The sequence below is a fragment of the Lissotriton vulgaris genome, chromosome 1_2 (assembly GCF_964263255.1).
Source record: "Lissotriton vulgaris chromosome 1_2, aLisVul1.2, whole genome shotgun sequence".
Classification (NCBI taxonomy): Eukaryota; Metazoa; Chordata; class Amphibia; order Caudata; family Salamandridae; genus Lissotriton; species Lissotriton vulgaris.
Genome location: NC_141686.1, coordinates 357,986,934 through 358,131,112, shown reverse-complemented (window position 1 = coordinate 358,131,112; position 144,179 = coordinate 357,986,934). Strand labels below are relative to the sequence as shown.

Sequence of the window (144,179 nt, the reverse complement as noted above, 5' to 3'; positions counted from 1 at the left end):
AAATCGAGGTAGGCAGCTCCAGCGGCGGCTCCTCAGTCGCGGGGCTCTCCCATTCGATGCTCCCGCGGCGGGGCTCCCGCCGTGTGATGGGTTGTTCCTCGCCTGCTTCCGACGCCCAGCGCTTCCTTCCCGCTGCCGACTCCGCCCGTCGATGGGTCCGCCCCTTCCTTCCGGACCTCTGCGGCTGGGGCACACAAACTCCTGTTGACGGAGAGGTTCCGGGTCGGGTTCGCCACCTCAGCAACGCCGCTTCTCCTCTTCACTCGCCGTTTGGACTCTGGACCCGGCACAGGAAGGCTCCTCACGCCGTCAGCACCTCAGCTGGCACCCTCGGTCTCCCTCACACGGTGAGTGCCACGCAGCAGGGTAATAAACGCTTCTCTGGCAGTTCTGCCAATAGGCTCACGTTCCCGGCTCTGATAGCAGCTTGAATTAGCGGAGCACTTGCTGCTAGTCAGTGTCCAGTTGTTTTTGCGGTGCACGTATTCCAAAGGTGAGGAAACGTGAAATCTTCACCACAGCCTTGGGTACAGGGTTTGGTCGGTACAACAAGGGGAAATGTCCATTCAGGTGATTGCCGGCTTCTTAGTCGATAGTCCCCTAATACAGCACTGTCCTCTTTATTTGATCGCCTCTCTCCTGTCCTGATGTACCTTTTGCCTCTGGCTCAAAGGACTACACAAAATGGCCACCTCTGACCTGTCCTTTTATAGGCTAGGTCCAGTCGGTTGGGAAGTTCTGGTGGGTTCTAGAACATTCCTCATGTAAGTTCATGGGACAGTTCCCTGGCGGTGGCAGTTATGTCGGTTGGTGGCCACCATCTTAGGTCCCAGGTGTTTGTCTAAATTTTGATGAGGGTAACTAGGCCACAGTGAGGTAAGGGAAACATCTTACCCAAGGAACACCTAGCCCCTCAGACAATGCTGTCAACAAAAACTCCAGGTGGCATAAAAGAAAAAGGTTAAAATACTGGGATGCTAAAGGGGACAAAATAAATCATCCTTGTGAGGGGACCCTCAGAATCAGACAGGTCTCACATTGACTATATGTGGTGCATGTGTTTTGGGTCTATTTATAAGTGAGTGGTGGGACGTGGTGAAGGATAAAAAGTACCTGGCTCGTGAGTATACTCGAAAAGAATTTATTCCTAACTCCGGCTGGTACTGGTGTGGAGAAGTGTGGCTCAGGGGTTAGAGGCGGCAGACCCGGAAGCTGAGATCGGCCCTGGACCAGGGTTCAATTCCCCGCCTCGACGGGGCTTGGGCTCAATAATTCCACGGACTCGATAATTCTTGCTCCGGTGCCTACTCGACTCACGGGTTCACACTCTGCGACTCTGGGCAATAGCTTGCTTAATCTCCACAACGGCCCCTCGCGGCGGGATGCCTGGCTTTCACCTTGTGGATACCCTGCCGGGGTTATCTCACAGGGGAATACCAGGACGGGTTCCCTAAGCAAGCGCTTAGATGCCTGCGATGTGGGCGGTTTGCGCTATATAAATACATGTACATTTACATTTACATTAAAAAAGGTGCAGTGCGAGATCAGATCTGTCGTGTTAATGGACAGGACCTCACGTGTGCGTCGACATGTTTCGGAGGCAAGCTCCTTCTTCAGGACGGGGGCACAACTTCCCCACCTTACTCACGTTTCATGAAATATTTATCAAAATGTATTAACCCCTTGCATGCTGATGACGGAGCGGTTCCGTCATCAGCTACGGGTGAGCTGTGCTGATGACGGAACCGTTCCGTCATGACTCCGCCCGCGCAAGGCGGAGTCAGCATGGGCGGGGAATTCCCGCCGCACGCAAGGGGTTAAAGTGAAAATAATATATTAAGGCTATGGTGTGCCTACAGCGGTCTGCTACAAGTTCAACGACTTCCAGTATTTCCTAGTAATATATGTATCTGTGTTGTATGTTTTGTCAGTGTCTTTTTCTTTACAGGGCTTATTAAAGCACATGGTGAGGTTCCAGGTGACTGCACCTGTTTGAACTACCCGGTACATTAGTAACCATTCTTTGTTCCTTTTGTTCCTTTACTTACAGGTCATTGAACTTGTAGCAGACCGCTGTAGGCACGCCATAGCCTTAATATATTATTTTCACTTTTTATGTTATCAACTTTAATACATTTTGATAAATATTTGATGAAACGTGAGTAAGGTGGGGAAGTTGTGCCCCCGTCCTGAAGAAGGAGCTCTGCCTCCGAAACATGTTGACGCACACCTGAGGTCCTGTCCATTAACACGACAGATCTGATCTCGCACTGCACTTTTTTTAATAGTACCAGCCGGAGTTAGGAATAAATTCTTTTCGAGTATACTCACGAGCCAGGTACTTTTTATCCTTCACCACGTCCCACCATTCACTTATAAATACACCCAAAACACATGCACCACATATAGTCAATAACTAAAAAAGTGCTCCCACGTAGTCGTAGGTCGTAGCACGCCACAAGAGGGGTGCGAAGACCCCGACGATGAAGCATGACACCAAGGGTCCTATTGGTGTGTGAGGGGTATTTTACAAAACACTAAGTGCTCCAACACCAATTTGTTGAACACTTCACCCAGACCTTTAGTTGGATTTTCTTTGTTTATAAAAGTAATTCTGTGGAGCAAGAATCCTTCTCTATTTGCTCTGCCTCCCCCTCCTGTTTTTTGTACAGCTTCTCGGTCTGCCATACTCTCAGCTACGACATCCGGGGAGTTGCGACCCAGCGAACCTTTCACCTAAAACTCACAGCTCCCCAGCCATCTGATGCCTTCTTACTACATAGCTGCTAAGGTTTCAAATTGCCAGCTGTGACATTTTCTAAATTTCACTCAGCAGCTAGTGGAGTTAGTCCGGTCACAGGTTCATTTACTGCTGTGTGAGCAGCTGTGTTGCCATTGCCAGCACGACTCGGAGCAGGTTAAAGTTAGCCGCCGGTGGGGTCCGACCCAGTTGTGGGACATATCTCACCATTAACGGCCGCTGTGCGAGCAGCTGCAAGCTGCGCTGCGATTACCAGCAGCTGCCAAAGCTCTATTCAATTATCTCATGAACTGCATGCTAGGACTTGAAGTCTTATTTTCCTTTAGGAATGACATATGTAAACCTCTGTCTGCCTCAAGCTAAAGGCGAGGGCCTCCTCTCTAAAATAAGAGTTGGCACTCTGTCCACCTCAAGTTGTTCCCTACATTTTGCTGTGTCTCTGTCCACTTCCTGCCTCACTCAATGCTTGCCTCTTGTTGAACGTCGAAATGGAGCTTTCAAGTACAAGCACTGTCACAATACGTATCTGCTTCCTCCGCACTGTGTCCTCTTCAACAGGATCTCATCCTCGTTGCCAGTTTTGTAAGACAGGGCCCAGAGGATAACACTAATTAGAGCTTTATTCAGCAGGTTACAATGACCCCTGGCACATCCCTGATCTCTGGCAACTGTCTGCTTCAGAGATTCTCAGAATCCACACACACCAGATTCCAGAAGTGGAATCATCCATGTTGCGAGGAAACAGCATCACAGCACCAGGGTTAAAGTATACAATACAGAACACAACACTCTGGGGGTAGAGGCTTGACGAATCAGCACAGCACCCTCAAGATGCAGGTGTCTGTTTACAGTGCAGGGAGCTATCCTAAAGAAGCTAAAAGGAAATATGCTTATTTATTGTTACCTGTGATATTGCATAACAGCATAGACAGTGACAGCTGCACCTATGTGAAATGCTTGGATAGAGATGAGACATGACTTCAAACTTATGACCGGCACAACTTTATTTTACATTGTAGCCTGAGCCAGCTGGTCTCATGGTGAAAGGCGCAGCTTTTATTTGGAATTCTAGTTTTCCACACTGTACTGTTTGGACACTCGGCGATAGGCCCACTATCAGGCTGTGCCACATGCATTGTGTAGTACTCGGGGTTCATGGTCTTGATAATGTCATGATGCAATGTCATGTCGGAATGTTGTGGGTGCGGGATTCTACCCGAGTAAGTTGCTCTGTGGCTGGGGAGGGGAGAATCACGCTACATTATTGATGTCTGTTACTAAAGGTGTTCTACCTTTACAACTACTGTGGTGCAGTCACTTCAACATTTTGGCAACAATCGCCAGCCACGTGTTGTGAATGACACCAGACTGTGGTGTGAGTGGAGTCGGTGCTGGGGCCAGCAGCAGCCGCTGGGTGTGTGTCGCACCTAAAGGAATTTTGAGGCATGGGCAGCATTGGAAAGGGAGTTTCAAGTCAGTGCTTCCAGTCAAGATTTATGTCAGGTGGCCGAAGTGAGTAATGGGCACGTTTACTTTTCGCATCCTGTGTCTACCTGCTGTATCTGCAGTGTAACATTGCCTCATGCACCGAGGCCTCTGCTGAACTGCCATGTCCGGGGCTGTACACTGCTGGCCTTATAATGTGTGAAGACAGCGTCTGTCAAGTTGTGCGTTTGGGATCCGAAGGGTGACCGGGATCGCTGTGAGTAATGGGCGCATCAGACTGTCTCGCCTGTGGTGTCTCCCCGCTGTAGCTGCTGAGTAACGTTGCCTCACAAGGCCTCTGCTAAGCTGCCTGGCTGGGCACACACACTACACAACTGGTCTTGTGTTGGAAAAGACTGCACACTCTCTACACAACGCGCCTGTTGGAACCAGTCCCCTACCGTTGTGGGTCAGTGTACCTGTGGAGGTGGATCCATCAGTTCTGCCCTGAGGCTGCGGTGTTTCTGAAGACGGAGAGTCATGGCTCATGTGACACATTAGAGGAAAGGCTGTATCCTCTTTCTGAGTAGACTGTGTGGTTTTCAGTAGAAGAAAGTATCTCGGCAAGCAAGACCCAGCAAGACATTAACCCTTTCAGAGCTCCCCTGGCATTTAATTATGGCACGTTCCTCAATTGTGATTCCACCCCCATTTGTGGCACAACAGGGTCAACCTTCCATTCAAGGGGAGGAGTGGATAGACCTGTTTGATAATTGCATTATTGCACTGGATGAGCTGGAATTCACTCCTGAATGGAATAAATTGTTGTTATTAGACACCATTAGCAAGGAGGCTCATCATATTTTTAAAAATTTTACTGAGACGCTGGGTAGTGACAATCAGCCTGTCGAGGATGTGTTCAAGGAGGCAAAACTACATCTGGAAAAAAGGTTTGCCAGAAGAAAAATATTGTAATGTAATGTTACGAGTTTTATAGCAGCCCTCAAAAAGCAGGCAACTCTCTGGATGACTGTGTATCAGACTTATGTAGTTTGAGAAAGGTCTATAGTCAAGTAAAATAACAGGAACTTTAGAGCACTATATGTGAATACCACCATTAGAATTAATGGTAGTAATTGTCGAGAGTAAGTAAACTCACCACCCAAAAGAACAATATTGGATTATGTACTTTATTTATTCAAAAATATATATATATATATTTATTTTCTTTTCATAGAGGTATTTCATCTTTATGTGACAATAATGTTATATACATATATATCTATTTTTTTCTCATTTTATATATTCATTTTTCATATGACTAATTTATAGTTCATGAGCATATAGGTTTAAAAGCATTTACAGACAGACATTGGACATGGAACACGATGAAGTGATATAGGCAATACGGCAAGGTAGTTCACAACACGCATTTCGGCCAATTAGCCTTCCTCAGGTGGCCGTGTATTGCAGTGGGACAAATTTATCCAAACCGTATGTTAGTAGCAACAAACTATTAGATATCACACCTCATTTCTTGTAAATAAAACTAATGTAGACTGGAGTAAACCATGATGATCAATGCCACACTTTGGCGGTTTGTTAATGACAATATCGTGAAGGGTGGGTTTTCGTATGGCGTGTTAATATTCCTATTTGTAGATGCAGCAACTTGATTTGATAATTTCTATGTCCAAGCTCGACTCGGGGCCTGATGATAAGCCAATATGGATGTGAATATCTTCCGGGTATATTGAAAGTTTTAATTTACGAGACGTTCGTGGAGCAACAGCTCCTCCATTCTAGTCATGAGCGTATATAGATACAGACGCCGAGAGTCAAGATTCAACGGTTTTGTAATATCTCCTTGTTCGTGGCTCGTCAAGATTCGATGATTAGGTAATATCTCCTTGTTCGTAGCATGGAAGACTGTTTTCCGGGTATGACTCTCGATTTTATTTTCGCACCATGACAGATCTTCAGATAGCGGCTGGCTGGATTCAGACTTATGTACACATTCTATAAAATTTAATTTTGGCCAAATGACCGACGATCAGGGACCAACTTATTGTCCAGTGGCAGAGTAAAAAAACACAAGAGCATCTGTGGGCAGCAAAAAATCCTTCCTTGAAGGATGCCATCTCCATTGCCAAGGTTGTTGAAGAATTGGAGGGATTGTATGAAAGAGATGAGTAGGAAAGAGTCTGTAGAAGGCGAAGTTGCTGCAGTTTGAAAGACCGAGCAAATACAATAATCAAGCACAGAGAGAGGCAAAAGCGAAGGGTTGCTCTTGGTGCTGCAGTGCCTATCATACCAGTGACTCAAAGTGGTGTTTCACTTCAAACAAGGAGTGCAGAAGATGTGGGCATAGAGGTCAATATGCCCGTGTTTGTAAAGAGTTTGACAAATCCCGTGCTGCAGTTACCGATGACTTCAGTTGGGAAGACGAGAATGGGGATTGTGTGTTGATGGTTCTCCCTGCCTTTGGAGAATATGTCAGAAGGATTCAACCAAAGACACAGTTGTGGCCAGCATGGCTCACTGGTGGGGGGGCCGGGCGAGGGGTCACAAGGGAAGGGGGGTCACGTTGGGACGGGGGTTCAATAATTTAAGAAAAATAAAAACTATCTTTCTGCCGGCCTGGGTCTTGCATCTTCACTGCTCGGTATGCTCCTACTTTCCTGCCTCCGGCTGGAACAGGAAGCAGGCAACCTCCCTCCCCTCCCCTAAGCCAATCACAATGCTCCAGTGGAGCGTTGTGATTGGCCGGGACGCCGCCCTACCAGGGGCTATAGGGGATTGCATATTCTCCATGTCGGCTGCAACCCAGAATACTTATGACTGGTTTGGGCGGCCCAAGAGGGCTGACCAAACCAGTCATGCATACTCAGGAGTGGGCAAACCACTCCTGCCCTGCCCGGGCAGCTCTGCCCACCCCCGCCCCCCTCAGTGTGGAAAGAAACATAAAATGGTAATAACTAAAAGTTATTATCATTTTATGTTTTGGCTTTCTCGCACTGCGAGAAATCAGTGGGGCAACGCTCCTCCGTCCAGGTGGAGGAGCCGCCCCTGCAAAGGCATCATTCAAGATTCTGGACAGATGGGTGGAACTGATGGATCGACTCCAGCTCTTTATTGAAGATCGTACCTGGAGAAACGAGAGGCCTTATGTTACGTTTCTTCCCAAAGATATTAATCCTAGAGGTTACAGGGAGAAAAGATAGAAATGTTGGGATTTTTTTCATCTCCCATTGAGTTCAAATCACAACAGGTCGTGGGAAAAGCTTATGTGGCTGAAGATGGGCCAACGATTTTGGGGTTGGTCCATCAGTTTGACCTGGGGTTGCTGCTTCTGGTAAGTTATTACTATGTATAAAGAGTGGCCAGGCGAAGAGGTAATACGACTGGCTGGCTCACCTTAGTTCCCTTGCTGTACTTGCGGGGTCCTCTGTATTGAAATCTTGCCGGTGCCGGTGCCGCTGCACGCCGCCTTCTCTTCACCACGGCGGCGGCGGCGGCAACAGCTGCGAGTTAATCGGTTTCGCTCGGAGATGCGGAGAGGGGGTGCGGGAGGGATCTTCTTTGCCGAATCTGATGTCTGCTTGCCGGTACTTGCCGCTCCCGCAGCCCGCTGCCGTCTCTTCAACTCGGCGGCGGCGGCAGCGGTGGCAGCTACAGATTTTTCTGCGGGTTTTTTCAGCCTCTCGGCTCCTTTAGAGTTCGGCTCTGCTCCTCCGTACTGCTGCACCCTCCGCTCCTGCTCTCACTCGTTGCTCCTCCTCCTCGACACAAGTATTCCTGTTATGTCGCGAACTCCATTCTGAGACCCATAGAGTAAAAACCGGGGTTTGTTCAAAATTGATGTGAAGGTATTGGAGGGTTTTTTAATCCAACTTTAGAGTCTGATGCTTGCAAAGTCTGATCGAATTCTTTTGAAAATCAGTTTTTCTTTGAATGATCTTATTCTTTGTCCGAGAGCTCCTAAAAACAACGTCTCAGTTAGAAGACCGTCTTGTCTGTCTTTAATTCAAATTAATACTCCGCATCCTATATTTGCCTACTACTACTGCTAAGTCGGCGCCCATTTAGACTGAGACTGGTGGCGATCAAAGCGGGGGGATTGCTGAGAGTTGGGGTCTTCACGTCCCCACAGGCAGAAGTCACTACGGAGCTCAGGTCTTCACGCCGCCACAGCCAGGAGTCACAAGACGCCAAGTATTCCTTTAAGTCAGTCCCCTTGCTTTAAGCGGGAGTGGCAAGGAGTCCAGAGCAGGCCCCAAAAAAACTGCATAATTCTATAGGAACGAACTTGGGGAATTGGATCTGGGTGCTGGTGCTGGCGTTGCATGAGCGGCGCGCCGGGTATTGACCCCGAAGTCTAACTACCCGACTGTGTTTATTGGAAGCAGGCACTTCTATCGTGGGTCAAAAGCAGGGAATAGAAGGGGAAAATATATATAGTCTCCACCCCGCCTGGACCTCTGGACAACAACGTGTCACCTCTAACTGACCTAATACAGTGCAATGGCTTACAAGAAGCTCAGATCCAGAACAATCTTCATGAAAAGAATGGGAACGGACGACACAATCAGGAAGAGCACCAATAAGGCAGTAAGAAACGGAAAGACAATAGCAACCCCTGGAATCAGAAAGTATTTTGCAAAAGCAAACCCAGATGACCAGGACCATATAGTAAAAGAACAGGCAAACTCGGAAACAGTAGGTGTCACGGAAGTTGGAAACGGCACCCAAATAATCCCAGAAGCAGGGGAAAAAAATACCTTTATGGAACAAGTGGACTCAACCTCAGCTTTAATGGCAACCGGATCAATAACACCGGATCTTTCTAAAATACAACAGTCTTTCGACTGCAACATCATCTCCCCAGACACCAGCACCAAGGATGGAATATCTCAAATGAAACACCAAAGGAGGATCGACAACATACAGATCAGTACTCCACAAAAATCAATAGATATAGAGGGACATCTCGAAAATTCACCAGATCTTTCTATCTTTAAAACCACTGGCCTGATCAATCATTACACTCCAGTTTCTAAATCAATGTTTGTTTTACAAAATATCCTGGAATCAGCCCTCAACCATTTAGGTAACATATTGGAAAATTCTGATCAAACACTTGACGTACAAATTGGAATTCTAAAATTTCTGGTTGAGGAATAAAAGAAGAAAGTACAAATTCGGTCATCAAAAACAACAAAAATAACAGGAATCTGTGGTAAATGTCAAGAGATAACTGGTGATGCCTTAAAAATAAAAAAGGACACTATGCCGCCTCCCTCGAAAAAAGAAATTGCAACAGAAACCGGGAAGAAATCATCTGGCGAAAGTGTGGGAAAGCAGAGTGACATCACCGTATATTCCCTCAGGAAACTCTTGAAAGAGCAAACTAACTTAGAACCACATCAACAATCTGTGACGTACTACCCAATATTTACAAAAAGCAAATCCAAATTAAACATGACCAATCCTGTAATACCTGATCCTGAAACCAACACTGGGTTAACTAGTAAAGATGTACAAGACTCGAAAAAAACAAAGAAGGAACAACGGCAAAGAAAGAGAAAAAAGAGAAAGGCGCTAAGAAGATTCAAAAAGAACAAGGCCACAAATATCAAATCTCAGATTACCACTCCCCTACTTAACGCCTCACCAGGTTATGAAGGAAGACCAACACTGCCCCCGACACCGAGTATGAAGCACTAGAAGATACAGGTGAAAACCAACAGCAAAAACCTTTACCAATACTCCACATTAAATCCAAAGGCTACTGATTTCATACACAGCTCGGAAAGTGCAACTTTAAGTGGAACACTCGTAGGACATCCAGAATCACAGAGAAAAGAATCCCAAGTAGAGGAGATAAGATCCAACTACTTACAAATCACAGAGTTATTCCCTATTGATGAAGCTCCACTCAATCGCGGCCGAATCATTAACCTACTGCAACAGATCCAGCCGCTAAAATTTTTAGCGCAAAATGAGATTAAACTAGTAATGTTTCCGGACAAAGCGAAAACAAAAATTGCAATTGTAGAATTCTGGTCCCCAGCCTTACCAGGAATTATCCTTAACCCCTTCCAGGCTCATGACGAGCTGGGCTCGTCATGGTGTAGCCTCCTCAAACACTGATGACGAGCCCAGCTCGTCATGAACAATGGGTTTTTAAAAATATCAGCATGGGTGCAGAATTCCACTAGCACGCATGTGGTTAAGGAGAGCGAGATCCTCCACAAATGTGGCTATGACTTTATCCCAGTATTAAAAAATGAAGTCTACAATATGATGTATCCGCTTGAATCCTCTCAAAAAACGTACCAAACCATAAATAAAAAAACTATCCCTTAGATCAATCAGCAGCAAATCTATTTGTTTCAGTAAAGAATGGCGAAAGGGAAATTTGGAGCAAAAGCACTTGCAGTAAGGAAAGAACACAGAGGGACCAGTCATGGGACTGGATCTCTGAGACCCTGAACAGTAACAAACAAACGAAGGACACTAGCTCTTCTGTTTAGCACAGGCTTAGTAATCTCTTCTTGGAATATAGCGGGAAAAACTAAAGAAAAAATGGCAGAATTAGTAAAAAACTCTCCCGCTATCGTGGCCCTACAAGAAACCTGGAGTACACAAAATTTAAATCTCGAGGGATACTTCATAATGTCCCTGCCCTGCGGGTCAAGCGGGGGCACGCAAAGGGTGGGATTGCAATTTTATTAAGTGAAGAGTATGACTGGGCCCAAGAAATAATCTCCACGAATTCTTATAATTACCAATGTATTAAGGTCAGGTGCAGGACAAACCTCTCAGACTCACAAAATAACGTACTAATCTTTAATGTATATATCCCGCCTGGCGGAAAAATGGACGGAATGATGACAGAGATCCTGGATGACATAGATCAAATAATTGAAAGGCATGATTATCCACCGTTCCTCATCATGGGGGATCTAAATGGAAAAGTTTCCAACAAAGAAATATCAAAATGGTCTAACTGGTATGAAGAAGAGGCGCTGGAAATTTCCACACCATTATTCCCCAAAGGGAACAAGGCGGATCAAAGGGGAAAAATTCTACTAGCATCACTCCCAACGCTAAATGGAATAATTTTAAACGGGAATGTGGAAGGCGGCATCCCCGCTTCAAATACGAGACAGGGGAATAATAGCAACACACTTTTGGATTATATGATATCCAGTCTCGACTTGTTCGGATCCGCCCTACAACTAAAAATAAATTGTGTTCACGGAAGCGATCACGCTATCCTACAGTTATCTACAGAGTGGAAAATACTTCCATGTTCACCTACTCAAATCATGTACAAGCACAGTACAGTCATGGTAAATCAAAACCAAAGGCGGATTTATTGGAACTCAGCGACACTTAATAAGATAACTAATATAATAGCCACTAACCAGCTTCTTCAAACAACACACTCTGTAAACCCAATAATGAATTTTGAACTGATCATAAAAGAACTAACGCAAAAATTGCAGAAAAAGCTGACGCAACCGAGAACTACAAAGACTAAAAACCAAAATCCAAAATTAGATACTGGAACAAAGCTGCTAAATAAACTGATAAGAGCACAGTTCTTAGAAGCTTCCCCATCTAGGCAAGCAGAAATTAACAGACTAAAGAACCAACGGAGGAGAGAAAAAGAAAAACACAAGAGAATAACCCAAGATCAGAATTGGGTGGATCTGCAGATAGCAGCTAAACAGAACAACCAACGTGCCTACTGGACCATAATCGCAAAAGAAACGGGCACGAAAAAAGCATTACAAAGTATTCCTGTGCCCCCAAACGAATGGGAAACCAATCTCACTAATCTATTCAAATTAAACAATAATTCAGAAATGGCCTATACGTTCTCTAGTAATTCAGAAACTGAAATCTCAAATACAGGAACATCGACTCCCCTCTCTATTGAGATACACATAAGAAGGGCGAGATCAACAGGAGCAACTGGCCCAGATCAAATCCCAATCAAAGTCCTCCAGATCGATCCTAAAAGGTGGAGCAGGATGCTTTCCCCCCTCTTCAACTACATTCTCAGCACTGGGGTAATCCCAAAGTCGTGGAAGGGGAGTATCATCACAACTATACATAAAAAAGGATCAAGACTACAACCTAGTAACTACAGACAAATCGCTTTGCTGGATGCCACTGGAAAGATCTTCACGGCGGAAGTCCTGGATCAACTTAAAAACTGGGCCTTCTCATCTGGATTGATCCCTCGATATCAAGCTGGCTTCAGACCTAAGCATTCAGTCACGGACAATATTGCCATCCTTCAAACTATCCTAGATAAATATGTGTCCATCAAATCTCAGGCTGTTTACGCAGCTTACATCGACTTTTCAACTGCGTTCGTTAGGGTGGACAGGAGAATACTCTGGGAAAAACTTAGTGAAATGGGTATCCCTGACCAGTTACTACGTATATTAATATCACTGCATACAGACACCTGGTGCCAGGTACAAATGGGGAGAGAAAAGGGCCTAACCAGCCCTAACCCGACCCCCAATGGCATCAAACAGGGATGTCTCCTTGCTCCCCTACTCTTTTCACTCTATCTCAGTGATATGCCTCAATGTCTCCAGCAAGCACGCAATTTTCCACCAAAAGTTGCCTTCCAAAACATACATACACTGTTATACGCAGACGATATTGTCATATTAGATTTAACACCATTTGGACTACAAAGCAATCTCCAGGCACTGAACAAATATACGGAGGAAAATTACTTAATCCCTAACATTACCGAAACAAAAATAGTTTATTTTTCAGGAAAGAAAAAGAGTTCTAAATATAACTGGACCCATGGTGGAGACAAAGTGGATAAGTAAATGAATACACCTATCTAGGCAGGATCTTCACCAAGTCTCTACAAAATCGGCCACACACTGTGAACCTGACCAGAAAAGCTGATGTGCACGCGGGAGCTCTTGCAAGACTATACGCAGCGTCAGGACACAGGCATTTCTCTTCTCTGCTCAAGGTATATAGTGTTAAGATACCGCCTGTACTATCATATGCCTTGGAATATATTCCCATAAACCAGCGGAACTTCCTAGATCTAAAAGAAGGAAAAATATTACGGAGACTAACGAAGGTATCACAGGCCGTTCCTGTACAAGCTCTCCGCCTCGAGTTCTCATTAACCAGCTCCTACTCTCGAGGAATTGCTCATGTCATCAGGTGGGCATATCATCTCCTGCACGCCGAGGAAGGAACTCTTCGATCTCTGCTCAAAAAAGAAACAATTGATCGTGACTCATCCAAACACGTTGCCTTTAAGCTAGCGGAGATTAATATCGATTTGCTGCTAGCCTGGACACCATCCCAACTTAAACTCTTTTTGAAACATTTCACCTCAAGGCTGAGCTTTGATCTAGACCTTTTGCATTGTTCTAAACTATCTACATATAAGAATTTCATTGAAACTATAACATACAAGAAAATTCAACAGTACATTGCTTTCAACCTAAATCATTCTGTCAGGAGAGCGATTGTTCTGCACCGGTTCGGTATTTTACCAGTCAAAACTGTAACAGCCAAATGGCACTTAAAGGAAAACTCTAAATGTAATCTGTGTAATGGAGGAGAGCAAGATGTCGAGCATCTAATGTTTGCCTGTTTAAATCCAAAGGTGGTAACGGCAAGGAAGCGGTACTTGCAAGCCATATACATTAAATGTAGGATTAACTCAGCAAAGGAACTGATCACTCTATGTAAATTCCCGCCAAATGAATTTGTCTGTTATAACTTTTATACATTTTAAAAATCTTTTTTAACATTGTATTAGCACAAGAAATTTTACTGTTGTAAATAACCTGAATTTTAGGTTTAAAATATTTGTGGTCCTCAGTTGAGTACCAAAGCAAATAAAAATAAACTTGAAAAAACTTGAAACTTGACCTGCATATTGTTATTGATCGAAAAAGGTAAGAGAGTCTGGCTAAGTAGAAGGCGTCCCTTTAAAGGACGGTTTCCCTCACCCAGCAGAGGCTTCATCATAAGGAATCCCCCTCGCACAATGAAGCCTAGTCATGGTGCGGGCTACAACCCTCTCGCTGCGAGGGAGGAGCTCAGGGATGTTTTGGTTTCAAAAGGGTTCTCATTAACCTCTTCGATGCTCATGAGGGCTCCCGCATGAGGAAACAAACTAGAAACCATGGGCCCGATTCACAGAATGAACTTAAGACTCAATCCTAAACTTACTACTATTTTGGTATTCACAGAATGCACTTACTACTTTTGGTATTCACAGAATGCACTTACTACTTTTGGTATTCACAGAATGCACTTACTACTTTTGGTATTCACAGAATGCACTTACTACTTTTGGTATTCACGGAAGTTAGGATTTTGTCTTAAGTCTGTCTTAAGTCTGTCTTAAGTTTGTTTTAAGACAGACTTAAGACAAAATCCTAACTTCTATGAATACCAAAAGTAGTAAGTTCAATCTGTGAATACCAAAATAGTTGTAAGTTTAGGATTGAGTCTTAAGTTCATTCTGTGAATCGGGCCCATTGAGTTGTATACTTACTCATACATTGCTCAGTATGTTGTTTTTTGTTCCCCTACAGGTACCACCAGTGAATCCACCATCTTGCTACCCCTGGATCACGGGTCTAGTATCAAACACAGGTTATTGAAACACTTACCATTCTTGTTATTTCTTTTCACTATTACAGCAGTAGCTCACTCACTATCCTGAAGAAAGCCATGATACTTTCAAGGTCATGGGCTGAAACATGTCGATTTAAGTTGAGGATGACTTGATCTAATGGTTCCTGTCGTACATCTTTTTCTCCTTACTGTTTTTAACCCTAGCACAAGGGGTTTTGCTTGGTCTTTTGCTTTCTCGCCCTAAGTGCGGCGGGTAAGCCCCCAGAAGTGGGTCCCGGGCTCACTGTACCAGTGGAGTCAAGTTAGCCTGGCTGATGAGGGGGTGAAACACCGAAACTGGTCCCAGGATGCTTATTTCCAGTCCAGGGAGGACCTAATTTGGCAGTTCAGGCTGGACTGTTCCCATGAGGCACAGGGTCAAGACTGATTTGCATATGGCCATGTCTAAACTGGGGTGGCATGGTGAGCAAAAGAATGATGGATTTAACCCAGATCTATTGACTGGGGATGAATGTTCTGATTTGCTCGCCATTCCGTCGGTCAATTTTGTTCGTCGCTACTGCTGGAGGTAAGAGCGGTGGGGCAGTTAGGCCGGCTTGAGGGGGTAAGGGGGATTTTGAGAGACAACTACAAGGGAAAATTAATTATTTATTTAATTTTCCCTTGTGGTCGTCTCACTAAATCCTCCCAGCCGGCCCCACCGCTCCTACCTGCAGCGCTGAATAGTGTGTCTTTTGCTTTCTCACCCTAAGTGTGTGAGGTATGCCCAGATGTGGGTCCCGGGCTCACTGTGCCACTGGATTCAAGCTAGGCTGGTTGATGAGGGGTGAAACCCCGAAACCGGTCCCAGGATGCTTGTTTCCGATCCAGGAAGGACCTGGTTTGGCAGTTCGGGCTAGACTCTTACCATGAAGCACAGGGTCAAGACTGATTTGCATATGGCCAGTTCTAAACTGGGGTGGCATGGTGAGCAAAAGAATGATGACTTTACCCAGATCTCTTGACTGGGGGTGAATGTTCTGATTTGTCCTGCATTCCAGCCATCAATTGTGTGTCTTTTGTAAATGTAAATGTCCAGTATTTGTAATGGGCAAACAATTACCCGAAGGTGTCAAGGAGCTGGGGGCCGTTGGGAACATTAAGCGAGTTATTGCCCAGAGTCACATGGTGCTGGGCAGACCCCTGCCGTCAGAGCCGGGGATCGAACCATGCTTCAAAGGATTATGGTGGAGGTTTTCAGAGATCTGGAAAACCTAAAGTTTTTCCAAGATAATTTTCTGGTTTTTGGAGAGTCCATTCATGAACACAGAAACATCTTAAGGCTAAGGTAGGCTAAGGGGGCTGGTCCTACCCTAAGGAAGGAGAACTGCAAGTTCCTTGTAGAGGAAATTGAAAACCTTGGCTGTACGATTTCGGGGAAGGGCATCCAACCTCAAATTTTATTTTTGAAAGCTATTAAGTCTGCACCTATTTGACATGATAAAGACCAGTTACGTTCATTTATGGGCTTGGTCGAATACTACACAATTTATTTTCCCAATTTTGCAAACAAGACTGAGGAATCTAGAATGGTATTGCAGAAGGGGTGTGCTCATTGGGTTAGGGCAATGCTCAGCAAAGTGATTTTGATCGTGTAAGGAGAGACATTTGTGAGGCGGGAATTCTTGCACCTTTTGACACTAATCTTAAAACATTTCTAATGGTGGATGCCAGTGCGCATGGATTGGGGGCAGTATTATCCCAGGTGTGGATGGGTATGCAAAAAACTGTGGATTGAGGGAACGTGAAAGCAACTATTCAGTTATAGAGTTCGAGGCCCTAGCAGCTGCCTGCTCTGTCGAGCATTTTAGGACCTATTTATGGGGTTTACATTTTTGCATATGCACTGATCACTGGTGGTACTGGTAAGGGCTCAGTTAGGCCAGCAAGACTCGCTTCCAGACTTTAGGAGTATCGTTACAACATTGCCCACATATCAACATGGAAGAACGTGCACGCTGACTGCCTTCTTGTATGTCTTTGGAGTGTCCCGGGGAAAACGGTCACAGTGGGTCTGCCTGGGATCAGGAAGGGGCTTTGGTTTCATTGTGCGATGTGGAAGAATGTAGCAGTAGCTGGGTCTGTGCTGATGAATTGGGTTCGCAGGAAGTCAAGTGGGATGAAAACTGGGGGAGGGTCTCTCAAAGGGGTGTGGCCGATGGTATTAAGGGCGTGGCTTAAAACATCTAAGCTAAAAACCTATGCTTAGCATAGTGTGCCACCAGACAAATATTTTGCTGCTTCTGTCATTGCATTCACATACATAATACAGCACAGAAGATTACACCTACAACAAACTAGGACTATTGGCTTAAGATAAATAAGCAACAACTATGGCTTTGTTGTATATAATATTGAATATGCTTCCATTCTGAAATGAGACTGTGAAAGAACTAAAACGAGGCTCTTTGAAGTTACATTAAAGGCAGTGAAGGGTGGCACTGCTGCAGAGTCAAGATTTTTTTTTCACCCTTTGGGTAAGGTCAAAAATGGGGAGCCCATCTCAGTACCAGCTTTTTAGAACTGCCAGTGAGCACCGGCAGAACTTAGCCCGCTTAACGCCTTGGGCGTTCGTACATGGATCGGGACGTAGTGTTGAACAAATGGTACTGCATGGCGAGCTTAGGGAGAGCCTGGTTGGTCCTTCTGTGAGACCATTTGTTAAGATTCTGGATGAACTAACTCTGAGTGACGCAAAAGTTCTAATGAGAAATTACATGTTTGTACCACCTGAGGGTTTGAGGTGCTAAAACATTATCGTGAGGGGCACTTAGGGCAAACTTTGGGAAAAAACGGGTGAGGGAGAATTTTTGGTGCTCCTGTATGGATGATCAGATCATGGCTTGTGTGTGGATTGTGAAGTGTGTAAGGAGAGGGGAAAATGGCTTAAGACCAGTGTCCTTATAGCAGAAGGACATATTGAGTACCCTGATGCACCTTGGAGTATGGAGTACGATACCCTGAATAATAATTAGGAGAAAACTAAGGCAGAAAAGTGATGTTACAAATTTATATATATGATTTTGTTTAAAGTCCCATTTAGTATCATACCCGGGCCTTTCAGACTCTTAAAACAACAACAACGGGTCGGTATTTATCTTGTGGAAAGGGGTCAACCCTACCTGAGGTGAGAGCATGAAAAGCACAGCAGAGTCATAGTGGGCTCTGCTCAAGCCTGCACGGTGGGGGTGGAGAGGCAGAGGCTAGCTCCTCTCTCTCGAGCAGGGTGGTCGCTCCCAGTGTCCCTTGGAGACATTTGGTATCGTTCTGCTGCTTTGCTTTTAAAACTGCTAAATCGTATTGCCTGCTGTCTGCCTGTCTGCCGCTTGGCTTCATTTACACTTTGAATATTTAATTTGTGCTGTTTTCACCTTGTTAGCGCGTTTGCCTCTAGCGCTCCGCTGTGCTCCCCCCTCCGCCTCCATTTTGTTTATTATAGTCGTCCTCGTGAGCCCGACCCGCCTCCCAGCTGAACCGCCCTCCCACTGACCGTAAACAGCGCTCCCCTACCTGTAGGCGCCGTGACTCGCTCCTCTCTCTCGAGCAGGGTGGTCGCTCCCAGTGTCCCTTGGAGACATTTGGTATCGTTCTGCTGCTTTGCTTTTAAAACTGCTAAATCGTATTGCCTGCTGTCTGCCTGTCTGCCGCTTGGCTTCATTTACACTTTGAATATTTAATTTGTGCTGTTTTCACCTTGTTAGCGCGTTTGCCTCTAGCGCTCCGCTGTGCTCCCCCCTCCGCCTCCATTTTGTTTATTATTGTCGTCCTCGTGAGCCCGCCCCTCCCCCTCCACTATCCATATATGACAGTTGTTCCCGCGTGCAGCGTTCACGCGCAGCGACCGCGCCCAATCCGCGCCGAAGGTGCGCCAAAGGTAAGCCCGTCTACGCCCGTCCGCACCTGGACCGCGCCCAGCGCCATACCCCCTGGTCCTCGCATTTCCCAGCCCTCCCGCTTTACTTACGATGCCTCCACCCTCCTAGCCCTTAACCCCGGCCGCTCCCCCAACTGCGTCCAAGCCGCTCCTGGACACACCCATGGACCCTTTTCCTGCAACTCCTGCAAATTCTCCGGTACCGTCACCAACTCCGCTACGCTCACACCTCAGATTCCCGACCCCAACCACCTACAATGCATCCTTCTCAACACCCGATCGGTCCACAGGCACACCATTGACCTATGGAATCTACTAGACACCATCTCTCCAGACGTCGGCTCCCTAACAGAAACATGGATGAACGCTTCTTCCGCCCCAGACATCACCATTGCCATCCCAGAAGACTATAAGATCTTACGCAAGGACCGTACCGGCCATACAGGAGGAGGAATCGCTATCGTCCATAAAAAATCCATCCGCATCTCAACCAGCTCTGACGTCAATCTCGCCAACTCTGAACACCTTCACTTCCAGATCCACATCGACCCCAAGACCACACTCAGAGGCACCCTCCTTTACAGACCACCAGGACCCCGCGCACAATTCAGTGAAGACATCACGGACTTCATCACTCCACACGCGCTCCCCTCCAAAGATTACATCCTTCTGGGAGACCTCAATTTTCACCTTGAAAAGAACAACGACCGCAACACCATCACCCTCTTGGACAACCTCGCCAACCTCGGACTTAAACAACTGGTCACTTCCCCCACCCACATCGCAGGTCACACTCTCGACCCTATCTTCACCTCCAGCAATCACGTCTCCTTCAGCCACACTACGGCTCTCCTCTGGACTGACCACAGCTGCGTTCACTTTACCTACAACAAGCCCAAACCCATCAACCACGCCCAACCAACTCTGCAAAGAAACTGGAACAAAATCACCATCGACCAGATCTCCTCATCACTCCTTCTAAACCCCCCAGCCCACTCTTCAAACCCCGACCAAGCCGCCACCAACCTCACCCTATGGATATCCAACAGCGCCGACATCCTAGCACCACTGAAAAAACGACAAAACAAACCTGGCAGCAAGAAGGCCTCATGGTTCAACGATGACCTTAAGAAGTCCAAGAAACTCTGCCGCTCCCTTGAGAAGGCCTGGAAAAAAGACCCAACCACCAACACCAAGAACGCCTTCAAAAACGCCACTCGCATACACCACCAACTAATCCGAAAGGCCAAGAAAACCGCCTTCAAGGATCGACTAGATAACAACGCCCACAACAGCAAGGAACTTTTCAACATCGTCAAGGAATTTACCAACCCCTTGGCCAACTCCAACGACATCACCCCCTCTCAAGCCCTCTGCGACTCCCTAGCTTCATTCTTCCACAACAAAATTGCAGACATCCACAACAGCTTCGACAACCAACCCGGAGACCAACCCACCCAAACTTTTGACGAACAGTCACCCCCCATGAACATCCTTAACGACTGGAGCCCAATCTCCACTGAAGACACCATCCGCCTGATGAACTCCATCCACTCAGGATCCCCCACAGACCCATGCCCTCACCACATCTTCAACAAAGAAGCTCCATCATAGCACCGCACCTCTGAGACGTCATCAACTGCTCCTTCAACTCTGCCACCTTCCCTGAAAGCTGGAAACACGCTGAACTCAGCGCCCTTCTGAAAAAACCCACTGCGGACCCCACCGAACTCAAAAACTACCACCCCATCTCGCTCCTTCCATTCCCAGCCAAAGTCATCGAGAAAGCTGTCAACAACCAGCTCGCCGCCTTCCTCGAAGCCAACAAATCCCTCGACTCCTCACAGTCCGGCTTCCGAGCAAAACACAGCACTGAGACCGCCCTCATCGCTGCAACAGACGACATTCGAACGCTACTGGACAATGGAGACACAGTCGCCCTCATCCTCCTCGACCTCTCCGCAGCCTTCGACACAGTCTGCCATAGCACCCTTCTACAGCGCCTCAGAAACATCGGAATCCAAGGAAAAGCACTTGAATGGATTACCTCGTTCCTCACCGGAAGAACCCAGAGAGTCCGCCTCCCACCATTCAAGTCAGAGGCCAATGAAGTCATCTGCGGTGTACCACAAGGATCTTCACTCAGCCCCACCCTCTTCAACGTATACATGAGCCCCCTCGCGGCCATCGCCCGCCAACACAACCTCAACATCATCTCCTACGCGGATGACACTCAACTGATCCTATCACTCACCAATGACCCTAACACCGCCAAAAATAACCTACACGAAGGAATGAAAGAAGTTGCCGAATGGATGAAACACAGCCGCCTGAAACTGAACTCAGATAAAACAGAAGTCCTCATCCTAGGTACATCTCCCTCCGCATGGGACGACCCTTGGTGGCCAGAAGCCCTTGGAAAAGCACCCATCCCGACAGACCACGCACGGAACCTAGGCGTCATCCTGGATTCCTCACTTTCAATGAACAGACAAGTCAACGCCGTCTCCTCATCCTGCTTCAACATTCTGCGCATGCTCAAAAAAACATTTCGCTGGATCCCCACCGACACTAGGAAAACGGTCACCCACGCTCTGGTCACGAGCCGACTAGACTACGGAAACACCCTCTACGCAGGTACTACCGCTAAACTCCAGAAAAAACTCCAACGAATCCAAAACGCCTCAGCCAGGATCATATTAGACATCCCGCGTAAAGAACACATATCTGGCCACCTGAAAAACCTCCACTGGCTTCCCGTCAATAAGAGGATCACTTTCCGGCTCCTAACCCACGCACACAAAGCACTCTACGAAATCGGACCAGAATGCCTCAACACACGACTGTCCTTCTACACCCCTTCCCGCCAACTACGATCTTCCAACCAAGCCCTCGCCACTGTACCTCGCATCAACAAAACCACCATGGGAGGTAGATCCTTCTCCTACCTGGCAGCTAAAACATTGGACTCACTTCCCACTTACCTTCGCCTCACCCAGAACCACCTAGCATTCAGAAAGCAACTTAAAACGTGGATATTTGACAAGTAATCCCCCACCCCTCCCTAAGCGCCTTGGGACCCTCTGGGTATGTAGTGCGCTATATAAATTCTTTGACTTGACTTGACTAGCACTGAGCTGTCTCCTGCTGCCATAGGTCCTGAAAGTTAGATAAGGAGGCGAAGTGGTTAAATGAAAGGAAGAGTGACTTGAGCAGGCGTGAAATACCCTGGACTTGTGCACCTGCAGAGTCCAACGTCTGACACATGTCTAGTCATCAATGAAAAGTGTGTACGGGCTGTAGGCAGAGCCAGCAAACACAACCAAAACAATACACTTACGTGTTGGCACTGCCGTAACGAATCCAACAGGCTGTTCTTTTAATTTCCGCATTAAAGCATGCCTTATGCCAAACTGAATTTGATCTGGTGGATAAAACATCATGGTATTTTTCTCTATTTACATTGCTATATACCCTGCTGTGCATTTGAAAACCCAATAAAGAGTTTAAAAAAAAGAAAAAAGAAATAAGCTGCCAGTTTAATTGCACCACTAACACATATTCTCATATATTTAATGAAATACAAAGTCTCGCTTCCAGTTGACAGCTTCCTGTAAATATTCTTTAGTCCTCTGCATCAGTGGTTTGAAGATGTGAAGTAAAGCTACAAATATTTTTTTACAGCAGCAACCGAGAGTGAGACCCTGTATCTTGGACTGTGTGTGTCTTAAAAACATATCTGTGGTATCTAAAACCCAGGTCTTTCCTGCCACAAAATGTTTGATCCTGTGAAATGTGTTCACTCCTGGGGACTGGGAATGGAGGTTCTGTTAGTGGCCACCAGAGGGCGCGCCTCGCTTTCTGAGGAAACCCCTGAGCACATTGTATGAAAGGAGAGTTTCCTTTTCCAGGTCAGCGGTGGCAGAGACAGCACCAGCACCGGATGCTGACATCACTTCCGGCCCTTTATCTGTTCCCAGTCTGCTGCAGAGGAAGAAGAACACCCTGTCCCCCCCAGACCGCAGATGTGCACCGGCCCCGCCTCAGCCATAGGAGGAGGAGAGAGCCTGTAAATGTCTGCACAGGTTTCTACTCAGGTAGGAAATTGTCGGCACCTTCTGCTGTGTTTGTACAAATAGACGGTATAATCCTGGGGAAATCCCTGTCAGGAGCCGGGCTCCTCTACGGGATGGGGATGGGGGAGGGGAGAGGTGGGGGAGGGTAGAGGAGGGGAGGCTTTCATTTTGGCCCTGTGGGTGTTTGTGATCATCATTTGTGTTAACATCTGTGCAAGGTACTTTGCATCTTACTGCACTATGAGAAATCTGTGCACAATGCACTGCACCTTACTGCACTATGAGAAATCTGTGCATGCTCCACTGCATCTTACTGCACTGAAGAATCTGTACCACAGCACTGCAATTTAGTAAGATGAAGTGCAGTGACACAGATTTCTCATAGTGCAGTCATTTGCAGTGACACAGATCTCTCATAGTGCAATAGGATGCACTGCGGTGTGTACAGATTCCTCATAGTTCAGTAAGATGCAGTGCAGTGTGGGCAGATTTCTCATAGTGCAGCAAAGTGCAAGGTGCACAGATTTTTCACAGTGCAGTATTGGCAGTGCAGTGCATAGATTCCTCATAGTGCAGTAAGATGCAGTGCAGTGTGCACAGATTTTTCACAGTGTAGTATATGGCAGTGAGGTGCATAGATTCCTCATAGTGCAGTAAGATGCAGTGCAGTGTGCACAGATTTTTCACAGTGCAGTATATGGCAGTGAGGTGCATAGATTCCTCATAGTGCAGTAAGGTGCACTGCAGCGTGTACAGATTCCTCATAGTGCAGTAAGGTGCACTGCAGCATGCACAGATTCCTCATAGTGCAGTAAGATGCACTGCAGCGTGTACAGATTCCTCATAGTGCAGTTAGATGCACTGCAGCGTGTACAGATTACTCACTATTTAGTCATATGAAGTGCAGTGAGTGTGTTTAGAGTTTAAGAAATATGTGTGCTCTTCACTGATTATTCCCCACACTGTGAGAGGTATTTACTTTTTGTGGAAACTTTCACACACTGTATCTTTTATGTCTGGCACTCTGAGGGGGTTTAAATAAATGCGGTTGTCTGTGACCATTGCACTGCATTGTACTCACACTGTATGCAGTGCTAACAGAAGAGGAAACCACTACGCTGCACTTCACTGTGTGGAGACCTTCACTGAAGACTTAATCTGTGTACATGGAACTGCTTTTTACCTTGACTGGGGAAAATAAGTTGGGATATGCATAATCATTTGTTAAGTGTATTTGTATAACACATTATCACCCGAGAGGTATCCTGGTGCTGTGCAGGTGTGTAAGTCTAGCCTAGAGGGAGGAGTCATTCAAAGAACCAGGGCATCAGCTTCTTGGTTAGCTCAAGAAGTGAGGAGAAGGCTCTGATGTGTTGAGGGAAATCGTTCTACGCTTTAGGATCTGTTTCTGTGTATGCGTGGGATGTGTTTGAGTATGAGTCCGGCTGAACATAGGTTCATAGGGGGTTGATGGAAGGAGATGCAGTTGTGAATGTAGGCAGGGATTTGTTGGTTAGTGCCTTGAAATGTGGGTGCGTATACATCTGGAGCTAAGCAGCTCTGAAATGTGTTGTGAGAGGGAGGTTGTTGATACATCTGGTTGCTGCATTTTGGTTGGTTTGCAGCTGTCTGGTGAGCTGTTTGATGATTCCTACACGGAGAGTGTTCACATAGTTGAAACTACTGGTGATGTGTGCGTAGATGGCGGTCTTCTGCGTGAGCCATTATACATTTTTCTGCAGGGTGTGGAAGCAGTGACATCATAGACCTGGGCGAATAAGTTCAGCTTTTTGTAGATGATGATCCCTAGGCTGCTGGCAGGCGAGTTAGGGGTGGAAGTAGGTCCTTGGTTGGATGGCCTTCAGGTGGAGTCCCATGGGCAGGTGTTGTTTCCAAAGATCAACACTTCTGTCTTGTCAGTGTTGGTTTCTACTTCCGTAAATGTAAATGTAAATGTATTGCGATTTATATAGCGCACGTATCACCCGAAGGCATCAAGGCGCTTGCCTTGGGAACCCGTCCTGGTATTCCCCTGTGAGATAACCCCAGCAGGGTATCCACAAGGTGAAAACCAGGCATCCCGCCGCGAGGGGCCGTAGTGGAGATTAAGCAAGCTATTGCCCAGAGTCGCAGAGTGTGAACCCGAGAGTCGAGTAGGCACCAGAACGAGAATTATCGAGTCCATTGAATTTTTGAGCCCAAGACCCGCTGAGGCAGGGAATTGAACCCTGGTCCAGGACCGATCTCATCTTCTGGGTCTGCCGCCTCTAACCCCTGAGCCACACTTCTCCACATGCAGGTAATGCAGGTAGTGAACTTGTTTCTTGTGTTGTAGATTTTGCCCAAGAGTGTCACTATTAGTTGTGTGTTGTCACTGTAGCAAAGGATGTTGATGTACTGGGTATGAATGATGTTAGTCAGTGGGGTTATTTAAGTGTGGAATAGTGTTCTGCTGAGGAGTGAACCTTGAGGTGCTCCGCAGATGAGATTTCTGGTTTGCAAGGAGTATGACGTCAGGTTGAATGTCAGAGTTCTTTTTATCTGGAAAGAGTAGATCAATTGCATGCCGATTCTTGAATTTCGATCTTGTGAAGGCGCCTGATGAGGATGTGTGACACACCGCCATGAGGTTCAATAGGATGACAGCCTTACCCTCTCCTCTGTCCTGGATTATGCAAATGGCATAGGTAGGTTCAATGGGTGCTGTTTCTGTGCTCTGGTTGGGCGGCATCGAGATAGGGTGGCCTTGAAAAACTGGTGGTTGATGAGGTTGCTGGTCAGACACTTATTGATGTTTTTCTCTAGTACTTTGGCCATGTATGGTAGGAGGGTGATTAGTCCGTAGTTGGAGAGTTTGTTAAGATCCTCGGAGGGTTTCCTCTCTAGGGCTGTGACAGCTGCCTGCCTCCAGGTTTCTGGGAAGAGGACCACATTGATGGAGTCATTCAGGATGGGAGTGAGGACTTCACTGATGGTGGTTAGACCTTTGTTGAAAGTGTGGTGGGGGCATGGGTCTAGGGGGCCCCGGAGCTGAGGGTCTTCATGGTTGCGTCAGTCTCGTTTGCGGGGATGCCGTTCCACATGGTCAAGGTCCATACTTCAGCTGAGATTGGAAGACTGGCTGCGAGGTCACTGGAGTCAGGTTGAAGGTTGAAGTTGTGTACGTGTATATAATCTTCCTCCAAAAGAAGTTAGAGATTGCTTCAATGGGTTTTGTAAGGGGGGTTGTTGCTGACTTCAATGCGGTTGTTGTGGGATGTTCACGTGGCATTTCAGACTTGCTGGTGGATGAATGTCAGGGCAGATTTGAAGACGATGTTGTCTGCAGTGTCTTTGCTTATTCGTAACTTGCTTTAGAGTTGCTTATACTGCTGCATCACCACCCTGAGTTATTCTGTGTACCAGCTGGCATGCTTTTTTGATCTTGATTTTATTTTTGTGTTGCTATGCTTGAGGGGGTTGCAGGTGGTGATCCATTCATTGACGCACTTGACGTCTTTTGTTAGGCTGCTGGTATGCTTGAGGGGTCCACGGTGTTGATGCAGGTGGTGAGAGATTAATGGAAGTTCTTTATGTCTTCCGTTAGGCTGCTGGTTTGCTTGAGGGGGGCTAGGGTGTGGGTGCAGCTGGTGATCCATTCATTGAAGTTCTTGATGTCTTCTGTTAGGTTGCTGGTATGCTTGAGGGAGGCCAGGGTATCGTTGCAGGTGGTGATCCATTCATTGAAAATCTTGATGCCTTCCATTAGGCTGCTGATTTGCTTGAGGGGGCCAGGGTGTTGGTGCAGGTGGTGATCCAGTCATAGAAGTTCTTGATGTCTTCCGTTAGGTTGCTTCTGTGCCTGAGGGGGTCCAGGGTGTTGGTGCAGGTGGTGATCCATTCATTGAAGTTCTTGATGTCTTCCCTTAGGCTGCTGATATGCTTGAGAGGGCCAGGGTGTTGGTGCAGGTGGTGATCCAGTCATAGAAGTTCTTGATATCTTCCGTTAAGTTGATGGTATGCTTGAAGGGGGCTAGGGTGTCGGTGCAGGTGGTGATCCATTCACTGAAGTTCTTGATGTCTTCTGTTAGGTTGCTGGTATGCTTGAGAGGGCCAAGGTGTTGGTGCAGGTGGTGAGCCAGTCATTGAAGTTCTTGATGTCTTCCGTTAGGTTGCTTCTGTGCCTGAGGGGGTCCAGGGTGTTGGCGCAGGTGGTGATCCATTATTTGAAGTTCTTGATGTCTTCCGTTACGCTGCTGATATGCTTGAGAGGGCCAGGGTGTTGGTGCAGGTGGTGATCCAGTCATAGAAGTTCTTGATATCTTCCGTTAAGTTGATGGTATGCTTGAAGGGGGCTAGGGTGTCGGTGCAGGTGGTGATCCATTCACTGAAGTTCTTGATGTCTACAGTTAGGCTGCTGGTATACTTGAGGGGGGCAGGGTGGTGGTGTAGGTGGTGATCTAGTCATTGAAGTTCTTGATATCTTCTGTTAAGTTGCTGGTATGCTTGAAGAGGACTAGGGTGTCGGTGCAGGTGGTGATCCAGTCATTGAAGTTCTTGACGTCTTCCGTTTGGTTGCTGGTATGCATGAGGGGTGCCAGGTTGTTGGTGCAGGTGGTGATCCAGTCTTTGAAGTTCTTGATGTCTTCCGTTAGGTTGCTGGTATGCTTGAGGAGGTCCAGGTTGTTGGTGCAGGTGGTGATCCAGTCTTTGAAGTTCTTGATGTCTTCCGTTAGGTTGCTGGTATGCTTGAGGTGACGTGTGTTGTGGGCAGAAGCCCAGTCCTTCTCTGAGATGTTCTTCCAGCTGTGGCTGCCTGCCCAGAGGTGGTGAATCTCCTGTGATTCAGGGTGCTGAGCTTGAACCTTTAAAGGGTGTTTCAGTTCAGGTGATAGGTGTTTGTTTGTAGACTCAGATGTTATTTAGTGTGGAGAAGTTAGGGTCCAGGAAGTGTTCAGCTGTGTGGGTTAGTCTGGTGATGTGCTGAGTACGGCCGAGGGTCCCAAGACATTTGAGGAGGGAATTTGAATTGGAATCAATACGGTCTTCTAGATGAAAGTGCTAGTCTCCATGGAGGTTGAAAGTGCTGGAGTCAATGATAATATCAAGTCTATATTCGTTCTGATGTCCATTCTTTCTGTTACACAGACCTATATCTCTATATTATCAAAGTCAAAACAAGCCTTTTCCAATCTTTCTCCTGCATTTTTCTTTGGGTCTACTGGCTTCTGATCATTCACTTTATCGTTAACAGGAAAAGACATAGGTTGGCTAGTTCACTTTAATGCTTCCAAATATTTTGAGGATACCCAGTGCTGAATGCTTCAATCTGTGACCCAAATTGAACCTCGTTTAGTTCGTGAACATCTGAGGAGAAAAATAAATGGTTTTATTTCCCCACACGGGACTCGGTCCTTGTGAAGGTCACCTTCTTCAGATAGGAACCTGTTGTATCCTCTCTGGTTGTTTACTTGATGTCTGGAATACTACGTGTAATACACATCCAGGCTCCTGTGATCCAAGACTCTTTACCAAGAGACTAAAAACAGCCAAAGTTTACCCCAGTCAGACTCAGGGCTAGTGAGCGGAAGGTTTATCTACCTGTGCACTTGTGAAAGAACTCAACAAGGTGTGACTGCAGGACTCGTACTTCAAGATTTTGGACATTTACAGAGATACTGTCACAAAGACAATTGCAGCCTAATCTAATGACAAAAACATCAAGCTTGATCTGACTGTCCAAGCAACCGTAGATGTATCCATGAGAAGGCTTCTGGTCCTGGTACTTAACCAGGGTCAATCACATCATTTCACCTTGTTTCACGCCCAACCATCCATTCATTTTGCATTTTGTGCAGTTTTCCGATCCTGCTGACTGAGGGAAACATCGCTAGGGCTATTTCCTGCATTTAGGCTTCAGGCTTCAGGTTCAGTGGGTGGAGGCAAGATCTATTTTATTTCGTCATTGTTTAAAAAAAATCTTGAATAACCCTGAACACCTACCTGACTTATTACACACTCTTGCGCCCCGGTCCAGCGCAGCCCTGTGGCTCATTGATGTGGAGGGCACAGACAAGAGCAAAGACCGGAACCACTCACTACCGGTAGCGCGCCATTTTGGTCGGCACTCTGCTTGCTGCACGCTGCATTTCCTATTTAAAGCTAAGAGACGGCGCGGGCATACTGTTTGTGCAGTTTTCCGATCCTGCTGACACGGGGAAACATCGCTAAGGCTATTTCCTGCTTTTAGGCTTCAGGTTCAGTGGGTGGAGGGAAGATCTATTTTATTTCGTCATTGTTTTTAAAAAAGCTTGAATAACCCTGAACACATACCTGACTTATTACACACTCTTGCGCCCCGGTCCACCGCCGCCCTGTGGCTGATTGATGTGGAGGGCACAGACAAGAGCAAAGACCGGAACCACTCACTACCGGTAGTGCGCAATTTTGGTTGGCGCTCTAGTTGCTACACGCCCCCTGACAACTATTTTAATCCAATATGGCGCGTAACCGCAGGGGACGCGTGCAGCGGGCGTGCCGGCGGTGTGCCGAATGGTGCGCCAAAGGCAAACCCGTCTGCCCCCGTCTCCGCCAGTATGTCGCCTCTCGCCAGAAACGCTGGCCAAAATCTGCCAGGTAGCTGTCTTTACTCCAGAGAGGTTTTATTAAATCTGCGTTCTTCATCTCACCATTGTAGCTTTCCCCCACTTCATCCCCTGAGTGGCCCGTCATGCTGTCCGTGCGGCACGTTTGTACTTTCTAAACCTATGCCTTTATCCGTATCTCCTGTCATACCCCCCTCAACATGGGCTAAAAATACTGCAGTTAAATGTTTGGTCATTAGCTAAACACCATGCAGAAATATACGACCTTATCATTGATGAAAATCCTGATATTTTCTTTCTGACCGAGACTTGGCTTAGTGATGATATGACGAATGCACTGAATCTGGCGCTACCCCCTGAATACTCGATTTCTTTGGTGAACAGAGCGACTAGGGGAGGCGGTATCGCTGTGATTACCAGGTCTAGCTACTCCTGTCTTTTTGATAAAGTTAATATGGAGGGAGGTGAATGTGCTCACTTTAGTATCTCTGTGAGCACTCATTTTACCCTTTCCGGTCTATTAATATATAGGCCTCCCAGACCTGCCTCCGGTTTTAACAATGCTCTCTTAGAGACAGTTGGAGCATTTGCTGTGGAATGGGCTAATTTTAGCATTTTTGGCGATCTTAACCTCCACTTTGATCTGGATCAGGATCAGACTATTTGCACTATGCTTGCCGATTTAGCCGCATTTCAGCTCCATCCAATAGTTAAAAGCCCTACACATAAAAGAGGCCATATTTACCAACATTGAGATGGCCACAGCGACTACCCCTACTCCTATGGCCTGGTCCGACCATCTCCTAGTCGAAATGACCACTCCCACATCTACATCTTCACACAACAATACTCAACGTTCGGTATATAAAAGACTGTGGCGTAAGTTTCAACTTGAAGATTTCCACGCACTTTTAACTTCAAGCTCTTGGTGTTAAAACGTAAAGAACAAAGGTTTTCTGTCACCAGGCATGGTGACCAACTGCTAGGTACAACCTACAAGCCATAAGAATGTGTCATATGCTCTAAACAGCAGACAAGTGAATTAAACCTAAAGAACAAAGGTTTTCTGTCACCAGGCATGGTGATCAATTGCTAGGTATAACCTACAAGCCATAAGAATGTGTCATATGCTCTAAACAGCAGACAAGTGAGTTTTTGAGCGGTGAGAGTTCTCTAGTATCGTATTAATGTTGTGAAGAAATGGCACACCCTTCGAAACAAGGTTTGGTGTTTCTGTTTTTTCGTAGAGCGGTGCCTCTTTTACCCCGAGCTGTTGCCAGGTGGGGTGAGACGATTTCTCCATACCTTTGAGGTAAGACTTGATGGAGTTCATTTTGCCTATTGACTAGGCTGGCCTGAGGGCCATTTTTAGCCACAGAGCTTCCTGATAGACATACAATTCTGTAATCCAAAACTACCATATGAACTTCTCATCTCTCCTATAGATTTATCCAAAGGGTGAGAAGATTGGCAACTGTGAGAGAATTGATTCACAGTGTATCCTTTTCTTATAATTCACGTTGCTTTGTTCACTGTTGCAGTAGCAATTCATTCTATAGAGGTCCTGACAAAAGCACTGGGTACATTTCTTGCCCTCATGAGTGCTGAAACATGTTGACCAATCCATACTGGAGGACGGCTATTTACTGAAACCGTCCAATTGCACTGTTTTTAACATTTGTTCGTAATAGTCTAAGAATAAAAATTGTAGTCATATTACGCAACAATTTTACCGTTCACACTACACTTTTTTTGCACTGCATATTCTTTCCTCCCATACACTCGATGCATTAATACCTTGCTCACGTCTGTCTTGTTGTATACTTTGAAAACATCCTTGGGCTCCTCCATCACTAGGGTGGAGTGTTAGCCCTGTTAAAGGAGGCCCAGATGATGAAGCATGTCACCGGGACTGGCGAGTGATGGGAATCCATACAACTTTTGTATATTTTGGGTAGTTTTGGCATAATTTAGTCCTCCTTTGTCTTTGTTGGATTGAGACTCCAGGGTATGTGTGTGTAATGAATACTTAGTACTGGGGCTGTATGCCCTGTAGAGTCTTTAACCCCTTCGAAGCTAATGACGAGCTGGGCTCGTCATGGCGCTTACCTGCCCTGCGCGGATGACAAGGCCAGCTCGTCATAAAATAAAGGAATAAAGCGATTCCCAGCGCAGGACGGGAAAACGCCTAGCAGCCAAGTGGTTAAATTCTGGCCTCTGACCCTTCCTACAGTTTAGTTTTTGTCCCCCGTTTTAGACTTAGTCGGATGGGGGGTCGCTCCTTCCGAGTGAAAGCTGCAACCCTCTGGAATGCGCTCCCCTTGGAAATCCGCCTCTTGGATGATTTAATATCCTTTCGTAGGGCCCTGAAAACCTTCTTGTTTTAATGTTCCCTGTTTTAAGTGTTCTGCTTTTTTGTTGCTGGATTTAGTGTTATGTTGTGTCTACCTTTCCCTGCGCCAGGACGCTCCTTCGCTGGAGCAGCTGTGCGCATTAAAAATGTAACTAACATAACATAACATAACATATGATTATATTATTCTACTCCTACCTAACACTACCTATCCTATTGAGAGCATAGTGGGAGTACCCTTTGTCAGATACCTTGGGTTAGCCTAAACTGCCATACCTGACTAAGATGTATCACAAAGCCAGCCTGTGTAGAATGGTTAGCCTCCTTTTTTTGCATCAGTCTTTGTGTGTGTGTTAAATTTTAAGGCAAATACAATTCTGTTGTGTTTAGACATTTCTAAGGCACACGGTTTGATTTTAAAACCTGCAATCTCCACTCAATTCCATAATCGTTCTCAGTTGACTTTGTCCATGCTGTAAGAGAGAAGTGCCATTAAGTGTAACATAGAATGCATAAGATACAATATTATTTAAAGATTATATATGATTTGGCCATGCTGTCATGCCATTGTCCACAACAGCCAATGCATTTTCCAAAATAATCCTGTCCATTTATATTAATCTTAAGCTTTCAGCGGCGTCGACAGTTCATTGTAAGTGGTGTAGATGAATCTTTTAGAATGTGGTGACCTAGGACCCAACAAGAAATCTTGTAAATCCATGTCATCAGAAAGTAAATATAGATGTTCCTTAACCCCTTCCACGCGGGGCTAATTCCCCCGCGGTGGAGCTGTGCCTCATGACGAGCTGAGCTCGTCATGAGCAATCAAGGGTTTAACTGCAGATAATTTGGAATGTTGTAACCATTGCTGTGTTGAAGCAGGTTCTGATTATCAAAAAGGAGGACAGCGAGGCTTGGCATCAGTAACAGTTTTAATGTAATTAAACAATAATGATTCCTGTTGCATTAGGTACATGGCATGCTTTTACTGTACACCCGGTGCAATAAAGTGAAGCGTGTCCCACTTTGGGCAGGAAATACTGGTACAGTGGGTCATGAATTGTGTGTTTACATGCTTGATCCCACTCTGATAGAAGGGACCATAAATACCAACTGAAAGTCACATTCTGAGGTGGTCCAGGTGGCTGGGTGGTAACCCATTCGCAAACGGGAAGGGGTCCCCTCTGCAAATGCAGGGGAAAATATTTTTTAAGGGTCCCAGGGGCCACTCCCTGCCTTTAAAAAATGAAGGGAAGGGTCCCGTTTGCAAATGCAGGAGTAAATATTTTTAGGGGTCCAAGTGACCACCACCTGCCCTTAAAAAAAGAAACAAAATATTTCTTTTTTTTTTTCCTGAAATTCATCCCCTTTTCCTTTAAGGAAAACGGACTGCTTTATAAAAAAAAACTGCTTTATTTAAAAGCAGTCCCAGACATAGAGGTCTGCTGAACCCAGCAGGCCACCATCCCTGGAAGGGCCAGCTATTCCCAAAGGGGTTGCAAATTGAGAGTGCCTCATGAATATTCATGAGGCATGCAAATTGCAACTCCATTGGGAATCGCTAACCGTGTCTCAGACACTGTTGTACATGGCATTTTCCAACTCTTAAATTGCAACTCGCAATCAAGCGCAATTGGCGAGTCACAAATTGTCATGGTCGAACATCTGGCCCCTGGTGTCTCCATCACATGAAGTGCTAGGGGTGAACAGAGGGCGGCTGTGTTATGTTATTTGGTTAAAGTGAATTTAGGTAGTGTAGGCAAAAGTTGTTCTGTGGTGTGCTGGACTCCTAAGAGCGGGATCTTTCTATAAATTAATCAGAAGCTAACATTACCCCATCTAATTGAGTGTCTTGAGCATGGACGGTTTCTCTTTCTGTCTTGTGGTACGATCGTGTCCCCTGGCATTGGCTGTCCTAATCAGGTGAATTCCCCCTGTTTTCTGGGTAGCCTTCTTCACACAGGCACATATTAGTTGAAGGTTGCTTCACAGCAAGAGTAAGATTACAACCACTGGTAACAAGGCTTTGCATAAGTCTGCGATCCACCTTGGTACCCAGGTAAACAAACCTGTGAACAATTCTATGTTTGGGGCACCTCCTTCTTTAATCATGACCTGCTGTAGGTTGTGCAGTGTTTGGATGGTGATTGACAGTGTGCAACTGTATAGGTCTTTCATGGGGATGAAGGTACAGCATGCTGTACCTATCTTGGCGCATTCACACCCTTCCATTATGCTCATTAAGTCCAACACATACCAGTGCTGCCTCACCAGGAGACAGATGATGCCTATTTTTTCTTTTCGTTGAGGCCATCTTCGGTGGTGTTCTGCGGGCCCAGATCGCATTCTGTCCATCACCTTTTGTTTTTGCATCTGTCTCCCGGTGTGTTACGGGTATGCCCCGACGTGGGTCCCGTACTCTCCATGCCACTGGAATCAAGCTATCGTGTCTGAACAAGGGTGAAACCCCGAAACTGGTACGAAACTGGTACTAGGATGCTTGTTTCCAGTCCAGGGAGGACCTGGCTTGGTAGTTTGGGCTGGACTGTTCCCATGAGGCACAGGGTCAAAACGGATTTGGATATGACTGGGTTCAAATTGGAATGGCATGGTGATCAAAAAACAATGAATTTAGGCCCGGATCTCTGTACTAGGGTGAATGTATGACATTGTTCTGCATTCTGTCCCTCAACTGTTGTTTTTGCACAAAGCAGCTTTAAGCGCCATGATTAAAAAAAACTTTCTGTTCTCTTGATTTCATCATCTGCTGAATCTTTATTATCACTTGTACCTGCACCCCTAGGAAGGATATATAAAGGTGCAGCTTCAAACATTGTTTTCCCATGAAATACAGTATCCTTATCTGTCCCTTGAACTTCCTCCTGCGGCATGTGGGTCTGAGCTGTTTGTTCAGCTGCAGCAGCGGCCTTTTTCTCCTCTCGCAAACGGAATGCATCAGTTCGTAGTTTAAACGCACGTCTAATTAAATCGGCCACCTGGGAATGGAGAAAAAGACCGTCACTCAATTGTTTATGATCTTGTTTTATATCAACAGGTTCTAAGTCTGTGGAATGTTTCCTAAAATTTGCAATTACTTCTCCAGTAAACGACTATGTAAAATATAACTGCTCTGAGTCCGTCCATTGCTGAACATCTGCACAATGTCTGGAGCAGAAGCATCACCGCGAGCTGCCTTACGAGCAGCAGATCTGAGAGTGGCTGTACGGTCAGCGGTCAAAAAAGAGCAAGTCTGTCATTTAGGGTCTAACTCTGTCTCTGTGTGACCTGGGGAGATTTTATCATCATCAGAATCATCTTCGGGGGCAGAGGGAAAAGTATATGGTGGCGGAGATCGATCTAACGAAATTAAATCATCCTGTGGTTTATTAAGTAGAGGATAGAGAGGACGCCTGACAGGGTATTGGCCATTTACCTGTAAACTGCGCTCCCTACCCTCTTTTTCTTTTATTTCCCTCATTTCTTTATTTTTCATTTCCTGCGATTTCAGATAGATGTTTTTGCCCTGTTATTTGTCTGCTAAAACTTGCTCTTTCCTCACTCTCTCATGCGCTTCTTTCATCCACATTCGCACACAGTCAAACATATCTGGTCTACTTTTGCTCTTAAACACACACTGTTCCACATAGTGAATTTTTCTAATATCGAATGACCCATGTATTGGCCATCATAAATCAGGATCCTTCTTAGTATATTTATTCCATAGTGCACTATACATTGTGGAAGAAATACCATTTTTAATGTACATATTCCAATTTGGTGTCCCCTCGGGGGGAGCCGGCTGATTTCGTTCTAAATCCATATTGGTACCTCCAAGAAAGCAACACATCCTTCGAAGCGTGCGTGAAACAGGCACCCAAAAATGTTATAGTATGTATAATTTTTATAACAAAGTGGTACTTAACACGAATATTGTACCGTTCAAGAATTAAAAAAATGTGAGAAAAATCTCCACATTACTTGCCTATATAAATTGCAATTTATATATACCCAAACCAAACCAAAATCTTGGCCAAGCAAATCCAAACAAAAAGCGTTACATTTAGCGATCTTACCAAACAAAAGTCTCCAGCCTCCAATTGCCAAGCTCTGAATCGACCAAATGGTCACTGTAAGACGAACGCCAAAAGGGATCTCAGTCGTAGACCGCCACCACCTGGAGGGTCGAGTTGGGAAAATCAGAAAAGCACTTCAGCCTGCAAAGACAAGGGCCTCCTCATGCAGTACACATCATTAGCGAGATTCCAAACCTCCGTCAAGACCACTCCATCAGGCATCCGAGTCGCCGATGAGCCCCACGTAACGGGCGCCAATTTGTGGGGGTGAGCCTTTTCAGGAGCCCACCTGGTGCAGGGGTTCGCCCTTTTGTGCACTTGTCCTTTAGACTGACAAAGTAGAGATTGGCATGGAAGCTGTAATATCACAAAAGTATTTTATTAGGACACATGAGTAAAAAAAAAAAAAAAAAAAAGTGGAGTGGAACTACATCGATACAGAACCCTCAGGCAATGTATGAGGCAGCATATGGAGTACAGAAACCATGGGCCTTATATATACACTTTTTACTGCAGAGTAAGCACGGAGGCTCAAAAAGAGGCGGTACAAGTGTACACACAAATAGTCAGTAAGGATACATCAGAATTGCTTAGTCAACATAATGGGAGTAGCTACAATGCTGCTGTCATCAGTTAAAATAGCCTGAAAGTTAAATACATGACAGGTGCATCCTAACAGGTAAGCCCTCTCTTAGCATGTGCAGTACTCAGTGTCGGAGCTAATTATAGATGATGACTCGGCGAAATAGAGAAGCAGGCAACAGCAAAGACGGGGAAGCACATGGCAAACGCATGGCTTAACTAAAATTGATGCTAAAAACAAAATGGCTTCAGCTCATCCTAACAGTAGTCTCTGCCAGGTTTCCACACCAGGAAGTCCCATTCCCAGATCCCAGAGTATGGTACCTGGTTCCCGGTTAAGAGGGGGACAGGTTGAGATTCAGGGGAAGTAAGATGCTGTCTCACCAGTCTTGTGGGGGGAGTGTGGGTGAATGTTGTGATGCCCTGAACATTTGAGTGATTGGTTAGCACGGTAAATGGTATTAAAGGGCTGTTCAAAATGTTTTGTCAGACCGAACAGGCCCCGGAATTGTTTTCCAGAGTCGCGCCAACACCTGTTGGAGTGTGTAAGTTCTGTGGTTGTAGGGAGCTTACATTGGGGAGGGATACTAGAAGAATGGTGCAGGTGTCTTCCAACCCAGAGTGGTGGAAGTGGTTCAGATTAACCCAGCTAGGTGACCTTGTAAGTGAGGAGGTTGCAAGGCCTCACATCCTGTCCCGCAGGGGAAGGTGTGAGACTGGGCTGTATTTCGAGCCTCAACCTCAGTCTCCAGTACATGATGGTTATTAGAGGGAACACCAGGTAGGGAGCCTAGTCTGTCCTGTCAGACCGTTCTTCGAGGGGGATCTCCCTGTGTTAGGTAAGCTGGGAGTGTCTGTAATCAGGCCTCCAAAAGTTCTGGTGTCTGGCAGTGCCACATCTAAGTGGAGTGTGCGGAAGTCCAGATTGAGGGGTGACAGGGGAAAGAGTCCCCAGTGGAAGAACCATTGGGTCAGGGGCCAGCCAGAAGGGCTAAGTCACCAATGATTGGCCATGATGACGCCACTTCTGTCCAGGACCATCTTCGCGCACTGTCGGAGTGACAGGAGGTCACGAGCTCTGCGCCAGGCAAACTGCCACACGACACATTAGGTATGTGTCACCCTTAGGGAGAGGGGTAGGCGTGCTCCCCATGAAGTCCTGGTTCTGCGGGCATCTGACCAAAGGGTACCGTCTCTGGGTTGGGGAGCCAGGAGCAGGGGTTTTCCGACCTGGACGGCAGGGCAACTATAATCAGTGCCTGACCAGTTTGCCTTCTAGGGGTACCACTCTAGAGGGGTGGTGCAGGCCTAGCCGGGATCTTTAGGGTCCCTGGCTGAATGTGGTAGTACTACCCTGAGAGCAGGTGGGGCCCATCTTAAGGGAAGGGACCCTGATCTTCAGAAGGGAGGGTATAGGGCTCTGGAAGGGGGTGCAGAGGGAGGGAGTCCTCACCTCTGACCCGGTGCAGCTGGTAAATGTGGATCCAAGGTGGTAGACTAGTTGATGGAGAGAGGTCCTGTACTGGTGGAAGAGTTCTGTTCTGGTGGGTGCATTTCCTGGGAGAGTGCGGAACCCCAGAAGTAGAGGTAGGGTTAGAAGATGCTTCACCCGTGACCTCTGGCCAGCCTGAGTGTGCAGGTAGAAGGATCGGTGGTAGTTTGGAACTACACTGAGAGGGAGAGTGGAGAATGGCTATTATGTGCCAGGGGTTAAGGACCAATGACATCTGGATGGCCTGGTCCTGGCCGTGGACAACTAGGGAGTACCAGTGGGGTAGCCTAGTTGTGCCTGAGAATTTTTTTTATGGAGGGAACCATGTGGGTTCAGAGTGGCGTAGAACCGGAGGGTGTCCCTGCAGTGCTGGCCCACGTCCATGTTCTATCGCCCGAAGCAGGGAAGCCCATCAACGTAGTGATTGGTTTACCCTGCATTTTGGCTGGAAGGGGTTTGTGTTGAACTTCGCCCTTTTTGCAGGTTCACCCCTAAACTTTTAGCATTTCTCCCAGCCCTTTTCTCTGTGTAGTTTTAGTGGTTTAAGGCCGCTGGGCACTTTAGCCCTGTGGTCCAGTGTAAAGTGTGTGCGCTCTCTGTTACATTTAGTGGGAGTGAGAGTGACCTGCCCTCCCATAGGAATGCCTGGGGGATTCCCTGCTCAGTGTGTGTCAGTTGTAATTCCTGTTATGAGAGTAGCAGTATGGTCAAGTCTGGTATGTATGAAATTGTGAGAATAAATGCTGCCCAATGGTGTGCGCAGATTTATTATGACTATGTGAGAAATGCCACTTTTAGAAGTTGGCATTTCTGTGTGCTATGTGTCCGCCTGCCTGATGTGAATTGCATGTCTGGTTTTGGAGGGACAGGGCAGGCTGAGCCAGATGTGGGTATTCAGTTTGAGTATGGGGAGGGGTGACCCTTTGATCTGAGCAGGGCTGTGCCTGGCAAGGTGAATGATGGCTCCACCTCCCACTGTGCGGCTGATGGCAGACCCTCTCTTCCTCAAAGGCAGGATGCAGCCTTGTAAACAAAGTTCTCCAGGACCACACCGAACTGATTCTGGCTGGGTTCAGTGACTTGTGACTTTTGAGAACAAAGTCTTTTGGTGGTATAAGTAAAGGGGCTGTGACCTCATGAAATTGTTCAGTTCCATGGTGCTCTTCTAGGATGATGTGCTGTTCCTGCTGGGGCATGCTGCTGCCCAGGAGGAACTGTCATGAGGGCTTGCCTCCCTTGCCCCTGCATTGCCCCCTTGATTGCTGAGGACTTTTGCTTTTGGAGCTATGGCTCCCTGCACCCTGTGAGCAATATATTTTCATTCTTTCCTGGAGGAAGAACGTGTTACTTCTGGATGCGAAGACGAACCTCTGTCCGTGTAACTAGAGGGAAAGGACTTTGAAACTTTCATCCATTTAGCTGAAGCAACTACCTAAGGGCCTGATTTGAGCTTCCCTCCTGCTGAAGTCTCTGGAACATTAGACTTCACCCATCAGCCATCCAGATTCCTATTTGAGGGGAATTCTCCTCGCAAGTGAGGCCTCAGTTGAGAATTCCAGAGCCTCTGGTTCTACTGTGGGGAACGCGGGCTGAAAGTCATCGGTATCACTATTGTGGGCCGCCACAGCTGAGGAGCTGTTGCCGCTGACAGACCGCATTTGCCTGTGTTACCAAAGTCATTGCTATCGCTATTGTGGGCCACTGCAGCTGAGGAGCTGTTGCCGCTGAGCGCCCGCATTTGCCTGTGTTGCCAAAGTCATCTTTTATCGCTATTATGGGCCGCCGCATCTGAGGAGCTGTTGCCGCTGAGAGCCCGCGTTTACCTGTGTTACGAAAGTCATAGTTATCGCCATTGTGGGCTGTCGCATCGGAGGAGCTGTTGCCACTGAGAGCCCGCATTTGCCTGTGTTACCAAAATCATCGTTATCGCTATTGTGGGCCGCCGCAGCTGAGGAGCTGTTGCCTCTGAGTGCCCGTGTTAGAACTGGCATCTTTGGCGTGGTTTCTCCCTATGTTTTTGCCTCTACCTCCTGTATTTTTGATGCTGTACTGGATTTCGTTTTTGCTGGTTTAGATGCTTTGGACACTCTGCCACTGCTGATCAGACAGACCTGCTCTTGAGGCGGAATCCGAGAGCTTTTATACTGCTTTTAAAAATGTCATTGTTTATACCTGTCACTTGCCTCCTGGCTCTTCTCCTGATCCCGCGCAGTAGAATAAGCGCTGCCGCGGCACTCCCCAGCAACTAACTTTCCCGCCGCCATCTCGGCGAGGACCGAGGCCACGCCCCTTTGCGAGGCCACGCCCCAACACCATCCTATAAAAGCACTGATTACAAGCGCAACAATCACAGACAGACCTGCTCTTGAGGCGGAAGTGCGAGCTTTTAAAAATTTCATTGTTTAAACCTGTCACTATACTTTGTGTGCACTTGCCTCCTGGCTCTTCTCCTGATCCCGCGCAGTGGAATTAGCGCTGCCGCGGCACTCCCCAGCAACTAACTTTCCCGCCACCATCTCGGCGAGGACCGAGGCCACGCCCCTTTGCGAGGCCACGCCCCCCGACAACACCCTCAACCGTCTATAAATCATGTGCATCTTCAGGACGCGCAGCGGATGAGCGCAGCGGGAGCGCCTAGGGCAAGCCCGTCTGCGCCAGGCCGCGCCAGGCCGGGCCTCAGGGCAGGCCACGCTGACCATTCTATCTCATACTCACCTCAATCACTCAGAGACCTACAATGCTCTGCCACTCCGCCATCCCCAACGTCCTTCCCTCGCACACTTACAGCCGGTCTTATGCGTCCTGACCAACATCATTCATGCGGAAGCAACTCACCAGCTACGCCGATCAGAAAAACCACGTCCATCAGGGTGTCATATTTGAACACTCGCTCGTTGGTGAAACACTCTGAGGATATCTTCATCCTGTTAACTAATACCAACCCTGACATGCTCCTGCTCACGGAAACCTGGTTAACATCAGAGTCCCTCCCAGATATCCTAGCTGCCCTCCCCCTGATTATTACATCCTTCATGCCGATCGCCCTGGTGATCGGCCCGGGGGCTGGGTGGCAGCCATCATATCTAAACGCCTGAGCTCTATTTCTTCGTATTCCCTCACCCTCCCTGAGGTGGAGAACTTACTTATCAGTGTACAAACTGACACCGGCACCCTCACCTTCCTCCTCTTATACTGGCCTCCTCATCCTATGCCATCCTTCTCCGCTATCATGAATGAACAGCTATCTAATCTGCTAATGCTACACTCTAGTCTCGCCATCTTTGGCGACCTAAATTATTGGTTCAATGACACCAATGCCGGCCCCCATGCCATAGAGCTCTTTGAGACCCTTAATAGTCTGAATCTTATTCAACAAGTCACTCAACCCACTCACATTAAGGGCCACATCTTGGACCAGATCTGGACCTACAACCTGGTTTCGTCTCCACCTAACATAATCCCTTGTGTCTGGTCCGACCACAATCTAGTCGACACCACCATCACCGTCGCCGGTCGGACTTCCGCCCCCTTGATGGCTGGTGGCCTCTCACGGAAATGGGGCACATACGATTCTCAGGGCTTCCTCACTGCCCTGGCCGATACCCGCCCTGCCCTTCACCCTTTTAACAATATTGATGGACTAGAACGCACCTGGAGACGCGATTACTCCGACTCAGCCAGACAGCTCTATCTGGCTGCGCGTAAAGAATATAAAGCAGCCATCAACCTAGCTAAAAGAGAACATTTCTCTAATAGGATCTCGTCGGCGGCTAACAAATCGAAGGAAGTGTTCAGAGTTCTGAATGAGCTCACTACAGACGACAGGACCCTCCCAGCTCAGACCCCCACTCAGGAGGCTTGCGATTCCCTCAATTCTTTCTTTCTGGAAAAAATCATAAAAATTAAAAAGTCTATCCCTCCTCTCCCCCTGTCACATCTACCGGACAGCTCCCTCAATAACCCCTCGATTTTCACCACTTTCGCTGCCTTAGACCCTATCTCCCTAGCAGAACTTGCCACCCGCGTGAAATCTGGCTCCCTGAACGACTGCTGTCCACCATCAGTGTTACGGAGTATATGTCTCAATCTGCCTCATTGCATCCTACCTCTACTTAATGGGTCACTTAGTAGTGGCATTTTCCCCACTTCTTTCAAGGAGGACATCCTAGTGCCCCTCCTCAAAAAAACCCGGTGCTGACCCCGCGGAGCCATCGAACTATTGTCCCATTTCCGTACTTCTCAAAACTAATGGAGGCCCATGTCACCCGGTGCCTGTCAAATTTCATTGAATCCTCCTGTCATCTCGTGCCTAATCAGGCCGGCTTCAGACCTGCCCACTCTACTGAGGCCGTCATCTTGGCAGTTTTGGACACACTCAGGAGCAACGCGGACGCTGGATCTTCCCAGGCCCTCGTTCTCCTGGATCTGTCTGCCGCGTTCGACACGGTGGACCATAACATCCTCCTCCACCGTGTCGAGCAGGCAGGCATCCAGGGTACGGCTCTCGAGTGGGTCAAGTCCTTTCTCACTGGAAGAACACAGGCGGTCCGCCTGGGACCCTTCACGCCAAAAGAAAACCCACGTCTTGCGGAGTCCCTCAAGGTTCCTCCCTTTCACCGCTTCTATTTAACCTATACCTCCGGCCTTTGATCCACTCTCTGCAGAAATGGGACATTACCGTCTACAACTACGCCGACGATTTACAAATCATCCTCCCACTCAACTCACCTCACGCCGTCTCGACGTTCCACGCAGTCATGACTCACATCCAACTTTGGATGAACCAGAACCAATTAAAGATGAACCCCGGGAAAACTTAGCTCCTCCTCCCTGTACTCAGTCATGCTCACTGGGGCCCGCAGTTCTGGCCTCCTGAGCTGGGATCTCCCCCAGTCCCTGCAAAAACAGTAAAGAGCTTGGGTATTATTATTGACGCCGAATTGTCCCTCAGAGCCCAAGTGGGAGCTGTGGTTTCTTCTTGTATGTACCAGCTTCGGAGGATCCGCAAAGTCCGTCACTTACTCCCCCCTGCGGCACTCACCTTAGCTGTCATCTCACTCGTTCTCTCCCGACTGGACTTCTCTAACTCCATTTACCACGGTCTCCCACAGTTCCTGTCACACCGCCACCAGGTCATCCAGAATCAGGCGGCTCGCCTGATTCATGGATTCCCCAGATGGCAATCGGCCAAGCCTCTACTCCACAGCCTTCATTGGCTTCCAATAGACCAAAGGGCAGCCTTCAAGGTGGCATGCCTCACCTTTAAGGCCCTTCGCTGCACCGGCCCAGTGTTTCTGAAATCTCTCTTTAGCCCTTACTGCCTAATACTTAACCTCCGTTCAGCCCATTGTCATCTGTTAGTCACTCCTAAAAACAAAACCAAGAAATTTGGCGGCCGCCGCTTTTCCTATCTGGCCCCCGTCCTTTGGAACCTTCTTCCTCTTTCAATCAAATCCTCCCCTTCCCTCCTGAACTTCAGGAAACTGTTAAAAACTCACCTCTTCCCCTCCCTTAGCTAGAATTTCGCTGCTCTCGCTCCCTCCTCATTTACTCACTCTGTCTACCAGCGCCAGGAAGCTTCGGCGTTAGTGCGCTTTACAAATTTCACCTCAGATAAGATCAGTGCCAGAGTGTAAGTGCTCCCTATGTAAATTGTTATTATGATTGGATATACATGATTGGCATATTTGTATCACCATGAAGTCCCTCCCTTGTCATCACAAGCCAGGGCTGGTGATGACAAATGCTACTAGTGGGCCTGCAGCACTGATTGTGCCACCCACATGAGTAGCCCTAAAATGGTGTCTCAGGCCTACCACGGCAGTGCCTGCATGCAGTCTATGAACTGCCATGTCCTCCTGGTCAGTGTCCCCACTGACCAGGCCTAACCCTTCCCTTTTTGTGCACATTGGTCACCCCTATGGAAGGCCCAAGGAACCCCCCTAGGCAGGGTGCAGTGTATGTGAAAGGTAGAGCATGTACTGGTGCAGGTGACATGCTCTGGTAGTGAATGGCAGCCATTTTAGTTTTTCACTATTGTAAGGCTATCTTGCTCCATAGATTAACATGGGGGATGCTGGCTACAGTGGCTACCAGCATTTCTTCTCATAGGAACAAGATAGGACATAAGAGTCTAGTATCCCTGAACTTAGAATTTAATAACACATCTTTTAGAAAGGTTGCTTTTAAATCCTGTGTTTGAGAACAGCACTTTTAGAAAGTTGCTGTTCTCTTGTCTGACTCTTCTGTCTGCCTTGGCCTGTTTGTGTATTGACTGTCTGGTTTGAGAGTGACAGGGGCTGGGGATTCCCCAGGAGGCTGGCTGAGTCAGCCCTAGGCTGAATGACTGCATTTGCAACTTGAGTGGTGGGAGGAGATAGCACCTGGGCCTGAATAGGGCTGTGCCTGCCTTCCACAAGGCTGGCTCCACCTCCTGCTGGGCGGCTGACGACGATGCCCCTCACTCTGAAAGGAAAGGAGAAGCCAGGAAAACAAAGTGCTCAAGCAACACCCAGAACTGGTTCAGACCGGGCTCAGGGCCGACTTGTATAAGTACAGGACCCCTGACAACAGAAAATTAGATCATCCTGGAATCAAGAAGGAACCTCTGCCAAGGAGAAAGCTGAAACTGAAGAAGGAAGATTGTCCAGCTGTTGCTCTGCTGGATTGCCCTGCTGTTGTGTTGCTGCCTAGGAGAGAGGAAGGACTTTGCTTTTGTGCTGTGTGCCCTTGCTTGAAGGAATCTCCAAGAGTTTGAGAAGAGCTGGTTCCCTGTTCTGAAGTCCCAGGAACAAAAGGACTTCGACCCCAGCTTCCCCTGAGCTCTACTGAGAGAGTTCTGTCCTTCCTGGAGTTCTTGGCCCATGTGTGGTACCTGTGTTGGGAAGCTGGAAACTAAGCTTGAGAGACTTTGCTAAAGAAAAGTTATCGCATTGCTCGCTGCGGAGCGCATCACCGACAGTGCGAGAAGATTCCCGCCGCTGCGAAGGTCAAGATCGTCACAGCGCCTGTTGCCGCTGTCAGAGCCGTCGCATCCTTCGTTTGCGGGACGCACCCGATCGTTGCGGGAAGTCTAACATCGCTGCGAGTGTCGTCGCAGAGCCTGTCGTCACTGGGTGAGATCGCCACACCGCCTACTTGCCGACTACATCACGTCGCTGCGAGAGTCTTCGCCGAAGCCAACGCATCGAGGAGCTGCGATAGAGAAGATCACCTCTGGTCCGCGCATCGTCGCCCCTGAGATTGTCGCACCTCCAAAGATAGTCACATCGTGCCTTTGCGAGAACAAACTTCCTACGGAACCTACGCACCGGAATCCATACAAGTGTCCTTCCTCCCCATACAGACCGGATTCGTCGCAACACGCCCGCTGCTGCAGCGGGGCTGTCGCAAACGCCTCCCCAGGGTCTCAGGAGCAATGCATCGCTTGTTTTCCACCGCACCAGCTTCTGCTTTTGGAACTTTGTCGCAATTAAAGGTACTGTGAGCTAAACGTGATGCAACTGTGAACTTTTCACGTAACTGTGGATTATTTTATCGCAACCTAAAGAATTTTAACGCAACCTGAAGAATTTTTTATCGCAACCTTAAGAACTCTTTTGAAACCATATTCTTGAACTGTGTATGTTGGATTTTTGTTGTTTTGGTCTTGTGTAGTTTAGATTAAATACCTTTATTTTTCTAAACTGTTGTGGAGTCAGTTTGTGGTGTTTTCACTGTGTTACTATGAGTGTTGGTACAAATACTTTACACATTGCCTCTGGTTAGCCTAGACTGCTCGTGCCAAGCTACCTAGAGGGTGAGCAGGGGTTATCTCAGAGGGTTTCCTCCTTGCCCTGACTAGAAGCAAGGGTCCCTATTTGGACAGTGGTACCTACCTCTGCCAACTAGAGACCCCCAATTCTAACAGCCCGCATTTGCCGTCCTACGAGAATCATCGCTATCACTATTGTGGGCCACTGCAGCTGAGGAGCTGTGGCCGCTGAGTGCCCGCATTTGCCGTCCTATGAGAATCATCGCTATGGCTATTGTGGGCTGTTACAGCTGAGGAGCTGTGCCTCGGAGTGCCCGCATTTGCCATATTAGGAGAATCATCGCTACAGCTAGTGTGGGCCGCTGCAGCTGAGGAGCTGTGCCGCTGAGTGCCCGCCTTTGCCATACTACAAAAATCATCGCTAGCAATGTTGTGGGCCGCTGCAGCTGAGGAGATGTGCCTCTGAGTTCCCACCTTTAAGCCCCGTACTTTCACAGCTGTGCATCACTCAGTGCTAGCTGCATCGTCTAGTTCTGCGCAATTGCGCATATGGATTCTGCTGCATTGGCAGCTGCCCTGACACTTTGGACATAGGGCATTTTGAACCCCTTTGAGAAGGCCGGTTGGCCAGAGCGACTGTTAGGTTTGTAGGGCGCCAGGCCCTAATGTGATGGATGTGGTGCTAGGAAATGTGATTTATGTAGTATGATTTACACACCCTGTTTTATGCCTCTAAATGTGATTTAGGATTATGAGGTTTTGCATACTGTATTTATGTTTTAGTTATCCTCTACTGTGGTTTATGCTTGTGAGATTATTTTCTAATGTGAGTTATGCTTAGGAGGTTATGGTCTAATATGTTTAGGCTTATGAGGTTGGCGCAGGATATATTTCACGCCTAATGTGATACAGTGGATAATATGATTTATGTTGTAGGATGATGCTGAGTCCCGTGTTTGCCATTAATTGCTGGTTGTGTTCCAAGCTTATTATATGTTCTCCGTTTACTAGATGGTTCTGACAGTGGTCCAAGTGGCCCTGTCATGTGTATATAATCCCCTGTAAATATTGCCTAGTGCCAGTCGGCACAGTGTATATTGTGTGATTCTAATGTGTTTTATGATAATACAAAGGCTATTTTGTATATAACCTTGTGTGGAGTGCCTTTTGTGGTGTGCCTAGTATGTTGTTGCTGTGTGGGTTGCGCAAATGCTTTACACATGGCCTCCGGGATAAGCCTGACTGCTCGTGCCAAGCTACTAAGGGGGTGAGCAGGGGTTATCTTTGGCGTGTAACTCCCTTGCTCTGACTAGAGTTTCTGCCTGGATACGGCTCAAGTCCTAGCCAACCTGAAATCCCATTTCTAACAAGTCTCATCTAAGGGCTCAATTGACATCCACCAGCTGGTTGGAGTCACGTGTTGGGAGCCTTCACTAAATATTCAGTGATGACAAAATAATCGTATTTCTTCCGGGAGCAGCGCACGTCCGTCTGACAGCTTCTTAGACGAGTCAATGCTGCAATCTTCCAACAAATGCTTGAACCATCCCTAGGAATGTGGCAAAGATAACTTAACAAACAGAAAAGTAAAGATGGGAGTTGGAATGTCAGCTGCTCCAGTGTGAACAGGAAAGTATTGTCAAGAAGAGTGTGAATGGAGCTGCATTTGTTATATACTTCCTGAAGTGTTACCTTTATTACATACAACTTGAAGAGTTTCCTTTTTCATATACTTCCTGAAGAGTTACAGTTGTTATACACTTTGTAAAACTGAAGTGACAGCAGCATATCCTGATCATCTCTTTTTCCACAATGTCTTCTTGTTTAAATCTTGACTATGTGCCTGTTCATAAAGCTATACCTCTAGCGAATGGGTGTTCCGTGAGTGCCCTTTCTTTACTAAGTTATCGCCTCCTTTTCTGAACTAAGATGTGGCATGCTCAATAGAACATTCAGTTAAATATCTGTGTATTGTGAAATATCTCTTGGTTACTTTAAAAAATGGTAAACGAGAGATGGCTTTTACAAATAGTTAAATATTGTGTATTTACATTCTCTTACATTTCCATTTAGTGATTTTAAATCTCTTTACATCCAACAGGAAACCAACCTTGAATGCAAAAATGATTGTGAATAAAGACTTTAATCGTGTAAATGTGCAAAAAGCGGTCAGAAAAAATGAGCTCCAATATTCAGGTAAAGAGCTGCACAGTCAGAGACTGAGGAACCTGAACATAAACTGATAGATCCTGAAAGAAGCAGCCAAGAGCAATTCAGTGGATTTAAGAGTCTGAGCTGTGCACCTCCACGCCACAAGACGAAGAAATGACCTCTAGAAAATTAACGCAACAACAATAACTAACCACTGCTTGTATAAACAAGTCGCCAAGATTTAATGATTGGATCGGTGTGAGGTGGATACAGCATTGCTCTGTTTCCTGTAATGATGGTAGACCACCATTCAGTGCGCTAGGTATATTGTAAACAATTTCTGGCTAAACCACAGGAGCAAGAGAAAAGCACAATGGAGTAGAGCCAGACAACTGAAGGAAGGTAGGATCTCTGATCTACTAGACTGTCCCAATTTGCATCGACCTGAAGGAAGACTAATCTTCACTCGTAAACATGCAAAACCATTATACAATCTAAAGACATAACCACATACAAAGAAGTTTTACTTGCCACAAGTATAATATATGTAATTGGTGAGTCTTGCATTTCATTGTAAAATCTGAAATCAAGCATCTAAAATACCACACACATACAGGGAATGTGAGAATAACACAAGTGCTTTATCAACTGTGTTAGCTCCTCAGGAAACGCAGTCATGGGATGCAGACAAATATAAACCTGACCCAGAGACACTACTGAAGAAAGAAAAATCATTCAAAAGCAGCAAGAGCTTTAGTTTGTCATCACTACTAAAGAGCCATCAGCAAACACACACAAGAGAAGCAACATGCAATTGCAATGAATGTGTGAAGAATATGTGAAGAACTTTAGTCAGTTAGCACTCCTAAAAGATCATCAGCGGACACAAATGGGGGACAAACCATACCATTGCACTGAATGTGTGAAGAGCTTTCGTTGGTTATCACAACTCCAAATACATCAGCGAACACACACAGGGGAAAAACCGTACCATTGCAATGAATGTGTGAAGAAGTTCAGACAGTTATCAAATCTACGAACACATATGCGAACACACACTGGGGAAAAGTCATACCATTGCAATGAATCTGGAACTAGTTTTAGTGATTCCTCAACTCTCAGGATTCATCAGCGAACACAAATAGGGGACAAACCATGCGATTGCAGTGAATGTGTGAAGAGCTTTAGTGGGTTATCACATCTTAAGAGACATCAGCGAACACACACTGGGGAAAAACCATACCATTGCACTGAATGTGTGAAGAGCTTTAGTGAGTTATCACATCTACAAGTACATCAGCGAACACACACTGGGGAAAAACCATACCATTGCAGTGAATGTGGACGTAGTTTTAGTCATTCCTCAACTTTCAGGATTCATCAGCGAACACACACAGGGGAAAAACCATACCATTGCAATGAATGTGTGAAGAGCTTCAGTCGGTTATCACATCTACAAGAACATCAGCGAACACATACTGGGGAAAAACCATACCATTGCAGTGAATGTGGACGTAGTTTTAGTCAATCCTCAACTCTCAGGAAACATCAGCGAAAACACACAGGAAAAACCATCCCAGTGCAATGAATGTTTCAAGAGCTTCAGTCGGTTATCGAATCTCCAAAGACATCAGAACACACACAGTTGAGAAACCAGTGAATGTGTGAAGAACTTCAGTTGTTTATCACATCTCAAAATACATCAGCGATCGCACACAGGGGAGACACCATTCCATTGTAGCGAATGTGGAAATAGTTGTAAGAAATCTTCAACATTATGGAATCCTCAGCGAACACACACTGGAGAAAAGCCATTCAAGGTGAGAAAAAAAAAAAAAACAGGAAGTTGGATAATATAATCAGGGAGAGATGACATATGGAAAGCACAACAACCAATTAAAAGCATAAGATTGTATTTATTTTTAAGTATAAATACTCATAATAAAAGCATTTTAATTCAAAAATATAAACACCAATTACTTAAGTGGACAGTTAATCAAGTACAAATAAAATATTTATAACACAATTACACAAAAGTTCATAAAACAGTGGCGGACAAATATAGTCATCGACGCGCGTTTTGGCGTTTTAACGAGAACGCCTTCCTCAGGAGCCACATTAAAATCTGACCAGAGAGAACACGGGATGAGCGTTCACTGTGTATTCCTTGTATATGTATCAAGGCCGGATAGAAATATAGTCTCTTTGTTTTCCTATCGTCTAGGTGGAGTCACATCTCACTCGACGAAACTTGTAATCAAGGTAGTAGACGCAGTCGTGATTCCAACCGATAAAGGAACCACAAAAAAGACCTGCTCCCAGTCTTGTAAATGGCAAAATAACTCAGGTGCTTGTCTTTGTAAACAACCGTCAAGCCGAAATGCGAGTGTGGAGTAAAATGGGAAATTATGCCTGGGTACACGAAGAAGCCTCCATCAGTCTTCGGTACAAATATATCCAAAAAGATAAATGATAATGTAGAAACGAGGGAGCCGCATTCAGGGTATCCGCTAGCGTCCCTTGATAATGTCTTTGATACAAATATATAAAAAAACCTTTTCCAACGGCTGCGGGACGCTAACAGACACGTCGAACGTGGCGCCCGCAGGTTGATGTTACCGTTCGTCTTCAGGCATTCTCGTATCGAAGACATTGTCAAGGGACGCTAGCAGATATCCTGAAGGCGGCTCCCCCGTTTATATATTATCAATTATCTTTTTTTATATATTTGTATCGAAGACATTATCAAGGGACGCTAGCGGATACCCTGAATGCGGCTCCCTCGTTTCTACATTATCATTTATCTTTTTGGATATATTTGTACCGAAGACTGATGGAGGCTTCTTCGTGTACCCAGGCATAATTTCCCATTTTACTCCACACTCGCATTTAGGCTTGACGGTTGTTTACAAAGACAAGCACCTGAGTTATTTTGCCATTTACAAGAGTGGGAGCAGGTCTTTTTTGTGGTTCCTTTATCGGTTGGAATCACGACTGCGTCTACTACCTTGATTACAAGTTTCGCCGAGTGAGATGTGACTCCACCTAGACGATAGGAAAACAAAGAGACTATATTTCTATCCGGCCTTGATACATATACAAGGAATACACAGTGAACGCTCATCCCGTGTTCTCTCTGGCCAGATTTTAATGTGGCTCCTGAGGAAGGCGTTCTCGTTAAAACGCCGAAACGCGCGTCAATGACTATTTTTGTCCGCCACTGTTTTATGAACTTTTGTGTAATTGTGTTATAAATATTTTATTTGTACTTGATTAACTGTCCACTTAAGTAATTGGTGTTTATATTTTTGAATTAAAATGCTTTTATTATGAGTATGTATACTTAAAAATAAATACAATCTTGTGCTTTTAATTGGTTGTTGTGCTTTCCATATGTCATCTCTCCCTGATTATATTATCCAACTTCCTGTTTTTTTCTCACATTGTCTATTTTCCCTGTATAACAAATTCAGTTGTCTAACAGGGGGTCCTTGTTATTTACGCCACGAAAAGCCATTCAAGTGCAGTGAGTGTGTGAAGTGCTTTAGTCAATTATCAGACCTACAAAGACATCAACGAACACACAGGTGAAAATCCCTAACACTGCAGTGAATGTGGAAGTAGTTTTGGTGACCCTTCAACATTAAGAAATCCTCAGCGAACACACTTAGGGGAAAAGCCATTTAAGTGCACTGAATGTGCGAAGAGCTTTAGTAGATTATCAATTCTAGGAGGACATCAGCAAACACATACAGGGGAGAAACCATGACATTGCAGTGGATTTGGAAGTAGTTGTGGAAAGGATTTTCAGCTTACTACAGGGATTAGTAATAAAACCTATAAACACAACACACTTGAATACGTTTAACGAGCACAGACTGGAGAATATTTGTAGCTGGTTTTGGTGTTCGGCCATTTTGTACAACAACTGGTTCAATGACAGCTGCTAGAGAACAACGTCCAAAGGCACAAGAAGTCAAAGTAGGAAAATGTGACCTGTAACTCTGAGAGTTAATGCTTGCAGTGCACAACGTTTATCCAAAGCCCTGACGCGGGGGAAAAGGATGCTCATTTCGATCATCACATATGTAAAAGCACCCACCATAGTGGCACATTCCAAGAGGTGTCCAATATCAAGCTGGTCCCTTGGGAAATTTGCTGGCTCACCACTGACTATGTAAATATTTACAGTGAAAGTAATTGTATATGAATATATTTTAGACGTGTCTTATTTACAGAGAATCACCCAACCAACTCTTAACTGGTGAAAGGACAGAATCCGTGCATGAAGGCAAAATTTTTGATCGGAGAGAGAACTGTTGAAAAGTTTAGTTCTGAATAGGTTTCTGAAAGGTTGAGAGTTAGGTAAAGATTGAATCTTGAGTAGTAAAAAATTCCAGCTCTTAGAGTCTTCAACTATCGACACCCTTCTTTACATTTCTTGAACCTTAGCTCTGGAAAAAAAATCTGGATTCAGGAGTAAAGGAACACAAAAGATACTGAATTTTGACACAAATGATATTCAGGTTTGTTTTTACATGTAAAAAGAAACTCTTGTTTTATAAACCGCCGGTGAATGAATGGACATAAAAAGTGCTGCCTCGTGAGAAAACAGTGAAACTTTGTGATGAAGTTGGGACGTCTTCAGACCACAAATAAGATAGATCGAAGCATTCTGACTCATCTCTAATGTGCTTTTGTGTTGCTGGAGCTGACAAATAAACAGTGCTCTCATAGCCCAGCCTTGTGTAGAGAAACGAGTTCACCGATATAATATGCATATCAGGAGAAAGGATACATCTTCAGTAGCCCCAGATAGTAGAAACTAATGCTTTTCACCGAGGTCATTTTAACAAAGTGCTGAGTCCGGGAAGTTCTTCCTGCTGCCGAGTATCATCACTACCGCCACCACCCAGCCAGTGAGGAACATCAACAAGACTGCTGTTCATCATACCCATGCTTATACATAACACACTACAGGGGTTTGCTCCAGGGTCAAACTCACTTTACTTTCATGTTAACAGCAACAAGTTCTAAACTGAACAAATTATATTTACGAACAAGTGGTTTGTACGGCCATTAGTGCCATAATACATTCTAAACCCAATACTTTATGAATCGGTATTAATGATACATAACCAAACATCCAAACACCACCTATGTATGGACATCCAAGAGCCTTTAAAAACCACACTACAGAGGTGTGTACCAGGATCAAATTCAATTTACTGTAACGTTAACATGAACTAAATTATGATACAGCATGAACAATCATGAGACTATGAAATGTACACAATGATGACTAGATTTTAAATATTACTAACAAGTGTATGTTTTGATTTGTAATAAAATAAAAAATGTATTTGAATTCATGGTATTTGACTGCTGATTGCATGGAAAGAGATGTGAAATGTGATTTCTTCCCTAAACTATAAAGATAATTTGTGATGTCAGCAAGGAGCCTAGTTTATTTGGCAATAGAGGGGTCAAATCTCGATAGCATGACTGCTTTCAGCTGGGATTCTGGCGCAGGTAGTATCAGAGTGGACTATTCTCCCCAGTGTGCCTTCTCTCAGAGGGAGAGGCGGTTCTTTGCTTGCGACGGTACTACCTCTGCATCTGTGTTAATGAAGAGAGAAGTGCTACCTGTAATACTGAGATCTGGGCTTCACTCTTGTGTTAGGAACTTAAGTCAGTAGTTTTTACCCAATAAATACCAGATTTATTTTGGAAAACGAAAAATGTGTGTATAGTGGCATTCCTCTGGTTAATAATCCATAAAAATGCCACCGAATGATGAGTACTTGAAAGCATACTCCCATACGAGGGATTTAAATATGCATTTGTCATATACAAAATTGACTTACATTTTTATTTGAAGGTTCTTATATAGCGCTTCTTTATCTAATATTGCCTGATGGGTTTTCTCCGAGAGCCCCTTCTCCTTCGGAAGAAGTTTTTCATTGACAGACCCAATGTGATCTCCAATGGAAAGATGACAGTCTCTCCAACTCTAAACCGGGCTGGTGGGAGGACGGGTGGTTTGGCTGGTACAGCGCTGTGTTGCATTTTTGATAGTGCTCTGTCTGCCACAACCTGAATCCGGCCTGTCTTTCTTAAGGGTTTTTAGGTCTCGCCTGTCGATGCGCATGCGCATCGAGCTTGCGAGACTATGGGGGCTTATCCACTCTTTAACCAACTTGCAAGGAATCGTGGCGATTCCTTGCAGTGCACGAGAAATGTAAGGTCAATGCGCATGCGCAATGAGCTTCAAAGCGCGTGCACATGGCCCCAGCCGCCTGCATTGCCTGCTCTCTCTGTTACAGCCTCCCCCAGCTCCGCCTCCTCACTTATTGATTGCACGGCCGTTAGGCCGTGCCTCCCCTACTCTCCTCCCCCCTCCTCCTCCTCCTACTCTCCTCTCCCCTCCTCCTCCTACTCTCCTCCCCTGCCTGCCGTGTCGCACCTCTCCCCGCTGCTAACAAAGACACATACCATTTACGAAAAAATTGGACCCGGAAATCAAATTTTGGTTTTATTTGTTTTTTATCTAGTTACAAAAGTTATGTTGCATAAAGAACGTTTTGGAAATAAATGCCCGCCTGCAGCCGCCTGCCTTGCGTGTTTTTCACTTCAGGTGCATCCCTCCCACACACCCGCTCCGCCCCTCCCCTGCCTGCCGTGTCGCATTTCTTCTACAGCCTTCGACATCTGTTCCCCAACCCACAAAACGCCAGCACCTCCCCTCTTTCTTCCCGGACACAGCCAGGCTCGCAATTCCACTCCCCCTCACGACGCACCTCCGGATCCGCCCCCTCCCCACTTTCTCTACCACCACTCTAGCACTGCTGTCTTCCGTGAAACTGTCTGGCACACGAAAGTCTTACCATTAACAAGACCTATTGCCCAGCAGAAATGACTTTCGTCTTCAACTCTAACTTGCCCAAATCTATTTTTTGGGACAATGAAACATACTTATTTGTTAACAAACTTTTCTACAGCCTTCGACATCTCTTCCACAACCCACAAACGCCAGAACCTCCCCCCTCTGTTCCCGTACACAGCCAGGCTCGCAATTCAACTCCCCCTCCCCAGACGCCAGCACCTCCCCTCTCTGTCCCTGCACACAGCCAGGCTCTCAGAACACAATAAACGAAAGACTTGAAACTGAAATCGTCGACAAAAAGAAATAATGACAGACGCATTACAAGCTACATCGCCTTGTACATTCCCCAATCAGCAGGCCTACTATTCCCACCCCTCCCTCTACAGCGTGCTATGCAAAAAATAGCGATAGTATGTATAGCATTGCACCTAAAAAACAGTTAATATTACAACCCACAAACGCCAGCACCTCCCCCCTCTGTTCCCGTACACAGCCAGGCTCGCAATTCAACTCCCCCTCCCCAGACGCCAGCACCTCCCCTCTCTGTCCCTGCACACAGCCAGGCTCTCAGAACACAAAAACGAAAGACTTGAAACTGAAATCGTCGACAAAAAGAAATAATGACAGACGCATTACAAGCTACATCGCCGTGTACATTCCCCAATCAGCAGACCTACTATTCCCACCCCTCCCTCTACAGCGTGCTACGCAAAAAATAGCGCTTGTATCTATAGCATTGCACCTAAAAACATTTAATATTTTGACATGTTTATAAACGAAATGAAACACACAGAGTCAGTCCAATTCAACGGGCCTACTATTTCCCTCCTCCGACACAGCGTGACATCACAGAGCCTCTAGCACATCCACGTGACTAAACAGTGCTCGCAACCCGCCCTAACCCCCAACAATACGCCGGACCTGCTGGGACCATTCTTTAATACCATTTACATGAACACACAGCCAGGCCACAGACTCCAAGGCTTTCGTCAACAAAACTACAGGATGCTAGAGTACTTTAAGCGCCGTCGTCAAGATTGTAATCACTTGTGAAGTTCCTTTGGGGATGTGCTAATTTAGAACAGCAGGATGCGAGCCGGGTGTTAGCTCGAGAACAACAACAAACCCAAAAGCCAATCACACCCTCACTCACACTCACTCACCCTCAACTCCTCACCCTCACTCACCCTCAATCACACTCACTCACCCTCAACACCTCACCCTCACTCTCCCTCAACCCCTCACCCTCACTCACCCTCAACACCTCACCCTCACGCTCACCCACCCTCACTCACCATCAACACCTCACCCTCACTCACCCTCAACACCTCACCCTCACTCACCTTAAACACCGCACCCTCAACCCCTCACTCACCCTCACTCTCAATCATTCTCAATCACCCTCAACACCTCACCCTCACTCACCCTCAACGCCTCACCCTCACTCACCCTCAGCCCCTCACTCACCTTCAGCCCCTCACCCTCACCCTCACTCACCCTCAACACCTCACCCTCACTCATCCTCACTCACCCTCAACACCTCACCCTCACTCACCCTCAACACCTCACCCTCACCCTCACTCACCCTCAACATCACTCACCCTCAACACACTATCACACTACAACCACACGCAAACACTTACCACCACAGCACCACTTCACTCACCCTCAACACCTCACCCTTAACCCCTCACTCACCCTCACTCTCACTCATCCTCAATCACCCTCAACACCTCACCCTCACTCACCCTCACTCACCCTCAACGCCTCACCCACACTCACCCTCAACCCCTCACTCACCCTCAGCCCCTCACCCTCACCCTCACTCACCCTCAATCACCCTCAACCCCTCACCCTCACTCACCCTCACTCACCCTCACTCATCCTCACTCACCCTCACTCATCCTCACTCATCCTCACTCGCCCTCACTCACCCTCAACACCTCACCCTCACTCACTCTCAACACCTCACCCTCACTCACCCTCAACACCTCACCCTCACTCACCCTCAACACCTCACCCTCAACCCCTCACTCACCCTCACTCTCACTCATCCTCATTCACCCTCAACACCTCACCCTCACTCACCCTCAACACCTCACTCACCCTCAGCCCCTCACCCTCACTCACCCTCAACCCCTCACCCACCCTCACTCACCCTCAACACCTCACCCTCACTCATCCTCACTCACCCTCACTCACCCTCAACACCTCGCCCTCAACACCTCACCCTCACCCTCACTCACCCTCATCCTCACTCACCCTCAACACACTATCACACTACAACCACACACAAACACTTACCACCACAGCACCACTTCACTCACCCTCAACACCTCACCCTCAACCCCTCACTCACCCTCACTCTCACTCATCCTCAATCACCCTCAACACCTCACCCTCACTCACCTTCAACGCCTCACCCTCACTCACCCTCAACGCCTCACTCACCCTCAGCCCCTCACCCACCCTCAACGCCTCACCCTCACTCACCCTCAACCTCACTCACCCTCAACCCCTCACCCTCACTCACCCTCAACACCTCACCCTCACCCTCACTCACCCTCACTCACCCTCAACACCTCACCCTCATTCACCCTCACTCACCATCAACACACTACAACCACACACAAACACTTACCACCACAGCACCACTTCACTCACCCTCAACACCTCACCCTCAACCCCTCACTCACCCTCACTCTCACTCATCCTCAATCACCCTCAACACCTCACCCTCACTCACCCTCAACGCCTCACCCTCACTCACCCTCAACGCCTCACTCACCCTCAGCCCCTCACCCTCACCCTCACTCACCCTCAACGCCTCACCCTCACTCACCCTCAACCTCACTCACCCTCAACCCCTCACCCTCACTCACCCTCACTCACCCTCAACACCTCACCCTCACCCTCACTCACCCTCACTCACCCTCAACACCTCACCCTCATTCACCCTCACTCACCATCAACACACTATCACACTACAACCACACACAAACACTTACCACCACAGCACCACTCATCACCACTACAGCATTACTCAGCAGACAAAGGTCATACAATAAAACATGTACGCTTTTAACAGTTACACACACAACAACAGCTATCAATGGGCACTTTCACCAGGCATACACACACAACAGTCATCAGTACTGCAGTAGTATGTATAAATGAGACTGTTGGTGTGCGAAATACGGATGTGGTGGTGCAAAGTGATGCTGTGTTGTTGCTCAATGGTACTGTGGGGGTGCAGAAAGATAAAGTGGTATTGCTGCGTGTTGCATTGGTGGACATCAGTGATGGCGTTGTTGGGAGAAGTGCAACTGTTGTGGTGCTGAGTTATGCTGTGGTGGTAATCATTAAACACCAACACAGCACCACTCATCACCAGCACAGAACAACACATCACAACAACAGCATTACTAAGCACCACACTAACATCACTCAGAAACACAACAACATCACTCGACACCACCACAACAGCATCATTCAACAACAACACACTATCACACTACAACTACACACAAACACTTACCACAACAGCACCACTCATCACCACTACAGCATTACTCAGCGGACAAACATCATACAATCAAAACATGGACGCTTTTAAGAAGCACACACACCAACAGCTATCAATGGACTCTTTCACCAGGCGTACATACACAACAGTCATCAGTACTGCAGTAGTATGTATGAATGAGACTGTTGGTGTGCTAAATACGGCTGTGGTGGTGCACAGTGATGCTGTGTTGTTGCTCAATGGTACTGTGGGGGTGCAGAATGATAAAGTGGTATTGCTGTGTGTTGCATTCGTGGACATCAGTGATGCCGTTGTTGGGAGAAGTGCAACTGTTGTGGTGCTGAGTTATGCTGTGGTGGTAATTATTAAACACCAACACAGCACCACTCATCACTAGCACAGAACAACACATCACAACAACAGCATTACTAAGCACCACACTAACATCACTCAGCAACACACCAACATCACTCTGCACCACCACAACAGCATCATTCAACAACAACACACTATCACACTACAACCACACACAAACACTTACCACCACAGCACCACTCATTACCACTACAGCATTACTCAGCAGACAAACGTCATACAATCCAAACATGTACGCTTTTAACAGGCACACACACCAACAGCTAGCAATGGACACTTTCACCAGGCGTACACACACAACAGTCATCAGTGCATCCTTTCAACATGCATACACCCACACAAACAGGCATCAGTCCACGCTTTCAACAGTCACACACACCACCAGCCGGAAGTGCACGCTTTCTAACCACTTTTTTTACGTAGCACACACAATTACAGCTACACAAGCATGCTTTGGTGCTGTACAGTACTGCAGTAGTATGTCTAAATGAGACTGGGGGTGTGCTAAATACGGCTCTAGTGGGGCAGAGTGATGATCTGATGTTGCTCAATGGTACTGTGGGGGTGCCGAATGATAATGTGCTATTGCTGCGTGCTGCATAAATGGACATCAGGGATGCCGTGGAAGAGAAAAATACCAAACACAAGGCAAGTGCGACCGAAAAACACGTACGGCAAAACGGAACTCAATCCATGGCAAAAAATAAAACTAAATAGCAGCCATTGATAAAATACAAAACACACTCTAAAGAAAGGAGCCAGACAGAAAGTAAGTGCGAGCAAAGCAAGACCGAAAACAATAATTAGATTTACATCACAATAAGGAAATGCATAAACAAAAGTATAACAACTCACAAAGGCACTCTTTAATAATATGAAAATAAAATTGTCATTACCTGTCGATCGTAGCAGCTCATTCCCTGAAATGTAGAAAATATAAAAAAAACACACACAAAGAGAACATAAACAGTGCATACAAAATACTTTTAACTACAACAATCAACAAACAAAAAAAAAAAAGCATAGTGGCGAAACAAGTCACATACGGGTCCAAACAACACAAAAAAAAGCCAAGTCGGAGAAAAAATAAACATCAGAGTGCGACCTCAGGCGAAACGAAACTACAGGAACTACATACCAGGAAGACACTAGCAAAGATTAGTCAATGCATGGCGAACAATCAACTTAAACACGAGCCAGCATTCGCATAAATAACAATAAAAATGCCAAACACAAGGAAAGTGAGAGCGAAATTGCAACGTTCGCAATTTAAAAGACATAACACATACAAAAAAATACATTGCTTTATGTAACATTTATAAACATTCCCATTATTAAAGCATCTATCTTTTACAACAGTACTAAAGTATATTGTAACTCAACAGTCGAAAATACACAAGGCGCAATACAAATAAAACACTCATACATCCGAATAAAACATTACTACTAATACGTATATACACACAAGTAATAATACATTCAAATTCATGTACTCAATGTTAAAAAATGTACATCTTACCAGTCAAACGACGCAGCAACAACCACGGAGGAATATCACACCTTTACCGCACGAACATTCACACCAATCTAGAAAACGCCCGGTGACGCACGTCAAATGCAACGCTACGTCACACAACGTAGCGCTGCGATTGGCTAAAAATTACGTCACGCAAAACATTACATCCCCATCACCAAAAAAAATAGAACGCTAACATCCCTTACGTAACAAACGTAAAGGGAATACATAGCGTACTACACTTTACCAGAACACAAATAAAACACAGTTTAACTAAATGCACTAAACACTTATAAAACGAATACACATACAAAAAACAAAAAGACACATTACATTATAATCAACATTAACACATGCTAAAGACTCACATATGCCAATCACACCCTCACTCACCCTCATTCACCTTCACTCATCCTCAATCACCCTCAACACCTCACCCTCACTCACCCTCAACCCCTCACCCTCACTCACCCTCAAACCCTCACCCTCACTCACCCTCAATACCTCACCCTCACTCACCCTCAACACCTCACTCACCCTCAGCCCCTCACCCTCAACACCTCACCCTCACTCACCCTCACCCTCACTCACCCTCAACCACTCATCCTCACTCACCCTCAACACCTCACCCTCACTCAACCTCAACACCTCACCCTCAACAACTCACTCACCCTCACTCACCCTCAACACCTCACCCTCACTCACCCTCACTCACCCACAACACCTTACCCTCACTCACCCACAACACCTTACCCTCACCCTCACTCACCCTCACTCACCCGCACTCCCCCTCAACACCTCACCCTCACCTTCACTCACCCTCACCCTCATTCACCCTCAACACCTCACCCTCAACACCTCACTCACACTCACTCTCACTCATCCTCACTCACCCTCAACACCTCACCCTCACTACCTCACCCTCACTCACCCTCAACACCTCACCCTCATTCACCCTCAGCCCCTCACCCTCAACACCTCACCCTTACTCACCCTCACCCTCAACACCTCACCCACAATCACCCTCCCTCACTCACCCTCAGCCCCTCACCCTCAACACCTCACCCTCACTCACCCTCACCCTCACTCACCCTTAACCACTCACCCTCACTCACCCTCAACACCTCACCCTCACTCAACCTCAACACCTCACCCTCAACAACTCAATCACCCTCACTCACTAACGCTCACCCACCCTCACCCTCACTCAGCCTCAACACCTCACCCTCACTCACCCTCAACGCTTCACCCTCAATCACACTCACGCACCCTCACCCACCCCCACCCTCACACACCTTCACACCCTCATCCTCACTCACCCTCACACCCTCACACACAACCTCATGACCTCAACCACACCCTCACATGCCCCCACCCTCACACACCCCCACCCTCATACACACCCGCACTCACACACTCTCACACATCCTCACACACACACACACACATTCTCAATAAGCCTCACACCCTCACCCTCGCCCACAATCACTCACCCTCACCCTCACACCGTCACCCTCACACCATCATCCCCTCACCCTCAATCACCCTCAACATCACTCACCCTCACTCACCCGCACTCACCCTCAACACCTCACCCTCACCTTCACTCACCCTCACCCTCATTCACCCTCAACACCTCACCCTCAACACCTCACTCACACTCACTCTCACTCATCCTCACTCACCCTCAACACCTCACCCTCATTCACCCTCAGCCCCTCACCCTCAACACCTCACCCTTACTCACCCTCACCCTCAACACCTCACCCACAATCACCCTCCCTCACTCACCCTCAGTCCCTCACCATCAACACCTCACCCTCACTCACCCTCAACCACTCACCCTCACTCACCCTCAACACCTCACCCTCACTCAACATCAACACCTCACCCTCAACAACTCAATCACCCTCACTCACTAACGCTCACCCACCCTCACCCTCACTCAGCCTCAACACCTCACCCTCACTCACCCTCAACGCTTCACCCTCAATCACACTCACGCACCCTCACCCACCCCCACCCTCACACACCTTCACACCCTCAACCTCACACATCCTCACTCACCCTCACACCCTCACACACCCTCACTCAACCTCATGACCTCAACCACACCCTCACATGCCCCCACCCTCACACACCCCCACCCTCACACACACCCGCACTCACACACTCTCACACATCCTCGCACACCCACTCACATTCTCAATAAGCCTCACACCCTCACCCTCGCCCACAATCACTCACCCTCACCCTCACACCGTCACCCTCACACCATCATCCCCTCACCCTCAACACCTCACCCTCATTCACCCTCACTCACCATCAACACACTATCACACTACAACCACACACAAACACTTACCACCACAGCACCACTCATCACCACTACAGCATTACTCAGCAGACAAAGGTCATACAATCAAAACATGTACGCTTTTAACAGTCACACACACAACAACAGCTATCAATGGGCACTTTCACCAGGCATACACACACAACAGTCATCAGTACTGCAGTAGTATGTATAAATGAGACTGTTGGTGTGCGAAATACGGATGTGGTGGTGCAGAGTGATGCTGTGTTGTTGCTTAATGGTACTGTGGGGGTGCAGAAAGATAAAGTGGTATTGCTGCGTGTTGCATTGGTGGACATCAGTGATGGCGTTGTTGGGAGAAGTGCAACTGTTGTGGTGCTGAGTTATGCTGTGTTGGTAATCATTGAACACCAACACAGCACCACTCATCACCAGCACAGAACAACACATCACAACAACAGCATTACTAAGCACCACACTAACATCACTCAGAAACACAACAACATGACTCTACACCACCACAACAGCATCATTCAACAACAACACACTATCACACTACAACTACACACAAACACTTACCACAACAGCACCACTCATCACCACTTCAGCATTACTCAGCAGACAAACGTCATACAATCAAAACATGTACGCTTATAACAAGCACACACACCAACAGCTATCAATGGACTCTTTCACCAGGCGTACATACACAACAGTCATCAGTACTGCAGTAGTATGTATGAATGAGACTGTTGGTGTGCTAAATACGGCTGTGGTGGTGCAGAGTGATGCTGTGTTGTTGCTCAATGGTACTGTGGGGGTGCAGAATGATAAAGTGGTATTGCTGCGTGTTGCATTCGTGGACATCAGTGATGCCGTTGTTGGGAGAAGTGCAACTGTTGTGGTGCTGAGTTATGCTGTGGTGGTAATTATTAAACACCAACACAGCACCACTCATCACTAGCACAGAACAACACATCACAACAAAAGCATTACTAAGCACCACACTAACATCACTCAGCAACACACCAACATCACTCTGCACCACCACAACAGCATCATTCAACAACAACACACTATCACACTACAACCACACACAAACACTTACCACCACAGCACCACTCATTACCACTACAGCATTACTCAGCAGACAAACGTCATACAATCCAAACATGTACGCTTTTAACAGGCACACACACCAACAGCTAGCAATGGACACTTTCACCAGGCGTACACACACAACAGTCATCAGTGCATCCTTTCACCATGCATACACCCACACAAACAGGCATCAGTCCACGCTTTCAACAGACACACACACCACCAGCCGGAAGTGCACGCTTTCTAACCACTTTTTTTACGTAGCACACACAATTACAGCTACACAAGCATGCTTTGGTGCTGTACAGTACTGCAGTAGTATGTCTAAATGAGACTGGGTGTGTGCTAAATACGGCTCTAGTGGGGCAGAGTGATGATCTGATGTTGCTCAATGGTACTGTGGGGGTGCCGAATGATAATGTGCTATTGCTGCGTGCTGCATAAATGGACATCAGGGATGCCGTGGAAGAGAAAAATACCAAACACAAGGCAAGTGCGACCGAAAAACACGTACGGCAAAACGGAACTCAATCCATGGCAAAAAATAAAACTAAATAGCAGCCATTGATAAAATACAAAACACACTCTAAAGAAAGGAGCCAGACAGAAAGTAAGTGCGAGCAAAGCAAGACCGAAAACAATAATTAGATTAACATCACAATAAGGAAATGCATAAACAAAAGTATAACAACTCACAAAGGCACTCTTTAATAATATGAAAATAAAATTGTCATTACCTGTCGATCGTAGCAGCTCATTCCCTGAAATGTAGAAAATATAAAAAAAACACACACAAAGAGAACATAAACAGTGCATACATAATACTTTTAACTACAACAATCAACAACCAAAAAAAAAAAAGCATAGCGGCGAAACAAGTCACATACGGGTCCAAACAACACAAAAAAAAGCCAAGTCGGAGAAAAAATAAACATCAGAGTGCGACCTCACTACCTCACCCTCACTCACCCTCAACACCTCACCCTCATTCACCCTCAGCCCCTCACCCTCACTAACCTCACCCTCACTAACCTCACCCTCAACACCTCACCCACAATCACCCTCCCTCACTCACCCTCACCATCACTCACCCTCACTCACCCTCAACACCTCACCCTCACTCACCCTCAACACCTCACCCTCACCTTCGCTCAACCTCACCCTCACTCACCCTCAACCCCTCACCCTCAGTCAGCCACACTCACCCTCAAACTCTCACCCGCACTCACCCTCACTCACCCTCACCCTCACTCACCCTCAACACCTCACCCTCACTCACCCTCAACCCCTCACCCTCACTCACCCACAACACCTTACCCTCACCCTCACTCACCCTCAACACCTCACACTCACCTACACTCACCATCACCCTCAACCTCACTCACCCTCACTCACCCTCAACACCTCACCCTCATTCACCCTCACCCACACTCACCCACACTCACCTTCATGACCTCAACAACACACCCTCACATGCCCCCACACTCACACACCCCCACCCTCACACACACCCGCCCTCACAAACTCTCACACATCCTCACACACCCACACACATTCTCAATAAGCCTCACACCCTCACCCTCGCCCACCCTCACTCACCCTCACCCTCACACCATCATCCCCTCACCCTAACTCACCCTCAACATCACTCACCCTCAACACCTCATCCTCAACAACTCACTCACCCTCACTCACTAACGCTCACCCACCCTCACCTTCACTCACCCTCAACACCTCACCCTCACTCACCCTCAACACTTCACCCTCAACACCTCACCCTCAACACCTCACTCACCCTCACTCTCACTCATCCTCACTCACCCTCAACTCCTCACTCACACCCACCCTCAACACCTCACCCTCACTCACCCTCAACACCTCACCGTCACTCACCCTCAACACCTTACCCTCACTCACCCACTACACCTTACCCTCACCCTCACTCACCCTCAACACATCACCCTCACCTACACTCACCATCACCCTCACTCACCCTCAACACCTCATCCTTAACCCCTCACTCACCCTCACTCTCACTCATCCTCACTCACCCTCAACACCTCACCCTCACTCACCCTCAACACCTCACCCTCACTCACCCTCAACACCTCACCCCCTCACCCTCAACACCTCACCCTCACGCACCCTCACCCTCAACACCTCACCCTCAATCACCCTCCCTGACTCACCCTCACCATCACTCACCCTCACTCACCCTCAACACCTCACCCTCACCCTCACTCACCCTCAATCACCCTCAACACCTCACCCTCACCTTCACTCAACCTCACCCTCACTCACCCTCAACGCCTCACCCTCAGTCACCCACACTCACCCTCAAAAACACAACCGCACTCAGCCTCACTCACCCTCACCCTCAGTCACCCTCAACACCTCACCCTCACACACCCTCAACACCTCACCCTCCACCCCTCCCCCTCAACGCCTCACCCTCACTCACCCTCAACACCTCACCCTCACTCACTCTCAACACATCACCCTCACTCACCCACAACAACTCACCCTCAACCCCTCACTCACAACACATATTATGTTACAATTGGTATCACATTGGCAAAAGATAAAACTATTGCCATTGGAAATAACAAACATATTAATTCGCTATTTTCAAAACAAGCACATAAATAAAAAAGCTGTCCTTTACAATACCAATAGCACAGACTTTCCAAATGCAAGACCTATTGCAACACACATCCACAAACGGCAGTCACCCACTCTGCTTCATTCACCCACTCTGCTTCAGTCACCCCCTCTGCTTCAGTCACCCCCTCTGCTTCAGTCACCCCCTCTGCTTCAGTCACCCACTCTGCTTCAGTCACCCACTCTGCTTCAGTCACCCACTCTGCTTCAGTCACCCACTCTGCTTCAGTCACCCACTCTGCTTCAGTCACCCACTCTCCATCATTCACCCACTCTCCATCATTCACCCACTCTCCATCATTCACCCACTCTCCATCATTCACCCACTCTACATCATTCACCCACTCTACATCATTCACCCACTCTGCATCATTCACCCACTCTGCAAATTTGTGAATGTTATGCCTTTTTTATACAAATAAACAACTTTTAGGACGGAAAAAAAGGGGGTCTACGGAGTAGTGCATCAGATACGTTATACACAAAATATACTTCCCAAAAGTGACCTACAGCATGCAAGGATGTTAATCAGGCTTCGGGCCAAAAAGCAAAAGAAAATCGTACAATATTACAACAATATTACACCAACAAAACAAATACAAATATGTGCCAGGAAGCGAGGACGAGGATGTACAAAGACAAAAGTGAAACAGCCAACTTTTTCTTGGGGCAATAAACAAGCACTATTCATCCGGAGAATGGGACGGATTAAAGACAATGGTCAACTGTTACACAAAAACCCGTACGCATAGAACAATAGCAGTTATTCACACGGAATTACATCTAATATAAGAAACATATTACGAAAATACAACTATTCTGAAACAGCCAACTTTTTCTTGGGGCAATAAACAAGCACTATTCATCCGGAGAATGGGACGGATTAAAGACAATGGTCAACAGTTACACAAAAAGCCGTATGCATAGAACAATAGCAGTTATTCACACGTAATTACTTCTAATATAAGAAACATATTACGAAAATAGAAATATTTTTTCACAAAAAGCAAAACAAAATATCATTACATCACTGTACATCCACTTCATACATTGCTAGGAATAATAAAGTCAGCAAATACACAAAGTTTCCTTTCATACATCAAGTACGTCAATAACATATAATCCGGCTACTTCAGCATCACAAGAAAAAATAATGCAAACACAACTTACATCAATATATTAAAAAATAATTAGCACTTCAAAGTTCGAATAACAGCTTTTGTACGTCAAATAACAAAAAACAGCAAAAAATACATTACATTACAGTTTAACAAAACATATGCATTACATATCAACAATAAAAAACAAAACTTTCCGTTACATTACAAACATTTACAAATATTACGATCGAAAAAAATACATTTCTCAAGTCTTTAACTTAAACATAGTATATATACTACATTACATTACATAATAACAATCTTTGGAATACATTCTTACCTGTCAAACGACGCAGCAACACCACAGGAACAAGAACACGCCTTCCGCGCACCAACATTCTCGATCTCTGGGGAATTCCACCGTTGACGTAAGCAAATCGGAACGCTACGTCAAAAACGTCGCGCTCCGATTGGCTAAAAATAAACGTCAAAAAAAGTAAACAATCACAACACAAAAAAACTAGACCGCTAAACATAGCCAACGTCGAAGTGACGCATTGCGTCGGCCATTTAAAAAAAAAAAAAAAGGGACTCCACAAACACGTTAAACACATAACACCACACAGTTAGTACAAAACATACACAGTTACATTACATACAAATATACACATAAGACAGAAGAAATACAAAGGGAACATCTAACACCTTTTGTAAAACACAACACATATTACTTAATTAATATTAACATACACACACTCATAACATCACCCTCACACACCAAAACTATCACACTTCTTCACACACCCTCAATAACCCTAACACAACATCTCCCTCACACTCACACTCACACACACTCACACTCACACCCACTCACACTCACACACACTCACACACCCTCACTCCCCTCCAAAAATAACACCCCTCACAACAAGCTCACACTCACTACACCGGACAGCCGCACCCACACACACCCCTCACACTCTATCACCATCAACACCCCTCCGCCTCACACAGCCTTAGCCTCATCCCTTCACCCTCACACACGCACAATAACCCTCACACCATTACCCACACACACTCTAACTCTCAGCCGCAACAACTCACTCACACTCACACTCCCTCGCTCACCCTCACACTCACACACTCACACCCCCTCACCCTCACACCCCCTCACTCACACTCACTCACACTCACTCACAATAACTCACACTCAGACTCACACACCCTCACGCTCACACACCCTCACACGCCCTGTGCCTAACAACACCTCTCACACCCTCAATAACCCTCACACACACTCACACTCACACACCGTCACACACCATAAACGTCACACCCCCTCACTCACCCTCACACACACCCCCTCAAACTCAAACACCTTACACTCACACACACACGCTCCACTACAACTCATCACAACACTCTCAAACTCACTACACCACACACACTCTCAGACGCAAACAACATCACTCATCCTCATCCTCATACACACTCACACCCCCTCACCCTCACACCCCATTACACTCACACACGCTCACACCCCTCACACTCACAACAACACCCTCACACCCCCTCACTCACACTCACTCACACTCACTCCCAATGACTCAAACTCACCCTCACACACCCTCACCCTCACACACCGTCACACACCGTCAGACACCCTCTGATTAACAACACCTCACACACCCTCACTCACCCTCACACACACACCCCCTCATCCTCAAACACCTTACCCTCACACACACACGCTCCCCTAAAACTCATCACAACACTCTCACACTCACGACACTTCACACACTCTCAGACGCAAACAACATCACTCATCCTCACACTTACACACACTCGCACCCCCTCACCCTCACACCCCATCACACTCACACACGCTCACTCACCTCACACTCACAACAACACCCTCACACCCCCTCACTCACACTCACTCCAAATAACTCACACTCACCCTCACACACCCTCACCCTCACACACCGGCACACACCCTCTGTGTAACAAAACCTCGCACACCCTCACTCACCCTCACACACACTAACACTCACGCACTGTCACACACCCGAAAAGTCACACACCCTCACTCACCCTCACCCTCACCCACCCTAAAAATAACACCCCCTAACGCTCACACCCCCTAACACTCACACCCGCCTAACAGTCACCCCCTAACACTCACCCCCTCACCCTCACCCCCTCAACATCACCCCTCACACCCTCACACTCACTCCCTCAACACCCCACCCTCACCCCCCTCACACCCCCTCATTCACCCTCATTCACCCTAACACACCCTCACCCTCTCACACACCCTCTCACACACCCCTCACACACCCCCTCACTCACGCTCTCACACACCACCTCACACACCCCCTCACTCACCCTCTCACACACCCCCTCACTGACCCTCTCACACCCGCTCAGCCTCACCCTCACTCTCCCTTACACTCCCTCACCCCCTCACCCTCCCTCACCCTCCCTCCCCTCCCCTCAACCTCACCCTCACCCCCCTCACCCTCAACTCCCTCATACTAACCCCCCTCATCCTCAACCCCCTTAACACTCCCCCCACTCACCCTCACCCTCACCCCCCTCACACTCACCCTCACCCTCCCCCCTCACCCGCACCCCCCTCACCCTCACACCCCTCACCCTCACACCCCTCACCCCCCTCCCCCTCACCCCCTCCCCCTCACCCTCACCCCCCTCACCCTCACCCTGACACCCCTCAGACCCCTCACCCTCACCCCCCTCACCCCCCTCACACTCACCCCCCTCATCCTCACACCCCTCACCCTCACACCCCTCACCCTCACACCCCTCACCCTCACACCCCTCACCCTCACACCACTCACCCTCCCTCCCCTCCCCTCACCCTCACCCTCACCCCCCTCACCCTCAACTCCCTCATACTAACCCCCCTCATCCTCAACACCCTTAACCCTCACCCCACTCACCCTCACCCCCTCACACTCACCCTCACCCTCCCCCCCCTCACCCACACCCCCCTCACCCTCACACCCCTCATCCTCACACCCCTCACCCCCCTCACCCTCACCCCACTCCCCCTCACCCTCACCCCCCTCACCCTCACCCTCACCCTGACACCCCTCATACCCCTCACCCTCACCCCCCTCACACTCACCCCCCTCACACTCACCCCCCTCACCCTCACACCCCTCACCCTCACACCCCTCACCCTCACACCCTTCACCCTCACACCACTCACCCTCCCTCACCCTCCCTCCCCTCCCCTCACCCTCACCCTCACCCCCCTCACCCTCAACTCCCTCATACTAACCCCCCTCATCCTCAACACCCTTAACTCTCACTCCACTCACCCTCACCCCCCTCACACTCACCCTCACCCCCTCACCCGCACCCCCCTCACCTTCACACCCCTCACCCTCACACCCCTCACCCCCCTCACCCTCACCCCCCTCCCCCTCAAACTCACCCCCCTCACACTCACCCTCACCCTCACACCCCTCACACCCCTCACCCTCACCCCCCTCACCCCCTCACACTCACACCCCTCACCCTCACACCCCTCACCCTCACACCCTTCACCCTCACACCACTCACCCTCACACCACTCAGTGCTACAACACATTTTGTGTTACAATATGTGTCAGATTTACGAAACATAAAACTATTGGCATTGTAAATAACAAAGCAATTATTTTCGCAATTTAAAAAAAAAAAACATCCTCACCCTCAAACTTTCACCCTCAACACCTCACTCACACTCACTCTCACTCACCCTCACTCAGCCTCAACTACTCCCCCTCACCCTCACTCACCCTCAACACCTCACCCTCACTCACCCTCACTCACCCTCACTCACCCTCACCCACCCTCACGCTCACCCTCACTCACCCTCAACACCTCACCCTCACACAGCGCAATAGCTCTCAGACCATTTCAGTTAGAGCTTTTAAAAATATTTATGGCTTTTTTTATTTGTAATTCTTTAGCATTGGCTACAGGAAACAAAAATGCTAAACATTTACAAAAAAAACCCATAAACAATTCTAAAAGCACTAACTCTAATGGTGCGAGACCTATTGCATTTCCAATGCTTGTTTTAGGTCATTTACAATACCAATAGCTCAAACTTTCCTAATGCGCGACCTATTGCATTGCAAATGCTTGTTCTATTTTGAGTTACATTTGAAGACTGTCCCCCTCATGTATAGTTTGACAATGTGTCCACGGTCTGCCAGAGGAGCATGTTTACCAACTTCCACTACACCATTACACTAGCGTCCCCCATGTTTAGCGATCTCCACCTACCTGGCTATCCCTGTGACTTCAGAGGAGCGACAGGAGCTCCTCTAAAAGCTCCTAAAGTTTGCTGAGTGGCTGCCATATTTCACACGGGTGCCCAGCAGACTTTTTTGTTTTACTCCTAAAGTGAGAGTTTTTTTTTTGGAAAAATAATGTGCTTGCTACACTGAGAGCTTTCCACAAGGGAGTCTGGGTTAATTTGCTAGGTTTTTTTTGTTTGAGACTGCATGTCTTTTCATAGTGTTCCTGGAGATAAAGAAGTAGGTCAGAATGCCTACCATTTGTAGGGCGGACGGTCTTCAATTATTGTTTCCTGAAAGAGCCTTATTTGTGCAGTTTCTCGTAATTTGTAAAAAACGTTCTATCTGAAGGTTCTCCTTAGAGACTTTGGTTGGAAGCTTGCAGCATTGTGCCAGCTGTTGTCTACAAATGTTGTGTAAAATCAATGCGCCTCCCTCAGAGGCTGTGCTGTTGAATTGAATGATGTCTAAAAGTAATGTGCAGCTCTCTTAGGCTGCATATGGCTTGTGCAAACCCATTGTGTCTCCAAACACTTGCTGCTGACCGCGGTGTCTTAGTGTCCATGTTCTACCTGGGATTCTATCTGTTTGTCGCCATCATTATGAGACGCAGGAGCTGCAAAAAGGTGGGCATGAGGATTCACTAATTTGTTGTTATTAAAATGTTACAAGATCACAATGCCCATTCGCAATTAGTCAAATTGACACACTCAGTTAAATGCTGTGCTCTGTCTCTATTGTGGCAAATATCTTAAGCTACCTAGCATCTTCATGTAAGTCTTACAGAATGGTGCACACACAGATCGGCCATTGTGGACACCTCACTTTATTAATGGGAAACAAGTGCGGGACCATCCATTAATTCGACTATTTAAAATGGAATGAGGATAAGCATACCTCCTTTACTGACATATCAGATGTTATGATGTGGTAACATAGTCTTTATTGTGTTAAATGCCTGGCCTGAGAATCCCGATCTCTCTCTGATGGGTCTATCAAGTCTAATTGGCCATGCTTTTGCGTTTCAGACAGCAATACTTTTGGATGTGTTGGCTGTTCAGTGTTCCCCTGGAATTCTGTTCTCAATTTCCAGCTGTACAAAACATTTTTAACACCAGTGGATTATCCTCCCTTTCCTGAGCGACCAAATCTTTGTGTAGCTACATGTCTTAAAGACTAGGAAGCTTGAACATCTGGTCTCAAAATGCTTATTTAATTTATGAAACTGCATAGTCCTATATCCTAAAGCACATATATGTCATTAGAACAATCTTCAATCACAAAAATACAAATACATATATTACTAAACATTGTTTACATGATTATATAGTTATCACAAACAATATTATTTTCCCAAACACCACCAGCCGGCAGTGCACGCTTCCACCAGGCACACACACCACCAGCCGGCAGTGCACACTTCCGCCAGGCACACACACACCACCAGCCCAAAGTAACATCAATAAGGTTTTTACCAGGGGCGGGTGCTTCAGGGGTCGAGCGACCGGCCGTGGATTCAATCAGACCTCCAGAAGCTTTGATCAAAGAGGACGTGGCGGAGCTTAGCGATCCAACCTCTACTCCACTCGAAACCGTGGTGGCAGAGGCAAGCAGCACAAGGGAGGGTATTGAGGACAGAAAAACAGCAGCGATGCCTCCTATTCAGGTAAACCTGATTCAGTGTGGAGGTCACAGTGGGAGGCTGGATTGCCTTGTTTCTACACAGGTAGGAGAGTTTGATGAGCGACCCGTGGGTACTTCAGACAGTACAGGGTTTACAGATCGAATGTTTTATGCGGCCCTACAACATACACCAACCTCTAAATTTTTCCAGTGCAGTTACTGCTGGGTAGGTGCGTAATTCAGATGAGACAGGTGTTTGTACACAGTCCTCAGGCCTCCATGTTTTACATGAGGTGTAATGCTTCGCCAACTATGATTCAGAAAGAGTATCATTTTAACCCCAGCGACTGATGTGTTTGTGTTTTTTGGGGCTTTTCATAATCTGGGTAGCTCTGTCTTACTAGAGAGAGTGAGGTATGTGGCAGCCGCTGGTTTAAAGACGAGCGGTTGAACCCGCAGCGGAAAAACCTATTCAACTCCAATCTAACTCCTCAGCTGACACCCATATAGCAAATCGTATAAACTAAAGATACAAACCAAGATCAGACTGCAATAAACAATAGCGTCACTCTGATTGAATGCTGGATGCATCACATCGCGGCAGACACTTATTGACTGTAACTCATGCCACGCTTAGGAGGTTAGAGAGGAGTGTGTCAGTCCATCGTTCAGGAGGAAGAGAAGCGTGTACTTTTAGGAGTCTGCTTCATAGCCAAGATGCACATGAAGACCTGGAGATGCGTTTTTAAATGTGGTGCATTTTCCTTGTTAGTGCCGGGCGCAGCTTTTAAAAGGTGTGCCAGGTGCAACCCGGGAAAGTGCGCCTTCTTATGTTCAATGGGCTGCCCCCCGGACAGCTGAAAACTCGTGCTGCCCTGGGGGCTGCGCATTCAGTGAAATACAGCGCAGCTTTGAAGCAGCCGCCCTGTGTTTCACTACACAGGTGGCAACCCCCCTGCACTTTTAAGAGGGGAAAGAGACCACCTTGCAGGTGGGTGCAGTGAGTGAATGCATCTGCCTGCAAGGGGATGTCTCGGGGGTCCATAAAACCCCCCTTTCCACCCTCCAGAGAGCTGCTCTCTGGGGGTGCACTGACAGTGCACCACCTTTTGGGTGTCTTTAGCTGTCATAGCACCTCCAGACACCTTCTTTGGCTCCGCGCCTGTGTCTATAATCATACGCGTGCTCAGAGCCAAAGAGATTCCCTCATTTGCAAGAAGCCACACCCCCATGCAAATGAGGGAACGTCCTCTGGTAATTGCACTGGCGCTATGTGTGCGTCAGCGCTATCTGTATTACAGAAAGGGCCGCACAAACTTCTGCCGCCATTCCTGTGATGCCAAAGTGCCACAGGAGCGTGCAAAGCCGGCGCGCATGCCCGTTGAGCCCCCAGGGCACTTTTCATAATACGGCACCTGCACGGATACACTTATGGGAGTGTAAAGAGTTCCTTTTCCCTTCATTCTTTGCTCATCAAGTTAGAGTTGTATGTTCCAGTTGTGCAGAGTATTGGGGCTTTATGCAGTCAGTCAGCAGATTTCACACTCATGCAGACAGTACATTGAAATGTAAATGTTGTAATTATTTTTTGGTTTGAATAAATTTTAGGTTATGGAACGTTGACAAATATCATTTCGGTCGTCATTAAAGAGGAGGAGGAGGGGGAGGAGGAGGAGAGCCATCCCACTACCTATCCGAGGCCAGAGGAAACACAAAATGTCAGTTGTGCTTCAGGTAAGAAATGATGCTTTCCTACATAGAATCACGTGAAGGCTGACAGCTCCAGCTGGGATTACAGCGACACATGCCTCCAGTAAGCGTCTACCTATCCTCAATTCTGGTATTAGGGGAAGAAGAGCATCAACCAAGCACCTTGCCATCTACACTTACGGGGTCGTAATATGGAAAGTTGCCATGGGGCACAATTAACAGGGTTGCCCACTTGATGTGCCCCTGGGGCACTTTGGTATTTCTGAAGGGGCCACAGCTGCTTGTGCTGTCCTTTTTGTAATACAGATAGTGCTTGCGCCAATATAGTGCCAATGCTATCATCATCATCATTTTAAAAACTTTATTTCGGTAAGAGTACCATAAAAGCACAGGTTAAAACAAATGACAATTACATGATTATCACAGTATGTACATAGCAATTATTTATCACATATCACAATATATTTAGAACAATTAATAGAATACAGTTTAAAACAGCTCAATACTCTTAGAAACATGTGCCAGACTTAGCCCTGGGCAGTTAAAACTCTGCGAATGCGCCACATAGCTGCCAAAAAATGTGATAGAGCAAAAACAATTGGTCCGGCAGCATCAGTTTTCAGTACTCTGAGCGCGTGCGCACAATGCCGGAAGCCCACATTTTTGCACAATGGGATAAGCCAATACTTCCTAGGTTTGTAGTAAGCAGGGCCAAAAAAGAAAACATGTGACTCCGATTCGCTATCACATACACAGAGAGGACAATTTTTCAGATCGGACAATGTCCTGTTACATGTGAGGGTTCGTAATGGTAGTACTCCATACCGCCATTGCACATACAGTTTTCTTGCTAAAACAGGGTAAATTAAATCTAAGAAACGTTCAAAGCAATATGAATCTTAAACCAAGAGAAAGGTAGCAGTTCTAGAGCCACTATTGGGATTACACAAGGCCATATTCATGTTCACATCACGATATACCTTCGTGAGCATGATGGCCGAAATCTCTTTGCAGCCCTGCTCCGGATCAGACCACAGGACAGGAAGTCCCAGCCTGGTGAATTCCTTCTTAATGTGGGAGAGCCAAGGAATTTTGCGTGGGCTCATACAGATGAGTATTTCTCTGAGCTCCTGCCTATAATTAATCAGCTCTGGCGTGACCCAGAGCCGGCGCCAGAACCATAATGGTTTTAAGGCTAGCTCCTCATCAATTGGCGTAATCCCCATATTCAATCTTAGAGGGAGGAGCAGGGTACTGGAAGGAAGGGCTAACAGTTGCCTTAAAAAGTTGTTCTCAACCCTGGTGATTTGAGTTTTGTTGCAGTGACCCCATAGCTCACCACTAAACATGCTTGCACCCCTAGCTTGTGATTTATAGACCTCAAGAGGTGGACCAATCGGTTTTATTGTTGACAGATTGGATAGTCAAAGAATCCCACTCGACAGTTGGGCAAGTTTTAGTTGAGATTTAGTTTGCTGGGGGCCCCACGACAAGCTCTCATTAATCGTGACCCCAAGATAAACAAAAGTGCTTACCCTTTCCAGTCTTGTTTTGCCTAGAATAGGGTTGGGTCTTGTAGTTCTAGGCGGGTTGAAGATCATGTATTTTGTTTTAAGTGAGTTGATCTCCATTCCCTGGGCAGAGTAAAATTCAACAAAACTGTCCAATGTTCGCTGAATGCCCATTGCAGATCTGGAGAGCAAGAGGGTATCATCGGCGAACATTATCGCTGGTACCCTATTCCCTGCGAGCTTGGGTGTGTCATTGTTCTGCACGCCGTTTAGATGCGCGATTACCCCGTTGACATAGAGGCAAAACAGGGTCGGTGCAAGCACACAGCCCTGCCTTACCCCCCGGTCAACGGGGAATCTAGATGTTAATTCGCCACTTTTCCCGCATCCAACTTGGGCGAAGTTCGCCTCGTGTAGCCTCATCAGGACTGAAAGGAGGTGGATGGGGATACTCAGCTCCAGAAGAACACTCCAGAGTTTGCCCCTAGGTACAAGATCGAAGGCAGAGCGAAGGTCAACGGACACCATATAGAGACTGCCACCCTCTATGCACACCGTTTTCCTGTGCAGCAGCACTAATCAAAAAATGTGGTCCACGGTGGAGGTGTTCTTCCTAAACCCTGCCTGATAAGGGCTGAGTATTGCAAACTCCTCCATCCAATCCTGTAGCCGTTCCAGGATAAGTCTCGCAAAGATCTTCTGTAGGACGTCAATGAGCCTTATAGGTGTGTAGTTGGATGGGAGCAGAGGTGAGCCCCTTTTAAAAATAGGGACGATCTCTGCTCCCAGCCAAGTACTAGGGAGAGCCATACCTCTTAGGATTGCATTAATACATTCCGGAGATAGGGACCCCAGACTTTCGGCTGGTGTTTTAAAGAGGTCGCCCGGGAGTTTGTCCAGGCCGGGTGCTTTATTTGAGGCAAGTTTGTATAGAGCAGTACACACCTCAGCCTCCATAACTTCACACTCCTCTGGCTGAATGGTGTGCGTACCAAGGCTAAATGGATTAGCAAATTCGTCAGGGGGAACCTCGCTAGAGTATAGAGTCCGAAAATGGCATTCCCATACTTCTGGCGCTAGGTAAGGCTCTACAGCTGTTTTCGGCTGGCCTGTACCAGTATTAATTATGTACCAGAATATTTTGTAACCGTTGTTATTTAAAACAGAGGATAAGTTAGTTCACCTTTCCTGGTCCCACTCTTCCTTCGCGCACTTAATTAGTTTTTTGTAGCGCTCCCTCCTATCTTTAATTACTATTCTATTGTTGTGTTTGAGGGCCAGCACCAACTCTGACTTAGCCCTCCTGCACACCTTATTATACCAGGAAGGGCAAGGGACCCTGTTGCCTTTCTTGGGCATCCTAGGATTGAGTACCTCAGCTAGGCTGGTTGCCAGGTCCCGGTGTAGGACCTCTAGCTCTGATAAGGAGTCCTTGAAGGATGGTAAATCAGCTAGGACTGCGACCTCAGACAGAAAGGGAATTGCCAGATTATACAATTCCGCTATCTGTTCTGGTTTTTCCTTAAGACTAGACCATCTAACTCTGCGCCGGTTGTTGGACAGGGTGAGATTATCATTATATTTATTTTTGGCGCCATTGCCCATCAAGGGAGCTCCGCTCCTGCCCAATTTGGGCAGGCCCATTACTAAAATCAGGGCATTATGGTCGCTATCCTCTATAGCAATCACAGTAAGAACTGAGTGGGTTCACGTCATCAAGCTTTAGTTTTCTGTAGATTATATCATGAAGAGGAGATAGTAAAGGAACATAGTTTGAGGAGAGAGAAAAGAGATTTTGGTCAAGTAGTAATGGATGTTTTAGAGGCTGTTACTCCCCCTAAGGAAATACCCATGAATGATGTGAAGATTTGGAAACAATCTAGGTTCATAGATAGACTTGCTGTAGATACTTCAGGGTCCTTTAAATTAGTGAACAAAGAAATGTTGGCGATGAGATCAATAGTGATGCAGAACTGTCTTGCTTTAAATATACTCTTTGCGAAAGAGGGCGGTGTCTAAAGTAATTAAGGTGAAGAAGTGTTGCACATACATACTGGATTATAGTGGAGTGACTGACTCTTACATTACTAACATACCTAACTTGATGAGATTAGGTCATTAGAAGAACCAGGTTGTGGACAGAAGTGAATAACCTTCAAACTTCTCACTCACGCCTACAAATCCTTCCACAACATCGGACCCAAATACCTCAACGAGAGTCTCCTACTACGTACCCAAAAGGAACCTCCGCTCCGTTACCTCGCCCTGGCAGAGACCCCCACATCCAAAGAACAGAGCAGGTGGAAGAGCCTTCTCCTACGTCATAGCAAAGACCTGGAATGAGCTCCCAGTCAACATAAGACGCTCCCCCACTCTGCACACCTTCAGGAAGGACCTCAAGACCTCGCTCTTCAACTGATCCAGAGCTTGCCTCCCTCCACCTCCCCCCCAACTCCCAGCGCCATGAGACCCTCATGGGTGAGTGGCGCGCTTTACCAACCCCTGTTTGATTGATTGAGCTGTAGGATCTTGGGTAAAGAAAACAGAATGTAGATTTGGAAAGGTAGGTAAGTGGCTAAGTAGTTTTGGTGGAGGATTTTATAAGCGGGGTTAACACCAAAAATAATATTATTATTTTGTGTAATTTCCCTGTCTTATTAAAATTAATAGAACGTATGGTTAGATAGTATAATTAAAATAGTAGAAGTAGTGCAGATAATTCTTCAAGGAAAAGATCCAAGGACTTTGAATTAGACTGTTACCGGGAGAGAGTGTTACATAAGGTTAGGCAGATGGAGGAGAATGTCCAACTAATCAAGAAGATGAAGATGTCAAGGCCAATAGCCCACTTGGAAAGTCACGAAAGGTGTTGAGTCCCCAAATTCAACTAAAAGCTTCAACAAGAGGCTCACCATCCCAAGAGGCTCCCCCCTATCGAACAGCTTTCCATTTCCCCATTCATGAGGCTCAATGGCCACACTAGTGATCAGCGGCCCTTAATTTCAAGCTCCCCAGGTCGCACTAGAAGTCATTTGCTCCAGTAACCATCCAAATTCCCTCTTATGACACCTACCAGCTAAATTGAAAGGTTCAGGAGCTCCCCTTCCTGATGCCCAAAGCCCCCTTCAGGAACCTCACCAGCTTTTCTTCTATACAGATATTCAATCGCTCTCAGGCCAACACTTGCTGCACTCTAAAGAGGCCAAGCAAGCTCTTCAGTGCCCAGCAAAGGGGTAGCAGCCTCTACATAAATGCTGCAATACAATACAAGAGCCTACTTCACACGACTCAACAATAAACTTCAATAACAGTCTCCTGCGAAAGGCCTCAACAGTCGCAGAGGAGAATAGAGCTCCCTCAAGACTCAGGCATACCATCCACAAGAGGCTCTGCCACCCCAGAGGCTTTTCAGCCCTTGCTTCAAGAGGTGTAACGGCCCGTACTTGGTCCAACAGTCCTTCACTTAAAAATGACAATGGCTTCCACAAGCTTATCAGGTCTATCAAGAAGTTCACAGCCCCTTCAAAAGCATAAAAGTTCCCTTAGGATACTCACAAGCCAACATAAGCGGTTCAGCAGCTCCCCTTAAAGGGGCTACTGGACCCCTCAAGAGCCTTTCTTTGAGAGGTCAACAGCATCTATAAGAAGCTCACTGGCCGTTAGGAGATGCAACAACCTCTCTAAAGAGGACAACAGTTCCTTCTAGAGCAGAGGTCTTTAAACTTTTGGATGCCGAGACCCCCCTGTCAACATTTTGAGGCGTAAAGACCCCCTCCTGACAAAAAGTTCTAAACCTGTAGGCAGGGCTACTATAATTATGAGGCAGGTGAGGACCAAATTACGCGACAGACTTGACTAAATTGTGTGGGAAGAAAATGTAAGTGATGGTATGTGATGCCGCGTATTTTGGGATGCTGCACAACCAAAGAGGGTAGGGCTCTTATCAGTAAGGCTGAGCCTGTAACACTAAATAACAAAGAGGGTTGCCATGTGTGCCACATGGCACACAAGCCAGTATCAGGGGTGCAACAGGGTGTCAAAGTGACACCCTGTCCCCCTTGTCAATTCGGTAATTTTACCGAATCGGTATTCACCGATTCGGTAATTGCCATGGATTCCTATGGGCCTTGAGACCTATAGGAATCAATGTCAATCCTACAGATTCTGTATTTTTTACAGATTTTTTACCTACATTGGATTTACCGAATCATAAATACCAAATCGGTAAAATTCGGTATTTATGAATCGGTAAATCCAATTTACCTACATCTAGCCCTAGAGGTTTTTTTACATTTTTGTTTTGGGGGTGGCCTCAAGGGCAAGGGGTGCTCCCCTTTTACGGGGGTGAATATTTAATTTATACTCTTAGGCCCACCTACCCCTTAGCTTGGATGGTGGTTTGGTGCATTGTTTGCATATATGATTGTACTGTTTTTTCTCCTTTTTATTCTAGTGTAATTCTTTTGATTCCTGTTTGTGATTTCGTCAGCAGTGATCTGTGACTCACGCCGTGCAAAACTACTGCCTGCTGACTGTGGTATCGTAAAGCTGCGCTCGCTGCTCTGAGCCTGTTGAACTGCTGCCTGCCTTACGATAGAGCGCTGTGCCTCATTAACACTGATCCAATTATTGTATTTCGCATATTGTGCTGTCCTAGTCTGCATCGCTCGATTGCTTTAATTAGACCTTCATTTTATTTATATCTCTCGTTTCCCACAGCGTATCCCCGCCTTGCGCCCCATCCTGTTCCGGTTTCACTTTGGCGGCCATTTGGTTGTTGTTGTGCCTTGGAGCCCGCTCTCTCCACCCCGCGCCTGCCTCCCAGCTGCCTCTCCCTCGCTCCGCCCCCCCACTATCCACTTATGTCAGTCGCATTTGCGCGCAGCGTTCATGCGCAGCGGTTGCGCCCCATGTACGCGAAGGTGCGCCAAAGGTAAGCCCGTCTACGCCCGTCCGCGCCTGGACCGCGCCCAGCGCCAGACCCCCTGGCCCCCGCAAAACCCACTCCTCCCGCTTAACGTATGACGCCGCCACCCTCTTTGCCCTTAACGCCGGACGCGCTCCACAATGCTGCGAAGCTGCCCCAGGACGCACCCACGGTCCCTTCGCCTGCCACTCCTGCACGTTCGCCTGCATCAAGACCCACACCAAAAGCTCCTCCTCTAAACACCGCCCCGACCCTAACCACCTGAAGTGCATCCTGCTGAACACCCGCTCGGACCACAGACACGCCACTAAACTCTGGGACCTACTCGACACTGCTTCACCGGACATCGCCTTCCTCACAGAAACCTGGATGAACGCATCATCAGCACCCGACATCGCCATACCCATCCCGGACGCTTACAAGATCATCCGAAAAGACCGCACCAACCAAACAGGAGGAGGCATCGCCATCGTCCATAAGAACAACATCAGAATCATGACCAGCTTCAAAGACAACCTTGCAACCGCCGAACACCTCCACTTCCAGATCCACACCGACCCCAGGACCACACTTAGAGGCACCCTCATCTATAGACCACCAGGAACCAACACACAATTCAGCGAAGACACTACTGACTCCATTAGCACACATGCCCTTAATTCCGAGAACTACATCCTACTGGGAGACATCAACTTCCACCTGGAAAAGAAAAACGACAGCCACACCACCACCCTTCTAGACAACCTAGCCAATCTCAGACTCAAACAACTTGTTGACACCCCCACCCACGTAGCCGGACATACACTCGACTCAATCTTCACCTCCAGCAAACACATCTCCTTCGATCACACCACAGCTCTCCATTGGACGTACCACAGCTGTGTTCACTTCAGCTACAAAACTACCACGACCCCCAACCCCCCACAACCTATCCCTCGAAGAAACTGGAACAAAATCACCACCGACCAACTCCTCACATCGCTCAACTAAAACCCTCCCGCCCTTTCATCGGACCCAAACCAAGCTGCCTCCAAACTCAAACAATGGATCACTCACAGCGCTGACAAATTAGCACCCTTGAAAAACCACCAAACCAAACAGGATAGCAAAAAGGCCCCCTGGTTTAACGATGACCTTAAGAAATCCAAGAAGCTATGCCGTACTCTCGAGAAAACATGGAGAAAAAACCCAACCACTGACAACCTAACCACCTTCAAGGCAGCCACCCGCAAACACCACCAATTGATCCGATCCACCAAGAAATCAGCATTCAAGGATCGACTCGACAACAACGCCCAAAACAGTAAGGAACTATTCAACATCGTCAAAGAATTTACCAACCCCACCGCAGGCTCAAACGACATTACTCCCTCCCTGGACCTCTGCGATTCGTTATCCTCCTTCTTCTACAACAAAATCGCCGACATACATAACAGCTTTGAGAACATATCCAAAGAACAGTCCACTCCACCCACCTCTGAACCTAAACCGATCTCTAATAACCTTAGCGCCTGGAACCCAATCACCACTGAAGACACCATCCGTCTAATGAACTCCATCCATTCAGGTTCGCCAACCGACCCTTGTCCCCACCACATCTTCAACAAAGCAAACTCCATCATCGCACCCCATCTCTGTGATGTCATCAACTGCTCCTTCAACTCCGCTACCTTCCCAGAAAGCTGGAAACACGCCGAACTCAGCGCCCTCCTGAAGAAACCCACAGCAGACCCCTCTGAACTTAAGAACTACCGCCCCATTTCCCTCTTCCCATTCCCTGCCAAAGTCATTGAGAAAGCAGTCAATAGCCAGCTCGCTGCCTTCTTGAATCCAACAATTCCGAAACCCTCGACACCTCACAGTCTGGCTTCCGAGCCAAACACAGCACCGAAACCACCCTCATTGCAGCGACAGACGACATCCGAAAGCTACTGGACAACGGAGAAACAGTTGCCCTCATCTTACTCGACCTCTCCGCCGCCTTCGACACAGTCTGTCATAACACCCTCATACAACGCCTCAGCAACATCGGCATACAAGGAAAAGCTTTGGACTGGATCATCTCGTTCCTCGCCGGGAGAACCCAGAGAGTCCGCCTCCCCCCATTCAAATCAGAGGCCACCGAAGTCATCTGCGGAGTACCACAAGGTTCTTCACTCAGTCCCACCCTCTTCAACGTTTACATGAGTCCCCTCGCATCCATCGCGCGACATCACAATCTCAACATCATCTCCTATGCTGACGACACACAGCTGATCCTTTCCCTCACCGAAGACCCTAACACCGCCAAAACCAATCTTCACGAAGGCATGAAAGAAGTAGCCGAATGGATGAAAAACAGCCGCCTAAAACTAAACTCAGACAAAACGGAAGTCCTCATCCTAGGATCATCCCCCTCTGCCTGGGACGACTCATGGTGGCCACCGGCCCTGGGCACAGCACCCATACCTACAGACCACGCACGTAACCTAGGCTTCATCCTAGACTCCTCCCTCTCGTTGACCAGACAAGTCAACGCCGTCTCATCCTCTTGCTTCAACGTACTTCACATGCTCAAAAAAATCTTCCGCTGGATCACCACCGAAACAAGAAAGACTGTCACCCACGCACTGGTCACTAGCCGACTGGACTATGGAAACACCCTCTATGCCGGAACCACAGCCAAATTACAGAAAAAACTCCAACGCATTCAAAACGCATCAGCCAGACTCATACTGGACATCCCTCGCCAAGCTCACATTACCGGTCACCTGAAAGACCTCCACTGGCTGCCCGTCAACAAGAGAATAACATTCCGTCTCCTCACCCACGCACACAAGGCCCTCTACAAACTAGGGCCCGAATGCCTCAACACACGACTGTCCTTCTACACACCCACCCGCCAACTACGATCCTCCAATCAAGCCCTCGCCGCAATTCCGCGCATCCACAGATCCACCATGGGAGGAAGATCCCTCTCCTTCTTAGCGGCCAAAACTTGGAATTCTCTCCCCACTCACCTCCGCCTTACACAGAACCACATTTCCTTCAGAAAGGAACTTAAAACCTGGCTATTCGATAAATAATGCACCCCCCCCCCCCTCCCCCAAGCGCCTTGAGACCCTCTGGGTGAGTAGTACGCTATATAAATTCCTGAACTTGTGTTGTATTTGCTCCAAATGAGTGATATTGTAATGTAGGATTTAATTTTTTTGTAAGTGGTCTCATAGTGGCATCATATTTAGTTAGTGTTTTGAGCAAGAAAATCTTTGTGATGTGTTTTGCATTGTCTAATGTGTAATTTTTTTTCTTTCTATTTTTTTTCAGTGGGTTATTGTTGAGCCATACTGTGTCTGTGCAGAGTACGTGGTGTAACTGCTTCTTGCAAGTGACTGGTATCGTTTTGTAGTGTATAGCTATTTTTGATAAAGGTGAATTTTGTTCATTGCTTATTTTACATAGTGATTGTTGTTGTTGACTTGTGTGACAAGTTACCTTTATTAGTAATCATTATGGCTAGCCGTAGAATGACTGCTCAGCAGGTGGTTGGTATGCTTCTTGAATCTTCCTCTGAGCCGGATTATGACACTGACAGTGCGTCTGAGGGAGAGGAGGGAGGGGAAGATTCTGGCAGTGAGTTTTATCTCCACATGGAATCATCGGATGATGAAGGTTCTCTCAGTGCAGATGAAGGGCCTGCTTTGCCGATGGCGCAAGAGGCATCTGGATTGCAGCCTGACGCTGCTAGTCTTCCTACTGGAAGTGCTGGACTCTGGGTTGATCCTAACATGGTGCAGCCGGTGTTGCCTGCCTTTAGCGGTGATGCAGGGTGTAGAGTGGATTGTGAATTTTTTTTTGCCTATACAGTATTTTCAGTTATTTATGGATGATGTGGTTTTGGGTGAGATTGTTGAGCAGACTAATTTGTATGCTGAACAGTTTTTGAAGGTCAACAGTGACAAACTTAGGCCCCACTCTAGAGCTACCCGGTGGACTCCCACAAATCTGGAAGAGCTGAAGAGGTTTTTGGGTTTGACTTTATTGATTGGTTTGGTAAGGAAGCCGAACCTGGCTTCATATTGGTGTTCCAGTCCCTTGATGGCAACAGCCACATTTCCAGCTGTTATGAATCGTGATCGGTATTTTCTTTTGCTAAGCATGTTGCATTTTGTGGATAATACTTTGGCGTTGCCAGATAGTCACCCTGACTGTGACCGTCTTTTTAAGATTCGGCCTTTTCTTGATCACTTTGTTGATCGATTTTCAGAGATTTACATTCCAGGGTGTAATGACTAGGTTTTCTCACACATTTGTATCTCAGCCAGTAACCAAGTCATCACTTACCACAGCCCCTTCTCAGGACCCATAGAAACACCACACTTTTAGAATACCTACATGAGAAAGAGATAATACTGATAGCTAGAAATACTGCAAGTATTTAGGCATAGGTCAGAGGATATGTGTAGCACCACAACGCACTACTGTGCGAAAACAACACCTTCCGGTGACAATGCGCAACTGCACGAACAACGCACCTTAGCACGAAAAACAACACCTTCTGGTGACAACGCGCATCTGCAAGAACAACGCACCTCAGTATGAAAACAACACCTTCCAGTGACAACACGCAACTGCACGAACAATGCACCTTAGCACGAAAAACAACACCTTCCGGTGACAACGCGCACCTGCAAGAACAACGCACCTCAGTATGAAAACAACACCTTCCGGTGACAACGCGCATCTGCACGAACAACGCACCTCAGTACGAAAACAACACCTTATGGTGAAAATGAATACATACCTCTTACACTAGGGTTGGGATAACCTACCTGGAATTTGGATACTCCTGCTAGGAGTCAATTTCCCTTCCATATCAACAATTACCCATTAGAGGGGAATCGCCCATCCCTCTGTAAGTACTTGGTAAAAAAGGGGCCTGCCCTTCCTTCACAAGGAATAAAGACACATTATATGCTCTGGGGTTTCTTTTTTATACAATGATAGAATGGCAAAAGAAAGAAATAGCTAAACATCACAATAGACATTCTTCACAATAGCAATTACTGACTTATATATATATATGTAGAAGCTGAAAATAAAAGACATAGTTAGGCAAAGTTAGATATACATGGAACACCTCACCATAATCTTAGGCATCTTTGCATCTGAAGAAGGGTCCGTCTCTCTTTCCCTCTTTGGTTAGGTTAGCACTCTTTGTTCAACAAACACGACTGCACGTCTGCACCGTGACGTATCATCAGACCACCAAAACCACCAGACCAGCATCTCACCCTCTCTCTGACCCCCTTTCTCTAACATAGAATGCAGCTCTCCATCGAAGTTTCTAGTAAACTCCGCCTACCGTTCTCACTGGATTCCTGCACCACCTCGTACCAAGAGCACAACAAGCAGCTGGCCAAGCATTTTGCTAAGACTCCGGCATAGAGTGAGCACATTCCTTTGATAAGAACCGGTCCTCTCTGGTTCACTGCTGGTGAACAACACATGGAAACTAAAATATAACCTCTCACCTAAAGAGGCTCAGAAGATGGCTGCAGTTTAGAATATGGAGTCGCTCAAGCATAGGCCTCTACTCCTGCAAAGAGCCAAAATGAGTATGCAAGAAGGCATAAGATCATGCCAAAGCCAATAGGCAAGCCCTGCCATTAAGCAAGATGAAGTCAGAAACAGAAAGAGACATAATCAAACCCTTCGTTGTACCTTCAGGTCTACACATCACTATGTCTATGTGATGATATGAATTGCACAGCAAGATAACATGAAAGCATGTCAAAGGCAATAGTCAGCACTGCCATAAAACAAGGTAAAGTCAGAAACAGGCCTAAATATCACTATATTAGGCTAAAATACACTGAGATGGTGGTGAGCAACGGTCATAACCGACCCAATCATTGAAAATACCTCGGTCACTACACAGGTAAAGAAATATCTATTGATGAGTCTTTGTTTTTGTCCAAGGTTCGTTTGGTTTTTAGGCAGTACATCCCTAGCAAGAGGGCACACTATGGAATTAAACTGTATATGGTGTCTGAGAGTAAGACAAGATATGTTTTTAATTTTCGTGTGAACACTGGTAGAGATTCCACTATTGACCCCCCCTGGTTGTCCGCCCACTTTTGAAGTTTCAGAGAAAATTGTGTGGGATCTTGCTCGAAGACTGTTCAACAGAGGCCACCATTTGTACCTTGATAACTTCTTCACTGCAGTGCAATTGTTTAAGCAATTGTTTAAAGTGGACATTTTTGCATGTGGCACAATCCGCTCTAACCGCAAAGGTTTTCCGAAAGAGCTTGCTTGCAAAAAACTTCAGAGGGGTGAGTGCAGTGTCTTGCGTAGTGAAGAACTACTAGCTATAAAATTTGTGGACAGGAGGGATGTGTGCATGCTGACTACCATCCATGATGAGAGTACTTCACCTGTGCCTGTTTGGGGTCAGGCTGCTGATGTGCACAAACCTGTGTGTATTCTGGACTACAATAAGCACATGGGTGGTGTTGACAGAGTAGATCAGAGGTTGGAACCTTACACTGCTATTTGGAAGGCTTATTTTTGGTATCAGAAGTTGGCCATCCATTTTTTCAATCTAGCAACTTTTAATGTTTTTATTGTGTTCAAGGAGTGTTCTCCTGCGTCCAAGTTGACTTTTCTTCAGTTTCAGCACTCTGTGATATCTAGCCTTGTTGTTGTGCAACAAGTAAGTGTGCCTAGATTTGGAATGGTGGAGGATGTGGCTCGATTGAAAGATCGCCACTTTCCTGATTACATTCCTCCCACATCTACAAAAGACTTTCCCACTAGGAGATGTAGAGTCTCTTGGCGAACAGTTTTGCGGAAGGAGACTCGTCTTTTCTGTCCTGGGTGTCCTTCTAACCCTGGGCTGTGTGTGTGTGCCTGCTTGTTATAGAGCTTACCACACACAAAATAATTTTTGGGAGTATTCATGAGTGGTAGAAAGAACTGCCTGGTCTGTATTTTTTAAAATTTGTATTTTGTTTTAAGGTTGGCATTAGTGCAATGTATTTAGTTTCAGATTTTGTGTTACTCGAGTTGTATCTATTTGCAATTTTTTTTGTTTTGTAAAAAGAAGTCAAAATGTGATGGTGGTGTGTGTAGGCTGGCGCTTGGCTGGCGGTGTGCGTGGAGTGGCGCTTGGCTGCCGGTGTGCGTGGAGTGGCGCTTGGCTTGCAGTGTGTGAGTAGTTACTTTCTGTTGGTCACTACACACACTGCTAGATGAGCGCCACTCCAAGCGGTCCATCACTTTGTGTAGTTGTTGTGTCTGGAATGTGGGCGTGTGAAAGCGATGGGCCCTTGATTGGCGCTGTGAGAGTTGTAATGTGATGGGCCCGCGGCTGGCAGTGTGAATGTTTTGTATGTGTCACTCGTATGAAAGGTGTATGAATGGCCTGTAAAGAGGTTGGTGCCTTGATGTGGCTTTACAGCTCACGAGCTGTGAGTCAATGATTCAGTTTCTCATTCTTTCAATTATTAACAGTGCATTTTATTTTTGTGAAATGACTTGCTAATACAATTGTACATACTGAATCATCACTCACCCTCGTGCCAAATCCAACCAGTATGTGTGTGTGTTTGAGGATTGGATGGCTGTGCAGTAATATTTTTCTTTTTTCTCTTTCTGAAGCAGGGTGTACCTTGTCCCTTTTTGTGAATGTTGTAATGTGTTGTTTTTGCTCCTGGATGTTGTGAATGGTCTTGCGTGTATCAGGTATGAAAGGTACGTGAATGGCCTGTAAAACGGTTGGTGCCTTGTCGTACCTTTACAGCTCACGAGTTGCGAGTCACTGGTTCGGTTTTTATGCATTTAATTATTGACAGAGCATTTCATTTATATGAAATCTCTTGTTAATAAAATTTTATGTACTGAACCATCACTCGCCCTCGTGCCAAATCCAACCAGTATGTGTGTGTGTTTGAAGAATAGATAGCTGGGCTGGAATGTTTGACTTTTGAGTGTCTCTGTTAAGGTGTACATTCCAGCTAAGAATAACCTACTAAATGTAGATATTATTGTTAAACCATGGGAGTATATGGTGATGTCTCTCTTGTGAATTCCAAGTTTTTTTTATCCACAATGTCCTGCAAACTTGAAAACGTCTGTCACAATTTCCATGCATTATTGTCCCAAAAATCTCATGTTTTAGAACTGAAACCATAATAAAGTCAAAACAATTTGGTTTTGCAAGGGAGGTCACCTGGGTTTTTGGCCCCGTGCTCGATGGCCATCTAGGGAAACCTACCAAACGCACAAATTACCACACATTACTGAAAAGTAGACACCCGTGGGCTTCCAAGGAGGGGAAGCGTGGCATCACTGGGCTCACACAAATTTCCTTCCACCCAGCGTTCCCCCAGGTTTCCCGATAAAAATGGTGCCTCACTTGTGTGGGAGGCCCAAGTACCCGCGTCAGGCAAAGGCCCAAAACGTAGTGAGGCGACTTCAAAATTGCCTATGTCAAAACAGCCTCCTTTTGGGCGGGGGGTCACCTGGGTTTTTGGCCCCGTGCTCGACGGCCATCTAGGGAAACCTACCAAACCCACACACTTCTGAAAAGTAGACACTTGGGGGCTTCCAAGGAGGTATGGCATGCGTGGATCCCCCAACGTTCCCTTATTCAGAATCCTTTGCAAACCTCAATAGTAGCTGAAAACAAATCAGTTCTTTCACACTTTATGTGGGAAAGCGTGGTCACTGGGCTCACACAAATTTCCTACCACCCAGCGTCCCCCCAGGTCTACCAATAAAAATAGTGCCTATCAAGAAATTGGTCGCAGAAATCAATCCGTTTCCAATCCTCCCGTGCTCTACTGAATCCCTCCCATCCCCCGTCAGACTTACCTCGCAAAACTTATCAGCTCTACCAGCCCTAACCAAGGAGTGTTTAGCAACTATACTGAACCGCGTGAATTCTGGCTCTCCAGCTGGCCCCTGTCCACCTCCGATTTTCAAGCTGGGTTGGCCTGGATTGGAGGACAATGTCCTCATGCTGCTAAATCACTCCATAGAGAAGGGACAGGTGCCCTTCAACTTTAAAGAGGCAATGGTGGTTCCGTTACTTAAGAAACCTGGTGTGGACCCAAAAAACCTAAAGAATTTTAGGCCAATTTCCCAGCTTCCCTTCCTTGCGAAAATTTTAGAGCAGCATGTTCTACATTCTCTCACCCACTTCCTGGAAAGAAACCACCTCCTTGAGCCCAACCAGGCGGGTTTCAGAGCTCACCACAGCACGGAACTGGTAATGCTATCCGTGCTGGACGACCTGAGACTCAAGGCTGATAATAAAAAACCCTGTCCCCTGATCCTCCTGGACTTATCCGCGGCATTTGATACCGTTAATCATTGCCAACTTCTATCGCGGATAAAGGACTTGGGGATTCAGGGTATAGCCCTTGCCTGGTGCGAGTGCACCTTGTCGACCTTGTGTCCAAGCCGGCAAAACTGACCTGCGGCGTGCCCCAAGGTTCGGCTCTGTCACCTCTGCTTTTTAACATTTATCTTCAGCAACTGATCGCGTCATTGAACAGGATGGACTGTAGAGTCTACAATTACGCAGACGACACACAGATTCTGATTCAGATTGACGACACTGCTCAGGCTCATTTGAGAATGCAGAACATACTCAAATTCACAATCAGCTGGATGTCGAACAACTCCTTAAAAATAAATCCAGATAAAACTGAAGTCCTGGCAATCACCACAGCTGCTAATCCTTGGTGCGACCAGTTTTGGCCGGCTGAATTAGGGCCACTTCCAGCACCAGCGCCAGCAGTTAAAAGTCTTGGCATCAAAATTGATGCCCGACTATCTATGACTCAGCAGGTATCATCCGTGGTGGGCATCTGCGTGAGTCTGATTCGCCAGCTGCGGAAACTCTCCTCATTGCGGTCCTTCTCCACAATGAGGCTGGCGGTCTCCGCCTTAATTTTGGCACGGCTGGACTTTGGTAATTCCCTTTACTATGGCCTCCCAAACAACCTTCTGGCCCAACTACAGGTCGTAATGAACGATGCGGCCAGGCTTATCTTTAATAAACCTAGACACACTTGAGCTACGCCCCTACTCTGCAGTTTACATTGGCTGCCCATTGCCCAAAGAATTAAATTTAAAAGCTTCTGCATTGCACACAAAGCTATCTACGGCTCAGCCTCTAAATACATCAAAGATCGGCTCTTTAGGTACCTACCCACTAGGTCCCTCCGGTCGGCTGAGGCATGTAACCTACTTTGTCCTCGGTATAACCTCACATCCAAGGGCGGCAGAGCATTCTCTAGCACTGTCCCCCTGGCATGGAACCACCTGCCTGCGGAACTCAGGAAGGAAAAAAACCTATTGTTGTTTAGGAAAAAGCTGAAGACGATGCTCTTTGAGGAGGCGTGGGGACCTCTGTGATCTGGCATCTGTACCCACTGATGTTGTGTATCCGCTGACAGCGCTTAGATACCTCTGGGTGATATAGCGCTCTACAAGCTTATAATACCATAACATAACTTGTGTGGGAGGCCCAAGTACCCTCGACAGGCAAGGGCCCAAAACGTAGTGAGGCGACTTCAAAATTGCCTATGTCAAAACCACCGGCTTTTGCAAGGGGGGGTCACCTGGGTTTTTGGTCCCATGCTCGACGGCCATCTAGGGAAACCTACCTCCTTGGAAGCCCCGGGTGTCTACTTTCCAGAAATGTATAGGTTTGCTAGGTTTCCCTAGGTGTCGGCAGAGCTAGGGTTCACAAACTATAGCTAGGCACTTTGCCAAAAAAGGGCCATTTTTCACTGCAAAATTGAGGTGTGACCACGTTGTGTTTTGCACTATTTCCTGTCGCAGGCACTAGGCCGACCCACACAAGTGGGGTACCATTTTTCTCTGAAGACTTTTGGGAACGAAGGGTGGGTGTAAATTTGTGGATACACACAGATTCCATAACTTTCCACCACAGATGGATAGTTGGAAAACATGGCGGCAGTCGTCTGACTGCAGCGGTGCTCCGCTCCGTCTCAGCCCCAGATGCCTAATCCTTTCCGTTTTTGACTCGCTCACTCGTTAAGGCAGGCTTTTGCTTTGAGCAGGTTTTGCTCACATATCAATTACTTTTATTTTTGAGCTCCGTGGCGTAGCTCAATTTAAGCTTTTTTGCTTTTACCTCGATGTGCCTCGATCAAACGGCAAGCTTCGGTGCTCAGGAGGGAGGGCGCGGCAGCTCCACGGAGTCGATCAGCTGCAGCAGCGGAGGTGAACGCCCTTCCCGAGCCAAGCCCACACCTGAGCTGTTACGTTGGGAACGAGCCGCCCTGGAGCTCCGCAGAACCAGGCGGATTCGAAGTCTCCGTAGGGACTTTTGTTTAACCAGTGCCTGTCTCAACAGCAAGGCGGCATCCGGAGTAAGTGATTTATTGCCCATAAACTCTGACGGCTGTTCTGTTCCACTGCTCAACGAAGCCTTATTTGAGGGCAAAGTTAACGAATTAGCCACTGGAAGTGAATACCGCGCCAAAGAGGTAAAAAAAAAAAATACCAGAAACAATCGAAAATCCTCAAGCGCAACTTTGGCACACATGAGCACTGCAGAATCTGCTAAGAAGTTAAGAGGTAAGAGCGCGGCAAAGGGCTTGGTGGGAACAAGCATATCTCGTAAAAAGAGAGCTAAAGGCGCGCTGCATGTTACTGAGGAGGAGGCTGGCAGGGAGGGTTTTGATTTAGGAAAAAGCCCTCAAAACGGAGCAAAATTAAACTCAGATCAAGAAACATCCTCCTACCTTTCAACTGAAGTTAAAGCAAAAAGGGGCAGGAAACGCGGTAAGGCTAAATCCCCTACAGCTTCCATACCTAAAATCACTCCATCTCTGCGCTCATATTTCAAGGTAGTTCCCCAAGTCCTGAAAATTGGGAAAGAACACCAGCAGTGTAGTAACACTATCACGGAATTCAATCCAGGTTTAGAGATCATGTCTACCAATGGGCAGGATTTGACCCCTGCGATAGGGGCTGCAGAGGCCGCCTCAGATAAATCTTTTGACAATCGGCTACAAACGACTAATACTGACTCCTCTCATGTATTACAACTAGCAGAGAAGCCCTCTATAGAGGAAGACGGAGAGGGATTATTGCTTAAAAATCCAGCAGACCTAGGTACAAAAAACTCTGATCTGACAATAACAGTGGATGAAACAGTACTACCCTCAGTCCTAGTAGATGGCTGCAGTGACCCTATTAGTGACCCTATTAGTGTAACTACAGTTAACATGGAAGACCATTTTGAGGCTGGAATATTTTCTGAACCCCCTCTGACAACGTCTCAAGAAGCAAATGGTGCCACAGGGTCGTGCCCAGATACTATTTCTGTAGCTTCAATACAACTAATGTTTGCAGCGCTATCTGCTGAGATTAAGCAAGGCTTTGCTGAGTGAGCCTCTAATCAGAAGGAGATAAGTAGTTTCTGAGAGTCTCTTGATGAGAGAATAGGCACCTTGACGGTGAGAACCCAATTACTGGAGGAAACTGTGGGGCAAATATCGGTGAGGGCTGAGGGCACCGCGGAAGACATCACAAGATTAAAAAAAGAAGATCAAGCCCTTTCGGAGAGAATGGAGCTCTTAGAAAACAACGCAAGGCGTAGTAATATACGCATCCTGAATGTTCCTGAAGGAAGCGAAGGCACGGATATCAAGAGCTACATAATCACTCTACTAAAAGATACGTTGAATCTGTCCCACTCTATCGAGGAGCTAACAACAGACATTCAACGTATACATAGGGATCCTTTTAGACGCAACCCACAGCGGACTAAACCTCGGAAAATTCTTGTAAATTTCCATACCTACTCCTTGAAGGAGCATATCCTAAATCAAGCGCTTAAGCTAAAGTCACAATCATATAATGGCTTTAACTTTCAGATTCGCTCTGATCTGTCCCTGTTCACTTTAGACAAACAATGGGAGCTGGGCCGGAGGATGGACGCTTTTCGTAAATTCGGTGCTACAGTACAGATGGGTTTCCCCGCATCTCTCAAGATAATGCTAGACAATAAAATGTACAATATTAGATCAGTGCAGGCTGCAGATGATCTTTTACTCTCTTTTGGCAGTAGGAAACAGAGGGAGTAGAATTGAAGATGCGTTGAAACACAGCTAATTAAAGCGCCTTAAACTGCTCCTATATCTCAATGTCTAAACTACCAAATCTCCATTAATCAAGTAGGGAGGATGAAAATATAGCATGAGAAAATAAAGGCGTGACATCACCTTGGGTAAAAAAAGAGAGAGAAAAGTGAAAAAAAAAGGGTTAGGGGAATAAATAAAAGGAAAGAAAAGGGAAAAAAAAAAATAATAATAATACTTGCCCACTAAAACAAGCAGTATATCCAAAGGCGAGTCACACTGTAAAAACAAGAGGCACATAGGGTCGAGATGGGTAAGAGCTAGGGGCACCTACTTCCGGAAAACTTCCGGTTGGTGAGTACAGGGTTTTCCCAGGGTAGGAGGGGGGGTGGGGAGGGCACGGGGGGGTGTTTGGGCACAACCACACTTTAAAGAATAAGCTCCAATCTTTCTATGCAATAAGTTTTTTTTTAATATAAGGTTTTTTACTCATCTCAAGCAAAACAACATAAGTTCATACAAATTGTCACATAAACAACTAATCTTACTGTCAGTCTCACCAAATAACCCAATCCCACAATCACATTGAGTAAACTCAAATTATTATCCTGGAATGTTAATGGTCTCCGCACCAAGCCTCGTGCTAATAAAATCATGCAATATCTTCGTGATACCGAAGCGGGGATCATTATCCTCCAGGAGACACATTTAATCGAAAGCGAGATACTCGAGTTGGTCCGAAGGAATAGATGGATAGAATCCTCGATTTCAACAACACAAGGATCTAATATACGGGGGGTCTCAATTCTCTTTAAGAAATCCGTAAGGGTTAAGATAATACAACAGAAAGTGGATTCTGGAGGGAGATGGGCCATTGTAGCAGTAGAGTTAGGAGGAATGAAATTAACACTAGTGGGCTATTATGGTCCAAATATTGACGATCCCTCAGCACTGAAAACCCTATTCAACCACTTGTTAAGTTTCCCAGACCCGTTGATTATAGCTGGGGATTTCAATATCACTTTGAACCCACTTCTGGACAAATCCCCTAACAGTAGACAAAAAATTATCTCTAAATCCAGAAACTGTCTTTTAGGTTTAATGAACCAGTATGGATATATTGACATCTGGCGGTTTAGAGAGGGTCAAAGGCAAGACTTCTCATTTAGGAATTCTAAGTATAGACATAAATCTAGAATTAATTTTATTCTTACTAGCAGAGCTTTGGCTGATGACATTACCTCAATACACTACATCCCAATACATCTCTCCGACCATTCGGCAATCGAGTTAGAATTAAAATTGGCTATGGCACCTCCTACAAGAATGTGGTCCTTTGACAGGTCTTTACTCTCATCAATAGAGGATATTGAACTTTTACAGCTAGAAACACGTCACTTCTTTAACACTAATAATGGTACAGCCTCAACAGGAACTACATGGGATGCATTTAAGTGTACATTAAGAGGCCTCATTGAAACCAAAGTAGCCTATAGAAGAAGGCAGTATACAGAGGAAGTAACTTCTATAGAAAATAACATTTTGGCAGTTCAGTCAGATATCGATAATATTGGTTTAATAGACAATCACGACCTTGCCGGAAAACACGTAGAGTTGGATAGGCTAAAGAACGCATTATCGGCAATTCTAGAGAAACGGGTCTTGCAGAGATGGGAGGCAAGTAAGCTTTCACATTTTCAACATGTTAAGGGGGCAGGGAAACTACTTGCCTGGAAAACAAAATCTGACCGGGTCCGAAATAATATTTCCTCTGTTACATCCGCGAGTGGCACCTTTACCAGGGACGATGAAATCAGAGCAGCTTTTAGAACTTTCTTTCAATCCATATATCAGGACGACCTCAATGTTACTCAGAACGACATCATGAGTTGGTTGGAAGGTATTTCTTTACCGTCTTTAACACCAGAACAGAGCCGCTCCTTGGATGAGGAAATAACCATTACAGAGGTAGAGGAGGCTATAAGGAGAGCAAAGGGTGGAAAGGCTGCAGGCACTGATGGTTTGCCATGTGAAATATACAAAAAATTGATTACAGAGGTCTCCCCAGTTCTAGTCACCCTATTTAATCAAATTCTAAGAGACGGCGAATTGCCACCTGAATCATGGGACAATGCCTCCATAACCCTCATCTTGAAGCCTGGTAAACCCTCTTCAGATTATGGCTCATATCGGCCTATTTCTATTTTAAACGCTGACTACAAAATCTTTGCCACTATACTGGCTAATCGGTTGGGCTGGGTAGCGCCTGATATTATAGCTCCGAACCAAAAAGGGTTTATAAAGGGGAGACAGCTTTGTGAGCTCACTTACGAATTACTAGGCTCTATAGATATAGCTATAAAAGAGGCTATCCCCTTGGCTGTCCTCACGTTGGATGCTACCAAGGCCTTCGACAGGGTGAATTGGTTGTACCTGTCGGAGGCCTTGAGGAAGTTCAATGTAGGGGATAGATTTCGCAGAACGATAAGTTTGTTATATCGTTGCCCATCTGCTTCACTCTTGATAAACGGTGGTTTGACGGAGCCATTCAGGGTTACGAGAGGAACCAGACAGGGTTGTCCCCTGTCCCCCCTCCTTTTTGATGTATACATCGAACCCTTCGCCCAAACCTTAAGAGACAATATACTCATTAAACCTTTTATTTTTGGTGGATGGGAAAAAAAGGTGGCACTTTATGCGGATGATATTATGATTTTTACTACAAGTTATGATGAAGCATACCCAGAGATAATCGATTTGGCTCTCAAATTTGGTAAAGTCTCAGGGTATGAGATTAACGCCTTAAAGACCGAGTCAATGTCCTGGAATATTAATATAACTGATAATAACGGGACATCTAAAACCCAAATTCGTTACCTGGGGATAAACATAACTAAAGACATCAACTCAATTGCTTCTCTAAACTTCATCAAAGTAGCTGCAGAGTGCCGGAAACTTATGAGAGACTGGTCATATCTCCCGCTTACTGTTTTGGGTAAGGTTAACCTGGTGAAGATGAGTATCTTACCGAAAATTTCTTTTCTGTTTAATTCAATTCCACTTTTTTTTGATTCAAAGTTAATCTCAAAGCTACAGAGCGCGATTACCAGCTTTATTTGGAATAGTAAGAGCCCCAGAATCTCGTGGAAAAAAATCAGACGTCGTAGGGAGAAGGGAGGGTTGGCTGGTCCAGACCTTCAAATCTATGCATGGGCGTTCCAGCTCTCGCACACGCGCATGTTGCTTAAAACTCCTACATCAACAGGGATGGGCCTTTTTTTTTCTACACTATTAGAATGTGAAAGAGTAGACCAATCTGGTTTTTTGTTCAAATTTGGAGACCCCAAATTCTTTAAGAAAATAAAATTGAAAGTTTTACAAGGGATTGCATCTACTTGGTATAAAGTGAGGCAAGCGACAAATGTTGGCTACTATTCTGGGAAGGCTCCTATATGGAACTTACCCGCTCCTCCCTCATGGACAATGGATGCACTTATCAATCCGCTAATAGAAGCTGGTATTAGTAGTTGGGATGATTTGTTTATGGATGGATCACTGCTTCCATGGGACTATTTAACTAACAAAGTAGGCCCAAGTCTGTCGAGATTTAAATACATCCAGTTCTCTAGCTGGTCACAGTCATATAAAGAGCAGCCAGCACGGACTAGTAAGCTGCCTATAGGTGGTTACAGTGACCTGGTAACGTGCCTTTTAGACAGCCCAGCAGCAAAGAAAGAAATTTCACGTTGGTATAATAAAATAATCGATGAAATAGATGCTAACTTCCATTTACCGACATCGTTATGGGCTGAATTAATGCCAGGTTTGGATGTGGAGGAGCTCTGGATGGCTTCTTGCTCAACACTCTGGGACCTAGTAAAACCTGCGTGGCTTCGTAGGAACCACCTTTTTACTATACATAGGGCATACTATTCCCCGCATAGGTTGACTAAGTTCTCTTTAACAGGCCCAGTCTTATGCCCAAGATGCGGGTTAATCGCAGCATCAGACATCCATATGTTTTTCGAATGTGCAAATCTATCCGCTTATTGGGAAGCCATTAGTAATAAGCTATCACAATCTTTGGGTGAACACATCTCTATAGACCTCGCTCTTGTTATCTTTGGTCTTAAAAGTAAAATCCGTAATGCCGCAACCAATCTGCTATTTTATGCCATTCTAGTGGCACGTAGGGAGATGTGTAGACACTGGAAAGATGCTCAACCACCCACAGTCCACGAATGGCGAGCATCACTTCTTCAAATTTCCAAACTTGACCTCGCCAGAGCAGGAAATCCCAATAGGAGAGCTTTTTGGGCTATGCTTGGATGGTAGCGACATACCTGGGTTTCCCCCCCCCCCCCCCCCCCCCCCCCAGGTCTTATGATTATTGTGCGCATTGCCTATCCTTGCCACCATGACTAAGAGTCTTGGGGTTATGGGGGTCTCGATAACTCGGGCACTATCTACTAAGACACAGCCCTAAGCAACATCATGTCTGGCCTGTGTGAATGGTGCTGATGGGAACTGGTCTCCCTCCCCTCCTAATGAATTCTCCCACCAGCTATAAGCTGAGACAGCACAGAACACGACCATATGCCTTATTGCTCTGTGGCGGTCTTTTGGTTTTGATAGATTGGAGCCATGCACGCAAATGAGGATAAAAAAAACACACAAAAAAAAACTTTCCACCACAGAAATGTGGAGAAAATCTGTTTTTTTGTCAATTTGTTAGGTTGGCAAGGGATTCTGGGTAACAGAACCTGGTGGGAGGCAGTCAAGTCACCCCATCTTGGATTCCCCTGGGTGTCTAGTTTTCAAAATGTATAGGGTTGCTAGGTTTTCCTAGGTGCGGGCGAGTTAGGGTTCAAAAACTACAGCTAGGCATTTTGCCAAAAAAGAGTGTCATTTTTCACTGCAAAATTGAGGTGTGACCACGTTGCGTTTTGCGCCGTTTCCTGTCCTTGTTGTTAAATGTTTCCTGTCGCAGGCACTAGGCCGACCCACACAAGTGGGATACCATTTTTCTCGGAAGACTTTGGGGAACACAGGGTGGAAGGAAATTATTGGATCCACGCAGATTCCAGAACTTTCCACCACAGAAAAGTGGAAATAATGTGTTTTTTTGTCAATTGTTTAGATTTGCAAGGGATTCTGGGTACCAGAACCTGGTGGGAGGCAGTCAGGTGACCCCATCCTGAATTTCCCTGGGTGTCTTGTTTTAAAAAATGTATAGGTTTGCTAGGTTTCCCTAGGTGTCGGCAGAGCTAGGGTTCAAAAACTACAGCTAGGCACTTTGCCAAAAGAGGGTCATTTTTCACTGCGAAATTGAGGTGTGACCGCGTTGCGTTTTGGGCCATTTCCTGTCGCAGGCACTAGGCCGATCCACACAAGTGGGGTACCATTTTTCTCGGAAGACTTTGGGGAATGCAGGGTGGAAGGAAATTTGTGGATCTACACAGATTCTAGAACTTTCCACCACAGAAATGTGGAGAAAATGTGTTTGTTTTGACAATGTTTTAGGTTTGCAAGGGATTCTGGGTAACAGAATCTGGTGGGAGGCAGTCAAGTCACCCCATCCTGGATTCCCCTGGGTGTCTAGTTTTAAAAAATGTATAGGTTTGCTAGGTTCCCCTAGGTGCCGGCAGAGCTAAGGTTCAAAAACTACAGCTAGGCACTTTGCCAAAAAAGGGTCAGTTTTCACTGCAAAAGGCAACAGTATCTTTGATCCTTAAGCAAGATAAGGATCCCCAAAGAATTGAGACATAGAGGCCTATTTCTCTACTTAATTCGGATCTTAAGATTTTTTCTCGGGTTTTGGCTGCTAGGATGGCAAAAATTATTAAAACTATCATACACCCTGATCAGAGGGGGTTCATACAGGGAAGGCAGCTCAACGAGCTTACCTTTCAAGCTATAGGGGCAATTGACATTGCAATTGAGAAGAGGTTGCCACTAACCATGGTTGCAATTGATGCCACTAAGACTTTGGACCAGGTCAGCTAGAATTATCTCTGGGAGACCATGTGTAGTTCCGGTTTTCCTATGAATTTTATTAAGGCTATCAGATCTCTGTATTCGAACCCACGTGCAAAGTTCTGGTCAATGGCATCCTATCAGAATGGTTCGATATATCAAGAGGTACCAGACAGGGTTGCCCCCTGTCACCATTATTGTTTAGTTTATATATTGAGCCTTTTGTTTGTTCCCTTTGAGAAGATCCTTTCATTTTGCCGTTTAAGATCGCTGACTTGGAACTTAAGTTTGCCCTTTATGCGGACGATCTCCTAATGTATACATCTGACCATGTAAAAGCTATACCCAGACTGTTCAAGTTAGCTGGGGAATTCAGCAAGGTCTCTGGCTACAAAATCAACAGAGTAAAAAAAGAAATTATGAGCTGAAATTCCGTGAATGCAATACCAGGGGCAAAAGGTCAGATGCGATACCTGGGGATCCACTTAGCGGAGAAGTTGACTGATGCACCTAGAATCAGATGGGAGAAGGTTTCCAAGGAGGTGGGTTGCCTATTGTCACGCTGGGCGAATTTACCACTAAACATATCCGGGAGGGTGAACCAGGTAAAAATGATAATTTTGCCCAAGTTAACGTTTTTGTTCAATTCAATACCGCTTTCCTTTAATGTTAGAGATCTTGCTACCCTTCTAGGTAAGATCGGGTCATTTATTTGGGCCACCAAGACCCCGAGAATAGCGTGGAAGAAGCTTAGGAGAGGGCTGAAACTGGGAGGATTAGTTCTACCTGATTTGTTTTCATATTGCCATGCTTCCCATGTAAAAATTTTTAGAATGTTCGCCCATATGGTTGATTCCTTCTCTATGGGCCGCTTGTTTCGGGCTTTGTTGCACGATGTCCCTCTGGGACAGGAATTTTTTCTTCATAAATTTGGGGACCCCAAGTAACACAAAAAGAGTTAGACTCAAGGTCCTATAAGCTGCATTAAGAAACTGGGGGTATATCAGGAATACACTGCGAATACCATATAACACATTGCAGGCCCCAATCAGGGACTCTCCAGGTACCCCGGAATGCCTTCAGGACCAATTGTCACAACCACTTAGATCAGCGGGTATCAGAATGTGGGGAGAGCTCCAAGAGGATCTACAGCTTATTAGTTGGGATTCAATGTGCAGAATAACCAGTTGGACACTGACGAGATTTATATTTTATCAGTTGTCTGCATGGTGGTCATCACTGTTGTGGAGCAATGAAGATTCAAGTACAGTTGTGGACTCTATTTTTAGAATAGGACCATGGAAACGTGAGGTGTCCTTCTGGTATAGAGCGTTTATAGAAACTGGGGACTGTTTAGACGTAAAGTTGGTGAAACGCTGGGGTAGTGTATTTTCCGAAAATGGGGATGATTTGCAGAAACTTTGGTGTGACTCCTTCTCTATGTTGCAGGCTGTGGTTAAATCAGCTAATCTTAAGAGAAACCACTTATACACCGCTTATCGGGTGTATTGGACTCCAGGTAAACTGTCCAAAATGTCTACAACCATCTATAACTGCCCCAGAAGCAAATATCCTGCTGCTGACGATCTGCATATATTTATGGACTGCCCGAAGATCGGCCCCTTCTGGACGGATGTATGTGGTTTCCTGGAGGATGTATTGGACCTGCAGACTGAAGTATGTGCAAGGTTAATCTTTTTTGGTCTTTTGCCGGACTATGGTTTGAATGCCCCTGCTTCAAAGTTTGCACTGTATGTAGTAATCATTGCAAGGAGGGAAATTTGTAGAGCTTGGAAGCTTGAGGCACCCCCTTCCTTTGCGAACTGCCTAAAGAATATTATTATGATTAGCCAATCGGACATGGCCGGAGATAATTCTAGTGTCAACAAAATCTGGGAAGCTCTAGAGACGTGGAGAGAGAAGTAAGATCAGTCCAATGATTATGCCGGATATTCCATCTTGAGTATTTTCCGATGGCATGTATGAGGACAAAAACAATGAAATAATAAATACATTTTCACTGCAAAATTGAGGTGTGACCACGTTGCGTTTTTGCGCCATTTCCTGTTGCAGGCACTAGTGTCAGGAACCAGGCAAGAATTACTCAACGCGGGCGATTTCATGTGCGTTTTCGCCCCCAAGCGCAGTGTAGAGCAGAGAAACAGGCGGAGGCCAGCTCTAACATGGACGCTTTGCCGACCCGTGATGAACGCCCAGTGAGCGTTCCAGACGTTCTTTAGAATTTCGATTGTCCAGGTGAAGCGCGCTGGGAAGTGCGCACTTCACCGGCGAATGTCAGCGGAGCAGCAGAGTTTTCCGAGTCAGCATTTTTTAGAGGAATTTACTGTGTTTCCATTCCGTGGGCAAACAGTAGTTTGTCAGACGGAATATTTTCTGAGCAACTTGAAGAACGGAAGGAGTTGAGGAGAGTTCAAGGAAATTGAAAATTACAGTGAGGAGTCGGAGGGAGGCTGGTTACAAGAGGGCATGTAGAGACATAGAAGTTCTAGACAGTAGAGCAGCATTCTATACTAACAGGACTGTCGAGTAGTACCAAAGAATTATTCTTGAGCAAGGATAGTATTATCTCGTTGAGGAGAGAGTTCGTGGCTTGTCAGTATTCTCCGTTCTGGCTTGCCATTGATTCTCGTTCGACTAAGAAGAGAAAAATCGATACAGAAGAATTAGCATAAGTAAATACAAGCAAAGAAGAAACGAATTTAACAAAGACACTTACCTAATTTCACCAGAACTCCACATACAACGAAGCTTCAGCAGTAGGACAGGTGAGAGGTCGCTAGGGAAGACAAAATAAAAGATAAGAGGAGTCAGGAAGGGTAATTAGAATTAATCAGAATATTTACGTATCATTCTAGCAACAGATAGTCCTACCTGTAAAGGCAAGATACACTGAAGCAGTAGAAGAGAAGCACAGGCGCACGACACTTCGGGTAGGTCTAGGGGGGAAAAGGTGAAAAGAGCAAGTAACGATATTAGCAGTAATAGTGTTTAGAGAAGGAGAAATTGTGTTAACCATTTCTTACAGCTACACGCAAGTCAAGTCAGGTGAAGACCAGACAAGAAGACAGAAGACATTGAGGGGTATCCAGGTAGCCGAAGAAGACAGGCGCAGTCTCTTCTCTGTCCAATTCCCCTTTCCCCGCTGTAGTTCGCTTGGCCCCTCGCATTTTAGAGTTTGCAGGGGCTGAGGGGATAGTTGTGCGGAATTGGGAAAATAGCGTCGTTCTGCTCCTGCGCAAGTTAACTGGAATCCGGAAGCACCCTCTGACAACTAGGCCGACCCACACAAGTGAGGTTCCATTTTTCTTAGAAGACTTTGGGGAACGCGGAGTGGGTGGAAATTTGTGGATCCATGCAGATTCCAGAACTTTCCACCACAGAAATGTGGGGAAAATGTGTTTTTTTGGTAATTTTTTTAGGTTTGCAAGGGATTCTGGGTAACAGAACCTGGTGGGAGGCAGTCAAGTCACCCCATCCTGGATTCCCCAGGATGTCTAGTTTTCAAAAATGTATAGGTTTCTTAGATTTCCCTCCGTGGGGATCCCTGGTGATTTGAGTAGGCACGAAGGGCAAGTTAGGCCTCAGGAGGATCGCCAATCCGCGTGAGCCCCATTTGAAGCCTGAGTGCCAGGATCTGTCGAACACGTATTCACCAAGATTGTCTGCTGTGCTCTGTCTATGTTTTCTAATTGTTGAGACACTCGGAGGGATCCGATTGTATTGAGTGATACTGTGGGTGGCACAGTATCAGACATAGACCACGCTTTAAAGAAAATTTGTCTGAATTCACATTATAGCCAACATTAGACAGAGGTGCTGTTTGTTCTTTTGTTTTACCATATTGCCACTGTTGCTTTGCTGCGAACCTTGGCCTGCTTAACTAGGTGCAAACCCAATCCAACGGTCCAAACTCCGCCATCCCCCACTCTATACTTCGAGAACAGAAGCATCTGTTGTCCTATAACTGTAGAAGAAACAGGCTAAACTTAAAATATTAGTTTCAGGGTAGCATGGAGGACCCCCCTCATTACAATCATAAGATCGTATATCGGCAGATTTATCTGATTGACCTGGTGTGTTGTGTCCATGTATAAAGAGGTTGCCATGACGTAGAGGGCACCAGTCATTGTTCCTCGCGGGGCATATCATCCGAGAAATGCCGGGCTCCGGAAGAGGTCCGAGTCTATGGATTCGGCGCCCAAATTCTTACGAGAGGTGTCGCTCATGGGTGAGTGATCTCGAGAGCCGGTCTGCAGTGGAGGGCAGGCTCCGATAGAGAGCTCCTGACGTTGGCGGTCTGGAAACCCAGTTGCCGGCGAGTCTGTTTTTCAACCGCTGCGGGAATGCGTACGCCTCCCTCTTGCAGCAGGGGTAGTAGTGGAGGTGGCTCGGGCTTTTGAGGGCAAGGTCTCGGCTATAAGTCTGAGAGGGCGTTATTCGGTCTGCCAGGTCCAAGCCGATTCCAGGATGTCAAAGAAATATGTTTTATCCTGAAAGACAATGCGTAGCCGAGCCGGGAAGTGCAGTCTATATTGTAGATTAAGAGTGCACAACTTTTGCTTGACTTCCATGCACTAACGTCTTTGGGTCTGGACCTCTCTTGTGTAGTCTGGGAATATCATAATAGTATGGTTTTGGTAGGATAGGGTTTTCTGAATGCGAGCCTGCCGCAAGATTGAGTCTCTGTCTCTGAAATTGAGGATCCTGGCAATGATGGGCCGGTGCGGGGCACCCGGGGGGAGGGGTTTGGTGCAAGGGAGCGGTGGGCCCGTTCTACTGCGAACTAAGATGATAAAGCTTCTTTTGGCATCCATGAGGTGATTAATTCCTCATCAAAGGACTCCACCGGGCCTTGTTCTTAGCCCTCCGGAAATCCCACCAGGCGCAGATTGTTGCATCTAGATCTGTTCTCGGCCCGTTTATGTAGTTCCTTGGCTTGGGTTTGTAGTTGGGTCATCTGTTCTTTCAGTCTCTGGGCGTCTTCTTCAACCGAGGAGATGCGGGATTCAGTTTCAGTAACGGGGGCCGTCGCATTGCGGTGATCTTGTCGGAGCGGGGCCATATCCACCCGGACCTCTCTGATATTATTGCCAACAGAGGCCTGGGAGGCGCTAATGGCTTGCAGGATTGTATTAAGGTCGTATCCTCCCGGAGTAGGTATCTCGGCGGTCCCGGACAGGGGCCCAGCATCATTGACAGAGTATTAGTCAATTTTGGTCTGCGTTGCAGGAGGTTTTGGACCGCAGTCTTTCCCCATGGTTGGCAAGAAAGAAGGGCAGGCAATGGATATTGTTGGGGCTACATAGAGTTGGGTGGTCTTTACCATGATTCCTGTGGTTGGTTTTGTCCAGGTGTCTTGTGGGTTCACATGAGTGCTTGCTGGTCTTTCGTACGGTGGGGGGTCCTGGTATCACCTAGGTTGGGCCGTGTGGCGGCGCTGAGGTAGGTCCCGACGTCAGGCTGAGTGGGTCCCCACCTCGATGCCTCAGAGCCACAATAAGGATAGGGGTAAGCTAGTCCTTGAGATATGGCCACTTCAGCCCGAAGTTTCACTAGATTCTCTGATACGTGAAGTGCAGGGCTGATCGGGCTTGCAGGGGAAAGACAAGGTCCTGGAAGACCTCGTGCTAGGGGTTGCTGCCGTTGTCATCGTGTGCGTTTCTCTTCAGGGCTGAGCCTCCAGTGGCCGGGCCTGATGGGCATCGCCGGGGCAACTGGACCAAGCGTCGGGCCTTCCGAACTTGGCCACCCGGGCTGCCCCCCACCAGCAGTCAGGGCGGTCCAGATCAGTCTGATGACAGCTGCACACCCGGCACGGGATGCGGCTGCTGGAAACCAGGTGCTCCCAGGGCCAAGTCAGGTGTTCACCACAAGTCTGCTCTGCTTGGGGACTGCTGCCTGTAGGATGCAGGTGCAAGGGTTAAGATCCACAGACTTTAGGGCGCAGAAAAGATGTACTTGGTTCCCCTCGGGCATCCAGAGTCGGTTGGGGTTTTCCCGTTGGATAAATGGAGGGGATAGTGAGCGTTAGCCTGGTAAGGACGCCAGAATGTGGGATCTCGGGGAGGTATGGGAGGGGCTCCGGTCCTGTTGCCGCCGCGGGCTCAATGAGGATGGGAGGGGGACAGAGACTCACTGCTGCATGAGCTCGCAGCTGATCTCCCTCACCTGGAGGCAGTCAGGTGTCGTCCCGCTTCGCTGCATAGTAGGATGACAAAGCCGGCTCTTCTCCTCTGGCGGTGTCGAAGCAATGGCTCTCCCTCCAAGGGCTCACCAGTTCCTCAGGCCCAGGACGAGCGCCCTTGCCTTGGAGGCCCCCAGTCAAGGAAGAGGGGCTCCCATCAGGATCCAAGCTCCCGGAGCAGGAGGCGGCAGCAGGCGAGGAGTCCCAAGGAGACTCGAATGTCAGGAGAGATAGAGGGGGGTGTCGCCAACCGAGGCCCCACTGCACAACCACCACAGCCGATCCTTGGCCTTCAATAGGTGCTCGTGGGTAAGTCTTAAGTCCCAATCCCCCTCAGGGTCTGCTCAGGTGCGCGATTGGGCACCAAGAGCTTGGAGGCAGTCGGTCTAAACGGATCCTCAGATGTGATCGCTCCAGTCGCGACAAGCTTCGGCCAGGATGGCCTCCCTATCCTGGAATGTGTGTATGGCCCCATCACTCACAGGTGGCGCCGGGTGGGTGGCTCCTGCATCGCACCAGGCCGGGACCAGGACACTGGGCATGCCCGCGGAGCATGATTCTCGGGCCACCTCGGGGGGCGGAGGACTCAATCGATGTGTAGTTTTGTCCCCGGTACTCCCTGGCCTCCGATTGCTGCTTATGTTTGACGCGGGGGCCTCAGGAATGTGTGGGGCCTCATCTACTTCGCTGTGAGGCGGGAGAGTGATCTCTGGCCTTTATTTTTTGGTGTGGCGATAGCGAATAGCCGCCATTTTATCAGGGGTGCAGTCTGAAGGCCTGGGGCGGATCCAACTGCTGCACCTTGCGTTTCTTGGATCTGCTCCACGCCAACATCCACTACTGGCTGCGGTTAGATGGGTATATCCGCTGGAAGGGGAGGACAGCTTCCAATGGTGGCGGATACTCGGAGTGGATGACAAAGGGATCCGGAGCACTGTCAGAGTGCGACCGCCATCTTGACGCTCCAAGCCACGCCCTCCTAGAAATTTTGTTTAAGAATAAATATCTCCAAAACAAAAATAGTACCTTTTGCCTGGAAATTTGGAGGAACTCCAGTAGATACAGCATCTACTTACATTTATTTAGGGAGAGTTTTCTCCCAGTCTATTGGAACTGCCTTGCATTTTCAACGGACTGAATTCAAAATAATATCCCATGCAAGTGCTATAGAAAAGTTGTATTCATCTCCTGGGAGGCAACATTTTTCAGCCCTCTTTGAAATTTATCGAACAAAGATTACCACTATTTTAACTTATGGTTGAGAATATATTCCTATAAATCGATGTTTTTGTTTTTAATCTCAAGGAGGGAAAACTCATAATCTTTTACAAAGTTGTTCTCCAGTACCCCTAAAGATTTTTCAGAAAAAATCTATTCAGAGCTTGAGCTATGAAATGGATAAACTTTATTGTCAACAGTTATTGCTTTATAAGCTCTCCCTAGCCAGGGTGGAGTATAAAAAGATCTAGAGATCCGCAAATATTTGAGTTTTACATTGGACCATAAGGTTAGGCATTGCATCCTGATGTTAAGACAAAGGACATTACCGCTAAAAGATATAACAAAAAAATGGGGCAGTAATTTTGATAAAACCAGCCAATGTGATTTGTGTAGCGGAGGAATCCAAGATGTGGTACATGTCCTATTTGTCTGTCCAAATAGCCGCTTGGTCGATGCCCACAATCGATTCTTAAATCCGATTTGCACAAATTATAATATTTTTAGAACAATGATCTGCTTGAGCTTATAAGAACCCCACCAGATAAATTTGTATGTCAGTTTTTACTTTTTGGAAAGCGGTTTCCCGCTATTTTAGAAATGTTTAAATTAAGAAAAATAATCTCTTTTGTATATAATGCATTTCATGATATATCGTGGTACTATGGAATTGGAAATCTGTATGTACTATTTTAACATATTCTGGATCTCGGAAGAGGTCTTGATCAATTAAATTAAATTTAATTTAATTTCACGAACACTCCCTCAACTCTCCTGATATTGTCACTCCTCTTATACAATCCCACTCTATTCCCCTTCATCATTAGCGCTGGCCGCTCTCATACCACTGCTGACCTGGACAATCCCATGAGCCTCTGCAGTCTCTTTACACCTTTGACCCGTCTAGGGATTTAAAACTTCATGTTCATGCTCTTAACTTCATTTCTCAGAGATGACGTAAAAACCCTAACGTACCCCAGGTCAGCAGAGCAGTCCCCGTTCACATTTCACCTGCTTTCATCCATCTTGTATTTCATAAGAGAAAATCGTTTTTTCAGATGATGTGTTTTCTGTGTCTTTATTGCCATACAACATATGACTCTAATGCATTACAAATAGTAAAGCCGCCCCCTCAGGTCTGGGTAAGCTCAGACTGTGGTTGGGTGTTTATGATGGGTGTAGGAGAGTAGGGTCTGCAATCCTATGATCACCCAGATTTTTTGCTTTTGTTTCACTGGTTTACGACTTCCTCTGGCTGTGGGCCTGCCAATCAGACCCACAGCCTGGCTGTTCTCTTTATAAATTACGAGATGTACCCTAGGTGCATTTACCAATTGGTACTGGGCCACCTTATCAGACCCTGTAACCCAGGGCGTAGGTGTACCCAGGGCCGTCAGGGGCTGCAGCATGTATTATGCCACCCCTGGCTGGCCTCCTAAATTTGACACAACTGGCTGCATGACAGCTGGGGCAAAGTCGTGTAATCACCCTTTGCTGTAGATATAGTAGCCCTATATCTAACCCTCCAATGGACACCCGAGTTCCTATCAGTCACTCCTATGGCAGGCCTTGACAATCCTGAAGGCAGAGTGCATGGGCTCGCGTGAACTAAGCTCTGGCCCGAGCCGAGCCCGGTTGCAGCTTGCGGAATCGAGACCCAATGGCTGTTCCATGATAACGCGTACCACATCGGTAACTCCGGTGTCGCGTTATCAAGACATGTCGAGTAAGGTGTCATACGAATCGGGATGCTGCCCTCTCACCACCTCTGGCGACGAGGTTAGCATTCCGCCCTTCTAGAGGGACACGACATGTACGTAACTGTGAACCCCGGTTAAAGTTAACGAAGGCCTCAGCTCCACAAAATGGATGCTGCCACCACAGACACAAGTCTGACCTCCTGCTGCTGGGAGTCCTTCCAGCGAGGAGCACTTGGACAAAGGGTTTCCTGTCAAGGGCGGTGTTCGCACCGTCCCAGACAGGGTTTGTGTATTCTGGGTAGGTAGGGCTTTTGCGAGAAGGTGACTGCGGAGTGGCACCCCGGTGCTCACTACGCATCTGCCGGTTAGAACCAGTTCCAGGGGCGACAGCCCTGGCCTGGGGAAAGTCCGGCAGGGGAGAGGGGTGTAACTACCCCCCTTCCTGGTCCCACCCTTAGGGCAGGACCTAGTCATGTACCCACCCCTTTCTTTAGGATAAAGGCCGGAGCGGGGACCCTTCCAAATTAGATCATCTTTGAATCAAGAATACTTTCTACGAAAGGACTTCAAGACTCTTCTTAAGATTTCTCCCTTGTGGCTAAGGAGTAGTCACCCTGCATCAGCGGGCACCATCTAAGAACTCTGCGGTTTGCTGTAAGTCCTTCCTCAAGGAATCCGACGGCCCAGCTCGACGAGAACCGGCTTCCCTGGCACCTCTGACCTCTACCCACGTCATCAGCTCAGCTGTGATCTGTGGGTGCGACGAGACCTCGAGGGACCGGCCATCATCAGAACCTGCACGCTCTTAAAACCAGCACGACCATCGAGGTAACTCTCTGGTGAGTGCTCTGGGGTCCGAGAAGCCCCGACCCTGAGCCGCTCCAGCACCGAAGTGCAGTCTCCCAGCATCTCCACGATCTGCGTGGGGCCCTTCTGCTCGCTGCTCAGCACGTTGTCTGGTCACTTGCCGCTGGCTTGTGCCCTTCCGTGACGACGACCAAGAATCAACACTGCCGGTCTGGTTGCTCCAGACTGGCCCTTGCTTCCATCTTTCCGAGAAGCACCCCGGACCCTCCTGGTCCACCCAAGACGCCGACAGCGACATCCGTCGTGGGACAGCTCGCACCTCCACCGTGGTCGCCGACAACGCCTCCGGGTCCGTGAGACTGCAGAGCCGAGCGTCGCCCACTCACCTGGTCGAGGTGACGGCCAACCGGTGCCTTCCTGGTACCCTCTGACTACTGGCTAGTAGTACGAACTTGGTCCCCTCTGCTTTCAGGTTTCATCAATCTCTACGAACTATACACCACTGGTCGCCGGCCAGCAACTCCTTTTCTTCCGGCTCCTGGCTCGTCAGCGAAGACCCCGACGCCTGTAAGACTTGCAGCCGCAGCCCTCGTGGCTAGGTAACTCGGCATTTCGGTGCCTGCATAGCCTCCTTACTCTAGGGTCCCGAGTCCCTCGCTTCCGACTTGCCTTAACCTTTCCGTGTCCTCGGACACTTGTCTTTAAACGTGCACTTGAAGTATTTGCTAAAGAGATTTGGTTGTGCTTAGTACCCTGTCCTCATAAAGAGTACAGGGCTGTTGTGATTCTTAATAAATATACTGTTTATTTTCATAACACTTGTGTGGTGTCCTTTCACTGGGTGTTCAAGGGGTACATGTGTGGTAAACAGCTGGCTTAACGCGCCCTCTCGAGTCTTTAGCCTTAGACTGCTCGTATCCACGCTACTAGGATAGCTGGTCTATAGGTTGACTTACAACCAAACACCATAAGGGTCGTTGGAACGATACATAGCGGTCGCTAGAATAGCGAACGTTGCATATCGGGCCAACTTCTCACATTGGTGAGCAGCGGTTGGGATTTGAGCTTGCTGTTGTTTTACCACACGTATCCTAAGAATATCTTGTTGAAAGATCGCACAAGTACTGTTAGTACATATAACTAAAAGCTTAGAATACTCTGAGTTCTACTGAACCAGCTGTTGTAGCTCCTCAAGGCTTAGCACACTTTGGCTACAACTCTTAGCAAGGGAAAAGTAGGAAAACACATAGTGTAGGTAGGTGCATCACTTACACCACACTAGAAACAGTATGTCGGGCCAAGGAGGAAACTCTGAGTCTCCCCTTGTGTCAGTTGACCCTCCACAGGTCATCCCTTCAGGATATACTGTGCTGAGCTTCAAGGAGTTAAGACGATTGTGTCACTCCCGGAAGATTCAGCAGGGGTCTAACCCCACAACGTCCTTTCTGATTGGTCTCTTGGAGACTTATGATGCCAGGAGAGCTGAGAAACTTCGTAGCTCTTCTAATCCAGAAGGAGACATGCCTCCCCTCGAGGGAACCCGAGACGATCCTGACCTCATTCATCTCGCAACCGAGAACGAGGATGTGGAGGAGGATGAGGATGAGGATCTCTCTGGGGACGAGGCAGATAAGGGACAGGTAGAAGTCGTCAGACTAAGCAGGTCCAACTTAAGCAAACATGATAGCGGTACTGGGGGACCCCTGGGGCCACTATCAGGTCAGCTTAACATGGGGAATGGACGAGCCAGATCTCTATCAAGAGGCTCTGGCAGATCCCTTCATACCAACGGCTCTCACAACTCTTCTCAAAGAGGGATGACGTCCCCTCAGAGGAGAGTGTACGAAGCGAAGGAAAGGGCAGCTAATCTGCGGATCGAAAGGGAAGAACTTGCCCTGGCCAAGGAAAAGCTTGCTTTCGCTAGAGAGCAACAGTTAAGTGGGGCAGTCCCCACTGGTGGCAGCAATGTACCTAGTAATAGGGAAAAGAGTTTCGATACGAAACACCTTGGGAAGATAGTGCCCCCCTTTAAACAAGGGGACGACATCCACAAATGGATTACTGCTTTGGAGAGGGCCTGCACTGTGCAAGGCGTTCCCCAGAGTCAGTGGGCAGCTATCTTGTGGCTCTCCTTTGAAGGTAAAGGAAGAGACAAGCTCCTCACCACAAGGGTAGAGGACGCCAACAATTACCAAGTCTTGAAGAATACACTCGTTGAAGGGTTCGGCCTAACCACTGAGCAGTACAGGGTGCTGTTCAGGGATACCCAGAAAACGCAGTCTCAAGATTGGTCTGATTTTGTCGATTGTGCCACTAAGGCTTTTGAGGGCTGGTTGCTGGGCAGTAAGGTTACTGATTACAAAGGATTGTATAATTTGATGATGAGAGAACAAATTTTAAACAATTGTCAGAACCAGTTGTTGCATCAGCATCTTGTCGACTCGGATCTGACCTCTCCTCAAGAATTGGGGCAGAAGGCAGACAAATGGGTTCGTACGAGAGTTAAACAGAACCAGGGCCAGAATCAAGGTGGTCAGAAGAAAGCAGACCAGAAGGGTAAAGATTCTAAGGGGGAACAAAATGACCAGAAGTCTTCGACAGGTCCCCAACAACCCAAAGAGGGTGGGGGTCAGGCTCACCAAAAGAAGAAAGAAGGCCAATCCAAACGATGGTGCCAGTACTGTAAAAGTAAGTCTCACTGGTTTAGTGAGTGCACCAAGAAAGGAGGAGGGCAGACTCCTGCCACTGCAGCCCCTAAGGCACCTGTGCCCCCTAGTACAGTCAGCAGTGGTAGTGCGCCTCCCAAGGGTTTAGTAGGGTTAACCCTGGGTTCTGAGGGGCGTGACAACTTAGTTGGCACACTCACTCAGGCTGTCCTTGTCAGTACAGGGGACGTAGACGTGTCCCCTGACGTAAGCCCCAATACTTTGGGCAAATACAGACAGACGCCTTTCATAAATGGAAAGATGGCTCAGGCCTATAGGGACACTTGTGCCAGCGTCACCATGGTGACGCCTAACTTTGTGGACCCTGGACAGATCATGCCAGGTACAGAATTCCTGGTGACCAATGCAAGCAATGTCACTACCAATCACAGTATGGCAATTGTAGCTTTCTCCTGGGGAGGGGTAACTGGCCAAAAGAAGGTTGTAGTTAGTCCAGACCTCCCAGTGGATTGTTTGTTGGGCAATGATTTGGAGTCGTCACAATGGTCAGAAGTGGAGCACCGGACTCACATGGAAATGTTAGGTTTGCCAGCACATGTGTTCGCTGTGACTAGGTCACAGGTCAGGAAATGCCCCACTGAACAGGTGCTGGATCCTGGAACAACGGACCAGACACCTCCCAAGAAAAAGAGCAGTAGGGTTAAGGCTGCGCCTTCCCCCTTGCCCCAGGTCGAGGATCAAGTCTCAGAGGAGGCTGACCTACAGGAATTGAGGGAAACTGAGCCGAGAGAGTTCGAACTTGATCAAGTTGAATTCTTGGGCTCAGGGGGACCCTCAAGGGAAGATCTGGGGAAGGACCAATTAGACTGCCCTTCTCTTGAACCCCTCAGACAGCAGGCTGCTGCTGAGGCTGCTGGGAACACCACAGGTACCCACAAGGTATACTGGGAAGATGGACTCCTGTACACTGAGGCAAGAGACCCCAAGCCTGGCATGACCAGGAGGCTGGTCGTCCCCTTGTCTCAGCGTGGTTTCCTACTTACCTTGGCCCACGAGATTCCCTTAGCAGGTCACTTAGGCCAGACGAAAACGTGGGACAGGCTTGTCTCGCACTTTCACTGGCCTCACATGAACGAAGATACCAAGGAGTTTTGCCGCTCCTGTGTCACTTGCCAAGCCAGTGGTAAGTCAGGTGGCACGACAAAGGCCCCCCTTATACCAATGCCTGTGGTGGGGGTGCCCTTTGAACGGGTGGGGATCGACATCGTCGGTCCCATGGAACCACCGACAGCATCAGGGCACAAGTTTATACTGGTGGTAGTGGATCATGCCACCAGGTATCCTGAAGCTATTCCCCTTAGGACCACTACAGCCCCTGTTGTGGCAAGAGCCCTAGTTGGAGTATTCTCCAGAGTGGGCTTCCCTAAGGAGGTCGTCTCCGACAGAGGTGCAAACTTTATGTCGAGCTACTTAACTGCTATGTGGAAGGAATGTGGTGTCAACTACAAGTTCACTACACCCTATCATCCACAATGCAATGGGCTTGTTGAGAGATTCAACAGGACCCTAAAAGGGATGATTCATGGACTACCGGAAAAGCTTCGGCGTAGATGGGACGTCCTGATCCCCTGCCTCTTGTTCGCCTACAGAGAAGTCCCACAGAAGGGGGTTGGCTACAGCCCTTTTGAACTTTTGTACGGGCATCCTGTAAGAGGACCCCTGTGTTTGGTGAAGGAAGGATGGGAGAGACCTCTCAAAAAGCCTGCAGCCAACATAGTGGACTATGTGCTCGGCCTCCGCTCGCGGATGGCTGAATACATGGAGAAGGCATCCGAAAACCTTAAGGCCAGCCAAGAACTCCAAAAAGCTTGGCATGACCAAAAGGCTGTCTTGACTGTTTACCAGCCCGGACAGAAGGTGTGGGTGTTGGAGCCAGTGGCCCCAGCAGCACTCAAGGACAAATGGTCTGGGCCCCACACCATCCTGGAGAAAAAGGGAGAGGTCACCTACCTGGTCGACCTGGGAACTCCCCGGAGCCCCCACAGGGTGCTTCATGTCAACAGGCTAAAAGCATATGTCGACAGGAAGGACATGAGTTTGCTCATGGCCATAGATGAGGGACAGGAGGAGGAGAGTGACCCTCTCCCCGACCTGCTCTCTCAGAATCCTGACGATGGCTCGGTAGATGGTGTTGTCTTTTGCGGCAGCCTCTCCGACCATCAGCAGAGCGACTGTAAACAGGTTCTTCAGTCGTTCCGACATCTGTTTTCTCTGACACCCAGTCAGACCGATTGGTGCACCCATGAAGTCGACACTGGTGACAGCCTGCCCGTAAAGAGTAAAATCTACAGGCAGCCTGATCACGTCAGAGACTGCATCAAAAGTGAAGTGCAGAAAATGTTGGAGCTGGGAGTCATTGAACCCTCGGATAGCCCTTGGGCTAGTCCCGTAGTTCTAGTGCCGAAACCTCACACCCAGGGTGGTAAGAGAGAGATGAGGTTCTGCGTAGACTACAGGGGTCTCAATGCAGTCACTAAGACTGACGCCCACCCAATACCAAGGGCAGACGAGCTTATTGATAGGCTGGCTTCGGCCAACTACTTAAGCACGTTTGACCTGACAGCTGGGTATTGGCAAATCAGGTTAGCTGAGGACGCCAAGCCTAAGACAGCATTTTCAACCCCTGGTGGGCATTATCAGTTCGTGGTGATGCCCTTTGGTCTGAAAAATGCACCTGCCACCTTCCAACGGTTGGTGAATCATGTCCTTACTGGGCTGGATGACTTCTGTGCGGCGTATCTTGACGATATTGCTGTCTTTAGCTCCACCTGGGAGGATCACCTGGTCCACCTGCGGAAGACGTTAGAGGCACTGCAAGCAGCAGGTCTCACTATCAAGGCCACCAAGTGCCAGATAGGGCAGACACAGGTTGTATACCTGGGCCACCTTGTAGGTGGAGGTCAGGTTCAGCCACTGGAGAGCAAGATACAGTCAATCAGGGACTGGGCTCCTCCAACCACCCAGACTCAGGTTCGAGCTTTCTTGGGCCTGACTGGATACTACAGGAAGTTTGTCAGGAACTATGGGTCCATCGTGACACCATTAAATGAACTGACAAGTAAGAAAATGCCAAAAAAGGTTCAGTGGACAGCGAGCTGTCAAAAAGCATTCGATGACCTAAAGCAGGCCATGTGCACGGCGCCTATCCTCAAGAGTCCGGACTACTCCAAACCATTCATTGTCCAAACAGATGCTTCTGAGTTGGGTGTGGGAGCTGTTCTTTCTCAACTGAATTTTGATGGTCAAGACCAGCCCATTGCTTTTATAAGCAGACGGCTGACCCCTAGAGAGAAGAATTGGTCAGCTATTGAGAGGGAGGCCTTTGCTGTGGTTTGGGCCCTGAAGAAGCTGAGGCCATACTTGTTTGGCACTCACTTCAAGATTCAGACCGACCATAAGCCCCTCTTGTGGCTAAATCAGATGAAGGGTGAAAACCCCAAACTGCTTAGGTGGTCCATTTCCCTACAGGGGATGGACTTCACAGTGGAACATAGACCTGGTACTGATCATGGCAATGCCGATGGGCTCTCCAGATATTTCCACTTAGAACAAGAAGACTTACTTGGTCAAGGTTAGTTAGTTGTTCCGACGTTTGGGGGGGGGTCATGTAGGAGAGTAGGGTCTGCAATCCTATGATCACCCAGATTTTTTGCTTTTGTTTCACTGGTTTACGACTTCCTCTGGCTGTGGGCCTGCCAATCAGACCCACAGCCTGGCTGTTCTCTTTATAAATTACGAGATGTACCCTAGGTGCATTTACCAATTGGTACTGGGCCACCTTATCAGACCCTGTAACCCAGGGCGTAGGTGTACCCAGGGCCGTCAGGGGCTGCAGCATGTATTATGCCACCCCTGGCTGGCCTCCTAAATTTGACACAACTGGCTGCATGACAGCTGGGGCAAAGTCGTGTAATCACCCTTTGCTGTAGATATAGTAGCCCTATATCTAACCCTCCAATGGACACCCGAGTTCCTATCAGTCACTCCTATGGCAGGCCTTGACAATCCTGAAGGCAGAGTGCATGGGCTCGCGTGAACTAAGCTCTGGCCCGAGCCGAGCCCGGTTGCAGCTTGCGGAATCGAGACCCAATGGCTGTTCCATGATAACGCGTACCACATCGGTAACTCCGGTGTCGCGTTATCAAGACATGTCGAGTAAGGTGTCATACGAATCGGGATGCTGCCCTCTCACCACCTCTGGCGACGAGGTTAGCATTCCGCCCTTCTAGAGGGACACGACATGTACGTAACTGTGGACCCCGGTTAAAGTTAACGAAGGCCTCAGCTCCACAAAATGGATGCTGCCACCACAGACACAAGTCTGACCTCCTGCTGCTGGGAGTCCTTCCAGCGAGGAGCACTTGGACAAAGGGTTTCCTGTCAAGGGCGGTGTTCGCACCGTCCCAGACAGGGTTTGTGTATTCTGGGTAGGTAGGGCTTTTGCGAGAAGGTGACTGCGGAGTGGCACCCCGGTGCTCACTACGCATCTGCCGGTTAGAACCAGTTCCAGGGGCGACAGCCCTGGCCTGGGGAAAGTCCGGCAGGGGAGAGGGGTGTAACTACCCCCCTTCCTGGTCCCACCCTTAGGGCAGGACCTAGTCATGTACCCACCCCTTTCTTTAGGATAAAGGCCGGAGCGGGGACCCTTCCAAATTAGATCATCTTTGAATCAAGAATACTTTCTACGAAAGGACTTCAAGACTCTTCTTAAGATTTCTCCCTTGTGGCTAAGGATTAGTCACCCTGCATCAGCGGGCACCATCTAAGAACTCTGCGGTTTGCTGTAAGTCCTTCCTCAAGGAATCCGACGGCCCAGCTCGACGAGAACCGGCTTCCCTGGCACCTCTGACCTCTACCCACGTCATCAGCTCAGCTGTGATCTGTGGGTGCGACGAGACCTCGAGGGACCGGCCATCATCAGAACCTGCACGCTCTTAAAACCAGCACGACCATCGAGGTAACTCTCTGGTGAGTGCTCTGGGGTCCGAGAAGCCCCGACCCTGAGCCGCTCCAGCACCGAAGTGCAGTCTCCCAGCATCTCCACGATCTGCGTGGGGCCCTTCTGCTCGCTGCTCAGCACGTTGTCTGGTCACTTGCCGCTGGCTTGTGCCCTTCCGTGACGACGACCAAGAATCAACACTGCCGGTCTGGTTGCTCCAGACTGGCCCTTGCTTCCATCTTTCCGAGAAGCACCCCGGACCCTCCTGGTCCACCCAAGACGCCGACAGCGACATCCGTCGTGGGACAGCTCGCACCTCCACCGTGGTCGCCGACAACGCCTCCGGGTCCGTGAGACTGCAGAGCCGAGCGTCGCCCACTCACCTGGTCGAGGTGACGGCCAACCGGTGCATTCCTGGTACCCTCTGACTACTGGCTAGTAGTACGAACTTGGTCCCCTCTGCTTTCAGGTTTCATCAATCTCTACGAACTATACACCACTGGTCGCCGGCCAGCAACTCCTTTTCTTCCGGCTCCTGGCTCGTCAGCGAAGACCCCGACGCCTGTAAGACTTGCAGCCGCAGCCCTCGTGGCTAGGTAACTCGGCATTTCGGTGCCTGCATAGCCTCCTTACTCTAGGGTCCCGAGTCCCTCGCTTCCGACTTGCCTTAACCTTTCCGTGTCCTCGGACACTTGTCTTTAAACGTGCACTTGAAGTATTTGCTAAAGAGATTTGGTTGTGCTTAGTACCCTGTCCTCATAAAGAGTACAGGGCTGTTGTGATTCTTAATAAATATACTGTTTATTTTCATAACACTTGTGTGGTGTCCTTTCACTGGGTGTTCAAGGGGTACATGTGTGGTAAACAGCTGGCTTAACGCGCCCTCTCGAGTCTTTAGCCTTAGACTGCTCGTATCCACGCTACTAGGATAGCTGGTCTATAGGTTGACTTACAACCAAACACCATAAGGGTCGTTGGAACGATACATAGCGGTCGCTAGAATAGCGAACGTTGCATATCGGGCCAACTTCTCACAATGGGCACGACTGAGAGCCCGGAGACTGAAGGCTCTATAGGTTTCTCACAGTGCTGCCAACGGGTCATTTAGACTGAATGCACATCCAATCCTTGGCCTCTCTGAAGAGCGCACAGAGCAATGGTCATATAAATGACTTTTGTAAACGAAAGCACTATGTACCTACTTTGCACGTGCTGGCGGGGGCTGGGTTATGGTCAGTTTTGCATTCCCCTATGGGTGAGGTGAGACCAGGGCATTATGGTAATTTTTCTCCTCAAATCTTTTTAAAATCCTCGATCTAAAAATCTCGCATTATATTTTAAGACCCATGAGAGATAGCGTCTAAATGAAGGCTGGGATTAGGGAAGAGTGGAGACGGAGCAACACCCGCCCTCATGTGTGCACCACCTTGTATAGTTTACAGTACATTTAAGTTACCAGGAGGGACATTTGGGGGGGAGGGTCGCAGAGATGCTATGCAAAGTCTGGGAATGTATAGCATGTCTATTACTGGGTTGGTATTGCCTATTTACTCATAACTGCACAGCACACAAAGCACTGAGATCATGGAAGATACAAGAAAAGGAATGATTGATGCACACACAAAGCCGCAGATTAGACTCCATTCATGGAATGTTAGAGGGTTGAATGACCACAGGAGAATACGGAAGGTGATAGAATATCTCAAACGCTACAGTGTAGATGTAGCAATATTACAGGAGATGCACCGGGCCACCAATAGAGATGAATTGACGCAACGTGGATTGCAAGATCAATCAATCAATCAGAATACTTTATTCAGCTTTTGGATAAAAAACATAAAAGTCCAATTTACCTTGTAGCGGACGGATCCCATCCATGAATATCATTGAATAAATAGTTATAAAAATTCATTATAAAGTACATAAAAAAAAGGACATAAAAATGTTTCTGTAGTAGGGGATATCTGTGTACAACAACAAACAAAAGGGTCGAGAGAGGGTCCGGGGGAATATTTACCGACCTCAGCACAGTTATGACCCCCTGGGAAACTATGAAAAACAGAGAAAATAACTGTGGGTCTAGAATGATAAGAAAGCTATGTGTGTGGAGATGGCTATATGTAAGCTTCTGAGTATAAGCAGACTACTGGACAATCACCATATGTGAGTAACAGCCTTATTCATGAAGGGGCCGTTTTGCGAGCCCCTAATAGCGAATCATAGCGATTCGCTATTAAGGACTCGCAAAACGGTAATCATGTAGGAATCGCATAATAAAATGCGATTCCTACTGATTCCTTATTTGCGATTAGCAAATTGCTAATCGCAAATAAGGAATAACTCGCCATTCATTCCTATGGGCCAAAAGGCCCATAGGAATGAATGGGGAGTATTCCTTATTTGCGATTAGCAATTAGCTAATCGCAAATAAGATTGCGATTTGAAGGGTGCCAGGGGTGTCCACAGGACACCCTGTAGCACCCCTCAAATGACATTTCACACAGATGTTGCACACACACATGTCCAACGGACATGTGTGTGTGTAACATGCAACTCAGAAAAATGCATTTAAATGCATTTTTCTGAGTTTTCGCAATTTACAGCGAGGTCTGACCTCGCGGTAAATTGCGGCAAGAAATTGCGAATTCGCAAATTTAAATTGGATGTTGAATTGCATTTAAGGAATCTCTAATAGAGATTCCTTAAATGTAATTCCTCGCACATTTGCGACATCGCAATTAGCGATTTTTGCATTTGGGATGCTGAATCCCAAATGCAAAAATCGCACTCGCAAAGGGCCGGATTCTCAGAATCCGGCCCTTTGCGAGCCGATTTAGCCTTCATGAATAAGGCTGTAAGTGTCCATCAGTTACTCTTCCTATACCGCCCAGTTCATCATGTGGTCTACTTCACAGTAGGTAGTCCAGATTGACCAACTCCAAAGTTGTTATTAGGAGATGGTTGGTAGTGATGAAGTAATATATAGGGTGATAGGTGGATGTTGTTAGTAACTGAAAGCAGTGCAAATGTGATATGTGATTAGTGATAAGGGAATGTCATAATAATAAAATTGGATAGTGAACGCAATATACCTTTATTCTGGAGCCGTGCACTTCCAACTAGGTGGCGTCTTTGGCCTCCCCAAACAGCCCAGAAGGCCGCTAGGAGTACCGACGGAGAGAGCGGTGCTCCATTGTCCTGAGCTGCTTGCCAGGTGAGGAGAAACACTTTCCCCTTAGATTGAAGGAGGAAATCCAGAAGTGAACAGGTGATATTTATCAGTTTTGTTCACTAATGTTTTTTAATCTTTCACTAGAGCAGTAGCAATAAAGTTTATGGGTCCTGAGGAAGCGGCAGGTACCAATGTGGACCTTTAAATGTCCGCAGAAACATGTCGACCAGATAACCCAGTCAGTATTTATTTGTTAAAACCATCTGACTTTTTTGCACTCTATTTGTTTTTATAGTTGGAAGTGCACGGCTCCAGAATAAAGTTATATTGCGTTCACTATCCAATTTTATTATTATCACATTCCCTTATCACTAATCACATATCACATTTGCACTGCTTTCAGTTACTAACAACATCCACCTATCACCCTACATATTACTTCATCACTACCAACCATCTCCTAATAACAACTTTGGAGTTGGTCAATCTGGACCACCTACTGTGAAGTAGACCACATGATGAACTGGGCGGTATAGGAAGAGTAACTGATGGACACTTACTCACATATGGTGATTGTCCAGTAGTCTGCTTATACTCAGAAGCTTACATATAGCCATCTCAACACACATAGCTTTCTTATCATTCTAGACCCACAGTTATTTTCTCTTTTTTTCATGATATCTGTGTACAGTCATAATCCAGTGAATTGTCCCGCCCATGTGCGTGGACCCCGGCAATCAAAAATAATCTCTTAAATTGTCAAATCATGCAGAAACTGCAAAGACACTTAAGAGAGAATTTAAAGACACATAATGCAGCCTATATCCACAGGCTACACTGTCCAGTACTTAAACTAGAAATTCCACCAAACAAAACCACACACAACACAGCCTGCCAAGTTTCTTCCATAGAGAAACTTGCCTCTACCAGTAAAAGACTCTGGAATGATAGAGAGGAATGCATGGATAGGCAAGCCCCATAGGCTGCCATTATGTGGCTTAAATAGGATACTGTGCCTTTAAGAGAACTTTCAAGAACGTTCTCCCAGCATCCCAGAATGCACAGCAGGTCTCTTTTACTTTCAGTTCTTTTTTCCGGCTCCTGCTAACAGGACCCTGGCATTGAGCTCTCCCTTTTTTCAAGGGTTTATATTGGATTAAGTTCACTTTTTGATAAAAGTGTTTGCAGTATATATATTCTTGGTGTTTCCCTTCTCTCCTGTGTGTTTGTCAGGCTTTTTAGGGCTCTAAAATGCCTGCTCTTTTCGACAAATGCACAGCATGTGGAAGGAAGAAGGCCAAGACTGATCCACACGACGTCTGCATTATTTGTCTCCCTGAAGCACATGTCCCTGAAGACTGTGACATCTGCCAGAACCTCTCAGCAAGGACCCTGAGGGAAAGGCTGAAGATTAGGCTCCAAGGCCTAGAAGAGAGACGACTGCAGGCTGCAGGTGGGTCTGGGCAGGCTGGGAAGGCTTTCTCTGCCTCTGCTGAGGCCTCTGGAGGGCTACCCAGAGGCAGGAAGACCAGCAAACGGTCCCCGTCTCCGTCGATTGCATCGACGACGACGTTGAGAGGGATGACGGCGGTGTGTCCCCCTTCTCCCCGGCGCTCCGGGTCGAGACGGCATGAAGATTCGACGTCGAGGAGCCTGGTTAGGCCTCTGTTGAAAGCACTGTCTACGGCCTCTTCGTCGTCGTCGTCAACGCCGAGCTACCGGCGTCGAAGGAGAAGCCACAGGCTTCGGCGCTCGTCGTCGAGGCGATACCACCGGTCGGCGTCGAGGGGATCCTCGGCGTCGAGGACCTCGAGGAAGAGGACAGCGTCGAGGAGTCGACGCTCGTCGTCGAGAATGGAACGATCGACGTCGCGGAGGCGGCGCTCGGTGTTGAGGAAGGATAGTTCGACGTCGCGGAGGCGACGTTCGACGCCTGAGTCGCGGAGGCGACATCCGACACTGGAAAAACGATGTTCGGAGTCAAGGAGAAAGAGGACGGCGTCGAGGAGTCGTTTTCACTCTCCGAAGCGGCGCAGAAGGATTTCTGGCGCCAGAAGTCACGCTGAGTCTGGTGGAGGGCGCCGGAGGCAGCGATCACATACTGGAGGGGCTGGTTCGCAGTCCCCTCCTCCGAAGAAGTCACCTGGCTCGGTGTACTCGGTGGTATATACACCACCGAAGACGCCTCCTCCGCCTATACTAAAGGAGAATCCTCCCGTCAACCCTCCTCTGCCACCACTTCCTCCCTCAGGACAGCTACCACCACCGCTCCCGCCGCATGGGCCCACCCCTCAGCCTGAGATACCCCCTGTCCCTCCGCCAAGATCGGTGTCACTACCTCCTCTTCCTACACCACATAAGGGGACTCCTAAACCACGACCCCAGGATAGGCCACGGAAGACGCCTCCACGGAAACCTGCGGAGCGCCCACGGACCGGGAGGTCACACTCTGCCTCCCGGAGGAGGGAGCGATCGCGCAACAGGTCGTCCACGCGGTCGAGATGCTGCCATAGGAGGCACAGATCTCGCTCTCACACGAGGTCCTCGGGGACCAGGGACTACTCTCCAACTTTTTCGGGATCGCCGGACACAAGGGTGTCGCCGGTTGATGACCTGGTGGCGTTCCATGATGTCCAATTGAGAGGCACTGCCAAATTGGGCATATCCTTGACGGTGCCCACGCCTAAGACATCGGTCATTTTCTAGACACTGCACCAGAAACACCTGTCTCGTCCACTACTATCTCTGGTGCCGGGCCTGGAGGAACCGGCCGTGGACCTTTTCCTCACCCCTGTGGTGACTAAGGCGGCCCCATCGAGATTGTAGAAAAAATACCGGGCTCCCGACTCAGATCCGGCTTTTCTAAGGGTGGAACCTCCTCCGGATTCTGTGATTGTGACGGCGGCCCGCAAACAGCATGCCACCACCCCGTCATCCACAGTCCCCCCAGACAAAGAGTCTAGATGGATGGATTCAGCTGGAAGGAAAGTATGTGGAACATCGGCAATCTCTAGGAAGGCTGCGAGTGCCACGGCTTTGTTGGGATGCTACGACCGCGCCCTCTGGGACTCCCTCCAGCAGTTTGCGGAACACTTGCCTCGCGAGAAGCGGGAAGATTTCCAGGAAGTGCTAAATGAAGGGATGCTGGTAGCGAATCAAATTATCAGCGCTGCAGCAGATTCACCCTCTTGGCGGCACATGGCTTTTGCCATGGGATTAACCAGCGACGACATGCCTGGCTCCGCCTTATGCCGCTGAAACCAGACGCACAGCAAAGGGTGGCCAATCTTCCATTCTCTGGCGAAACCCTATTTGGGAAACATGCGGATGACGAAATGGCCCGCATGAAGGCGGAGGCCGAAACACTCACGGCTGTGGGTCTAGAGAAGCCCAAAGAAGTGAAGAAATCGTACCACCCGTTCCAACGGCGGTTCGGTGGGCAGGGCAGAGGACGTGGCCAAGCTTCGGGACAGTCGCAGCAACAACAACAGTTCCGTAAGCCGTTCCAGAAATGCCCGAAGGGCAGAGGAGGCCAACAGTTGGCACCAGCGACCAAAGGCCCGGCCGGGTCTAGGCCCTGAGCGCTTACTTCCCCCGGATCTGTTACCCACTCCGGTAGGGGGAAGCATTCAATTTTTTCTGGCAGAGTGGAGAAAAATTACTCAGGACAAGTGGGTGCTGAATATTGTTTGCAATGGATACAGTCTTTGGTTCACCAGCCCTCCTCCAGCAATTCCACCAGTCAACTCGCAGTTTCAGCTGCGCGAGCTCCAGGCGGAGGCAGATATCCTGTTAAGGAAAAGGGCGATAGAAGACTTACCTCTGTCTCAGAGAGGAAGAGGTCTGTACTCCCGGTTCTTCCTGGTTCGCAAAAAGGACAAGAACGAGTTCAGGCCCATTCTGGACTTGCGACAGGCAAACAGATTGATTCACACGGAGAAGTTTTGCATGCTATCGTTGCATCAGATTTATCCTCAGTTGCAACAGGAAGACTGGCTATGTACTATAGACCTACAGGATGCGTACTTCCATGTGCCCATTGCACACAAACACAGGAAGTTCCTGCGGTTCCAAGTCGGCGCCAATCATTATCAGTACACAGTACTCCCATTCGGACTAAAGTCTGCGCCGAGAACATTCTCGAAGTGCATGGCAGTGGTAGCAGCACACCTGAGGAAGAACAAGGTGTTTGTCTACCCGTACATGGACGATTGGTTGATCAAGGCATCCTCCTTCTCGGAAGCTCGAGCACACTTCCAGAAGACGTGCGTTCTCTTGAACAAGCTGGGGTTGCACATCAACATGTTCAAGTCTGTCCCGACTCCGGTCCAATGCATACAGTACTTGGGAGCCTCCATCAATACGCTGTCAGCAAGCGTGTCTCCTTCGGAGGAGCGGCGATTATCACACCTTCGGAAGGCTCAGGCTCTTATGACCACTCCATCTACAACAGTGAGGACGGTGTCTTCTCTACTGGGATCGATGGCCTCTTGTATCTTCCTGACGCCACACGCACGGCTGCACATGAGACCGCTGCAGGAGTGCTTGCAGGACCAGTGGGATCAGAGGAAGGGATCTTGGGACGACAAGATACGACTGCCTCAGCATGCTCTTCAGTCACTGAAGTGGTGGTGTTCAGCAGAGAATCTCCTCAGAGGGGTTCCCTTCCACAAGGACATTCCCACGCAGACTGTCGTGACGGATGCTTCTCTCCACTGGTGGGGAGCTCACTCCGGAAACCTACAGATTCAAGGAACGTGGTCCCCGATGGAGGCCACGTATCACATAAATTTCCTGGAACTCAGAGCGGTTCACTTGGCACTGAAGGCCTTTCTTCCGTCCTTTCAGAACAACTCTCTGCTTGTACAGATGAACAATACGACCACGATGTATTACCTCAACAAGCAGGGGTGGGGTCGAGATCACGCACTTTGTCACAGGAGGCGCAGGCGATCTGGCACTGGCTTCTCGCCAGAGGACTGACGGTAACGGCTACCCATCTGCCAGGTGTGCAGAATGTTCAGGCGGACGCACTGAGCAGACTGAGTCAGGAAAACCACAAATGGGTCATAAACGACGAAGTACTAGGAGAAGTCTTCGCAAGGTGGGGGACTTCAGATGTAGATCTGTTTGCCACCGCCGAAAACAGCAAATGCCAAGACTACGCATCCAGGTACTACCAGCAGGGGACGCTGGGGAATGCGCTATGGATCAACTGGTCGAACAGCTTTCTGTACGCTTTTCCACCCATTCCCCTTATTCCGGCGGTACTCATCAAGCTGGCCCGATCCAGGGCTCGAATGATACTCATCGCCCCGGAATGGCCCAGACAGTGGTGGTTCACGGACCTGCTTCACCGGTCTATCCTTCCTCACATTCGGCTGCCGTGCAGGCCGGACCTTCTCACGAAGTTCGTGGGGCAGATGTTGCATCCCAACCTCTCATCTTTGAGTTTGGCGGCATGGCTCCTGAGATAGTGCAATATGGCCATTTAAATCTGCCCGAAGATTGCATGGACATACTGAAGGAGTCTAAGAGATCTTCCACTCGGACTTCCTATGCTTACAATTGGAAGAGGTTCTGTGTCTGGTGTCAGTCCATGAACTATGACCCGACGACGTGCAAGGAAGATGTCATCCTTCCTTACCTTCTACATTTGGCGCAGTCTGGCCTTAATGTTCATTCCATTAAGGTTCATCTTGCTGCATTGACTGCCTACAGGAAATGCCCTTCACAGACTTCCTTCTTCCAGATCCCTGTGATCAAAGATTTTTTTGGAAGGCTTCAAGAAAGTGTTCCCTCCTGTCAGGCTTCCTTCACCTTCATGGGAATTGAATGTGGTGCTGTCTAGATTGATGAAGGAGCCTTTTGAACCTATTCATAAGGCTTCGTTGCAGCACCGGTCCTGGAAGGCGGCGTTCCTCATGGCCATTACATCGGCCCGGAGGGTGAGTGAAATTCGGGCGTTGTGTTGCCAAGAACCTTATACTGTATTTCATGCTGCTGAGGTTGTTATGCGTACTCACCCTAAATTTCTTCCCAAGGTTATTTCGGATTTTCATGTCAACCAGACCATAACTTTGCCTACGTTTTTTCAGAATCCTTCATCTCCAGCGGAAAGTCTCTGCATTCCCTGGATGTTAGGAGGGTGTTGAAATTTTATCTGGATAAAACCAAAGATATTCGTAGGTCAGACCAATTATTTGTCAATTATGGATCGGTCAGGACTGGTCTTGCTACCTCTAAGCAGTCCATCTCTAGGTGGATTGTGTCCTGCATACAGTTGTGTTACCAAAAAGCTAATAAGACCTTAGGGGGTAAACCTAAGGCTCATTCCACGACAGCTTTACTCCGTAATGTTCTGATTGCAGAGATCTGCAAGGCGGCCACTTGGAAGTCGGTTCATACCTTTGCTAAGCATTACTGTCTGGACACTGATGCCAGGGCAGATGCTCAGGTTGGGCAGGCTTCGCTGCGGAATTTGTTCGCACAATAGTGGTGTTAATTTCTTTTCTCCACCGCTGCTTTGGTGTGGGGATGGGCTTGCCATTCTATTCACTAGATTATGACTGTACACAGAGATCCCCTACTACAGAAGGAGTAGTTTCTGTCCTGTAACTCCAGTTCTGTAGTAGGGGTATCTCTGTTATAGTCATAAGCGCCCGCCCTCCTCCCCGGTGGAGATAAATATTCATGTAAGGAATGCTAAAGGTCTGGCGTGCTACGCCTTCAAAAAGAACTGAAAGTACAAGGGACCTGCTGTGCATTCTGGGATACTGTGAGAAAGTTCTCTTAAAGGCACAGTATCCTATTTAAGCCACATAATGGCAGCCTATGGGGCTTGTCTGTCCATGCCTTCCTCTCTATCATTCCAGAGTCTTTTACTGGTAGAGGCAAGTTTCTCTATGGAAGAAACTGGACAGGCTGTGTTGTGTGTGGTTTTGTTTGGTGGAATTTCTAGTTGAAGTACTGGACAGTGTAGCCTGTGGATATAGGCTGCAATATTTGTCTTTAAATTCTCTCTTAAGTGTCTTTGCAGTTTCTGCACGATTTGACAACTTAAGAGATTATTTTTGATTGCCGGGGTCCACGCACATGGGCGGGACTATTCACTAGATTATGACTATAACAGAGATACCCCTACTACCGAACTGGAGATACAGGACAGAAACTACTCCATCTACATCATATATAAAAATCAAGAATGATCACACTTTCAGGACATACATGAAATTTTGTCACAGCTAGATCTAAGCCTAACTGCCACCTTTAAAAAGCTAAGAACGTGCCATAAAGTGGACCCTGAAAGCATGGCTAAAAAGGTAAAAGCAGGGTGCACTTGCGTAAAGTTAGCTTGTTTTAAAACGGAGATTACAAACATTTTCCTAGGCACTTCATAATAACTACAAAACATTCAAAGATGAGTCATATCCTGAGGGGATTTGCAACCGCATGGCAACAGAGTCTCGCCTTTTCTACTACTCCGTGGGTGGGCGAGGAGAAGGTGAAATAATCAAAACAGAATCTTGTTAACCCCTTCGCTGCTGGCGTCGGCCAATGGCCATCGCACACTGCCTTCGTAGTGCTACGCAAGTCCGTTGGCTGACGTGGCCCTGCCCACTGCGCTAAACCGCCGCACCACGGCGGATTTTTCGTCTCGGTTAAGGGATTAATAAAAAACGGTCATGCGTTTTGGGAAACCCTAGGAGGTTCGGTTCTATTGTGGGTACGTCTTAAGAATAATATATTTACATACACTGGGCTTCATTAACTCACGCTCTTCCCTGTTCACCAGCCACTGTCTAAAGAAAAGTCTCTGTGGCCCAAAAAAGATCTTTTCTTTCTTTGAATTCGGATTACTATAGAGATCCGCCCTACCAAGAGTCCTATATCCATCCTGGATGTATTTTAACCAAGGAATGTAGTGGGCATGGTTCAGAGCTATACAAACTCTTAGGAACTCTCTATTTAGGGCGGTACCCTTGTTCAAGCAGACTTAGAGCCAATGAGAAAGGGGGCGAAACAACATGTCAATTTATTACATGCTATAGGGGTCCTTATCTGGGTTGAAAATAAGGTAGGTGTGAGGATAAAAAATGTACGCACTGACCCAAGCAGTAGATTTGTGGTGTCCCGTTGTTATAAGGAATACTTAGCAGTCCTGTTGTTTGACCTTTACGGTCCTAACTATGATGAGCCGCAGTTTTACCACACACTCGGCACCTACCTGCACCAGGACGATGGCCTGCCTCAGATTTGGGGGTGTGGACTCCTTTAATTGCTTCCTGGACCCTGCTAAGGATAGATCAAGGGACCAGACCCGCAGACCGGCAGCGGCTGCAAAAGCCATCACAGATATAATTGGACTGTTTGGGAATGGTGGATATATGGAGACATTGCTCAAATATGGGGGCGGGTATATGCACTATTCCACCGTACATGACATACCCACTAGGATAGATTATTGGTCAATCTTTAAGAGCTTAGTGCCTAGGGTTACCTAACGTGAACATCTCCCCTGTACATATTCGCATCACTCGCCAGTGATATTGACCATGGAGGTTTGACAATGCCAGACCGCTGCCTTGACTTGGCGATTGCCACCGTACTCTCTCCTAGACTCCGCCTTTAAAGTGGAATTGAGCCAGCTAATAAGTGAGTTTTTCTCAGGCAATGTAGGCTCAGTGGATACATTTGCTACGGTCTGGGAAACATTCAAAGTTTATATCGGGGTATGGTTATATCAAAGCACTCAGGGGTACTGAAATCCCCCCGGAGTAGGTGAACACTCCTAGAAAAAGAAATATCGGAGCTAGAAACGGAACATCAATGGTTGGGAGATAAACAAACGTTAAGGTACAATGAAATAGCAGCCCAGGAGTTTCAGCATATGGGACAGTATGCGGTAGCCAGAGCATACGGAGAAGGGAAACACCCAGGGGCAACGCATGGGGCATTGGCGCACCCTAGGAGAAAGGTAGAGGCTCTGTTGGAAGAGTTAGATGAAGATGACAAACCCCTACATGAGCCGCACCATATAGCCGAGAGATTTCGGAAATACTATGCAGAGTTACATAGGTCTTGAATAATCCCAGATGAGGCAGCCATGAATAACTATTTGGAGCACATTAAAATGACGTGGGAGCATTTGATGGCTCCGCTGGACCCGGAGGAGATCCATCCGGCACAGGCGGGTATGCAACCTGGGAAAGCGCCGGGGATGGATGGCCTAACAGTGGCTTTTTATAAAGCGTATCAAGATGTCCTGATACCGCACTTAGTCACGCTCTCTGAAGAAATGGTACAGACCGGAATAATATCCCTTTGAGGCGCGAGGCCCTTAAAGTTGCAATACCTAAAGCTGGCAAAACCTCCCAATGCCTGCTCCTCCTGTGGGCCTTTATCGTTATTAAATGTTGCCGTGAAAATATACGCTAAAGTACTTGCCAATAGGCTGGAGTTGAATTACCAGGGGTGGTGTGGCTAGAGCAGACGGGATTTGTCCCGGGTCGGAGTCTGAATACTAATCTTAGGACGCTGCTGGATGCACTACAGAACCTGGACCCCGAAACAGAAGAGGCCACAGTCTTTTTGGACGCCGAAAAGGTGTTTGACTCAGTCAAGTGGGTATTCATGAGAGCAACCTTGAGGCGGATTGGAGTGAGAGAAGTATTTCAACAATTGGTTAGGACACTGCACAACAACCTGGTGGCACATATTCATATTGGTGCAATAACCACGTCCCAAAGTCAGATCACAAGAGGCACCCGTTATGGTTGCCCACTATTGTCCCTGCTATACGCTCTCATAGTGTAGCTGCTGGCGTGCGCGCTCCGAGAATATCATGGTCACAGAGGGCCGCGATTCCCAAGCTAGAGACTAGTCATATCAGCATACGCTGACACCATGTTGCTGTATGTTCGGGAACCAGGGAAGAATCTTACGCCTATGTTAAGAGAAGTGGTACGATTTGGGGGTCATTCAGGGCTAAAGGTTAACTGGGATAAGTCCATTATTTTTCCACTTACCCCATCCACGACGCCACCAGTATTGGAATTCCCCTTGCGATAGACCACAGAGGCAGAACGATATTTGGGAATACAGATTCATACAGACCCAGCAATAGGTATACTTGAGAACTATGGTAAAGCAATACAAATGTTAGAAGATGTGAACCGCTGGGTCAAACCACCACTCTCTCTCATTGGGCGCATAGCTGTTATGGAAATGGTAGTCCTCCCTAGGTTTCTGTTTCTGAACATACCTATTCTCCGGTCTAAAGCTATTTTTGCGACATTGTGCAGTTTTAAGACAAAATGAGCATGGGCGGGAAAGCAGCCAAAGGTTCGGTGGGAGGTCCTCACTCTACCTTATGACATGGGGGGTCTTAATGTGCCAGACCTAGAATTGTACTATAAAGTGGTGCAAAGCTCCTTCGCCTACTACTGGATTCATGGCCCACACGATCTGCCTAATCAGTGCTTGAAGAGAGACGCCGCACACCCCCACACACTCCCACAGAAACTTTCAAGGCTCCAACCTGCCAAATTGGAGTCTTGGATCTACTGAACACTACTTCACATGCACAGTGGAGCTTGTGAGATAAACAAGGGGCACACTCTTGTATTCCTGCATGTTAAACTGGAGTGGTGCACCTGGCTCTCGTTAGTACTAGTAACAAATATGAGAACTGCCCTGCAAACGCAAGGGGTAACAAAGATGGGAGATGTTTTTCACAAAGTAAAGGTTGGGAATTAGAGGAATATCCCTGAGCAAGGTACCCGCCATCAGCCCTGACTCGAGATCACTGCCATAGAGTCCGGTATGAATTGAGAGAAGTATTAGGACAAGTCTTGCAAGAGCCACCAGACATGCCGGCACGTTCTGCCGTGGTACAGAAAGAAGCCCCAGACAAGTTAGTAAGAGGGCTCTATTTCTACGCACAAGCAGGCGGAGACCCAGTGTGACTAAAGCATTAATTCAAGCAAGCTTTATTCGCCAAATGTCATAAAAGCATAAGATACATAAAATGTATCTCAAATGTTAAAAACCTTAAAATACATAATATCTAAAGTGCAATTCATCTTAAAATTAGGCATAAAGTTCATAATAGCTCAAATATACAATATACCACAAAATACAACGTAAGCACAATATGGCCAAATAACCCCTTCAACATTTTACTCCTAATAGACCAAGACCACCCTAGGAACTTTGCCACTGCTATATATACAGGAGGGTTAGTACTTGTGCAAATAATTCTAGTAGCTGCCATACCACTCCTGGTACCCAATAGTTTACACATTGGGCGCAGCTATGCCCTGCGTGGGGCAGAATACGCAGGGCACCCAAACAGCATGTGGCCGATTGACTCCAAGGGGGCCGGACAACAGGGACAAGATGCATTTCCACCATTTGACCACCTAGATGTGAATGCTCTGATTGGTAAACTACCAATTCTAAGCTGGAAATAGAGCTTTCTATCCAGTGGTTTGGTTATGTCATCCCAGAATGTTTCTAAAATAATCTCATCTTTGAAATCCCGGAAGATCCCTGTGAGCAAAAGTGGAGCAGTAGTCCTAAAAGCTTTTGAGACCACTGACTCCCAGTACATACCCTTTAAAACCTTTTTCGGTGGAAACCTAGTATTGAGTGGATCCTCCCATAGCTCTTGCATTCCTAACTCTGCCAGGATCCCACCAACGCCCGATAACCAATTGATTTTGTGAAAGGCGTCACTCTTAATTATATGCATGAGTCCTGCAGCAAATATTCTTAGTTCAGGGGTTGACCATAGGCGCCTCCAGTACAATATTGGTCGCAGGCTAGCAATAAGTTCAATTGGTCTCCTTCCTAAATCATAAACCAGGACGCACAGGGGTACTTGGGGGTCGATTAATAAGATTGTGTAGGAACCTATTTTCAGATACATCATTTTACCTAAATTCTCAAAGCCCCAGATCTCTACGCTGTAAAGGGCTGAGCTAACCACCTTTGCGTCGTAAACACGTAGAGCAGGGGCAACTGGTTTTGTTAATGACTTAGCATGCTCTAAGCTCAAGGCTCCATCCAGTTGGCGATGCTTGAGCGTTACCAACTCAACCTGTTGGTTCCATCGCAAATCATGTTGAATACTAACACCCAAATAGTTAAAAGCCTTGACTTGCTCAAGGGGTAATTCATTCATGAATATATTCCTCTATAGGATTTATGTTGATTAAAAGACATAAATTTGGATTTTAAAACATTTACTTCTAGACCTCGGTTGATGCTAAATTTTTCAAAAATACCTAGAGCTTTTTGCAATCCACTCGGGGTCTTAGCAATAATTAGACAATCGTCAGCTAACATTAAAATGGGTACTTTCGCACCTGCTAGAGTTGGGGCATCAACATTAGCTTCAATCAGTAATTTAGCCACATCATTAATGTATGGAAAAAACAGGGTTGACGCTAGCACACAGCCTTGTCGCACCCCTCTTCCTACTGGAAACTGGCTGGTAACGCTTCCAGGAGAACCCCATCTTTTCTGCGCATAATTATGCTCATGGAGTCTCATAATTAGCGAAAGAAGGGCACAACGCATACCCATATCATGTAGAATAGACGACAGGATCGAGCGTGGAACAAGATCAAAGGCTGCCCTTAGATCAATAAAGGCAGCATATAAACTACCCCCACCTAATTGCACAGTCTTCCAATGAAGCATTGCAAAATGCAATATTTGGTCGACTGTGCGAATACAGGCTCTAAATCCTGCTTGGAAGTGGGATAAAATATTCTGCTCGCGCTCCCATTCATACACTTTGTTCAAAATCAGTCTACCAAAGATCTTTTGCATGGTATCAATCAGACTGATTGGGCGGTAATTACCGGGGAGTGACTTATCCCCCTTCTTAAAAACTGGTATAATTTCCGCACCATTCCACGATTCAGGTATAGGTGCTCCCTTTGCTATTAGATTTACCAACAATAATATATACCTCCCCCAAGATTCTCTATCATGCAAAAAGGTATCAGCTGGTACGCCGTCTATACCTGGCGCCCCACCAGGTACCACAGAATCTAAGGCGCAATTTATATCCCCAATATTGAATGGATCTTCCGAAAAGGGTGTGCGTATAACCTCTACACTTGTACTTGGTTCCACACTTTTTGCATATTGCGGCTTAAAATGAGCCACCCACTCTTCTTGGGCTACCCAGTTTTGTGGCTTTTCAGGTCGGCCCTAACAACCCCACTTAAGAATATTCCAAAAACATTTGGAATTCTTGGGGGCGCTGGCTTCCTTGAGCTCTTGCCACCTCTTCTGTGTGGCTCAGGGGTTAGAGGCGGCAGACCCGGAAGCTGAGATCGGCCCTGGACCAGGGTTCAATTCCCCGCCTCGGCGGGTCTTGGGCTCAAAAAATCCAAGGACTCGATAATTCTCGCTCCGGTGCCTTCTCAACTCACGGGTTCACACTCTGCGACTCTGGGCAATAGCTTGCTTAATCTCCACAACGGCCCCTCGCGGCGGGATGCCTGGCTTTCACCTTGTGGATACCCTGCCGGGGTTATCTCACAGGGGAATACCAGGACGGGTTCCCTAAGCAAGCGCCGGGAAACCCTTTGTGGGTAGCTGTGCGCTATATAAGCTCAAATACATTTACATTTACATTTACTTCTCATCCCAGGCTCGCTTTGATTTGGATATTACACTTTTATAGGCTGCCCTTGCAAGGCGTACAGCAATACTAGATCCAAACTTTATAGCCTGACCCAAATCATGACGTGCTTGCCTACATTCTTTGAAATACCAGTGTGGAGAGCGGTTAGTTTGTGCCTTATTCACATTGCATGGTCTAACAAACAAACCCTTTAATTGGTTAAACAATGTTTCATGTGTCCTTGTACCAGATTCTAAATCTACGTCCGTACCACCACTACTGGCATGTACCTCCAACTCCCTTGTTGCTTGCTCTAGCTTGCTTGAAATTAAATCTATATGCTCCTTGCATTCTAGCAATTTTGCCCATTTTATGTGGCGCATATCATTCGCAAGGACTATATTTGGGGGAGACACTTCATTCGATCCCCTGGCAGCCGTAGGCGCTTTCCAATAAGACAAGAACATACATAGAGGATTGTGATCGCTCTCCAACCGATCAACAACCATCATATCCTCTATGTATTCCCACATTCCAAGACTCACTAAAATGAAGTCAATTCTACTTTCCCGTAAGCCGCTCTTGAAAGTAGTAGCACCCAGCTTATCCTGCGATGTCCTGCCATTGGTTGCCCTCAACCCCTTATTCATGCAAATTGAATTAATCTGAATTGTCGGCTCAGTCCACCTCTTTACAGGCTCCAATTCTAATTTAGGAACTTCCCACTGCTTATCTTCTTCATCTGTGAGGTTCCAGTCGCCACTTAACAACGGCTCAAAAGTCATATTAAAATCCCCTGCTACAATTATATATGATTGCGTGGAGTATCTTTTGCCCTCTGTACTCCTCGCATATACATTGTAGATATCTACAGGTTTAGCCGGTCTATACTTAAGGGTAACAATCTGTATATCCCTGTGGTTTGAGGGGAGCACCTTTACACTAACTTCTAAGTCCTGCCTAATCCAGATAACTAAACCCCCTTAAGGTCGCCCTCTTTCGCCCTTTTCCGCGGGTACGATAACATTTAAAAAACCCGGGAAATACTGTGCTTCAAGTAGCCAGGTTTCTTGGAATAGACAGATATTATACAGATTAATAAACGAGGCCCATTCCGGGGTTTGAATCTTCGTGTTCAATCCTGCGACGTTCCAAAATAAGATTGAACCAAATTTCCCAAGGCCATCAGGGAGGTTAGGGTTCATATTTAAATTTGGGCCTTCTAGGACGCGACCTGACATGGGGTTATCGTGATCTTCCAACAACCACAAGGTTACCCGTGTGCAAAGAATGCCTGGATTAAGATCTACATGCAGGCTCGTACTTTCCGCTACGATAGAGACTGAGAGGTCTGATTGGTCATCTTTATCTGGTAGTCAATCATTAGACTCTAAACCCAAACAGCCATGTACACTTTTGAGTGCTCGCTTTCCAGTTTCAGCCAGGCAATGTTGGGGGGAGAAGATCTCATTTGTATGGCAGAATAATCTGGGGAGCAACTTCTAAATTTCAACAGTATTAAATTCTCTGCCATATTTTCCTTTTTAAAAACTAGTTCAATACAGTCGGTTTTGCCCCCTTGGGTAGAAAGCCTTTGTGCCCTAAAAATATCATCGCTTATCACTGATCGACAACCCCTGGTGTGCCTAATCCAATGAATAGCCTTATTATTTAGAGATTCACTTGATTCTCGATCCCTGCCAGGGCCCAATTTTGGAACATTCACCAAATAAACTTTCGGTGTTTCATTCATATCGGCATGGTGTTGTTGTTTACCTCTGTCCATTGTAGGAATGTTATTGTTAATTTGTTGGACATGCTAGCTTGGTCACGATGTCTACCGCTCAGTTTGGAATCACCACTTCTTTCCCTTAGCTGTGTTTCCCCTAACGTTGCAATTGGTTGTTTGCCAACATTAGTGCAAGGAACTTGCGACAACCCTTTCCTTGCCCTAGCCGCTTCGCTATACAAAGCACCAGCCTGGATCAAAACACTATCTCTGCTTGGGCGAGACACGATGCGTTGAGTTGCCACATTGCCCTGATCTATTGGCATACCATTTGTTTTCTTATTTGCTATGCAAGTAGAAGAGGGACCTCGGCCTAATATGGTTTTATTTACTGAAGCGGTAAGGCTTTCGATCTTAACCAGTTTACATAATTGTTTGACCACAATGGTCAGGGCAGTGCTGTCTTCCTTAGTGGGAACGAGAAAGTCAAGAAGTCCCCCCAGTGTTGATTCACTAGCTCCTTGGGGAACAACAATCTCACATGTACTGGGTTGGGCTCCTTCACCATCAATCGTAGAACTACAGCTATCAATATTTGCTAGGGCTAAAAACCTATTTCTACAAATAATAATTGGATCAACCACAAGGGGGCATATTGCTCTATGTTCTATACCAGAATTACTGATCTCATTTCCCCCCTCAGCAGTCCCTTGATCTAGAACTCTGTCACCTTGTTTTCTCCCTAGGAACATGTCAGGGACGACTATTGGGCCTTGTTTAATTCCCCCCTTAGTACTTCCACGGGGCTCTTACATCCACTTTCTGGCTTCTGATTAGGGAGGTGGTTGGTTGTAAGTTGTGCTCCACATTCCTCGATTAGCTCGTCAATACGGTCCATAACACAGTTCCCCCCTGCATGCATTGCTACTTTCTTAGACTTTTTTGACTTCTTCCCCTTTGTCAGTACAGTTGGGCCCTCACCCCCTCCTTCCATACATTTTCTCTTCCCCATTACTTAGGTTCTCGTGCTATTAAGGCACTCTTACAATGTCAACAGTACCTTCTTGAGGCGATAACAATTCGGGTGGCCCAGCCCAGCCTCCTCCGGCCGCCGACGGCCACAGACGCTCGCCCTTTGCCCGGGCTTAGCCCGGCGCCCGCCCGCACGCGTCCTGCGCAGCGGGAGGGACCAGACGCTTATGTCCTTCCGATGGCTAGGGGGAGGGGCAAGCTGTCCTCCGGTGTGCCCACTGCCTTCTGGGCCTCGCAGTTCCCAGCTGGAGCCTTCTGCAGTCGCGAGCGTCTCCCGCGGTGCAGGAGACGCAAGAGGTCTATGTAGCCCCCGGTGGCTACTATGGTCTATGTAGCCCCCCGGTGGCTAGGGGGAGGGGCAAGCTGTCCTCCGGTGTGCCCACTGCCTTCTGGGCCTCGAAGTTCCCAGCTGGAGCCTTCTGCAGTTGCGAGCGTCTCCCACAGTGCGGGAGACGCGAGAGGTCTATGTAGCCCCCCGGTGGCTCTATAGTCTATCTAGCCCCCTGGTGGCTAGGGGGAGGGGCAAGCTGTCCTCCGGTGTGCCCACTGCCTTCTGGGCCTCGCAGTTCCCAGCTGGAGCCTTCTGCAGTCGCAAGCGTGTGACTAAAGCATGATCGGACTAGCCGAGAGACTTGGGTAGGCCCATAGAAGATAAGGTATGGCAGTCCTGCTGCGCTAGAACTAAGGAGGGATCTGTAAATGGGGACACCAGTTGATACACTTTAAGTACATGAACCTTGTGTATTATACGCTGGAAAGATTGTACCGATATGGCCGACAGGAATCTGCAAACTGCCTGCGATGCAGTGAGCAGGAAGAAGGGTTTATACATGCTGCTTGGTACTGTCCAGCGATACTTCAATTCTGGGAGGGAGTTTTCGCACACAGCCGACGCACCCCACGAACGCACCAACGCCACCCACCACCACCCTCCGCGCCTGGACACCGGTCAACACCGAAGACATCATCCGCACGATGAACTCCATCCACTCCGGATCACCTACCGACCCCTGCCCTCACCACGTCTTCAACAAGGCCGACTCCATCATCGCACCCCATCTCCGGGACATCACCAACGCCTCCTTCAACACCGCCACCTTCCCAGAGAGCTGGAAGCACGCCGAACTCAGCGCCCAACTGAAGAAGAAACCATCAGCGGACCCCACCGACCTCAAGAACTACCGCCCCATCTCGCTCCTGCCATTTCCTGCCAAAGTCATCGAGAAGACAGTCAACAGACAGCTGGCCGCCTTCCTTGAGAAGAATGGATTTTTCGACCACTCACAGTCTGGCTTCCGAGCCAACCACAGCACTGAGAACGCCCTCATCGCAGCCACCGACGACATCCGAGCCCTGCTCGACAACGGGGAAACGGCGGCCCTCATCCTCCTGGACCTCTCTGCGGCGTTCGACACGGTCTGCCACCGCACCCTAGTACAGCGCCTGCACAACATCGGAATCCAGGAGAAGGCACTGGAGTGGATCATCTTCCTCGCTGGAAGAACCCAGAGAGTCCGCCTCCGCCCGTTCAGATCAGAGGCCACCGAAGTCATCTGCGGCGTACCTCAAGGATCCTCACTCAGCCCCACGCTGTTCAACATCTACATGAGCCCCCTCGCGGCCATCGCACGCCAACACAACCTCAACATCAACATCATCTCCTACGCCGACGACACCCAGCTGATCCTCTCCCTCAGCAACGACCCAGCCACCGCCAGAGCCAACCTACACGAAGGGATGAAAGACGTAGCAGAGTGGATGACGAACAGCCGCCTGAAACTGAACTCTGATAAGACGGAAGTCCTCATCCTGGGATCATCACCCTCTGCCTGGGACGACTCCTGGTGGCCCCCTGCACTCGGCAACGCACCCAAACCAACGGACCACGCACAAAACCTGGGCTTCATCCTGGACTCCTCCCTCTCGATGACCAGACAAGTCAACGCCGTCTCCTCGTCATGCTTCAACATCCTACGCATGCTACAGAAGATCTTCCGGTGGATCCCCACTGAAACCAGGAAGACGGTCACCAGCCGACTGGACTACGGGAACACCCTTTACGCCGGAACCACAGCCAAACTCCAGAAAAGACTCCAGCGCATCCAGAACGCCTCAGCACGACTCATCATGGACATCCCCCGAAACAGCCACATCTCCGGACACCTGAGAGACCTGCACTGGCTCCCCGTCAGCAAAAGAATCACGTTCCGACTCCTAACCCACGCACACAAAGCCCTCCACAACCAAGGCCCCAGATATCTCAACGACCGCCTGACCTTCTACACTCCCACCCGCCAGCTACGATCGACCACCCACCCACCCACTCCCTAGCCGCTGTTCCGCGCATCCGAAGAGCCACAAGGGGAGGAAGATCCTTCTCCTACCTGGCTGCCAAGACATGGAACTCCCTCCCCATCCACCTCCGCCTGACACAAGACCACCTCTCCTTCAGGAAGCAACTCAAGACCTGGCTTTTTGAGCAGTAGAGGATCACCCAAGCGCCTTGAGACCCTCCGGGTGAGTAGCGCGCTATATAAATGCTTTGATTGATTGATTGATTGAGTTTTCCAGGCATTGACGGCTAGAACAGCCTCACTATACAGATGGAACCAATGTGAGCTTTATTGTGATACGATAAGGACCTAGGAAAATCGGTCAGGAAGCTAGTAGTTATTGACTACTATTAGCTAAGCGCAGAGTAGCGATGCGCTGGGCAAGGGGCCCAGCTCCAAAATTGGGGGAACGGCACTCGGACATGGCATACTGTAATGAGTAGGTGGACACTTCTAATGAGCTTCAGTCTGTGCAGAACCACCATAGGGACTACTGGGCCCTTTATAAGGCATACTTAGTGGACAAAGGCGAAAATGCCGAGGAGGAAGGGCACGCAGAGGGGCGATGCTGGACACAGAATACTAAAAGAGGATTGCAGGCTGCAGCGTGTGGGCTATGGAATGGGGCTGCGTTAACACCAGACCCCTGCAAAGGACTAACGAATGTATGCAGTTGAAGAATGTACCGACGACAGGTCCTCTGGGGCAGATGTGTGGGGATAGGCATATCGAATGACTGTCAGCAGCAGAAAGGTATAATGAAGAGCGCCACTTTCCACTGAATGCTTTGTACTACTTTCTGTATCATACAAGAACTATGTTGTGCAGTGGGACTACGAGGTGGTCAAATGTGCACGTGTGATCTTTAAAATGTTAATAAAAAAAGAATTAAAATTAAAAAAAACAGCATATAGGAGTTGGGCAAGAAAAGAAAGGAATCCCCTGAGAGTGTGAAAGATTTTTCTGGACTATACAGCTATTTCTGATATTTCAGTAATTGCCTTAAATAAATGGAAGATCCAAACTATCTGCTTGTGGAACGGTGGAGTATGAGTGGAGCCTGCAACCTGCAACCAATTCTCAATTGCATTTTGTATTCGTTGGACTGGTAATGGTGAGCCGCAGCACAGTGAACATGATATGCAAAGTGCAAAGTGCTACAGAAAGAAAGTGCTTGTAGCTACTAAACAAAAAGGTTTAGGCAACCCTCTAAACCAAAACGTTTGTTGATCCTCAGTTACAACTGACACACACACACCGTTGTTCTTGTGTCTTAGTAAGCATGTAAGGTAGCGCAGATGGTTATGACATCCACTGCGGACATCTGCAGCATGCAGAGCACAGGCTTCAAGCCTTTTAAGATGCAACACGTATTCGACCCTTATTTTGTGAAGCCGTCCCCTCCCTATGATGGGGAATGCTTTACAACATGTGGAGTGGAGTATTATGGACATAAGGTGTGGATATTATTAAAAGGTTGATGCGTGTGTGTGTCTGTTTTGTATTTCCAAAACGCGTGCAGGTATAATCCTATGTGCTGTTCATCCCTCTAAAACCTAACTTTGCCATTGCATTTAGGAAGCAAACTGTGTTGTTAAATGAAACATACGGGAACCTTATTTTAGGCAGAATGAAGTCCCGCATGAACCAAGAAGAGGTAGACTAAGGGTTCCTGCTGCTCAGGTGTCGGCAGTGCAGTGACTCGTAATAATGATCATTTTATCTTTTCATGGTCCTGAGAGATCGACTCTCCTTCTAAAACATACAGCCCTCCATCAGCGCTAGCAGTGACGCCCAGTCGGGTTCATGCATATTTGTGGAAAGATCAGGATGCCATGAGCTCAGGTGCAAGCAAAGGAAATCACCTATTTGATTGTTGTTGGGCTGCTAATATACAGTAATTTACAAGGTTCAACTGGCCCCTCACAGGCCTGGGCTCGGTGCCACTGCACCTGCTGCACCAATGGTAAAGCGCACAGAAGCATGAAGAGTCATCAAGCACCAGCAGGAGTGTGTGATGAATGGACTAAGAACAGCAGGAGCATCTGCCGTCCGTTGGGAAAACACGAACATGGACTTCTAACAAAATATTAGCTCCAAGCCTAAGGCTGAAAGAGACATCTGCAATCATGAGGAGCACAAATAAATGAATGCTTGCAGTGATTAATTTGTTTAAAAAAACAAAACTTGTGCCGGTGCTCATGCCACCGCTGTTGCTGCACACGTGCAAAGCTGGCGCTGCACCAGAAGTTTAGTGCCCTATTGGCTAGTTCTGCTGCTGGGGAGTAAATCATTAAGGGCCACTTGTACAAAGCATTTTTGCAGTCGGAAACGCCCAACCACAAAAATGCTTTTACAAATGTACCGAATACAAATTGTGATTCAGTAACACGCTACCTACTTGCAATTAGTGTTTGCGATTTGGTATTTAAAAGGGGCGTGGTTACGGCATTTCTTCCAATTACTGAATCTGAATGTGCTGTATGAAAGTTTTGCGACCGAATTAAGGTCAAGTTTTACTGACTCCTTGAAGGAGGTGGTAACCCATTTGCAAATAGATAGGGGTCCTTTGAAGAATGGAAAACAAATATTTTTGAGAGCAGGCGGCTGTCCCACGGACCCCACTGTCTACTCTTAAAAAATTTAAATAAAAAGCTTTTTTTTTTCTTTTTAAATGCATTCCATTATCCTTTAAGGAAAACAGGCTGCATTAAAAAATAATAAACAGACTGCTTTATTAAAAACCAATCATAGACATTGTGGTCTGCTGACCTCAGCAGGTTGCCATCTCTGTGATGGTTGTGATTCCTAATGGGTCTCAAATTGCGACCTACCTCACTAATATGCATGAGGTAGGTCTATTTGTCACTTGCTAGCAATCGCTAATGAAACTCAAAAGAGTTGCTTTCATATATTAGGAATTCCAATTTCCAAATTGCGACTCATAGAGAATTGCAATTAGGAAATCGGTATTCCTGATGCTAGTACATCCTGCCCTAAGTCTTGTTGTATTTTGCATTCTTCGAATGAGATAAGCAAAAAAGAACTGGGATGAAAAAAGAAATTTAAAAAGTCAGTCTGGACACAGTACTTACTCCTTATAAGAGGTAAATCAAGTTATACCTGGCGGCACTCATAGATAAGGGGCTGCTCAGTGGGTTAGCAGCTTTGCAGTTGGTTGCGGCAGCGCTCTTCACTACCGAAGCCTGAGCGCTGCAGAGCTTACAGAGTGACAAAAAAATAAATGTGAGCCCTATAGGAGGGGATCTTAAATGCACAGAATGCTGACTCAAACCCATTGCAATGCAAGATACAGCAGGATTTATTGAGGAAAAGAGGTCTACATACATCTGCAATAACTACAGTTCAACTACTAACTCTTAAACATATGTGATAAAAGGTATGATGGGAAGGGAAAAGAGCCCACGTTTCTTTCTGCAGCTCCAACGGTGATCACACACCACAAAGAGCGAGCAGCACCTGGGCTTAGGATGGAAGCAAGTCCGTTCCGAGAGGCGAGTAGCGCTGCAGAGGGACATCAGGCTTCGATTTGTTGGCACTTTGGCATCTGCGAATAGGGGGCTGTGCTGAGAGCCCTAGCTGTGAGCTAAAAGTTGTTGTGACGTGTAAGAAGTAGTTTAGTGTGTGTTTTGTAAGACGGTGTGATAGCGTTGCGGCTGTGCCCTCATATAATGGCGTGAGCGAGGTGGTCAATGAATCCTATAATCTGTTGCTGCAATAGAATCAACTCGCAGTGAGAAAGACTCAGAACATTTATAAAGAAATAACACAAGGATGTGATTGGTTACCAATCATATCTCCTTACATTCTTGTATGGCTGCTCACAATCACGCTTCACAGGTGACCAGAGCTGCAATTACAGAGCCCAGGTGTAGGCCGGGAAAATGACTCATCTTAATGATGCTGCCTCACTGGGGGCACATATGACTTGGCATGCTTGCGGCAGGGTCAGAAATGACTTCTCTAAATAAGTTTAACACAGGCATACCAACACTTTTAGCTGGGACTTAAACATCAGTATGCCGTACATCGTGCCCTTAAATACCGAACAATGCTAATTAGTGCATGGACTTTTAAAATAAATTAATCTGCAAGGCACGGATCATACCCGGACAGCCACTTCAGCCTGTAAAGCCCTGCAACCTCTCTCAGAAACTAGTGCAGCAAACAGCATGCGAA

At 47.3% G+C, this 144,179-nt stretch overlaps 1 pseudogene across 1 annotated transcript; it reads left to right on the top strand.

The window, feature by feature from the left end:
- Positions 1–22,729: 22,729 nt before the first annotated feature.
- LOC147736833 (uncharacterized) lies at positions 22,730–91,456 on the top strand (annotated as a pseudogene). Its single transcript, XR_015307515.1, has 3 exons — positions 22,730–22,852; positions 47,770–49,639; positions 90,911–91,456. The product of XR_015307515.1 is annotated as an uncharacterized LOC147736833 (transcript).
- The last annotated feature ends 52,723 nt before the right edge of the window (positions 91,457–144,179 follow it).